At 44.5% G+C, this 144,179-nt stretch overlaps 2 protein-coding genes and 2 long non-coding RNA genes across 5 annotated transcripts in view; 2 read left to right on the top strand and 2 right to left on the bottom strand.

Moving 5' to 3' along the window:
* The first annotated feature begins 27,297 nt into the window (after window positions 1-27,297).
* On the top strand, window positions 27,298-98,557 carry LOC134038955 (protein NLRC3-like). Of its 2 annotated transcripts, XM_062484659.1 has the most exons (11): window positions 27,298-27,538; window positions 27,662-27,778; window positions 29,054-29,170; window positions 41,753-41,816; window positions 41,919-42,147; window positions 42,448-44,260; window positions 44,401-44,568; window positions 53,144-53,314; window positions 90,325-90,498; window positions 93,183-93,229; window positions 97,706-98,557. In XM_062484659.1, the coding sequence occupies exons 1-11, from the start codon at window positions 27,405-27,407 to the stop codon at window positions 98,242-98,244; spliced, it is 3,573 nt and encodes a 1,190-aa protein (XP_062340643.1). In that variant the 5' UTR covers window positions 27,298-27,404; the 3' UTR covers window positions 98,245-98,557. The 2 variants fall into 2 exon arrangements, with proteins under 2 accessions (XP_062340643.1, XP_062340644.1); XM_062484660.1 differs by lacking the exon at window positions 53,144-53,314 and having other exon boundaries at window positions 27,299-27,538.
* LOC134039009 (uncharacterized) lies at window positions 73,794-88,972 on the bottom strand. Its single transcript, XR_009932731.1, has 4 exons — window positions 88,898-88,972; window positions 74,162-74,242; window positions 74,021-74,071; window positions 73,794-73,940 (listed from the first exon to the last, which is right to left on the bottom strand). It is a non-coding gene; the product is annotated as an uncharacterized LOC134039009 (long non-coding RNA).
* A 24,642-nt stretch (window positions 98,558-123,199) lies between the features above and the next one.
* Window positions 123,200-124,667, bottom strand: LOC134038999 (uncharacterized). The gene is made up of 4 exons (XR_009932721.1): window positions 124,480-124,667; window positions 124,012-124,290; window positions 123,552-123,814; window positions 123,200-123,332 (listed from the first exon to the last, which is right to left on the bottom strand). It is a non-coding gene; the product is annotated as an uncharacterized LOC134038999 (long non-coding RNA).
* Window positions 124,668-139,913: 15,246 nt separating this feature from the next.
* The window catches only part of LOC134038949 (NACHT, LRR and PYD domains-containing protein 12-like), a 495,359-nt gene continuing 491,093 nt past the window's right edge, over window positions 139,914-144,179 (top strand). Inside the window, exon 1 of the mRNA XM_062484636.1 lies at window positions 139,914-140,021. The gene's annotated coding sequence lies outside the window, so the exon portion shown is untranslated. The remainder of the gene's footprint in view (window positions 140,022-144,179) is intronic.

The following is a 144,179-nucleotide window of genomic DNA, read 5'->3' as shown; positions in this document are numbered from 1 at the left end:
CTCCCCTCCTTCCCTCACCTCCTTATATTTTCCCTCCTATTGTATATTTACCCATAATTCTAACAAGTCATGGGACCTACAAATCTTGGCAACACCCATCGTATCTGCCGGCAGCATCAAGTTCAAAACAACTGCATTTCCTCAGTTCCTGTTCTACAGAACAGAGGCTGACAGACAGACATCAGACATGAGCAGGAATGCTGTGTAGCCTACAGCTGAGGAGTGGATGCCTGTAGAAGAAGAGATTCATATCAGTTTTCTATATCAGTAAAACATTCCACCAGTTACAAAAATAAAGAGAATGACATTGTAAACATGTAATCATTTATAAATGAAGCAAGTCCAAGTCTTTCTACTTTCTGCAGAAGCTCCAGTGAATGTCACCGACTCTATATCTCTCTTTCCCCTCCCCCCCTCTCTACGCCTCTCCCTCTCTCTCTCTCTCTCTCTCTCTCTCTCCTCTCTCTCTCTCTCATCTCTCTCTCTCTCTCTCTCTCTCTCTCTCTCTCTCTCTCTCTCTCTCTCTCTCTCTCTCTCTCTCTCTCTCTCTCTCTCTCTCCTCTCTCTCTCTCTCAATTCAATTCAATTCAATTCAATTGGCTTTATTAGCATTAAGGAACAAATGTTCATATTGCCAAAGCAACAGTGGAGCACAGAGACAGTATTCATATCATTACTATGGACATCGGTATACTATTACAACTATTACTATAACAACCAAACATGGCAAATTCAGTTGAAAGATTAAAGGATTGATTACGTAATATATATATACATACAGAAATACACATGTCAGTCACACACACAGTATATGTTGTGTGTGTGCTTTGTGTGTGTGCCTTGTGTGTCTAGGTCACTCACTGTCTCTCAGGTTGTGGCATACTGATACATACTGGGCAGCAAGGTATGCCCTGTCTCCTTCTCCTAGGAGGATTTTTACCTTTGAGAGCTCACTAAGACCTTGGAAATATGACATTACAGAGTGGAGTTTGTTACAGTAATCATTTCTTATATGACTGAATGTTTCACATTGTAGGAGGAAGTGCATCTCCGTCTCGACCTCACCTGTCGAACAGTGACCACATATTCTGTTTTCTTTTGGTTGCCATGATTTTTTGTGTCGTCCTGTTTCAATTGCCAATTGGTCACTGAGCCTGTACTTGGTTAGGATCTGTCTCTGCTTTCTATCTCTGACAGTATAGAGGTATTCTGCCAGTTTATAATCTCTTTCTAAGGCTAGATAACATTCTAATCGACTTTGGCTTTTAGTTTCTTCTTTCCAATGTTCCAGGTAGGTTTCTTTACATTGTGTTATAATTTGGTTGACTCTGATTGGTGTTTGGAAAGCAGTGTTGGTGTGAGACTGGTCAGGGTGTGTCTGGGTGGGGGCAGTGAGTCTCAGCACCAACTGACATAGGGGACTCTTATCTGGGTTCAGCTCTTGGGTTTGGAGGGCTTTGGAGTGGAGGGTGTCTAGAGGGCTGGATTTAAGGTTATTGAAAAAGTTTAGTGCTCTCTTTTGGATATTAATTATCATTGGGTATCTGCCTAATTCTGCTCTACATGCATTTGTTGGCGTCTTTCTGTGAACATGTAAGATGTATCTGCAGAATTCTGCATGTAGAGATTCTGTTGGGTGTTTGTCCCAGCGGGTATAGCTATGATGACTGAGTGGACCCCATACTTCACTACCATACAGCGCAATGGGCTGGATCACACTATAATTGGAATTTGCAAATTATAAAATTTTCTTCTAATTGCATTTAGGGCTCTTCGAGCTTTTTCTTTTAGTGCATTCACTGCCATGTTGAAACTCCCTGATGCTGTTATGGTTAAACCAAGATAGTTATAACTCATAGTATGTTCAATTAAATGATTATTTATAATAAACTGGTATTTCTCTTCCTGGCATCTGGGGCGTTTTTGAAATATCATGATATTAGTTTTCTTCATATTTATTGCAAGGGCCCAGTTTTGACAGTATTGTTCAACAATGTCCAGCTGTTGTTGTAGTCCTTGTTTGGTGGGAGACAGTAAGACAAGGTCGTCAGCATAAAACAGAGACTTCACCTCTTTGTCCATGAGGGAGAGGCCAGGAGCAGTACATTGATCTAGCTTAACAGCAAGTTCATTTATATATATATATTAAATAAAGTTGGACTTAAATTACAGCCCTGACGAACACCCCTTCTTTGAGTGAAGAAATCTGTTTGTTTATCCCCAATTTTGACAGCACATTTATTTTCCAAATACATTGATTTAACCAAGTCATATGTTTTGCCCCCTATACCACACTGTAGAAGTCTATAGTAGAGCCCTTCATGCCAAATAGAGTCAAAAGCTTTTTTAAAGTCAATAAAACAAGCAAATATTTTACCATTTTTTGTTTGGTGTACATGTTTGTTAATTAGACTGTGAAGGGTATATACATGATCGGTGGTTCGATGTTTTGGGACAAAACCAATTTGATTTCTGCTCAAGATGGTGTGTTCATCAAGGAAATCTAGTATTCTTCTATTTATTATACTACAGAATAGTTTACCTACACAACTGCTGACACAGATGCCACGGTAATTATTAGGGTCTGATTTGTCTCCATTCTTGTGAATGGGGGAAATGAGCCCTTCGCACCAGATGCCAGGAAAACATCCTGACTGTAAAATGATATTGAACAACTTCAACATTGCACCCTGCATCTCTGGGGTGCTGCATTTAAGCATTTCGTTAGTAATGCTGTCTGGACCACAAGCTTTCCTTGACTTGAGAGATTTTGTTTGTTGGGTTAATTCTTCCCAAGTAATTGGGAAATCAATGGGGTTTTGGTTGTCTTTGATTGTTTCTTCTAATGTCTGAGTTTTTCTTGTATAATACATTGATCTGAATTCATTTGATTGATTGGTATGTCTTTGTACAGATTTTCAAAATGTGCTCTCCAGATGTCACCATTTTGGATGGGTAATGCTTGAGTTTTTTTGCGTTGAAGTTGTTCCACATATCCCAGAATTGATTTTGATTAATTGCGTTCTCAATATCTTCAAGTTTCATCTGGGTATAGTTTTGTTTTTTGTTTCTAATTGTACGTTTATATTTGTTTAAAATGTCATTGTACCTAGTGCGTAGGGCTGGGTTTTTTGGTTGGCGGTGTTTTTCATTTGCTATTTTCCTTAGGTCTTTTCTGATGGTTTTACATTCTTGATCAAACCATTTTTCAGTATTTTGCCTTTTAATTGGTTTCCGTCTGTGTTTGATAAGGTCTGCTTTGATAGCTGCTTTGTGAAATATCATATTTATATTATCAATGGCCTTGTTTACACCATCTCTGGTTGGGGCGTATTGATTTTGGTCATATTTTGATATGTCACTCATCAGATCAGGTGAGTTCAAGGCCATGTCTCCACTGTCAGGGGCCCATCTGTATGTAGGATGTAATTTATACAGTTTATTGGGTTTTATTGCTGTCTGACAGTGAATGCACTGATAGTGGAGGGGTCCATGTCAGTGATTGCATAGTCTACCACACTAGACCCAAGAGCTGATGAGTATGTGAATCTCCCCAAAGAGTCCCCTCTGAACCTACCATTAACTATGTACAAGCCTAAGGCCCGACAGAGATGCACTACCTCCTTGCCACTTTGATTTATTACAGAGTCAAGGTTATTCCGGTGGGTGATGGTAGGTGTGGTAAACAGGGGAGACTGACCAAACACATGGTTGTTGCCCTGTGGGTCGATTATGTCAGGTTCGGTTCCTGTCCGTCCATTCAGATCTCCAATTAGGAGCACGTTTCCCTGGGTTTGGAAATATGTAATTTCGGAATGGAGAGTTTCAAAAATGTCTTCTTCAAAGTAAGGAGAATCTATTGGGGGTATATAAATAGCACAGATATATATATCTCTCTCAGTGATGCCCAGGGTTTGATCTAACCTTAACCAGATATAGGATTTACCCTGTTTAACTGGTGAGATATGATGGCAAAGACCTTCTTTATACCACACCAAGATCCCCCCCGATGTTCTGCCCTTGCGTATTTTAGTTAGTTTTAAAGAGGGCACTATGACTTCATCGTATCCTGGGGGACAGTGAGTGAGCAGATTATTTTGACACCATGTTTCTGTCAGCACAATTATATCAACATCTTTGAGAGTTCATAAATTCAGGGTTTCCACTCTTCAGCTCAAAGGTTGAGGAGTGAAGACCCTGTATATTCCAACAACTTACATGAAATGAACGCATTTGAAAACAATCAAAATGAACTTGGATAGTGAGACAAATTAAAACACCTACAACTATTTCTCTATTAATAACACTGTATAATAAATGTATATGTATTTTATGGAGGTGTACTGTTTTGCAAATATTACCACTGTATGGGTTACTACTATTTCTATTACTACTACTACAAACAGTATAGTTCCATGTTGTTCTGTTTGTCAACTGGGAAGGTGTACAGTACAACTTAGCTGGATAGAAGCCTGGTGCACAGGGTGTGTAGCATCTCCCTGATGTCTCCCAGCTCAGAGGTAGCAGGGGAAGGGGCTGTGGCAGCAGCCTGGGCTACAGCTGCAGCATAGCTCTGCTGCTGTGGGTGTAGAGGGGGACAGGGGGCTGCAGCATAGCTCTGCTGCTGTGGGTGTAGAGGGGGACAGGGGGCTGCTGCATAGCTCTGCTGCTGTGGGTGTAGAGGGGGACAGGGGGCTGCAGCATAGCTCTGCTGCTGTGGGTGTGGAGGGGGACAAGGGGCTGCAGCATAGCTCCGCTGCTGTGGGTGTAGAGGGGGACAGGGGGCTGCAGCATAGCTCTGCTGCTGTGGGTGTAGAGGGGGGCAGGGGGCTGCAGCATAGCTCTGCTGCTGTGGGTGTAGAGGGGGGCAGGGGGCTGCTGCATAGCTCTGCTGCTGTGGGTGTGGAGGGGGACAAGGGGCTGCAGCATAGCTCTGCTGCTGTGGGTGTAGAGGGGGACAGGGGGCTGCAGCATAGCTCTGCTGCTGTGGGTGTGGAGGGGGACAGGGGGCTGCAGCATAGCTCTGCTGCTGTGGGTGTGGAGGGGGACAGGGGGCTGCTGCATAGCTCTGCTGCTGTGGGTGTAGAGGGGGACAGGGGGCTGCAGCATAGCTCCGCTGCTGTGGGTGTGGAGGGGGACAGGGGGCTGCAGCATAGCTCCGCTGCTGTGGGTGTAGAGGGGGACAGGGGGCTGCAGCATAGCTCTGCTGCTGAGGGTGTGGAGGGGGACAGGGGGCTGCTGCATAGCTCTGCTGCTGTGGGTGTGGAGGGGGACAGGGGGCTGCAGCATAGCTCTGCTGCTGTGGGTGTGGAGGGGGACAGGGGGCTGCAGCATAGCTCTGCTGCTGTGGGTGTGGAGGGGGACAGGGGGCTGCAGCATAGCTCTGCTGCTGTGGGTGTGGAGGGGGACAGGGGGCTGCAGCATAGCTCTGCTGCTGTGGGTGTGGAGGGGGACAGGGGGCTGCAGCATAGCTCTGCTGCTGTGGGTGTGGAGGGGGACAGGGGGCTGCAGCATAGCTCTGCTGCTGTGGGTGTGGAGGGTGTTGGTGGGCAGACGTTGGGGAGGGGGAAGGTGGTCTCCTCTGGTTGTGCCTCACAGTGGTGAGGTGGTGGCTGTGTGGGGAGTGGGATGTCCAGGCTGGATTGTTGTGTCTCCTCGCAGCAGGGGGGATGATTCTAGGGTGGTGGTGGGTAGGAGGAGGGTGGTCTCTGAAGCTCCCAGTAGGGGAGAGCTTCAGATTGGGAAGCTCTCCCAATTTCAGATTCTCTCTCTCTCTCTCTCTCTCTCTCTCTCTCTCTCTCTCTCTCTCTCTCTTCTCTCTCTCTCTCTCTCTCTCTCTCTCTCTCTCTCTCTCTCTCTCTCTCTCTCTCTCTCTCTCTCTCTCTAACTCCCTCTCTCTCTCTCTCTCTCTCTCTCTCTCTCTCTCTCTCTCTCTCTCTCTCTCTAACTCCCCCTCTCTCTCTCTCTCTCTCTCTCTCTCTCTCTCTCTCTCTCTCTCTCTACCTCCATCTCTCTCTTGTCCTCTTCTTTCTCTTCCTCCCTTCTATTTGTCTTTCTCTTCCTTTCTCTCCCCCCTTCACTCAATCCCTATCTCTGTCTTCCTCTCCCCACTCTTTCTCTCTCTCTTCCTCTCTTTGTCTGTTTCCTTTAGTCTCTCCACCCCTGCTGTAAGGGAGCCCTAGAGACAGTGTGACCCCCCTCAGTCTCACCATGTGTCCATCTCTGGGTTACAGTTTTTCTTGATTGCTTTGACCTGTTTAAAGAAACTGGGATCCACTCGGTTTTCATCATCACTGTCTCAGCAGAGCAGAGGACACCTCTTGCAAATGTGTGAACACTTTCTCATTGGATTGACACATTTTCCCCACCCTTTTGCAAAACAGTTAACACGGATGTCATTCAAGCAGTCCAAACTCCATACTACCTACATCAGTATGAACGCACTGAAGCACCTGTTTGACACTCCTTCACACAAATCTTCATTTAGCAATCAGTCTGCAGGGCTTACGTAAAAGGTGCAGCGTCTGTGTTGTTCTTTGCCAACATGGATGGAAGAGGTCTAATGCAGGTGAGAGTGAGAGGAAGAGGTAGAGGGGTCCGAGGAAGGGGAGTCCGAGTGCGAGGTGGAGGTATAGTTGGAAGGGCTCAGGTTTCTGATGACATTCGGGCAGCTGTTATTGATCACATTATCAATCATGGCCTTTCACTTAGAGAGGCTGGACAAAGAGTCCAACCTGTTCTGAACGGAAGCACTGTCGCATCCATTGTCAGAACTTTTCGACAGGAAAACAGGTAATGTTGCTGTACAGTATATACAGAAATATCTTCAGTGACATACTTTATGTAATTGTTCCATCATTCTCATTACACGTATTCTTTATAGAATCCAGAGGCTGCCATTCTCTGGTGGTAGAGGGAGAATGTTTACGTAGTGCTGAGCAGTAGACAGCCATTGTGAACATGGCTGTGGCAAACAACCATAAGGCTGCGTGAAATCAGGACAGCAGTGATTGAAGATCAGGGCATGTTTAGGAACATCAACAACGTGAGTGTGTCCACCATTGACCGCATCCTAAGAAAGAAGCATATGGCAATGAAGCAGCTGTATACAGTTCCATTTCAAAGGAACTCTGACGTTGTGAAGGAGGCCAGATGCCAATATGTGGAGGTAAGGAAACATTACTACAGTATACTGTAATGCCTTGTCATATCATGCAGTTAGAGTCAACTGGAGTCACTTTTCATTGTAATTTTGCCTTTTTTTACTTAGAGAAAAATGGAGCTTGAAGCTGAGGGGGCACATGTCTTCATTTATGTTGATGAAGCCGGCTTCAATCTCTGCAAAGTGAGGCGACGTGGAAGGAACCTCATTGGGCACAGGGCCACTATAGCAGTTCTAGGACAGAGGGGCACCAACATAACCATGTGTGCTGCCATCTCCAATGATGGTGTCCTATGCAATATCCCCACTATTGGCCCATACAACACCGAGCGCCTCATAACATTCCTGAATGCACTTCATGACAGGCTGATCCCACCTGAGGAGAGAGGGCTGTTGAGGCCTGGCATGCCACTCTTCGTCATTGTCTGGGACAATGTGGGGGAATCAGGTGGCTGAGCGGTAAGGGAAGCGGGCTAGTAATCTGAAGGTTGCCAGTTCGATTCCCGGCCGTGCCAAATGACGTTGTGTCCTTGGGCAAGACACTTCACCCTACTTGCCTCGGGGGAATGTCCCTGTACTTACTGTAAGTCGCTCTGGATAAGAGCGTCTGCTAAATGACTAAATGTAAATGTGGGGTTCCACCACTCTCGCCTTGTCAATGAGTGGTCTGCAGTACACCCTCGGACGATGATGCAGTTCCTTCTAGCATATAGCCCATTTTTGAATCCCATAGAGGAGTTCTTCAGTGCTTGGAGGTGGAAGGTTTATGATCACCGTCCCTATGAGCAGATGCCCTTGCCGAATGCAATGACTGCTGCTGCCCAAGAAATAGGTGCAGAGAAATGTCAAGGTTGGATAAGGCATGAAAGAAGATGTTTCCCTCGGTGCATCGCAAGAGAGGATATTGAATGTGATGTGGATGAGGCCCCATCTTCAAGACGGAAGAGACTGAGTATCAATAGTGGCTATTTCTTATACTCTACAGTAATACATATTTATACTTTACTCTAATAGATTTTATTTAGGTTTATTTAGTGTAATATTTACAGTATTTCAGTTTTCAGCCACAGTTTGAAAATAAGAATCAATGGAATCAATACAATTTGCATCAAAGCATTTCTGATTCTGGATCCAATTCTTTGCAAGAAGGCAAATTTGACAACAAATGTCACTGGCATGAAAGCTTCATACAGTAATGGGCTACAATGACAACCAACGGTGCAATGAGTGCTGTAGTTTATATTGTGTTATTCACTGTGTAATGGTTGATTGGAAGAGCTCATACACTTGTTTGCAAGTTGTGATGTTTGAAGGCAAAATTTGCTTTTGTTGCATATTTTAAATCTTTTGGCACGGTTAGAGCCCTTTGCAAACAAAATGTGACATTTTGACCATGAGTGCCACTGTTTCGGCCTCTGTGTTAACTGTTTTGAAAATGTGGAGTTTGAGTTGACTGCTGCATCAAAGCAATCAAGAAAAACTGTAACTTTGCCTCAAATGTTCTCAGACGGAACAACCTCTCTGGTACCTGTCATGAATATTAATCTATCAAGCATTGCACAGTCAGTCGGTGAACAAGTTTAAGAAAGCTTTATTGCTTGCGGCCGGCCCACAAGGAGACAAAAACATCACACGCCATTGTGCTACAAAGTTTGTCTGGTTCACAAGTCTTCAGGTAAGACCATTTATTGGTGAGAAGTCTCCTCCCCTGCATATCAGCTGTCAATATGATCGATCCCAGAGACAGAGTGCGCGTGCACGTGGAAACTTACAGAGTTCTCCGACCTTAGGCTTGACCATATGATTCACTCAACACAGATAAGGTTTATTGCACCTCTAGTATGATAATGGTCAACCTAGGTCAGTTTGTTTACGTAAGCCTAGTGTCATCTATAGGTCATGTGGGGAGAGGGCTCTCTACTGACAAAGGAATGCTAGCACCAGTATTTTCAGAATATAACCTTACATTCTAAATTTCTCCGACAGTTAGCGAAGGCATAGACATATATACATGTATTATATATCTATGGGCGAAGGGGCATGGAGGGGGGTTGGGCAGGGGGATGGAGCATTTGAAGTTAAGACCAGGTTTAGCGTCTGTTCTTTCTGTTACGTCTGGGTTTCACAAGAGACGGTCACTATTGTTTTGTGGCCTACCTTTCTTTTCTTTAGCGTGGGCTAGGGCCAAACAGCTGTTTGCCTTACTAGTAGCCTGTGTACCATGTGGTTAATAAACGTCAATTCGTCAGATTCATTGACTGTGTACTCTTTCTCTGTTTTCCTCTCTCTCTCTCCCCCTTCCTTGTCTCTCTCTTCCTCTGTCTTTCTCTCTCTCTGCAGAACCTAGTCCTCCATCTCCTCCCTATCTTGTTCTGTAGTACAGTTGTCTTCTATTCAGGTCCTACTTTGTTCAGGCAGCATCACACACTCTAGCCAGCCGACGTTAGCAGCTAACCCTACTTGTCCTCCTCCCCTCTCCTCCTCCATCCTCTCTTCCCCATCTCCTCCTCCCCCTTTCTCCCCTCTTGTTGGGGCATGCATGCACCCTTATAGAAGTAAGTTCCAGTAATGAGACTTCAAACAGGATCAACTGGTCCAACCAGAAGTGTGTGTGGGTGTATAATATTATATTTGTATATCATATTTAGAGTGCTTTGGTCCTCTATAGGCTGAGGAGCTAGCGCTAACAGCTTTTGATTGTGGGTCAAAGAAATGGATAGCCTATGACAACCTATGATGACATAAACCTTCATTCAATACACCCTCTAGTGTAAACCTGTTCCATGTGTTCCTCTGTGCATTGATGAATGTTTCATTTGCCCTGTGCAAGAGTATCCTGAGCATGAGAAAGACCCTGGGAGCGTTTATATTTATTTTTCAGCAGACAGTAGATTGAACTAGCTAGCACTGTCAGCATAGGGTTAAGTTTAGCTCAGAAACAGGTTTTGTTGCAGAGGTCCTAACAGATAAGGTTTGGTTTATAGCACTGGCAGCGTAGGGTTAAGTTTAGCTTAGTGTGTTTTTGTTGCTCCATTCTACTTTTCTTTGTACACTGCTGAATGATTCATTGGTGTGATGTGTCATGAGTGGAATGATTATATTTATAAGGGACGGGTCATGTATTTTTCATGGGATCCATAACTGCTGGTGCTGCCTGGGCTAAACTACAGGTGTTTCCTCATTCATTACATAGTTTACACAGAACACGGAGGTTGGCAACACAGAAGATGTAATTTAGTTATCACTGTTACTAAGTTTACTGTCAGAGAGCAGAGAGTGTAGGAACAATAATGTTCTCTTATACCACAGAAGTGTCAGTTAAAACGACATTTTACCTGGACAGGCAAGAATGGAAAGAGAGAGTTGTTGATGTATGGTTGTCTGTTATTGTGCGTCTTGCTTTGGCAATACGGTTGAAATGACTGTCATGCTAATAAAGCTGAATTGAATTGAATTGAGAGAGAGCGAGAGGATAAAGAGAAATGGTTAGAAAAGGGTGGTGGTCCCTATGTGCCCCCCTTCACTGTTCTGTCTGAAAGGAACACAGACTGCATCTTGTAGACCTCTCCTATATACACAAACTGCATCTTGTAGACCTCTCCTATATACACAGACTGCATCTTGTAGACCTCTCCTATATACACAGACTGCATCTTGTAGACTGCACCCCCTCAGTCTCACCAAGTGTCCATCTCTGGGTTAACTTTGCCTCAAATGTTCTCAGACTAAACCTCTGTTACCTCAACCGGTCTGGTTAGCTCTGTCATCTGTTACAGGGAGGGACATGTTCTCAACATGTGCATTTCCTCATTCCTGACATGGTTTCTACAGAACAGAGGCTGACAGACTGATAAGACATCAGACATGAGCAGGAGTGATGAGTACAGTTGAGGAGTAACTGGCTGGTTATCAGAAGAGATTCATATAATAAACATTTAGACAATCCATCAGTTACAAAAGAGACCATTTTAATAAAAACATTTAATATTTCTACATGAAGCAAGTCTAAATAAAACTAGTGTCATCTTCCAAGAGCACTGTATAAGCTGGAATGTAACAGATGGGCCATCTGAACCAGAGACACGAGAATCAGACTCTACAGTTTAGTCTGATTTACTTCCTGACTACCTCCACCTGTATCTCCCTCCAGCTCTCCTCCACCTGACTACCTCCACCTGTATCTCCCTCCAGCTCTCCTCCACCTGACTACCTCCACCTGTATCTCCCTCCAGCTCTCCTCCACCTGACTACCTCCACCTGTATCTCCCTCCAGCTCTCCTCCACCTGACTACCTCCACCTGTATCTCCCTCCAGCTCTCCTCCACCTGACTACCTCCACCTGTATCTCCCTCCAGCTCTCCTCCACCTGACTACCTCCACCTGTATCTCCCTCCAGCTCTCCTCCACCTGACTACCTCCACAGTGTCCTTCACCTGTTTCTCTACTGCTTGCTATGTATCTTCCAGCATGTTCTTTACCTCTCTGTCAGGATGTTCTGTAGCAGCACAGTGTACCTCACCTGTTTCTCTACTAGAGTACCAGGATGTAAACAGAAGCCACAACCAAAGTACCCTTTCAACTGTGTGGTGTTTTTCATGGCTGGTCTTGCCTTTACATCTACACAACCACATAGTCCAACGACTTGCTGTTCACACATGTTCCAGTTTTCTCTAAAACACCTTTGGAAGCCAGTGTTTTGGCCAACAAAGAGTCAGAGAAAATGGACAGGAGTGTCTCTTGAGCACCAAACCAAAGACCCACAAGCACTCCCTTCTGAGATATGAGGGAGCTTGTTTAAATGCAGCTGTATCGGCCATATTGAACATCTGGAAGACATGTACACAGGTGAGCCGTCAGAACTGAAATGAAAAGACAAATTGTTTGGATCTGACAGAATTCCAACTGGTTTTGATACGTTTTGATATCTTTCACCATGATATATGTCCGAGGTGACATGTTCATTCTGTGGCCCTTGGTGTCTGTAGCTCATGCTGTTTTGAATGGGAGGATTCTAAAGCAGTGTCTGAATTTGAGGTGCAATTGGTATGTTGAAAAAAAGCTTTTCAATGGGAGTGCTACAGATTTCACACTGCAATGTTTTTGTCTTTTATGACTTCTTGCTTGTATATTTGACAGTTTTTGAGGTACAAGGTGTAGCCTACATCATTTACCTGCTCTACCTTGTTTATGAGGTACAAGGTGTAGCCTACATCATTTACCTGCTCTACCTTGTTTATGAGGTACAAGGTGTAGCCTACATCATTTACCTGCTCTACCTTGTTGATGAGGTACAAGGTGTAGCCTACATCATTTACCTGCTCTACCTTGTTTATGAGGTACAAGGTGTAGCCTACATCATTTACCTGCTCTACCTTGTTTATGAGGTACAAGGTGTAGCCTACATCATTTACCTGCTCTACCTTGTTTATGAGGTACAAGGTGTAGCCTACATCATTTACCTGCTCTACCTTGTTTATGAGGTACAAGGTGTAGCCTACATCATTTACCTGCTCTACCTTGTTTATGAGCTACAAGGTGTAGCCTACATCATTTACCTGCTCTACCTTGTTTATGAGCTACAAGGTGTAGCCTACATCATTTACCTGCTCTACCTTGTTTATGAGCTACAAGGTGTAGCCTACATCATTTACCTGCTCTACCTTGTTTATGAGGTACAAGGTGTAGCCTACATCATTTACCTGCTCTACCTTGTTTATGAGGTACAAGGTGTAGCCTACATCATTTACCTGCTCTACCTTGTTGATGAGGTACAAGGTGTAGCCTACATCATTTACCTGCTCTACCTTGTTTATGAGGTACAAGGTGTAGCCTACTTCATTTACCTGCTCTACCTTGTTTATGAGGTACAAGGTGTAGCCTACATCATTTACCTGCTCTACCTTGTTTATGAGGTACAAGGTGTAGCCTACATCATTTACCTGCTCTACCTTGTTGATGAGGTACAAGGTGTAGCCTACATCATTTACCTGCTCTACCTTGTTTATGAGGTACAAGGTGTAGCCTACATCATTTACCTGCTCTACCTTGTTTATGAGGTACAAGGTGTAGCCTACATCATTTACCTGCTCTACCTTGTTTATGAGGTACAAGGTGTAGCCTACATCATTTACCTGCTCTACCTTGTTTATGAGGTACAAGGTGTAGCCTACATCATTTACCTGCTCTACCTTGTTGATGAGGTACAAGGTGTAGCCTACATCATTTACCTGCTCTACCTTGTTGATGAGGTACAAGGTGTAGCCTACATCATTTACCTGCTCTACCTTGTTTATGAGGTACAAGGTGTAGCCTACATCATTTACCTGCTCTACCTTGTTGATGAGGTACAAGGTGTAGCCTACATCATTTACCTGCTCTACCTTGTTGATGAGGTACAAGGTGTAGCCTACATCATTTACCTGCTCTACCTTGTTTATGAGGTACAAGGTGTAGCCTACATCATTTACCTGCTCTATCTTGTTGATGAGGTACAAGGTGTAGCCTACATCATTTACCTTCTCTACCTTGTTTATGAGGTACAAGGTGTAGCCTACATCATTTACCTGCTCTACCTTGTTTATGAGGTACAAGGTGTAGCCTACATCATTTACCTGCTCTACCTTGTTTATGAGGTACAAGGTGTAGCCTACATCATTTACCTGCTCTACCTTGTTTATGAGGTACAAGGTGTAGCCTACATCATTTACCTGCTCTACCTTGTTGATGAGATACAAGGTGTAGCCTACATCATTTACCTGCTCTATCTTGTTTATGAGGTACAAGGTGTAGCCTACATCATTTACCTGCTCTACCTTGTTGATGAGGTACAAGGTGTAGCCTACATCATTTACCTGCTCTACCTTGTTTATGAGGTACAAGGTGTAGCCTACATCATTTACCTGCTCTACCTTGTTGATGAGGTACAAGGTGTAGCCTACATCATTTACCTGCTCTACCTTGTTGATGAGGTACAAGGTGTAGCCTACATCATTTACCTGCTCTACCTTGTTTATGAGGTACAAGGTGTAGCCTACATCATTTACCTGCTCTACCTTGTTGATGAGGTACAAGGTGTAGCCTACATCATTTACCTGCTCTACCTTGTTTATGAGGTACAAGGTGTAGCCTACATCATTTACCTGCTCTACCTTGTTTATGAGGTACAAGGTGTAGCCTACATCATTTACCTGCTCTACCTTGTTTATGAGGTACAAGGTGTAGCCTACATCATTTACCTGCTCTATCTTGTTGATGAGGTACAAGGTGTAGCCTACATCATTTACCTGCTCTACCTTGTTGGTGAGGTACAAGGTGTAGCTTACATCATTTACCTGCTCTACCTTGTTTATGAGGTACAAGGTGTAGCTTACATCATTTACCTGCTCTACCTTGTTGATGAGGTACAAGGTGTAGCTTACATCATTTACCTGCTCTACCTTGTTTATGAGGTACAAGGTGTAGCTTACATCATTTACCTGCTCTACCTTGTTGATGAGGTACAAGGTGTAGCCTACATCATTTACCTGCTCTACCTTGTTGATGAGGTACAAGGTGTAGCCCACATCATTTACCTGTTCTACCTTGTTGATGAGGTACAAGGTGTAGCCTACATCATTTACCTGCTCTACCTTGTTTATGAGGTACAAGGTGTAGCCTACATCATTTACCTGCTCTACCTTGTTTATGAGGTACAAGGTGTAGCTTACATCATTTACCTGCTCTACCTTGTTGATGAGGTACAAGGTGTAGCCTACATCATTTACCTGCTCTACCTTGTTTATGAGGTACAAGGTGTAGCCTACATCATTTACCTGCTCTACCTTGTTTATGAGGTACAAGGTGTAGCTTACATCATTTACCTGCTCTACCTTGTTTATGAGGTACAAGGTGTAGCCTACATCATTTACCTGCTCTACCTTGTTTTTGAGGTACAAGGTGTAGCCTACATCATTTACCTGCTCTACCTTGTTTATGAGGTACAAGGTGTAGCCTACATCATTTACCTGCTCTACCTTGTTTATGAGGTACAAGGTGTAGCCTACATCATTTACCTGCTCTACCTTGTTTATGAGGTACAAGGTGTAGCCTACATCATTTACCTGCTCTACCTTGTTGATGAGGTACAAGGTGTAATCTACATCTTTTTCCTGCTCAAACTTTAACATAGATTGTTTCAATTAAATCCTGTAGTACTGACACACATATCATGAAGTTCAGAATTCTCCCACTGTACTGATGAAATACTGAGCCCCTGGCTGATCCCTCCCAGCCACAGCTAAATACTGGGCTTCTCCATTTCTCCAGGGTGGAACACCTGGTTGACCTACGTCTGGTGTGTAGGTCCTCCCTCCACCCTGGGGGGTTATGGGGGAACTGATCACTTCCTGCCCTCCTCTCCAAGGCTGTATCCTCCAGGTGTGTCTCTGACTGCTCTATAACAGCTCCCCCAGCTCTCTAATCACATGACCAACAGGCTGCTGGAGAGCCTTCATTTGTGTCCAGCTGGTCTACTGCTAGGGCCCCTGAAGAGGTGACTAATATCAGAAGAAACATTGAGGACCTAAACTCTTGTAAAGTCTTGACATTGTTTCAATGAGACAAGTGTCCTGTAGCACCACTAGGGGGCAGCACTAGGACATGGCTGCATTGTGAACCACTGATTAGTGCTTCTACACACAATAATGGAAAACATTCTCTCTCTCTCTCTCTCTCTCTCTCTCTCTCTCTCTCTCTCTCTCTCTCTCTCTCTCTCTCCCTCTCCCTTTCTCACTTCCCCTCTATCTCTTTCACTTTTTTTATCAAAATATTTTAAGTGCTTTATTGGCAAGTTAGGATATTATAGGTCAAATATTGACAACACAAGCATACTGTACAGTATACAGCAAACACCTACAAACATACACATATAATATTATTATTATGTAAACCTATATTTACATTTAGTCATTTAGCAGACGCTCTTATCCAGAGCGACTTACAGTAAGCACAGGGACATTCTCCCCGAGGCAAGTAGGGTGAAGTGCCTTGCCCAAGGACACAACGTCATATAGCACAGCCGGGAATCGAACCAACAACCTTCTGATTAATAGCCCGACTCCCTAACCGCTCAGCCATCTGACCTCCTATATACATACACATACATACATACACCCCACACACCATACCTTCTCTCTCCTCCTCTACTCCTCCCCCTCTCTCCTCCTTTACCTCCTCTCTCCTCCTCTACTCCTCCCCCTCTCTCCTCCTCACCCCCTGTCTCCGTTCCTTCTCTCCCCTCCTCTACTCCTCCCCCTCTCTCCTCCTTTACCTCCTCTCTCCTCCTCTACACCTCCCCCTCTCTCCTCCTCACCCCGTCTCCTTTACCCCCTCTCTCCTCCTCTACTCCTCCCCCTCTCTCCTGCTCACCCCCTGTCTCCTTTACCTCCTCTCTCCTCCTCTACTCATCCCCCTCTCTCCTCCTCACCCCCTGTCTCCTTACCTCCTCTCTCCTCCTCTACACCTCCCCCTCTCTCCTCCTCACCCCCTGTCTCCTTACCTTCTCTCTCCTCCTCTACTCCTCCCCCTCTCTCCTCCTTTACCTCCTCTCTTTCATGCTACTGTAAGGCTGGGTGTCACCCTACCCCCACCTCTCATATGCTACTATAAGGCCATGACAAACTTTAATCAGACCAACAACATTTCCTGTCTGCCACAAGGTATCAGAACCCCAGAGAGGGTTTGGTCAAGTTCAGGGGTCACCAGGGAACACACAGAGGTCTGGAGCTTGTCTGGGTTCAGTGGTTACAACATGGCTTTCTGCTGTTATTTCAACATTCCTCTCAAAAAGTCTCTCGGTTGTGCTAGTTTCCACTGTTGGTTAAAGGGAGCTAGATGTGATGGTGCAGACATCTGTCTGACCATGGGCCCCCAAGTCTTGTTGTTCAAAGGGAGTGTTTACCCAGGGTGTCATCCATCAAAGTACTCATCCCATTCAATGCCCCACTCAAAATCTGTGGAGTCAGGGTCATACTTCATGGTACAGTGAAAGTCTTTTAGCTGCAGCATTCCAGGCATTTAATCCTGGTTATAATCCTGTCTCATGTGTCTGCAACAGCCCAACAACCAGTTTTGTGGATTCCAGGAAAGTCCACAGTGATCCCAGTGTTTCCACACAGGATTGTCTTTTTGACTGGGAGGAACATATAAGGGCTGCTTCAGTTCTTAGTTGCCCCTCAGCTGGACACAAAACTAAGACCCATACTGTCAGCAACCAAACCCCAATATATCACCCTGAAAACCTCCCCTCTCTCTCCCTCTGCCCCTCCATGGGCCTGTCCTTCCTCCTTGTGGGTATGGGGCCTGTCCCTGATAGTGTGCTGGTGGTAGAGCACATGGACTCTACTAGGCTGGGGTGCTGGTGGTAGAGCACATGGACCCTACTAGGCTGGGGTGCTGGTGCTACAGCACATGGACCCTACAAGGCTGGGGTGCTGGTGGTAGACCACATGGACCCTACTAGGCTGGGGTGCTACAGCACATGGACCCTACTAGGCTGGGGTGCTGGTGGTAGACCACATGGACCCTACTAGGCTGGGGTGCTGGTGCTACAGCACATGGACCCTACTAGGCTGGGGTGCTGGTGGTGCCATACTGGGAGCCTGGTACCTAGCTGGCTGTTGTACATAAAACATGGCTGTTCTGACTGCACACATAGTGGCTATTTTTTTCTTGACTAGCTGGGAGTTAGTTTTAACCATGTTCTCCTCCTCCTTCTCTTGTCTGTTTTAAATGTGCTGCATAGTGTCTATTGTGTGAAATATTTTTGGAATGCTCAAATCACCAAAGTCAACTGTCTCCCCCAGTTTAAATTCTTTACATTTTTACATGTATTCATTTAGCAGACGCTTTTATCTAAAGCGACTTCAAAGAGAGAGCTTTACAAAGTGCATAGGTCACTGATAACAACAAGATAGCCCCAAAAAACATTGTGGGTAAAAAAAAACACTGCAAGTAGCCAAAACATGAAGCACATATTGTGAACAACCAAAATAAGTGAATCTACACGACCGGGAGACTGCAGCAATGTGGGCTGTGAGGGAGAGCTCGTCGTCCATGGTCACCCCGAGGTTCCTGGCAGAGGATGAAGGGGTCACCGTCGCCGATCCCAGGGTGATTGAGAGATCGTGGGAGATGGAGGGTTTGGCTTCAACAATCAAGTTTAACAGCGACCAGGTGCCAGGGTGTCCTCCAATCAAGGCATGTTTTGAATAAGTTGCCATGCACCATATCTCTATAAATACACCGTATCATTATAAAACAGCTGTTCACTTGCTCCACCTCTTTTACTATTCCATTTATCAATCCTGAAATTGATCATCACCATAGTTTCCTAACTTACTTCCTTACTTTCTATGCATAAAGTATTTCAATAAACTAATACCCATGTATCAGAGTAAGCTGTTGCTAGTATACAAATCCTCTTTTACAGGCAGCTAAGTGTTTAAACAGTTTAACATTGACCTGGCCCGATCAGGACCAAACAAACTCTAGTTGGTAGTGCGTCACAAACAGCGGGACTTCCCCTTCTCCTTCCCCTCAGCCCTTTTAAGACCGGGTTCCAAATCAACAGATTCTGTCCACAAGCTCGTACTTTTTTTCCTACGGTGCGTAGCTACAACTAGGCGGGCTTCCAGGAAATCGCCAACCACGGATGTTGCACTGCTGGCTGGCTCGTGTAGCGGGGTTTGCTCGCTGAAGAACAGAAATACTTAATGTATTATCAAGTATTTAGTAGAAGGGGGCACTACCCTGATATTGAGTTAGGACATCAGGGAAACCTATAGGTTTAATATGTAATAATCTGTCATCTGAAGGAATGAATTTGTTCCAAGTGTAGAGCCAATCTTAACATTAGTGAACAAGCACACATCAAAATAGATTTTACAATGAATTTATTAAAGTAAGGTAAATATGGATAGTATGAACAAGTTAAATTATGAATTTGAAATGAGATTGGTTTCAATGAACAGAATGAAATGGTCTAATTTAAAGACAGAAATTATACAGTCAATAATCACAAATCAAATCATAAACAGAGCTTACACCAATGCCATGTCGGGGAGGAAAGAGCGTTAACCATGGTAACGTTTGATCAGGGTTGATCAATGAGGTTAAGGGCGGTTTGCATCCGAGGTCCATTTGAAGATTTGCAGACTGAAAAGCAGACTTTAAAGTACGTGATTTTACAATATTCCTTCACAGTATCAGTTTGCACGTACATTAACATGGAATGTGATGTTACATTTACATTTAGTCATTTAGCAGACGCTCTTATCCAGAGCGACTTACAGAAAGTACAGGGACATTCCCCCCGAGGCAAGTAGGGTGAAGTGCCTTGCCCAAGGACACAACGTCATTTGACATGGCCGGGAATCGAACTGGCAACCTTCAGATTACTAGCCCGATTCCCTAACCGCTCAGCCACCTGACTCCCATGTTCCCATGTTCCAGAGTTACTTCATCTCATTTCCAAGTCACATCTTACAAAGAACTAACTTCTGGCCATGCAGGCATGAGCAGCTTTAGCAAGCAGCATAATGACGGTGGGCCGTGGAGCACTAAGAGGTGTCTAGTGTGTCTGTAACTGTGATCATAGGCTAACATGTGCTAGCAGCACTGTCTAAACAGTCAGTGCTTGAGGACCTCCCACCTGTGTTGATTCACAGGAAGAGGATGTGCTGTGTTATCAGTTAACAGTGGCCAGGGAAGGAGACAGGCTAGGACCTTTGACAACAACACTGTACATGTGTAATCAAGGGTTTAAATGAACATATCAAATGTATATATCCTATTTAGAGTGCTTTGGTCCTCTATAGACTGGGGTTAGCTAGTGTTAACAGCTTTTGATTGTGGGTCAAAGACATGGCTAGCCTATGACAACCTATGATGACATAAACCTTCATTCAATACACCATCTAGTGTAAACCTGTTCCACTGTTTTCCTCTGTGCATAGATGAATGTTTCATTTGCCCTGTGCAAGAGTATCCTGAGCATGAGAAATACCCTGATCAGAGACAGGGCAGAGAGAGGAGGGTTCTGGCAGGGCAGGTGATCAGAGACAGGGCAGAGAGAGGAGGGTTTACACAGAACACGGAGGTTGGCAACACAGAAGATGTAATTTAGTTATCACTGTTACTAAGTTTACTGTCAGAGAGCAGAGAGTGTAGGAACAATAATGTTCTCTTATACCACAGAAGTGTCAGTTAAAACGACATTTTACCTGGACAGGCAAGAATGGAAAGAGAGAGTTGTTGATGTATGGTTGTCTGTTATTGTGCGTCTTGCTTTGGCAATACGGTTGAAATGACTGTCATGCTAATAAAGCTGAATTGAATTGAATTGAGAGAGAGCGAGAGGATAAAGAGAAATGGTTAGAAAAGGGTGGTGGTCCCTATGTGCCCCCCTGCACTGTCTGAAAGGAACAGAGAGAGAGAGAGAGAGTGACCTGTCTGTATGGTTCAGTCAGGATCATGTCTTAGGAGGCCCAGGATGCTTGACTGATATAAATGACCTGAGTGACAAACCAGCACCTTGGGAAGTGGAGATTTGTTCAATGCAGGTTAATGAAGGAAAGCATGATGATATATCCCATTATGTTTATAACTCTCCTATATACACAGACTGCATCTTGTAGACCTCTCCTATATACACAAACTGCATCTTGTAGACCTCTCCTATATACACAGACTGCATCTTGTAGACCTCACCTATATACACAGACTGCATCATGTAGACCTCTCCTATATACACAGACTGCATCTTGTAGACTGCACCCCCTCAGTCTCACCAAGTGTCCATCTCTGGGTTAACTTTGCCTCAAATGTTCTCAGACTAAACCTCTGTTACCTCAACCGGTCTGGTTAGCTCTGTCAACCTCGCAGGTTGGCAAGCAGTTCGTCGATGTGGGGCAGCGGATAGCTGTCGATGACCACCGCCTTGTTTGGTTCCCGGAGATCAGTACACATCCGGATTCCACCATTTTTCTTTGCTGTGACCACAATGGGGGACACCCAGGCAGAGGCATCGATCTTCTCTATGACGCCTGCATTCAACGGGCGATTCAGCTCGGCAGAGACGCTTTCTCTAACGGCAAAAGTCAAGCGCCGCAGCTTCTGGCGCACCGGTCTGATAGTAGGATCAAGTTTCACTTCATGCACAAAAGTCTTAGCACACCCAATCCCAGGGGTATTGGTATCAGTATGTGTTGCGGTGTTTGTGGACATCACCGGTGTGGGTGGCACTGGAGCTGAGGTGAGGATCCCCTCGGATGCAAAGGTCCAAGGCAGTGAATAAGTCCATACCTAACAGTGCTGTCCCTCTCTCCACAACGAAGAAAGTGGCTGCTGTAGAGGTGTTGTCCATCTGTACTTTAGCATGCAGACATCCCAGCACAGGAATGTTATCTCTTGTGTAGGTCACCTAGAAGCTGCAGACAGCAGAGTGTCACTGAAGGATTTCTGGTAGATGTGGTGTGGCAATATAGACACGGCAGAACCTGTATCCACGACCAGCTGCATGGCCTTAGCAGGGGTAGTAGTAGTGGAAACGGTAACATCGCACAGCAGTCTCTTTGGTGCATGGGCAGAATTATCAAGGTACAGTATGGTCACATCGGGTAGCTGTAGCTCATGCACATTGCTCTGTGGTGCTGAACGGCACACCCGTGCAAAATGTCCTCTTTTATTGCACGATTTGAATTGTGCTCTAGCTGCAGGACACTGAGAAGAATTTGCTAAATGCTTGTCTGAGCCACATCTGAAACAGGAATTGTGCAGTGAAGAGGTTGGCATAGAGGCAGCAGTATGGGAAACAGCATGAGAAGTAGCTGGACGAAAGTTCGTTTTATATTGCATGTGGGGCTTGGGTTGTATAGCCTGCACTGGAGCGCTATTGCCATCCGTTTTCATCTTGTTAACTTGCTCAGCAGCAGGTTCCATCTGTATCGCCAGCGTGGTGGCTTTCTCTAGAGTCAAATCAGGTGCTAATAACAGTCTTTCTCTTATTTTGTCATTTCGCAAGTGTTCCAGCAGTTGATCTCGAAGCATCTCGTCAGCATTGTCCTTAAAGTAACATTTCACAGAAAGCGCGCGAAGGGCAGTTATGTACTGAGCTACCGTCTCATGTGGTAGTTGAGAACGCTTTCGGAACGTATGTCGCTCCACTACGACGTTAACTTTAGGAATAAAGTGTTTTTGCAGTGCTGCTACAGCCTGTTCTAAACTTGTACCTGAGTCGGGCAATGCGTAAAAAATCCTCTGTCCTTCGGCGCCAAGGCAGTGAAGTAAAGTAGCTCTCTTGCGGGTTGTTGGTAGCCTGACGTTGTCATACTCTAATAATTCTAGTCAGAATATGAGTCTGATACCGCTCTGTTGGGCTGTGAGTATGGGGCGTGTTTCAAACAAACCTGGAAAACAAATGCCTCTTCGCTCAATTGGATAGATCTACAACCAATCAGAGCAACGTAGTATGTTAACTTTGACCGAATCCCGTAGGAAGGACGGCAAGAACATATTTTCCATCGACAAATGCCTTGATTGCTTTTCTCTGTTCCTCTTTCAAAATTAATGCGCTGTCGATGTCTTCTAAAACAGACTCGATGGCAGAATCATAACATCCCAGATCTCCCGCGGTAGCCATGTTTGTTCAAAACGAATTCAACTTAAGCGCTCTTTTGTGACGTGGTTGATTACGTTACTGTTGATCATCTGTCCATCATCGTATAAAGCCCGCCCTGGCAATTTCATTGGTCCGCCCAGATTCTGGTTTTCTGTAGTTGTCCCCAATACCAGACCCTCCAGACCCAACTTCCCGACCAAATTTTTTTGTGGGCGGGACGAAGTTGGGCTGGCAGCCAGGCTAGGTTGTTGGCCAAGCATTGCCAGTTGCATTTATCACTAGCATGTAGTTGTCAAACATCCGTAGCCAAGTCTCGAACGGTATGGAAGGCTCTCCCGGACAAGGCAAAAACATTGCAGGCGCAGGAACGTGTACAGACATCTTGTCAGATTTGCAGAAGAATCCTCGTCGCCAATTTGTGGTGTAGCGTTAGTGTAGCTTCAGAGTAATGACAAGCAGGATTACGTTACAACTCTTTACTCAGAAACTTCAGCAGCATGAAGGTACATAACTAGTCGCATGGCGGTTGACTGTTCTTCTGCCCCCATGTACGTAAACTAACTAGCATTCATTTCTGAACAGTGCCTCCTAGTGGTAGCACCATATAGAACAGTATTACAGAACACAACACCGCCCCACAATATATCCAGTTCTTCCTGTCAATACTTTATATGCCAAATAGGTCAGGTAGGCAGGCTGCATATAGAGGTCTGTACGGGGCCTGTACTACGAATCAAGTTCAACACGCCCAGGATCAATTCTCCTTATCTTGCTTCACTAAACCCAACAACCGCGATCATGCTAAGCAGTATCACGATGGTGGTTATCAACTCCTTAACTCAACCCAGGTTTCCCCACTAGAGCGATGAGCGCATTCACATAAAAAGGGGCGTGCTTGCTAAATATGACCAATTACAAACATAGACAAGTGTAGAGTGCCGTACTTCATACAAGAAGAGCAAACATTAATTTAGAACAAATACAAAGAGTTTAAGAGCATAATTAAAGCAACAATCCACACTGTTGTTGCTTCTAATAAAAGAAAGGAATGTTGGGAGACAATTGAAGACTCTGTGAATGCGTAAATTAATGGCCTTCTCAATATCACTCATTAAGGCAGTAGTAGATCTGACTCTACTCTTTCTTTTCTCCTGTTGAGAGTTTTTCTGGGAGTTTTTCCTTGTCTTCCTTGAGGGTTTAGGTTGGTTGAGGGGCAGTTCTATGGGCGTATGTGAAGCCCTCTGTGACATGCTTGCGTGTAAAAAGAGCTATACAAATACATTTGATTTGATTTGATTAAATACAATAGTGTTTTCCATCCAATTAGATCCACGGGATTGTCGACAAATGGTGATGCCATTTTCCAAGACGATCTTGGTTGGTCAGTAGGCAGTGCTTTTATACGTGTTGATCTGTTATCTCGAACATAACCTGCTACGAAGCAGATTAGGTGTGTAGCGTGTGTTACCATGGTGATCTATCCTGGTAAGAAGTGAACCACTGTTGTGATACTGACAATCCAGAGTTAAACCTAAAGTTACCTCGCTAACCCTAAATCTGGCTTCATAGTATAGGCCTCGGGTGTAGTGGATTAGACTACATAGATACCTGTACAGGTGTGGTGGATTAGTTTATTTGTATAGCACATTTCAACAACAAGGCAGTTCAAAGTGCTTCACATAAAACCATTAAAAGCATCAAAACATAATGCAAAAGAAAACAAGATTTTACAACAAGATTTAAAAAAATTAAGAACATTCAATAAAACATTAACAGTCAAAAAGCAAGAAATAAAATAAAAGTTGCAGTGCAGCTTAAGAAATAAAATGCAGGAGATCCGTCCCAGATGACCTGAGCGGTCGGGATGGTTCATAAGGTAGCAGCAGATCACAAATGTATTTAGGCCCTAAACCATTCAGTGCTTTATAAACCAGCAGCAGGATTTTAAAGTCAATTCTTTGTTGGACATGAAGCCAATGCAAAGACCTCAGAAAATACCTCAGAAAACAGTTACAAAAACACACAAAAGTACATACCAACACTCGCCACACAAGCCCACATAGGAACCCATGGATGGACTTAAACCATACCACTGTGCACATGCTTCAGAAACTGGCAGCAACTAATAAACTGACCACAGCTGGTTCTTTGAAGTTCATCAATGAGGGGTAACAGAGTATGCATGTTCCTCCCTCTCGCCTCTCTCTTCTTACCTCTCTATCTCTGTCTCTCTACCCTCTCTCCCTCTCTTTCCCTCTCTGCCTACCTCTCTACCCCTCTCTCCCTCTTTCACTCCCTCTTTACCCCTCCCTCTCTCTCTCCCTCTTTCACTCCAGTACTTTAAATTTAAAGTACTTTATTGGCTGAATTTTATATTTCATTGGAAATATTTCAAACATTGCTAAAGTAGCAATGTAAGTAAACATACAGTACACATACAACACACTTACCAACATGTCCTTTTGCATACATTTAAACACATACAAATGAACACATCCATACATGCGCACACACACACATACATGCACGTACACAAGCACACACACACACACACATCCCACACACACAGCCTGTCTCACTCTTTACAGACAGAGAGGACTGTGTATTTTGTACAGAAGAAATAGAGGAGTGGAGGGAGAGGAAGGACGAGAGAACAAAAGAGATGGAGGAAGAAAAGAGAGAGAAGGGAAGAGGTCAATATAATACACATGACTGTGTATACAGGACCATCTGTACAGTAGAATCTCCAGTAGAATGACCAGTAGAGTCCTCCACTGCCACAAAGCTACAAACTCAGAGAGGCAGTGAAGCAGCTCATCTTAAATATGGAACAGCAGAGATGACCCAGCTTTTAGGTGTTTGGCTCAGTCACATATGAGGACCAATAGAAAAGCCCACACTCCATTTACACCTATTCAGTTTGACTTGTTACAATCCTGTGTGGATCTTTGTTAGGTCTGCAGACTCACACTTCCTGACTACCTCCACCTGTATCTCCCTCCAGCTCTCCTCCACCTGACTACCTCCACCTGTATCTCCCTCCAGCTCTCCTCCACCTGACTACCTCCACCTGTATCTCCCTCCAGCTCTCCTCCACCTGACTACCTCCACAGTGTCCTTCACCTGTTTCTCTACTGCTTGCTATGTATCTTCCAGCATGTTCTTTACCTCTCTGTCAGGATGTTCTGTAGCAGCACAGTGTACCTCACCTGTTTCTCTACTAGAGTACCAGGATGTAAACAGAAGCCACAACCAAAGTACCCTTTCAACTGTGTGGTGTTTTTCATGGCTGGTCTTGCCTTTACATCTACACAACCACATAGTCCAACAATCTTGCTGTTCACACATGTTCCAGTTTTTCTCTAAAACACCTTTGGATGCCAGTGTTTTGGCCAACAAAGAGTCAGAGAAAATGGACAGGAGTGTCTCTTGAGCACCAAACCAAAGACCCACAAGCACTCCCTTCTGAGATCTCCTTCTGGGAGGTATCATGGTTCTGGCAGGGCAGGTGATCAGAGACAGGACAGAGAGAGGAGGGTTCTGGCAGGGTAGGTGATGTAGGCTGCAGGTGTAGTTTATCAATAAGGCATTGCTTTTACAATCAATGATGATCAAAGATGATGCCCAATTCCCTTTGGATTATTATCACCAGTTTCAATGTTTATTTGCTCTGATTCTATCAAGGAACTGGAAGAGGATTAGTTAGATCTGTAAAATGATTAAAGAGCCATGCTGTTGTTGGTCATTTATAATTCTAAATACTGTAATTACAATGACATTGTTCTGTAAATCCTGTAAACTCTATAAACATAGATATTCATACATCCACACAGACACGTCATTCATTACTGATCCATCAAGGCTTTCTAAGAGTTAGTGAGTTAGTGCTCAGTACAGCTGATGGTGCAGTATGATGGAGTGGAGCTTCTTGTAAGAGGAAGTGAGGTAGCGCTCAGTACAGCTGATGGAGCAGTATGATGGAGTGGAGCTTCTTGTAAGAGGAAGTGAGGTAGTGCTCAGTACAGCTGATGGTGCAGTATGATGGAGTGGAGCTTCTTGTAAGAGGAAGTGAGGTAGTGCTCAGTACAGCTGATGGTGCAGTAAGATGGAGTGGAGCTTGTTGTAAGAGGAAGTGAGGTAGTGCTCAGTACAGCTGATGGTGCAGTATAATGGAGTGGAGCTTGTTGTAAGAGGAAGTGAGGTAGTGCTCAGTACAGCTTATGGAGCAGTATGATGGAGTGGAGCTTGTTGTAAGAGGAAGTGAGGTAGTGCTCAGTACAGCTGATGGAGCAGTAAGATGGAGTGGAGCTTGTTGTCTTCTCTGTTGTCTTCTGTTGTCTTATGTCAGTATGAGGTAAATGACTGAGGTACTGAATACATTTTAACTGAGTTGTTTACATCATAGTGGTGTGTTCTTAATGAGGGTATAAAGTTAGTTTTCCTTCCTCTCTTGAGGTAACAGTCTGATAGGGTTGGATTCTAACTGTTGTTTGTTTACAGGTCTACAGGTCTGGCTTCAAAATCCTAATCTGACCCTGAGGAGAGAAGTTCTGACTTTGAGAGAGAGGAGGGGGCACTGCCTCTAAAATGAGTCTCTCTGGGGAGAGAGAGGAGGGGGCCCCTGCCTCTAAAATGAGTCTCTCTGGGGAGAGAGAGGAAGGGGGCCCTGCCTCTAAAATGAGTCTCTCTGGGGAACATGACATGGACACCAAAGCTAAGAGGTAAGATGAGAATACATGCCTGTTCATGACTGTTCTCCATCTCAGAGCTCAGCAGTGATATTATGACATCATCATTAGTCAGAATAAATGAGAGACTGAAGGTCTGTCTCTGTTGTGTTGAAGCCCAATCCAGGAGAGACCAGCCTCACCTGTACCCAGCTGTGTGTCCATGAAGAGTGACAGGTCTATGGATGAACCTATCAATTTCAAAGCTGGAGGAGGACCTTCTAATGAGGAAGGGTAGGTACTGACCTCTGCTGGTGTTCAATGTTATGTGATGAAGGTGACTGTTGGAAAAATTGAAGATGTAACACATTTATCCTGTATAAGAATGATTCTGTGTTCAGCATTCCTTGTGTGTAGAGAGAGGCCTACCCCCAAATCTGAACTTTGGGTAACACGAGGCATATGTAAACAAGGTGACCTGGGCTGACCACTCTCTCTTACTGGAGAGGCCATAAAAGATGTCTGGCCTTATCTGTGTTGGGTGAATCATATGGTCAAGCTTACAGGGGTCAAAGAGCGCACACACGCACACACTCAAACACGCACGCACACACACGCGCCAGGTCTATGCAAGGGAGCCAATGAAGAAGAGCCATGGGACATTTGCATGCCTTTGTCTTAACCAATGACTGTAAAGAGCGGTTCTGTTTAAATAGGTAGCTAGCACAACATGCTAGCAGACAAACTTTGTAGCACAATGGCGTGTGATGTTTTTGTCTCCTTGTGGGCCGGCCGCAAGCAATAAAGTTTTCTTAAACTTGTTCACCAACTGACTGTGCAATGCTTGATAGATTCATATTTCTGACAGTGACATGGAGTTTTTCTGAGCTTGATCGGTCTTAAAAATATTGTTGTTCCAACCAAATGAATCGAATACGAAATAGTATTCATAATCTAAAAGCCTAAATGAGCCCTTTTCTCCATCATGTCACATGCCTACTAAAACACAGGGTTAGAGCTGCTGACTGTAGATACTAAAGTATCCCTCATCACATCCCTACTAAAACACAGGGTTAGAGCTGCTGACTGTAGATACTAAAGTATCCCTCATCACATCCCTACTAAAACACAGGGTTAGAGATGCTGACTGTAGATACTAAAGTATCCCTCATCACATCCCTACTAAAACACAGGGTTAGAGCTGCTGACTGTAGATATTAAAGTATCCCTCATCACATCCCTACTAAAACACAGGGTTAGAGCTGCTGACTGTAGATACTAAAGTATCCCTCATCACATCCCTACTAAAACACAGGGTTAGAGCTGCTGACTGCCAGCCTGGCTGACATACAGACCATGTGGTAAAGGTTCACAGTGAGAGATACAGAGTAACAAAAGGTCTGGAAACCTGCCTGTCTGACTCATTCAAGTTGACCAGCAATATTCAAGCCTGGTTCTAAACCCTACTGATGAATGACTACAGCAACACATGTTGGACAGTATAATATATCTGTGGTGTCTACTTTAGTGATTTATGTTTGTAAGACACTTTGTTGTGTTTGTTGACAGGATCAGACAGCAGAGACCAGCCTCACCTGTACCCAGCTGTGTGTCCATGAAGAGTGACAGGTCTATGTATCGACCTATCATGTTCAGTGATGGAGGAGGACCTTCTAATGAAGAAGGGTATGTACTGACCTCTGCTGGTGTTCAATGTTATGTGATGAAGGTGACATGATGTGAAGAAGCCATCTCTACTGGGACTCAATATTCCTATATTATAATATATTTGTCTGATAGTTTATATGTGATTATAGTGATAGTGTTTAAATGTACTTGGGCCCACATGAATCAATGCAACATTACTTATTCCTGTCAGAGCACAACCTGCCAGCCTCAATCCCTACTGTTTATTGTCTTCACTGTCTAATTGTTAAGTGTATACAGTTGGTCAGGCCGGACCCATTAATTGCCAACACCTGTTTGTTGGTAATACTGAGCAGTTAAAATGTTTTGAAATAATCCATGAAAGGGGACATGCTGCTCACTGGTAAAGACATTTTTTAAAGTGAAGTAGTAGTATTTATAATGTAAAAGTCCAATGTAGACCTTTTCTTTATCATGTAAAATCTCTACTAAAACACAGGGTTAGAGATGCTGACTGTAGATACTAAAGTATCCCTCATCACATCCCTACTAAAACACAGGGTTAGAGCTGCCGACTGTAGATACTAAAGTATCCCTCATCACATCCCTACTAAAACACAGGGTTAGAGCTGCTGACTGTAGATACTAAAGTATCCCTCATCACATCCCTACTAAAACAGAGGGTTAGAGCTGCTGACTGTAGATACTAAAGTACCCCTCATCACATCCCTACTAAAACACAGGGTTAGAGCTGCTGACTGTAGATACTAAAGTATCCCTCATCACATCCCTACTAAAACACAGGGTTAGAGATGCTGACTGTAGATACTAAAGTATCCCTCATCACATCCCTACTAAAACACAGGGTTAGAGATGCTGACTGTATATACTAAAGTATCCCTCATCACATCCCTACTAAAACACAGTGTTAGAGCTGCTGACTGCCAGCCTGGCTGACATACAGACCATGTGGTAAAGGTTCACAGTGAGAGATACAGAGTAACAACAGGTCTGGAAACCTGCCTGTCTGACTCATTCAAGTTGACCAGCAATATTCAAGCCTGGTTCTAAACCCTACTGAAGAATGACTACAGCAACACATGTTGGACAGTATGATATATCTGTGGTGTCTACTTTAGTGATTTATGTTTGTAAGACACTTTGTTGTGTTTGTTGACAGGATCAGACAGCAGAGACCAGCCTCACCTGTACCCAGCTGTGTGTCCATGAAGAGTGACAGGTCTATGTATCTACCTATCAAGTTCAGTGATGGAGGAGGACCTTCTAATGAGGAAGGGTATGTACTGACCTCTGCTGGTGTTCAATGTTATGTGATGAAGGTGACATGATGTGAAGAAGCCATCTCTACTGGGACTCAATATTCCTATATTATAATATATTTGTCTGATAGTTTATATGTGATTATAGTGATAGTGTTTAAATGTACTTGGGCCCACATGAATCAATGCAACATTACTTATTCCTGTCAGAGCACAACCTGCCAGCCTCAATCCCTACTGTTTATTGTCTTTACTGTCTAATTGTTAAGTGTATACAGTTGGTCAGGCCAGACCCATTAATTGCCAACACCTGTTTGTTGGTAATACTGAGCAGTTAAAATGTTTGGAAATAATCCATGAAAGGGGACATGCTGCTCACTGGTAAAGACATTTTTTAAAGTGAAGTAGTAGTATTTATAATGTAAAAGTCTAATGTAGACCTTTTCTTTATCGTGTAAAATCTCTACTAAAACACAGGGTTAGAGATGCCGACTGTAGATACTAAAGTATCCCTCATCACATCCCTACTAAAACACAGGGTTAGAGCTACCGACTGTAGATACTAAAGTATCCCTCATCACATCCCTACTAAAACACAGGGTTAGAGCTGCTGACTGTAGATACTAAAGTATCCCTCATCACATCCCTACTAAAACAGAGGGTTAGAGCTGCTGACTGTAGATACTAAAGTACCCCTCATCACATCCCTACTAAAACACAGGGTTAGAGCTGCTGACTGTAGATACTAAAGTATCCCTCATCACATCCCTACTAAAACACAGGGTTAGAGATGCTGACTGTAGATACTAAAGTATCCCTCATCACATCCCTACTAAAACACGGGGTTAGAGATGCTGACTGTATATACTAAAGTATCCCTCATCACATCCCTACTAAAACACAGTGTTAGAGCTGCTGACTGCCAGCCTGGCTGACATACAGACCATGTGGTAAAGGTTCACAGTGAGAGATACAGAGTAACAACAGGTCTGGAAACCTGCCTGTCTGACTCATTCAAGTTGACCAGCAATATTCAAGCCTGGTTCTAAACCCTACTGAAGAATGACTACAGCAACACATGTTGGACAGTATGATATATCTGTGGTGTCTACTTTAGTGATTTATGTTTGTAAGACACTTTGTTGTGTTTGTTGACAGGATCAGACAGCAGAGACCAGCCTCACCTGTACCCAGCTGTGTGTCCATGAAGAGTGACAGGTCTATGTATCTACCTATCAAGTTCAGTGATGGAGGAGGACCTTCTAATGAGGAAGGGTATGTACTGACCTCTGCTGGTGTTCAATGTTATGTGATGAAGGTGACATGATGTGAAGAAGCCATCTCTACTGGGACTCAATATTCCTATATTATAATATATTTGTCTGATAGTTTATATGTGATTATAGTGATAGTGTTTAAATGTACTTGGGCCCACATGAATCAATGCAACATTACTTATTCCTGTCAGAGCACAACCTGCCAGCCTCAATCCCTACTGTTTATTGTCTTTACTGTCTAATTGTTAAGTGTATACAGTTGGTCAGGCCAGACCCATTAATTGCCAACACCTGTTTGTTGGTAATACTGAGCAGTTAAAATGTTTGGAAATAATCCATGAAAGGGGACATGCTGCTCACTGGTAAAGACATTTTTTAAAGTGAAGTAGTAGTATTTATAATGTAAAAGTCCAATGTAGACCTTTTCTTTATCATGTAAAATCTCTACTAAAACACAGGGTTAGAGATGCTGACTGTAGATACTAAAGTATCCCTCATCACATCCCTACTAAAACACAGGGTTAGAGCTGCCAACTGTAGATACTAAAGTATCCCTCATCACATCCCTACTAAAACACAGGGTTAGAGCTGCTGACTGTAGATACTAAAGTATCCCTCATCACATCCCTACTAAAACAGAGGGTTAGAGCTGCTGACTGTAGATACTAAAGTACCCCTCATCACATCCCTACTACAACACAGGGTTAGAGATGCTGACTGTAGATACTAAAGTATCCCTCATCACATCCCTACTAAAACACAGGGTTAGAGCTGCTGACTGTAGATATTAAAGTATCCCTCATCACATCCCTACTAAAACACAGGGTTAGAGCTGCTGACTGTAGATACTAAAGTATCCCTCATCACATCCCTACTAAAACACAGGGTTAGAGCTGCTGACTGCCAGCCTGGCTGACATACAGACCATGTGGTAAAGGTTCACAGTGAGAGATACAGAGTAACAAAAGGTCTGGAAACCTGCCTGTCTGACTCATTCAAGTTGACCAGCAATATTCAAGCCTGGTTCTAAACCCTACTGATGAATGACTACAGCAACACATGTTGGACAGTATAATATATCTGTGGTGTCTACTTTAGTGATTTATGTTTGTAAGACACTTTGTTGTGTTTGTTGACAGGATCAGACAGCAGAGACCAGCCTCACCTGTACCCAGCTGTGTGTCCATGAAGAGTGACAGGTCTATGTATCGACCTATCATGTTCAGTGATGGAGGAAGACCTTCTAATGAAGAAGGGTATGTACTGACCTCTGCTGGTGTTCAATGTTATGTGATGAAGGTGACATGATGTGAAGAAGCCATCTCTACTGGGACTCAATATTCCTATATTATAATATATTTGTCTGATAGTTTATATGTGATTATAGTGATAGTGTTTAAATGTACTTGGGCCCACATGAATCAATGCAACATTACTTATTCCTGTCAGAGCACAACCTGCCAGCCTCAATCCCTACTGTTTATTGTCTTTACTGTCTAATTGTTAAGTGTATACAGTTGGTCAGGCCGGACCCATTAATTGCCAACACCTGTTTGTTGGTAATACTGAGCAGTTAAAATGTTTTGAAATAATCCATGAAAGGGGACATGCTGCTCACTGGTAAAGACATTTTTTAAAGTGAAGTAGTAGTATTTATAATGTAAAAGTCCAATGTAGACCTTTTCTTTATCATGTAAAATCTCTACTAAAACACAGGGTTAGAGATGCTGACTGTAGATACTAAAGTATCCCTCATCACATCCCTACTAAAACACAGGGTTAGAGCTGCCGACTGTAGATACTAAAGTATCCCTCATCACATCCCTACTAAAACACAGGGTTAGAGCTGCTGACTGTAGATACTAAAGTATCCCTCATCACATCCCTACTAAAACAGAGGGTTAGAGCTGCTGACTGTAGATACTAAAGTACCCCTCATCACATCCCTACTAAAACACAGGGTTAGAGCTGCTGACTGTAGATACTAAAGTATCCCTCATCACATCCCTACTAAAACACAGGGTTAGAGATGCTGACTGTAGATACTAAAGTATCCCTCATCACATCCCTACTAAAACACAGGGTTAGAGATGCTGACTGTATATACTAAAGTATCCCTCATCACATCCCTACTAAAACACAGTGTTAGAGCTGCTGACTGCCAGCCTGGCTGACATACAGACCATGTGGTAAAGGTTCACAGTGAGAGATACAGAGTAACAACAGGTCTGGAAACCTGCCTGTCTGACTCATTCAAGTTGACCAGCAATATTCAAGCCTGGTTCTAAACCCTACTGAAGAATGACTACAGCAACACATGTTGGACAGTATGATATATCTGTGGTGTCTACTTTAGTGATTTATGTTTGTAAGACACTTTGTTGTGTTTGTTGACAGGATCAGACAGCAGAGACCAGCCTCACCTGTACCCAGCTGTGTGTCCATGAAGAGTGACAGGTCTATGTATCTACCTATCAAGTTCAGTGATGGAGGAGGACCTTCTAATGAGGAAGGGTATGTACTGACCTCTGCTGGTGTTCAATGTTATGTGATGAAGGTGACATGATGTGAAGAAGCCATCTCTACTGGGACTCAATATTCCTATATTATAATATATTTGTCTGATAGTTTATATGTGATTATAGTGATAGTGTTTAAATGTACTTGGGCCCACATGAATCAATGCAACATTACTTATTCCTGTCAGAGCACAACCTGCCAGCCTCAATCCCTACTGTTTATTGTCTTTACTGTCTAATTGTTAAGTGTATACAGTTGGTCAGGCCAGACCCATTAATTGCCAACACCTGTTTGTTGGTAATACTGAGCAGTTAAAATGTTTGGAAATAATCCATGAAAGGGGACATGCTGCTCACTGGTAAAGACATTTTTTAAAGTGAAGTAGTAGTATTTATAATGTAAAAGTCTAATGTAGACCTTTTCTTTATCGTGTAAAATCTCTACTAAAACACAGGGTTAGAGATGCCGACTGTAGATACTAAAGTATCCCTCATCACATCCCTACTAAAACACAGGGTTAGAGCTACCGACTGTAGATACTAAAGTATCCCTCATCACATCCCTACTAAAACACAGGGTTAGAGCTGCTGACTGTAGATACTAAAGTATCCCTCATCACATCCCTACTAAAACAGAGGGTTAGAGCTGCTGACTGTAGATACTAAAGTACCCCTCATCACATCCCTACTAAAACACAGGGTTAGAGCTGCTGACTGTAGATACTAAAGTATCCCTCATCACATCCCTACTAAAACACAGGGTTAGAGATGCTGACTGTAGATACTAAAGTATCCCTCATCACATCCCTACTAAAACACGGGGTTAGAGATGCTGACTGTATATACTAAAGTATCCCTCATCACATCCCTACTAAAACACAGTGTTAGAGCTGCTGACTGCCAGCCTGGCTGACATACAGACCATGTGGTAAAGGTTCACAGTGAGAGATACAGAGTAACAACAGGTCTGGAAACCTGCCTGTCTGACTCATTCAAGTTGACCAGCAATATTCAAGCCTGGTTCTAAACCCTACTGAAGAATGACTACAGCAACACATGTTGGACAGTATGATATATCTGTGGTGTCTACTTTAGTGATTTATGTTTGTAAGACACTTTGTTGTGTTTGTTGACAGGATCAGACAGCAGAGACCAGCCTCACCTGTACCCAGCTGTGTGTCCATGAAGAGTGACAGGTCTATGTATCTACCTATCAAGTTCAGTGATGGAGGAGGACCTTCTAATGAGGAAGGGTATGTACTGACCTCTGCTGGTGTTCAATGTTATGTGATGAAGGTGACATGATGTGAAGAAGCCATCTCTACTGGGACTCAATATTCCTATATTATAATATATTTGTCTGATAGTTTATATGTGATTATAGTGATAGTGTTTAAATGTACTTGGGCCCACATGAATCAATGCAACATTACTTATTCCTGTCAGAGCACAACCTGCCAGCCTCAATCCCTACTGTTTATTGTCTTTACTGTCTAATTGTTAAGTGTATACAGTTGGTCAGGCCAGACCCATTAATTGCCAACACCTGTTTGTTGGTAATACTGAGCAGTTAAAATGTTTGGAAATAATCCATGAAAGGGGACATGCTGCTCACTGGTAAAGACATTTTTTAAAGTGAAGTAGTAGTATTTATAATGTAAAAGTCCAATGTAGACCTTTTCTTTATCATGTAAAATCTCTACTAAAACACAGGGTTAGAGATGCTGACTGTAGATACTAAAGTATCCCTCATCACATCCCTACTAAAACACAGGGTTAGAGCTGCCAACTGTAGATACTAAAGTATCCCTCATCACATCCCTACTAAAACACAGGGTTAGAGCTGCTGACTGTAGATACTAAAGTATCCCTCATCACATCCCTACTAAAACAGAGGGTTAGAGCTGCTGACTGTAGATACTAAAGTACCCCTCATCACATCCCTACTACAACACAGGGTTAGAGATGCTGACTGTAGATACTAAAGTATCCCTCATCACATCCCTACTAAAACACAGGGTTAGAGCTGCTGACTGTAGATATTAAAGTATCCCTCATCACATCCCTACTAAAACACAGGGTTAGAGCTGCTGACTGTAGATACTAAAGTATCCCTCATCACATCCCTACTAAAACACAGGGTTAGAGCTGCTGACTGCCAGCCTGGCTGACATACAGACCATGTGGTAAAGGTTCACAGTGAGAGATACAGAGTAACAAAAGGTCTGGAAACCTGCCTGTCTGACTCATTCAAGTTGACCAGCAATATTCAAGCCTGGTTCTAAACCCTACTGATGAATGACTACAGCAACACATGTTGGACAGTATAATATATCTGTGGTGTCTACTTTAGTGATTTATGTTTGTAAGACACTTTGTTGTGTTTGTTGACAGGATCAGACAGCAGAGACCAGCCTCACCTGTACCCAGCTGTGTGTCCATGAAGAGTGACAGGTCTATGTATCGACCTATCATGTTCAGTGATGGAGGAAGACCTTCTAATGAAGAAGGGTATGTACTGACCTCTGCTGGTGTTCAATGTTATGTGATGAAGGTGACATGATGTGAAGAAGCCATCTCTACTGGGACTCAATATTCCTATATTATAATATATTTGTCTGATAGTTTATATGTGATTATAGTGATAGTGTTTAAATGTACTTGGGCCCACATGAATCAATGCAACATTACTTATTCCTGTCAGAGCACAACCTGCCAGCCTCAATCCCTACTGTTTATTGTCTTTACTGTCTAATTGTTAAGTGTATACAGTTGGTCAGGCCGGACCCATTAATTGCCAACACCTGTTTGTTGGTAATACTGAGCAGTTAAAATGTTTTGAAATAATCCATGAAAGGGGACATGCTGCTCACTGGTAAAGACATTTTTTAAAGTGAAGTAGTAGTATTTATAATGTAAAAGTCCAATGTAGACCTTTTCTTTATCATGTAAAATCTCTACTAAAACACAGGGTTAGAGATGCTGACTGTAGATACTAAAGTATCCCTCATCACATCCCTACTAAAACACAGGGTTAGAGCTGCCGACTGTAGATACTAAAGTATCCCTCATCACATCCCTACTAAAACACAGGGTTAGAGCTGCTGACTGTAGATACTAAAGTATCCCTCATCACATCCCTACTAAAACAGAGGGTTAGAGCTGCTGACTGTAGATACTAAAGTACCCCTCATCACATCCCTACTAAAACACAGGGTTAGAGCTGCTGACTGTAGATACTAAAGTATCCCTCATCACATCCCTACTAAAACACAGGGTTAGAGATGCTGACTGTAGATACTAAAGTATCCCTCATCACATCCCTACTAAAACACAGGGTTAGAGATGCTGACTGTATATACTAAAGTATCCCTCATCACATCCCTACTAAAACACAGTGTTAGAGCTGCTGACTGCCAGCCTGGCTGACATACAGACCATGTGGTAAAGGTTCACAGTGAGAGATACAGAGTAACAACAGGTCTGGAAACCTGCCTGTCTGACTCATTCAAGTTGACCAGCAATATTCAAGCCTGGTTCTAAACCCTACTGAAGAATGACTACAGCAACACATGTTGGACAGTATGATATATCTGTGGTGTCTACTTTAGTGATTTATGTTTGTAAGACACTTTGTTGTGTTTGTTGACAGGATCAGACAGCAGAGACCAGCCTCACCTGTACCCAGCTGTGTGTCCATGAAGAGTGACAGGTCTATGTATCTACCTATCAAGTTCAGTGATGGAGGAGGACCTTCTAATGAGGAAGGGTATGTACTGACCTCTGCTGGTGTTCAATGTTATGTGATGAAGGTGACATGATGTGAAGAAGCCATCTCTACTGGGACTCAATATTCCTATATTATAATATATTTGTCTGATAGTTTATATGTGATTATAGTGATAGTGTTTAAATGTACTTGGGCCCACATGAATCAATGCAACATTACTTATTCCTGTCAGAGCACAACCTGCCAGCCTCAATCCCTACTGTTTATTGTCTTTACTGTCTAATTGTTAAGTGTATACAGTTGGTCAGGCCAGACCCATTAATTGCCAACACCTGTTTGTTGGTAATACTGAGCAGTTAAAATGTTTGGAAATAATCCATGAAAGGGGACATGCTGCTCACTGGTAAAGACGTTTTTTAAAGTGAAGTAGTAGTATTTATAATGTAAAAGTCTAATGTAGACCTTTTCTTTATCGTGTAAAATCTCTACTAAAACACAGGGTTAGAGATGCCGACTGTAGATACTAAAGTATCCCTCATCACATCCCTACTAAAACACAGGGTTAGAGCTACCGACTGTAGATACTAAAGTATCCCTCATCACATCCCTACTAAAACACAGGGTTAGAGCTGCTGACTGTAGATACTAAAGTATCCCTCATCACATCCCTACTAAAACAGAGGGTTAGAGCTGCTGACTGTAGATACTAAAGTACCCCTCATCACATCCCTACTAAAACACAGGGTTAGAGCTGCTGACTGTAGATACTAAAGTATCCCTCATCACATCCCTACTAAAACACAGGGTTAGAGATGCTGACTGTAGATACTAAAGTATCCCTCATCACATCCCTACTAAAACACGGGGTTAGAGATGCTGACTGTATATACTAAAGTATCCCTCATCACATCCCTACTAAAACACAGGGTTAGAGCTGCTGACTGCCAGCCTGGCTGACATACAGACCATGTGGTAAAGGTTCACAGTGAGAGATACAGAGTAACAACAGGTCTGGAAACCTGCCTGTCTGACTCATTCAAGTTGACCAGCAATATTCAAGCCTGGTTCTAAACCCTACTGAAGAATGACTACAGCAACACATGTTGGACAGTATGATATATCTGTGGTGTCTACTTTAGTGATTTATGTTTGTAAGACACTTTGTTGTGTTTGTTGACAGGATCAGACAGCAGAGACCAGCCTCACCTGTACCCAGCTGTGTGTCCATGAAGAGTGACAGGTCTATGTATCTACCTATCAAGTTCAGTGATGGAGGAGGACCTTCTAATGAGGAAGGGTATGTACTGACCTCTGCTGGTGTTCAATGTTATGTGATGAAGGCGACATGATGTGAAGAAGCCATCTCTACTGGGACTCAATATTCCTATATTATAATATATTTGTCTGATAGTTTATATGTGATTATAGTGATAGTGTTTAAATGTACTTGGGCCCACATGAATCAATGCAACATTACTTATTCCTGTCAGAGCACAACCTGCCAGCCTCAATCCCTACTGTTTATTGTCTTTACTGTCTAATTGTTAAGTGTATACAGTTGGTCAGGCCAGACCCATTAATTGCCAACACCTGTTTGTTGGTAATACTGAGCAGTTAAAATGTTTGGAAATAATCCATGAAAGGGGACATGCTGCTCACTGGTAAAGACATTTTTTAAAGTGAAGTAGTAGTATTTATAATGTAAAAGTCCAATGTAGACCTTTTCTTTATCATGTAAAATCTCTACTAAAACACAGGGTTAGAGATGCTGACTGTAGATACTAAAGTATCCCTCATCACATCCCTACTAAAACACAGGGTTAGAGCTGCCAACTGTAGATACTAAAGTATCCCTCATCACATCCCTACTAAAACACAGGGTTAGAGCTGCTGACTGTAGATACTAAAGTATCCCTCATCACATCCCTACTAAAACAGAGGGTTAGAGCTGCTGACTGTAGATACTAAAGTACCCCTCATCACATCCCTACTAAAACACAGGGTTAGAGCTGCTGACTGTAGATACTAAAGTATCCCTCATCACATCCCTACTAAAACACAGGGTTAGAGATGCTGACTGTAGATACTAAAGTATCCCTCATCACGTCCCTACTAAAACACAGGGTTAGAGATGCTGACTGTATATACTAAAGTATCCCTCATCACATCCCTACTAAAACACAGTGTTAGAGCTGCTGACTGCCAGCCTGGCTGACATACAGACCATGTGGTAAAGGTTCACAGTGAGAGATACAGAGTAACAACAGGTCTGGAAACCTGCCTGTCTGACTCATTCAAGTTGACCAGCAATATTCAAGCCTGGTTCTAAACCCTACTGAAGAATGACTACAGCAACACATGTTGGACAGTATGATATATCTGTGGTGTCTACTTTAGTGATTTATGTTTGTAAGACACTTTGTTGTGTTTGTTGACAGGATCAGACAGCAGAGACCAGCCTCACCTGTACCCAGCTGTGTGTCCATGAAGAGTGACAGGTCTATGTATCTACCTATCAAGTTCAGTGATGGAGGAGGACCTTCTAATGAGGAAGGGTATGTACTGACCTCTGCTGGTGTTCAATGTTATGTGATGAAGGTGACATGATGTGAAGAAGCCATCTCTACTGGGACTCAATATTCCTATATTATAATATATTTGTCTGATAGTTTATATGTGATTATAGTGATAGTGTTTAAATGTACTTGGGCCCACATGAATCAATGCAACATTACTTATTCCTGTCAGAGCACAACCTGCCAGCCTCAATCCCTACTGTTTATTGTCTTTACTGTCTAATTGTTAAGTGTATACAGTTGGTCAGGCCAGACCCATTAATTGCCAACACCTGTTTGTTGGTAATACTGAGCAGTTAAAATGTTTGGAAATAATCCATGAAAGGGGACATGCTGCTCACTGGTAAAGACTTTTTTTTAAGTGAAGTAGTAGTATTTATAATCTAAAAGTCCAATGTAGACCTTTTCTTTATCATGTAAAATCTCTACTAAAACACAGGGTTAGAGCTGCTGACTGTAGATACTAAAGTATCCCTCATCACATCCCTACTAAAACACAGGGTTAGAGATGCTGACTGTGGATACTAAAGTATCCCTCATCACATCCCTACTAAAACACAGGGTTAGAGATGCTGACTGTAGATACTAAAGTATCCCTCATCACATCCCTACTAAAACACAGGGTTAGAGCTGCTGACTGCCAGCCTGGCTGACATACAGACCATGTGGTAAATGTTCACAGTGAGAGATACAGAGTAACAACAGGTCTGGAAACTTGCCTGTCTGACTCATTCAAGTTGACCAGAAATATTCAAGCCTGGTTCTAAACCCTACTGATGAATGACTACAGCAACACATGTTGGACAGTATGATATATCTGTGGTGTCTACTTTAGTGATTTATGTTTGTAAGACACTTTGTTGTGTTTGTTGACAGGATCAGACAGCAGAGACCAGCCTCACCTGTACACAGCTGGGTACAGGTGAGGCTGGTCTCTGCTGTCTGATGTCATTCTTCAGTGTCTGGTTGAAACACAACACACTTGTTTACCTGGGGGTGACAGTGCTCCTATCTTTGATGAATGTATTAAAGGAATAGTGCCTTGTAGTGGTATAGAAGATGGTTTACTTGGTAGTGATGGTATCACTCTTATACAGTGTGTCTGTGTGTCTGTGTGTATGCATGAGTGGATACAGTTCAGTTTACCACTCATGCTTATGTATGATACACTCTTTAGTAGATGATCAGCCCTTGTACATGTGGTTCATGTGGTTAAGTAATGTCATCTCTTGTCCTCAGAGATCAACAGGAGAAGTCTGAGTCAGACCAGAGTCACCATGAGGACTTGTCCTCCATATTCACAGTGAGTTTTGAGTTCATCTAAAGTACAAACAAGACAGAATCATTTTAATCATATTGTTCTACTGTGTATAGAGTTCCTGGATATCTTCCCTCTCTGTTTCAGGTGCTTGAGGAAACTGTCATCAGGTTTGTGAAGAAAGAGCTGAAGAGGATGAAGAGGATTCTGAGTTCAGATTTCCCAGAAGGCTTAGAGAGTCAGAGGGAGGACCAGGAAGTAGTGGACCCTGAATATCAGAAGCAGGAGAGCAGTGCCAGAGAGGGAGCTCTGAAGATCACACTGCACGTCCTGAGGAACATGAACCACAATGAGCTGGCTGACACTCTGGAGAAAAGTAAGAGACTCCATATTTAGTCTTAGTTGACCGATTAATAATACATGATGAAGGTTAGATATACAAAGAAAGTTATGAAACTCAGAGTAGCCCAATGTTGTGTAGATCTTCCTATGACTTTGTACTATGTGTGAGTATACTAAGCTGTTTCATTATTGTGTACCTGATAAATGATCATAGATTTAAAAAAAATATGTTTTGAATTGAATGTAGAGGAAACATTCTCAGTTCATAATCTGTAAATAATCAAAACTACGTTTAACAAAAACACACACTTAACATGTGTTGTTTTTTGTTTAGATGAGCGTGCTGAGATTTGTCAACAGAAACTCAAATCTGAACTAAAGAAGAAGTTAGAAACTGTGTTCGAGGGCATAGCCAAACAAGGAAATCCAACTCTTCTCAATAAGATCTACACAGATCTCTACATCACAGAGGGTGAGAGTGGAGAGATCAATAATGAACATGAGGTGAGACAGATTGAGACAGCATCCAGGAAATCAGCAAGACCAGAAACAGCCATCACATACAACAACATCTTTAAACCCTCAGCTGGACGAGATACACATATCAGAATTGTTCTGACAAAAGGAGTTGCTGGCATCGGAAAAACTGTCTCTGTGCAGAAGTTCATCACAGATTGGGCTGAAGGACTAGCCAATCAGGAAATCCAGTTAATCTTTCCTCTGCCATTTCGAGAGCTGAATTTGTTGGATGGAAAAGAGTTCAGTCTGATGGAACTTGTCCATCACTTCTTCTCAGAAACCAGAGAATCAGGAATCTCCAACTACGACAAGTACAACGTTCTGTTTGTCTTTGACGGTCTGGATGAGTGTCGACTGCCCTTAGCCTTCAAAAAGAACAAGAGCTGGTGTGATGCCACAGAGTCCACCTCAGTGGATGTGCTGCTGACCAACCTGATCAGAGGAAAGCTGCTTCCCTCTGCTCTCATCTGGATCACCACTCGACCTGCAGCAGCCAATCAGATCCCTTCTGAGTGTGTTGACCTGGTGACAGAGGTACGAGGGTTCAATGACCCACAGAAGGATGAGTACATCATGAAGAGATGCAGTGATGAGATCCTGGCCAAGAGAATCATCTCACACATCAAGACATCAAGGATCCTCTACATCATGTGCCACATACCAGTCTTCTCTTGGATTACTTTTACAGTCCTTGAACACATGCTGAGAACAGAGAAGAAAGAGAAGATGCCCAAGACCCTGACTGAGATGTACACAACCTTCCTGGTGTTACAGACCAAACAGAGGAAAGTGAAGTATGCTGGGAAAACTGAGACCGATCCACACTGGGATGAAGAGAGCATTCAGAGTATTCTGTCACTGGGAAAACTGGCCTTCCACCAGCTGGACAAAGGCAACCTGATTTTCTATGAGAAAGACCTGACAGAGTGTGGCATTGATGTCTGTGATGCCTCAGTGCACTCAGGAGTGTTCACACAGATCTTCAGACAGGATGGTAAAGTCTTCCAGGAGAAGGTGTTCTGCTTTGTCCATCTGAGCTTTCAGGAGTTTCTGGCTGCTGTGTTTGTGTTTCTCTCATTCATCAACAACGAGCAGAATCTGATGTCTGAGACTCCATCAGCTTCCAGTTCCAACAAACTTTTGGCTCTTTTCAAAGAGAAACCAGAAGTCCGATTCTACAAGAGTGCTGTGGACAAGGCCTTGCAGAGTAAGAATGGACAGCTGGACCTTTTCCTCCGCTTCCTGCTGGGCCTCTCAATGGAGTCCAACCAGACTCACTTACGAGGCCTACTGAGTCAGAACAGTAACAAGACAGAGAGCCATGAGGAAACAGTCAAGTACATCAAGGAGAAGATCAGAGAGGATCCCTCTGCAGAGAGATGCATGAATCTGTTCCACTGCCTGAATGAACTGAACGACCATTCTCTGGTGGAGGAGATCCAACACTACCTGAGCTCAGGAAGTCTCTCCAGTGAGAAGAAGCTCTCATCTACACAGTGGTCAGCTCTGGTCTTTCTGTTGCTGACTTCAGAAGAGAAGATGGACGTGTTTGACCTGAAGATATACTCCAGATCAGAGGAAGGTCTTCTGAGGCTGCTGCCAGTGGTCAAAGACTCCAAAACTGCTCTGTATGTACCTATAAGCCATCTGAAGAATTTAAATAACAATACGACTTAGCACATATTGTGATGTAATATTTGATTGTTGTATGATTCTATCACACAAACTATGACTCTGATGATGTCTTACATTCTCCTTATGTTATTAGGCTGAATGACTGTAACCTCTCAGCACGGTGCTGTGAAGCGCTGGCCTCAGCTCTCCCCTCCTCAGATCTGACAGAGCTGGACTTGAGTAACAACAACCTGGGGGATTCAGGCATGAAGCTGCTCTCTGCTGGACTGAGGAATCCACTCTGCAAGCTGGAGACACTGAGGTCTGTATTCCTGTTCAATCACACACCACACACTGATTGTAAAGGCCGCAGTATGCTTCTCCGACTCCGTTAACGGATGGGCGGGCTTACGGATACGGACGGATAGACTGCGTTTATGGTTCTCCGTAGGCTGTGGGTGCTGAAAACAATTCACCGCCAGAAGAGTAGGTGGCGCAACGGTTTTTTGTAAGTCGTCGTCGAGTGTTTATTTACCTAGGTTATCGAAAAGTCTGAGCAAATTTACAAATGAGCCGTTTCATCAATAAAATACACACATTTTCCGCAACTACACTGCCCATTTCTCGTCACATTTTAATTCAGATGCTGATTTACATGTACTTCTTAGCTGAAATATGAATTGTAAAAACTTACAGCAATGGCGGTCAAAGGATTCTGTTCGTCCTGTTTATCACGGCAACCCCGCCCCTGACACAAGCAGTTCTTAATACTGACCAATCACAGCCAAGGAGGTATCCGTAACTATCCGAAATTACGACGGATAGTTAAAAAATTCAGGAGGTGCACGTCGAGCTCTCAGGGCGTTCCTCGTAGAGGAGGGCGTTCCCATGTGTCCGTTTTTTGGAAAACGGAGAAGCATATATCGGCCTTTAGTTTTTTAGGGGGTCTCCCAGGGAATGCAGGTGTGAAAGGGGGGGAACAGGGGCAGGGTCTCCCAGGGAATGTGACCTCAGAACAGAGTATATCCAAAACTGCAAGTCAGACCAGCCGGTCTGACTCGTCCTTGAGCAGCGAAGAGTTACTGTCCCAGCATTACCTTATCTCTCATTTTGACACTCTGCTCTCCAGAGCTGAATAGCCCACTGTGCTCACACCAGACCCCGAGTGCCACAGACTCGACTCCCATGCTGGCCTGCTTGACCTCAGCATTCCACTTACTTAGAATCATCTTGGTGCCTGAACCCATTTGTTCTTTAATGAATCAATTGATAATGTTTGGATATATGTATATATTAGTATTAAGCATTACATGACATTTGTGTATACATATGCATACAAGGTAGTGATTGGTATAGCAGCATTGATCAGCAGTATGTTATCATTCCTTCACAATAGCTAATACTTGCTAAATCTCTTTGTGTAATGGTGGAAGAGAGGAGTTATGAAGAGTTTTGGTACAGAGACAGATTGCAAACGTTAGGTAGCTAGCTTGGCTAGCATCACCTACTCCTCGCTTACCTTTTTTTTTTTTCTAAATGCCGGTAAAAGTTTTATGTAGGCCTAGTCCCAGCCTCATCAGTGAGTGTCTCTTTGCACAATTACACAAGGTGTGTGTTTTCTTTTGGACCTTTACGTTTACATTTTTTAATTTAGCAGACGCTTTTATCCAAAGCGACTTCCAAGAGAGAGCTTTACAAAAGTGCATAGGTCAATGATATTAAACAATGAGATAGCCCCAAAAACATTGCAGGTAGCCAAAACATGAAGCATACATTGTGAAAAGCAAATAAGTGCCACTGGAAAGAAACATAAGAGCATGTAGTTAAACAAATTACAATTAAACAACATGAACCTCGAAAGTGCTAGAATGTACCTGTAGGAAAGCAAGCAACAATAATATAATTCACAGAAAGTACAAGAAGTTAAATCAGTTACAACTAACCAACAAGAGCAACAAGTCCCTCAATAAGTGTCATTGTGTTCCTGGAGGAAATAAACTAACATCTGATCCAGCCTTTCCAAGTCTTTCTTAAGTACCGTTGCACTCCCGGAACAAGTGCGTCTTTAGCCTTTTCTTGAAGGTGGGGAGACAGTTAGTGTCTCTGATGGAGGTGAGGAGGTGATTCCACCATTGGGAGGCCAGACAGGAGAAGAGCTTGGGTTGGGACCGGGCGCTCTTGTACGTTATTGTAAACTATTTTTGGTTCAGGTCTGCATACATGTTCAACATAACACAACCACAGTTATAATCACACCACGCACTGAATCACACACCACACACTGGTTGTGAGTTTGTGGTCTACTAAAGGTACAAGGGGTCCGGACAAAAAATATTCAGGGCAGGCTTGTCATCCACAAGGCAGAGTCATTCAGGTACAGGGCAGCAGGCAGACTCAGGGCCTCATTTACTAACATTGCGACCGCAGCTTAATCTGCGCCTTTGCCCAACCGCAAATAGCGCACGGTGTATTTCCGCATTTTGCGTGGTATTTATCAAACCAGATCTCGTCGGGCAATCAGCGCCTTACTCCGCCCTTTAGTGTTAATTAGCCATTAAAAGACGGGAGAAATCGCCTGCATGTTACTGCCACCATGGGTGATTCGAGGAAAAGAAAAAGAAGGTTCAGCGAACAGGAGATAGAAATATTGGTTCACAAAAGTTACAGCTAACATTAACATGATACAAGGAAGAATACACTCTCTCCTCCCATCTCTTTGCGGCACACGCCCACTTTCCCTTATACACTCCCAGCAGCGGTAATCTGCGTTTTTACTCAAGTGCGCTGCCTTTTACTCAAGTGCGCTGCCTTTGTAAATACGGTTTTATGTCTTTACCCGCTATTTTACGCCTGAAATGGGTGCAATCCTGTTAGTAAATGAGGCCCTGAGAGTTAGGGCAGGCAGGATGTAAGGACCAGGGGAACTAAGAGGCAGAAAAGACTAAAGGAGGTAGAGAAAAACATGCTGGTACTGTAGGCTTGACAAACAAGAAGAACTGACCCCAAACAGAAAACACAGGGATAAATGAGGGTAGGAAGGAAGATGGGAGACACCTGGAGGGGGTGGAGACAAACAGGAGATGGGTGAAACAGACCAGGGTGGGACAGAAATATATTTAAGACATACTACTTTATTATATTATTGAAGATTGACATGGCATTGTGTTTCGTATCTGTCTGCTAGTGTACTGTTGTCCCTGTGCTTGACACCACTATCCCTGCCTCAAGGGTTGTGTCAGAAATAGCCAGAAAGGTGTGCTGCGTGGTATACTGACAGACCTGCTATTGGATGTAATATGTAATACTTTCTTGGTGTATTGTACTACTATAGTCCTGGAAAGAATTAGGAAACCACTGCACCTTTTTCTTTCCTTTTTTAAAAAGTAGAGAAGGACGATTTTGAGTGAGGAACAGAAAGGTTAAATTTAAGAGGCCACTGCAAATGTTACCCTTCTGTTCCTCCCTCAATATGGTCCTTCTCCACTTTTTAAAAAGGAAAGAAAAAGGTGTACAATTTCTGACACTATAGTTTTGTACGATTCCATTTGAGATAAAAGGAAAGTCAGCCAACCTGGACAGACAGTCCTATGACTGATCAAACCTTCTTGGTGTTTGAGAGGAAAATGACAGACTGATATTCTTTATTTCTACCTCGAGAGGGTAGTAGTGTTTGTAATGCTTCTTATAAACATAATAGAAATACCTCAGGATGACCACATGATGTCTCAGTATACGATAGACAGGATAGTTTTCTGGAATATTCCACAGGTACAATCCAGCTCAGTGAAATCAGCTTCTCAGGCAGGTTAATATTTCACATTGGTTACTGACTACCGTGTCATTGTGTTCATATCAAATGTTATTTGTATAGCCCTTTCTACGAGCAATGTCGCAGAGGGCTTCACACACACCCATAGAACTGCACCTAAACCAACCTTAACTCTCAAGGAAGTGTCGAGGAAGTTTTGAAGACACTGTGTGCGTGAATAGTCAAGATGCTGGATTAATACAAATTCTTTATTCTGTACAGTACATTACCAAACAGAGCGCACTGTGACCAGTCATACCGGATTACTAGAAGTCCTTCGGCAGAGTGATGACAAACACAATACACATGTTTAAGTCTTTTATTGTCAGGTACACAGAACAACACAAGGTCAGACTGGGCACTGAAATTCTTGGGACAAGACAACGCAAAGAAATCTGGCATAACAAACATATAAGTACTTAAAACATAGATTACATCTATGATAAGCTAAAAAAGTAAAACTACATGTACAAAATAGTGTTGAACGATGCGCTGGGCTCACAGCGAGTATGTGTGTGTGCGGCGATGATCGGCTTTCGGACTGAAGAAGGAAGTTCTCAGAAGAGAGTAGACAGGAGTGGATCAAAAATAGAGTCAACAAACAGAGTTTCTTTCTCAAGTCAAAAATGTGGCTTGATGGTCTTTATTCAGGCAGGAAGTCATGTACAGACTGGATCAAAAAGGCCCTTATCATATCCCAAACACCTTGTTATATAGGCAAATATTAGCCTACAGCCCCTTTACCAAAAAGATATGAGCAATAAAAAACCTTCTAGAAGGTTCTTCACCTTGGTGATACCCATCCCCCACTGCGTGCGCAGCCTAGCCATAATCAGGATGTCCCCCTTTCACCCAGTATCCTGAAATGCCCTGGTCTCCCCAAACTGCTTGACAACTGGTCATGGACCCTCACTCCCTCCATCCGAGCCTGGTCTCCCAGTCTCCTCAGCCTCCTCAGTCTGGGTCATCGTGACCTGTTCGGTATTTCCTCATGGGTCCTCTCACTTTCTACCGACCCTCTCATCCCGAGCCCTGGTGAACAGCTGGAAATGCTTAAACCATAGTGACCCCCTTCTCCTGCGCTCTCACTCTCTTCAGCCTTCTCTCATCCTACACTGTTGGTCTGAGTGTTCCCATAACAGAGACACAAAAGGGATTCTGCTGCATCAGCCTGCCAGACACACACCCTCGGGCCCCCCCTCCTGCTAGTCCAGACCTTGAGTCTGCATCTAACATTCCATACTGCATTCTCCTACACTAGGCCCGTTGTGACCCCATCTAACCTTACTGCCCTGCCACCCAATAATCATCTTCCCACGACAGGACCAACCCTCAACTATACTGTCTCTCCTGTGTGATCCAGTCACGCTCGGGGTCTCACGGTTCCATAGGTTCGTGCACGGAGATCACACGTTTAATTTTGGGTTTGCTAGCTGCTCCCTCTGAGGGAATCGAAACCAAACCACGGTGTCGTAACGTCACTGGGCTTTATAACATCAAGGGGTCTTTTATAGCAGCAATAATGTTTTGGTCTTTTATGACAACATTATAATTTGTTTATCCCTTATTTCTTTGTTCCCACTCGGACGAATATCAGTATTTTCCTTATAATAACGATCAAGAGCTTGCTCGCCCTTATTCCCCTCCCCGTTATTTAGGACACGACACCGCACCTATGAGAGAGAGTGAGCCTGAACATGTGAATCTTCAAAATCCTGTTTTGCGTAAACACCAGTTAGACAGACAGCCCTGTCAAAGTAGCTGGTCGCGATTCCCAGGGACTCACCTTTCTATCGGCGTGGGGCACTGTGTGTCTCTCAAGATCAGGAGGAGGGCCCACAGTGAGGACAGACAACGCTGTGTGTCTCTCAAGATCCAGAGGAGGGCCCACAGTGAGGACAGACAACGCTGTGTGTCTCTCAAGATCCGGAGATCCGGTTTTCTCTATGCAAGCAGTTTTTACCACATCCTATGTAAAATTGTTCCAAACTGTCACACTGAAAGCATTCTAACTTAAACTTTTTACCAGCAAGCAGTCATAACTCATTCTATCTAAAATATACATCTGGAAACAATTTTTAATTCATAACGAAAAGGTAAAAAAGCTCTAAAATCATTTTGCAAGCTATTTCTAATACATCTTAAAACATATGCGAGACATTCTCTAATAACACATTTAATGCCAATGCACATATTGTAATTCAGTATACGTATGCAAGCCATTTCTATAACCACCTTATGCAAATGCACATATCACCCAGTAACTCAATATACGTACGGAAGAAATTCTAAACACATCTTAACGCAAAACTTGATATACGTGTATAAGCAAATTCTAAAAACATCTTAATGCAAAACTTGATATACGTATGCAAGAAAGTCACAAACACATCTTAATGCAAATGCACATTATCTCTAATAAGCATCACTCTTTTTTTGTTTATTCATCATTTCTCCAAAGTACATTCAAACGAAGGCTCCGTGAGGATCCTTCGACAATAGTATACAATACAATATACTAGACCTCTAATACACATAATGACCTATACTAGCCTTATAGAGCTATACTAACCTAAGACAAGTGGGGTACAGCAACTATCAGCAATAGTGCAATATTGTATAGTAGTATATCTATAGTAGTGAGAAATGTATCAATGTACTTTTCGCTCAATGTACATTGTGGGAGGCAGTGAGGAGCAGATGAATGATTTGACTAGCCGCTCAAAGCACTTCATGATGACAGAGGTCAGTGCTATCGGGCGATAGTCGTTCATGCAGGTGACCTTGGTGTTCTTGGGCACAGGGACGATGGTGGTCCTCTTGAAGCAGGTGGGGAGTACAGACAGGCTGAGGGAGAGGTGGAAGATGTCACTGAAGACCCCTGCTAGCTGGTCAGCGCAGCACCTGATATGTTGTCTGGGCCAGGTGCCTTGCGAGGGTTGAGCTTTTTGGAGCAATGCCTCAGCTACAGTTATTGTAGGCACACCACTGGCTAGGCCCTCAGGTAACTCCACTGCAGGGGGGTCACTGTCCCTCTCAAAGTGAGCGTAGAAGGTACTCAGCTCGTCTGGCAGTAGGACAGAGGACTGGGTCTCACTGTAGCCTCTCCCTTTGTAGTCTGTAATAGCTCCACAGTCCACTCCACATGCGCCTGGGGTCAGAGCCATGGTAGCTGGACTCCACCTTGGTCCTGTAAGCCCTTTTCGCTGCTTTGATCGCCTTCAGAGGGTCGTATCTGGCCTTCTTGTACTGATCAGGGTCCCCAGAGTTAAAGGCGACAGACCGGGCTCTCAGGTTGGCCTGGACCGCGGCATCAACCCAGGGCTTCTGATTTTTATTTAATTCATTAGTTTATTTGTCAGGGAAAATGCAGCGCACATTATTACATACATCAATAACAATATGTTGTAGATGTGCTGCGTAAAAGGTTTCTAGCCAATAGGCTAATTTGCAACCCCAGTCCCGGGTATTTCTAAAAAGTTAATCAAAATATAATTTACTATATAGTGTGAGTTACACAATCATGCAGCAGATGCAATATATTAGTATATAATGAGGCTGCCTCATGGTGCACATTCTCCAGACCATTGATAATTTCATACAGTTCATCCAAAGCAGCAGCCTTATCTGCCTGGGGGGGTGTAGACTGCACTCATGACCACCGCAGTGAACTCTTGAGGTAGATAGAAGGGTCTGATTTTACAGTTAATAGCTCAAGGACAGGAGAGCAGTGAGATGCTAGTACCGCTACATCCGTGGCCCATAGAAAGTTAACCTGAACGTTAACGAGTAGGATGGTTGGAAAAGCAGGTTAGAAGCTCCGTTTCCGAGTTCGGACGAGGACTCCAGCACGTCGGCCTTGTTTCTTCTTCCTCCGTCTCGCAGGTAAACAGAGCGGTGGAACAACAAAGAGCCCGCTGCATTCCGAGCTCCAACTCCAGAAAGTGGAATTAAAGTTTGTAAAATAATCCTTGCTAAGTGAAAACTTAATATCCAGAAGTGTTTGCTGGTCGTACTGAATGCAAAATACAAAATCGACAAAACAACTTACAAACACTAACAAGACAAACAAAAAGTTAGGTAATAATAGCATAGCTCGTCATAGCCCTGGTCATTTCTATACAACAATCAGGACACGTCCGTCAAACACAATTCAGTGACAGCTGAAACAACAGCCTCAGAACCTGATGTCCCAGAGCTCCTTCCCCCAGGTGATGAGGATTCTCCTGCAACAAGTCAGGGTGTCATAAAACATAAAAATGACCCAAAAATCACACAGACTTCATGTCTCCAGATGACCCCCCTGGTCAAACTAATCTCCATTGTATCAACAATCTTAGAAAGCAGGCCACATAATATGATACACCCATCCTCCAGGGTTTACTGTCCCACAGTGGTCAGTCTTCAGTCAAACAGACATACCTCTAAATCCTTCATCCCCTTTCTTGACCTAACTGGTTAACTGGTCTCAGAACATTCCAACCCAGTTTCACTTTCCCATTGTGGACGTGTGTGTCTTTGTGGTGTGTGTGATGTTAATTCTTTTTTACATTTTACGAATGTTAGGGTTGCATTTCTGTGCTGTGACCCATTTATTTTCCTGATGGCCTGCTCACATTTACCTGGACAGGGAGTTATACATCTGGCAGCTTTTGTGCTGTTGTTTGAAAATGTTCAAAGTTTTCAATCAATCTTCAAAGTTCAAAAAACGGCACTGGAACTTGGTGACTTAGATGACAAAAATCCCAATAAATGTGAGCAGGTTCCGGAACCCAACTGATCTTTACCCCCCAGGCATCCAATTACATACTGCTCACCTATTTTCATGTGCTATTTTACTATTGATAGTTACAGATGGTCTTCGATCTTACGCATAACACAATTGGTCACCTGTTGTGGGGGTTTCAGATTTCACTCGCACCTTAGCTTTGGTGCCTTTGACCTTGCTTAAATTTGGAGATGTACATTTCACCGCTGGGTGACATTAATAAATAACAACACCCATAGGAAATGATCAGACTGATATTCTTTATTTCTACCTCTAGAAAATAGTAGTGTCTGTAATCAATATCATGATTACCTTCTACAGGCTGTCAGGCTGTCACATCACAGAGGAAGGCTGTGCTTCTCTGAGCTCAACTCTGAAGTCAACCTCCTTCCTGAGACATCTGGAGCTAAGTAACAATGATCTGAAGGATGCCGGCATGAAGCTGCTCTCTGCTGGACTGGGGAATCCACTCTGCAAGCTGGAGACACTGAGGTCTGTATTCATGTTCAACATGACACAACTATAGTTGTAATCTCACACCACGCACTGAACCACACATTGGTCGTATGTTTGTGGTCTATTAAAGGTACAAGGGGACCGGCCAATGAATAGTCAGGGCAGTCAAGGGTCGTAATCCACAAGGCAGAGTCATTCAGGTACAGGGCAGCAGGCAGGTTCAGAGTCAGGCCAGGCAGGAGGTCAGGATCAGGTGACAGTGTTGTAGTCAAGACCACCTAAACCGAAACCAAGTCATGACCAAAACCAGAGTGTATCAAGACCGAGACTTTGAGGGGTCGAAACCGGGTCAAGACTAAGACCAAGACTGGGCGATACCGAGTCAAGTCCAAGACCAAGGCAGGGTGAGACCGTGTTAGATGATTTTCTGTCAGAGGAGAGGCCAATTAAAGCACCACAATGAAAAGAGTTGACATTGCTTATTAAGTCGAGCTGCTCAGATCACGTCACCACGACAGGCAGAGTGGTTGGCATGAGTGAGAAAACATGTCTCTCAGAAGTCCTTTATATATGGCTGGACTGTACAAATATAGTTACCATCACAACATCTCCTTAAACGGTACTCATTCCACAACTTGATGCACAGAAGAAACAACACACAGGTGATGCTGTCATCAATCATTGCTTGTACTATTCTCTGCATCTTGCACTGAACCTAAGTTGACCCTAGCACATTCCTTTATCTATATGTGTATTGTCCAAGGCCTGCTCCGTGACCTCTTGACCACAGCAAGAGACAACCTCACACGTGTATAGAAAATCTGCGTATCAGTCCTCCCTTTTCTATCTTTGGAAATGGTTTTACCATTTTCAACACACGAATCACTGTACAAATGTCTGAGAAGCCTGCACCGTTTAAATCACACTGGAATCCAATTGAATTCCCATCACAATTATCAATGATGCATGAGTTATCAGTCACCTGTAATCTATACTCGCACAAACAAAACCTCACTCCACACTTGACAAAGAATGAGTAAAAGATAATGCTAATCTACTCTACACTTCACACTTAGACAATCATTTGGTCAAAACTCCTTCCGAGCAAGGATAAAATCACCAAATGTCATCTGTCAGTGTGACAATGCTAAGTTCACAACACTCACATGCTAAATATACATAACTCTCAACACAATTCATTACTACGACTATTCATTATCACATCATTACATCCCTAACGTAAGGAAGGCTGTGAACTTAAATCAACATTGCACACAAACAAATTTCAAGAAAGAGGTGATATGGAAAAATTCTAGTGGCACTGTGTAGATTTGAATAGTCAAGAGATGGCGGTTACAATAAATTTATTTTGCTTATACAGATCATGATTTAACAAAGTACTTTGTGATCAGTCTAACGAAGGAGGTGCTAGCCACAGGTCGTTCGCCAGAGTGATACAGAACAACCCCAAAACCCTGCCTTATATAAACTTTAGATCAAATGGTTATTCTGAACTCTGTGATTGGTCAGCACTGCTCAGTGACAGTGACTTCATATCAAGGTCCCACGGTTCTTTATTGTGGCCTCTCTCCCCAAACCAGTAGATAGTAAAACCACAGGGGTTCACCAGTCAAATGGTCAACTGTCCTTTGTGTGGGCCACTTCAAACAAGTCTACAGGAAGGGTCAGAGCAGCAGATCACAATAACAATACAGTTGAATCCACATTTGTCTCCAGACCAACTGTCTCTTCCCCCCAGGTGACAAGAACTCTCTCAGGTCACCCAGACTTCCCGTCTCCTAGTTATAAAACTGCAAATGGCATCTCTACCAAATGTAGTTGACTCTTAATCAACTTTAGACTTCCGTTAAAACACATTCCTCATATATGAAACACACACATTATAACTGTATTCCAAAATTTCCATGACAATTCCAAAATATTTTTATTTATTTTTTTACAATTCCATAAACCCAAACAGTTAATTAAGAAAAATAATTCAAACATTAACATAAGAAATGCTAGTCTCAAGACAAAACCCATTGTACCCCGTACACCACAAAGTCCAGGTTGTCGGAACTGATGCCATCTTTAGTTGGATGTAGGCAAACTTCTGTCAGGCGGTGTAGTCTAGTCGAATCGATTGCAAACGACGATCAAATTGCTCAGGGCAACTTTCAACGACACTGCACTTCGCGTACAGCTCGGAAATTTCCTTGGTACTACGCAGAACGCGTATCCAATGCTTCCGTCTCCAGACAAGGTGCACGCAATGGTTAGCATGTATCCACGTTGCTCTCCCCTCGATCTTAACCGCCGAATTGGTCGTCAGGAGAATCTGGTATGGCCCCGTCCACCTTGGGTTTCTACCAGGCGTTTCAGGTCCTTCACCACGATCCAGTCCTCTGGTATCAAATCATGCAGCGGTCCAGTCATAGGAATAGCCTCCTTCACCTGCCTGTGAATCTCACACAAAATAGACTCCAAAAAGGTTGCACAGTGATAAACAAGCACATTCTCACAGAGGTCAGTTAAAGGTAACTGACTTCTTGTCGTCTGACTTAGTCTTCAAAGTTCTGTTCTCTCATTCAACTGAAGTGATTAACACAATGTTGAATCCTTTCAACACCAAAATAACTTCCTTAAACAAGTGTGTACATAACTTCAAAGAAAAATCCCATCGAAAATAATCTCAATTAACAAAAGCTTGATCACTGAGCCCCTGAGAAGTCTAAAACTTCTTCCCATCAACAATCATTAAACAGTATCACTTCTCCAAAATCCATCTATTAATACCCAAATGGTTTCTCTAACCTTAACTGTGAAGCTTATCGTGTTTAAATTCCTTTTCTCATAATACTTGTCCCACATATGAAGTATTAACAAAATGACTATGCATCCATTACAAATCCTCTTGTATGCTAAAATAATGCATTCTTCTTGATATCACACAAACTGTAGAGGCATGATCTTTCCATGTGTTAACTTAGCAAAATCTCAAGATAAATGTTTTATGCAGACCATACAACCTCCATTTTTATTCTCATATCCTTCCTTTTTCCAAAACGCATTTTCTTGTGGATTTGTCCAAGTTCGAATCTCCATTCCACCATTCCTTTCTCCATCTGTCCGCTGTATTCTGTAATTCTTATCAAATATACTCAAACAAAACAAAATTCTCACTCTGGGTTAAATACAGTCCAATATTTTCAACTCAGCAATATCATATCAAACCCTCACAATCCTATCACAAATCCAAACTACTGAAACTAAATTCATAAAACCATAAAACCCCCATAGTCACTCTGTTTGGATCAGTCAGTCATCAGTCAGTCATAAATTCCTAAACGTCACCTCTTCCTCTCTAAGAAGCCTGCGCTTCCCTTAAAGAATCTGTAACAAATGTTGTATCAAGGTCACACAACAATTTTCCTCAAAAGAGTCCTGTAAGCCCAAATTTGTCAAGTTAGGCTCATCCGGACATAGCAACATCATCTCATCACTTCCTGTAAACATATCAACATCAAAAACATATTCTAGTTAGTTCATCAATCCATTCAGGCAATCTAGAAACTGCTCCAGCTAGTATCAGCACTAGCATTTTCCCTGTGGAATAATCATAATTGTTAGAGTGAATTCCACATTTGCATACAGCAAGTTGTTCTATAAGTGAAAATAAGAAACTTCCTGTTTCCATACCTTTCCCAAAATCATATGTAACACCAATGATGTATTTAACTATCAGTAAATATTTTAACTCTTTTCCCTTTTATGAATTAACAAGCTTACACTGAAGCAACCAACTTTTGAACCAATTTGTATAAAATAAAGCTATTTTAGAAAACAGCCAAATTACGAATAACCTCAACTTTTAGTCTCTTATTATCTTTTCTTCAAAAACCTTTAGGAACAGTTCAAATGAATACCTTTAAATTTCAGATTCCCTTTTAATTTTTTCCCTGTATTTAAATTCACCAAATAAACTCTCTCTTTTTCCAAGACATGTAGAAAACTAGCATCACTACCCTAAACCAGAATTTAATCTGTATGATTCCAAAATAAAACATAGACCATAAAATGTTCTTAATGTAACCATTAACCAAACTTATACCCCATCTATATTTCTATATAGGTTAGATAGGTAGAACTTCATAACTTGCTTTGGCTGCAGTCCAGAACAAGCTACTTAGCACAAACCATCATAACCACAATTTATCAGACTTAATGAGTCTTCCCAAATTATTTCAAAACCAAATTATCATAACCCTCTTTATGAACCAATACCATAATGATACAACCTCATCACAGCCTAACTGTGTATCCCAAAACATTGTACCATGCCCTTAAGACAAAAGAAAATATAAACTCTCCCTTTTTCTTTTAAACCTTTAAATTCCCAATTTAACATAAACCCGTAAAACAAAACCTTATTCTTTAACACCTCAAAAGTTTTATCAAAGCATGTAATGTATACACCTTTGAATATTCCTATATTTACCAGCTATCTCAATTACTCTTTGTTAGTGTATCAACTCAAATAAACAATCGCGCATTTCAAACTCGCATCAAACAGCGCGCTCTGGAACAAAGCAAAAACTCTCAACCTTTTTTCATTTCTTTTAAACAACACAGATGGTTGGCGTTTACCATCTATTCACTTAATTTTGCTAAAGTATAACTTTTCCAATCCAATTAGAACTAATTTATGAACCAGGGTCTAATTTCTGCATTTTTATGGAGACCATCACACACCACAGATTTTCCGCTCGTAAATACAAGTTCTGGTCTGAAAGGCTCCTACCTCCCTGTTTGGCTAGGATTTAGAACAAATGTTAAATCATACATTCGTAAACCACCAAACTTCGAATTCATCTAAACGGACACATCTTTCACCATTAATACTCACATAATTATGCAGAATTACACCCTCTGGGATCACCTTTGTAAGACTCAACGTAACGGGACTCTTTTAGCCCCCACCTTTCCTCGGAATTTCTGAAACTCATTTAAAATGTCCTCAAACAAACAAAACCTTGTTAGCAAATGTCTCAAAATACTCATCACGTAACATATTTCAAAAGTAACCAAATTAATAAGTAAAATTCGCTCCAAATGTATCTATTTCTCTAAATTTGCGTCTTTGTAAATTTCTCAACCTCCATCTGCGCATGCGTCATGCGGTTACTCATCCTGGATCTCAAATATCAAGCTGCAATTCCTTTACTAGCCTGTACCCGCCTGTCGGTCTGTTAGTTTGTTAGCCAATGTCGTTGCCATAGTTGCAAATTCAACTTTCTGGACTCTCCTTTGTCTCGGGACAGAACAAAATGCACTTCCTCCACGTTTTCACCATTAGCCATTAACCAACAGTCACAGCCTGGATTATCTTTTCAAGTCTATCAACCATTAGTACCATTTTAATTTCAACATAAAAATTAGGCTCCGAAACCTACATATGCACCTAATATCACTCGTCAGAGGACGACAGTTTACCCATGTATTAGCATTCTGGTTGGACAAAGCTTCAACTTCAAGTCCATTTAAATAGGTAAATATGAATACCACCAAACCCAACACATTTCAACAAATCATCTCAGCAGCAATAAACACACATATGTAGCACCTTTGCCCTTAACAACAAACGCAATTCGGTCTCAACTGGCTCAATCTTTCTAATCACTTCTTCATAACCCTTTACATATTTCTTTAAACAACAGTAACATCTGTGAACTCCCACAAAATTACAAATAAAACCATCGAACATTTCCAGACATAAACAAAAATATTCCTTAAACAACATAACATTTCCGTTTGAACACATAACTTTCTATAAAAGTTTCAATAACCCCGGGATTGTAATTCCTAAAATGAATACCGCTTTCATTGCCAAAACTGGCCTTTTACCAATTATCCAACCCAAACACTAAATTTCCAGCGCGTTATTCAACAACGAATCAAGCTCATAATATAGAAAATCGGTCTGTACATAATTTCCAAATCAAGAGTATGGCAACTCACAATATTTTCTTAAGTTCGACAAAGAAACAGAAACACACATCTGTTTTCCCAACCAATATACTTCACAATTCAACGTCAAATTCTCAATAAAATGAGTGATATATTTTTTTTTTTTGCACTCACGTGTGGGCACTGCACGCAGAATGAGCTTCACTGAAAGAATCAACTTCCGCTAGGCTCAAGCGCATGCGCCTCTTTTCAAGTGGAGAATTCAGTCAAAGAATTAACATTAGCATTTTCAAAACAGAATGCCTCCGTCTTCAAAAACAAATGCCTTCTGGCGGTAATCAGACCGATGTAAAGTCTAACATCAAACATATAACGGTTAACACAGAGTTGTAAAACAATCGTCTCTCCTCTACCAACAGTGTCAACCGATAAACATTGTACGCCACCATTTCGAAACTCAACTTCCGGTCACGAACCCCTCTGATTTTGCGAGAGTTCGCTCACAATTTCCAGAAAACTTTCAACAAAGATGACACATCTCCGGACATTCACGTACATTTTGCTCAAATTGCCACAATTAAAGCACGCATTTTGGATTGACCTTACCTAGCAATTCGTGTTGGCCTACATGTTTTTTCAACAGCATGTCAACACGCTCTGCATCAGCTTTGACCATAGCCCACAACACGCTTATTCCAAACACAACAGGGACTCAAACCCTTTGTTCCGGAGAGGACTTTAACCTTTCCTTCTTGGAAACACAATGGCAATTGCAAGTCAAGGCACAAGCTTCAATCTTTGCGGGAATCCAAAGCAAATCTATAAAAAACATTCCAGGATCCTACTTTCTTGACTTTTCCTAGATATAACCGGCTGTCAGAAGAAATGAAGAAGAAATGGCTTCGTATTCTGTTCTCGCATTCCCGCAAACCCTCATGCGCCCGCGCATCCTGCCGCAACACCCCTGGCTGCGGATGAGGCGAAATTTGTTTGCGGAACAGCCAGAAAATCTCAATCGTGAATCTGTGGGGAAATAGATGAAAAATTCCCCACACTATTCTGTCCTAATATTTCTTTATCCCTCTACCTATCTCCACCCAATCAGAAAAAAAGCTCTCCAATCAGGCTAAAATCTATTCTTTTCTCCACTTCAAAAAAAAATCGTGTATCTATTTCTCTCCACGAACCCATTTCGCAATACAATAAGGTCCTTAAAACAAAACGACTCCACACTCGAAAATCCACATTTATCAATCCATATTTGCATTTGCAATAAACTATCGTTACCATACTTTTGCTTCATGTAATCGATGTTTGGACAGGTCAATTCTGTCTCCAGACCATTCATTTTCAGAATTACAATCCATAAACGATAACCAACAACGGAAAATAAAGACACAATTACCCCTTTTCTTTTCTAAAAACAATTAAATTCCGACTTCACAACTTTCAATGAAAATAACTGCACAATCATAAATTACAAATATTCAAACCGAAAAATAATTAAAGTTTTGAAAAATAATTAAAATTTTGATTTTTGTAATTTGTATATAGGTTGAATAATAGACACCATTAGTTACTCATACTTCTTTTAACCTCAAAAAACATAACTTGCAATTAAAACAAAAAATGAACACGCGTGCGTTACTAACTTTGAAATTTCATAATTCAGGCCTTTCTTCACTTTTTTTCTTTTTCTTTGTTCTCCACCTTCAGGGACTCAAACCCTTTGTAAACACTCTCACTCACACAGCTGACTAGTATACTTTTCTCTCGGGACTTAGAATCACGTTTTGGCCGTAAATAAATAAGAACTGTTATGACCACCAAAGCCAATACAATTTCTCAAACTATCACTAACCCAACATATTCTAATCCTAGGGTCTCAAAAGACACATAACACGATATAACATGTGAATTTATCACCCTTTTGTGCGCTCGTCAGCACACTTTCCCTGCATGCTTTTTTACGACTTTCACGTAAAGGATAAGTTCTCCGGCCTTACCCGATTAATTTGTACGACTTGCACGTACAGGACGAAAGATCTTCTCCGATCACCGCCCTATTAATTTCGTACGACTTGCACGTACAGGACAAAGCTCTTCTCCAGTCTCCGCCCTATTACTAATTAAACCGAATTATTGACCATAGTCTAAACAACACACATTTAGACAACTCAAATTACACAGAAGCCACAAAAGAATATCTACCGGTTCTTTCAAGATCCCGCATCAGTCAAAGCGCAACCAGTCAAGCACCCCCTCGAATCGGCCCCGCTTTCTCTGAAAATTTTGGATAGAGGTAAAGGCGGCAATGCCGGATTGATCAGATCACCTTTTCTAAGGGAGTCCTTGTCCGTGATACGCCGAGCAGGCGAGGATCCCCTTACGGGCCACCAAGTGATATGGAAAAATTCTAGTGGCACTGTGTAGATTTGAATAGTCAAGAGATGGCGGTTACAATAAATTTATTTTGCTTATACAGATCATGATTTAACAAAGTACTTTGTGATCAGTCTAACGAAGGAGGTGCTAGCCACAGGTCGTTCGCCAGAGTGATACAGAACAACCCCAAAACCCTGCCTTATATAAACTTTAGATCAAATGGTTATTCTGAACTCTGTGATTGGTCAGCACTGCTCAGTGACAGTGACTTCATATCAAGGTCCCACGGTTCTTTATTGTGGCCTCTCTCCCCAAACCAGTAGATAGTAAAACCACAGGGGTTCACCAGTCAAATGGTCAACTGTCCTTTGTGTGGGCCACTTCAAACAAGTCTACAGGAAGGGTCAGAGCAGCAGATCACAATAACAATACAGTTGAATCCACATTTGTCTCCAGACCAACTGTCTCTTCCCCCCAGGTGACAAGAACTCTCTCAGGTCACCCAGACTTCCCGTCTCCTAGTTATAAAACTGCAAATGGCATCTCTACCAAATGTAGTTGACTCTTAATCAACTTTAGACTTCCGTTAAAACACATTCCTCATATATGAAACACACACATTATAACTGTATTCCAAAATTTCCATGACAGAGGATGTCTTCATCCAAGGTTCAGCCGAACTCGAATTCCTCTCTAGGTATGGCCTCTCCTTCTCCATCTCCATCTGTCCGACTCATTTTGCACTCATAATTAGACATTTCATGACATGCAACACTATCTCTATTAATCAACATTTTTGATGGAATCTATGGACGAGAATGAACTTTCAGAAGAAGTATCAGAACGTCCTCTAATGGACTTGATGTTAACCGCTATGTTACCCGTAGTAATAACCGGCATGTTAGTAATGGAGTGCAGAGATCTCACCATTAGTGCTCGAAATATTGGAAAACAGCAACCCATGATCACTATAACAAGTATGATTACCAGAAACACTGGTGTCAAAATTCCTACAATCCATGTCAGTAGAGAATTGCCTTTGAACATGTTAGCTATGACATCCAAGATCTGATTATTATGATATCCTCCCAACATTCTGGCATCTCGATTGGTCCTAACAATGTTCTCCTGTATGTCTCTAATGTTGTCAATAGCTTTAGACAAATTACCAAGACCTTCAGATTCTGAGGGAAGATAGGTGCAACATGAATCGTCACCTACAATAGCACAAACACCTCCCTGAGCGGCAGTGATTGCGTCCCAAGCAATTCTATTATTTATGGTAAATTCTCTAATTGCAGCAACTTTAGCTCCCAACGCCTGAAATCCCATAAGTGTAGCATTAGCCACTCTAGCAACATCATGACGAGTTAATGCTATCATGTAATGATTAGAATATTGAAGTTCAGTATTCCAAAAGATTGTTTTGAACACTAGCTGAGTACGTGTAAATATCCTGAAATCACGGGGTAAAGCACTATATCTACCAGCCAAATCAGTTGCATCAGTGTTTTGCAAATGTACATAACCCATAGTTTCAACATTGGAACGCTTAGCTCTAGAACCAGTACGATGATGTGTCATGAATTCAATAGGTTCGACTACATATAATAGATCGTTCAACGTACATACTCCACAAAGTCCTCTGAATAATGGTGGTAGACTTGTCCATACATTATCACCACAACACCAATTAAAACCTGGGGTGGGCGGAGTTCCCATTGATGTAACGTGATATCCTAACCCCGGATACTCAAAGATGCTCTGACACTGAGCGATTCGCAAGAAACCTACTTATTTTGCTCCAAAAGAATCCTTCTCTACTCCTCTAAGGCAAACTTCATAACTGGAGGACGAATTGATATTAGCTGATACTTTAGTAGGAACTACAGATAAATCATTAGGCACGGAAACCATATGTTTCTTGTAGAATATTGTACATCCTACCAATGACGGCAAATCCTCAGGTACAGAGAATATAGTAGCATGAGAATTCTGTAAATCCGGCTCATTTCCCTGATTTATGGAAATATTTGTATAGATTATATACTGTGACATCATATTCAATAATCCTTTGGCTTTGACTACCATGTTACTAGATTTGGCTACGTAGATGTTATTCAGCACAATAATTGGTCGTAATGGAATCTTTGAATTAGGTTGATCACCTAACAACGGATGCTTTTGCAATACATACTGATAAGCAAGAAGGCACATGGATGGTAATCCTTCAGGACCTTGAAGTGGAACTGTCCAATAGGGAAACAATTCTTCTGTTGATTGAGGTAGCATGGAGCATGCATAGCAAGAATTAGGTGTTAGTTTTTGAACCCTACCTTTAAGAGCGCTGTACCATAGATTAGATACAAAAGGATGATCCTTATTGACTGGCATATCCTCATCGGTATATTTTACTTCATCATTTTCTTTAAAGGTTCCAGATAGATCATCAGGTGAACTTTCTGGCCATGATGTGGGAATTGGAACTCTCCCAAATACAGTACTAGGTGGTATCCAATAAGGAGCACATCTACCTTTCCAATAAAGTGGAAGATAAGTGTAAAGGTTGTTATCACAAAGTCAAATCATAAGATCAGTAGCAGGCCACGGATGAAGTGTTCCCAGGAAGATCCTCTTATCTGGACAACCCTGAGTAAAACCCATCTTATGCACTGTTTTAACGCCTTGTGTATAACTTAGACAAGTTAGAGGTGCCTTCATTCGTGTAGCTCTAATAACTATCGGTTGAATATTATCATAAGCATCCAAATCTCTCTGAACTAGAAGCTTAGGAGTGAGCTTCTTCCAGAATGCATTACAGTACTCAACAGTAACTGTGCTGGGCTCGGTAAACATAAGTGCTTGACTTAGTATTAACACTTCTTCACCGTCAAGTGATTCGTATTCTGCCTTGATTGCTAGCGCTGTTTCCTTTCTGAACATAGAATGGTTTTCTTCCTGTTGTCATCAATGGATAAATTAAACAAATCATATCTGATTCATTCATAGGAATATGATTCTGTACTTCCACTCCAAGAATACTTGTAGGTGTTGTAACGTTACGACGCACATGTGTATGAACATGCTGATCAGTTTTAGAATGTTCAGTTAATTCTTTTTGAACCACTATCCCTGCCTTGGTATCATCCCATGAATCGTCATCCGAATTAGTAGGGTGTTCGAGCATGACCGCATAATTGACCGTGATCAACGCTAGTATGAAGATGATGCTCCGCACGACCATGAACTTGATCCGAATTCTCTGTGGAGTATCCCCCATCCTTTTTTCTGGTCTTGTGGTGCTCACTGCTTGGTATTACCGCCAATATCTCCACTTCTATATATCATGAAATAGAAAGAGAAAACAACACCATATCCACACTCAGGATAATGAAATATTTATGCTGAGGTGAGAAATATTACCCATCCTTTGATGTTCTGTCTGCATCATTCCATAAGTCCTATATCGCATCTGCTATAGGAGGTGCTTGTCGTAGTTGTGACACATGGATCCATTGTGGTTGACCTTTAACCTTAACAGCCGTTCTGGTTACCAAAAGAACCTGAGTTGGAGGTCCAAACCTTGGCTGATCTTGCTGTGCCAATGTTTTTAAACTGCGTACTAAAACATAATCACCTGGCTTAAAACTATGAATACTCTGCTCACCTGGAGCTGGAAGAGAATTTGTTACATGTTGATTATTGTCAGACACAAAAGACCATAACTGCTTCACATAATTTTGTTGAGTCTCCTGCAACAAGGTTAAATCATTCGCTGGTGTCTTGTCCATCAGCACACCTAAAGGAAAAGGTCTAGCCATTAAACCTTCATGGGGGGCCAATCCTGTACCTGAATTAGCCATAGCTCTGATTGATAGAAGCACCTGTGGAAGGGCGTCTATCCACGTCGTCTGTTTAGTCTGATGTAGTTTCACCAATTTTTCTTTAATGGTCCTATTCGTTCTTTCCACCTGTGCTGAGCTTTGAGGGTTATAAGGAATATGAAATGTCCAATTAATCCCCAATGCAGCTGCTAATTGTTTAGTTACTCTAGACGTGAAAGGAGTGCCATTGTCAGAATCTATTCCATTTGGTATCCCAAAGCGAGGAATAACATGTTCCATCAAACACTTGACTACTGTTTGAGCGTTTTCTTTCCTTGTTGCGAAGGCTTCTGGCCATTTTGAAAATCGATCCACTATCACTAGAAGATACGAAAATCCTCTGCACTTGGGCATGTGAGTGAAATCTATCTGTAATTGTTGGAAAGGACCTTCAGGTTTTGGCAAATGATCTCTTTTAGCTGGATTGACATGTGGATTACAACGAGCGCAGATTAAGCATCTCTTAACAAAATCTCTAACTTGTTGTTCCAATCCAATTGTGAAGAACAATTGTGAAATATAGGGCATGATGCTTTTATACCCTACATGAGTAACGCCATATACATAGGATATTAAGGATTCATATGCTATTTTTGGTAATGCTATTCTGTCATCCACATTTTTCCATAAACCATCATCGCGCTTCACGCATCCTTTCTTCTCCCAAAGTTGAACTTCAGATTGCGTCGCCTGATTCTGAAACGATATTAAGTCATCAATAGTAAACGGAGGCTCTGAAATTTGAATATTCACGAAAGAGTGATTCATCCACGGTGGGAAGGACGCATTTAAAGCTGCTTCCTTTGCATGTTTGTCGGCCAAGTTATTACCTTTTGCAATATCAGAATCTGCCTTTGAATGACCCGCACATTTTACTATAGCAATGTTAGTTGGTAACATCATAGCATCTAATAATCCTCTTACTAAGTCTGCGTGCTGTATGGGCCTACCTGCAGTAGTTACAAATCCTCTATTCTCCCAAATCTTACTGAAATCATGTGCCACTGAAAATGCATATTTGGAATCCGTATATATGGTAACTGATCTATCTTTGGCGTATATACAAGATCTAGTTAACGCTACTATTTCGGCAGCTTGTGCAGAAGACACAGGTAATCTATGTGCTTCGATACAATTTCCAAAATTATCCACTATGGAATATCCCGAAGAATAGTTTTATCATCTGGGCGCATTGATGAACCATCACAAAATAAAGTAAAATCACTATGTTCCAAAGCTGTTTGTTGTAAGTCTGTCCTTACACTGGATGACGAATTGATGATATCCATGCAATCATGAGGAACTACATCATCTAACTCTGTTCCATGCAATAAAGCTTTTAAATGCACAGCTGGATTAGTGTGTGTGGCCGTGGAAATAGTCAAATTTTGAGTTCCTGTCAAAATGTGTTCGTAATTGCTACGTCTTTGGCTTGTCATATGTTGTGTAGTAATATTCACTAAGATAATGTTCACGGTATGTGAAGTGTGTAATACCATGGGATGTCCAAGAACTATAGTTTGTGCCTTTTCCACCATCAAAGCAGCAGATGCAACAGCTCTTAAACAGGGAACCATGCCTTTAACTATTAGTGGCAACATTTTACCGTAATAGGCTACTGGCCTAACTCCATTTCCATGTTCCTGTCCCAGAACGGCTGAAACTACTTCACCATTATCTGCAACGTATAAGTGAAAAGTCAGTTTGTAGTCGGGTAATCCCAGTGCAGGTGCAGTACACAAAAGATACTTGATGTGACGAAAAGCATGTTTCATTTCCTCATTCCACTAAATGACCTCTGGAGAGTCTTTGAGGGTGGCTTTGCGTAGTTCTGCATCATGAACTGCGTATTCAGCAATCCAATTTCTGCAATAGTTCACCAATCCTAGGAAAGACAACATCTCAGTTTTGTTCCTTGGTCGTACAATGTCCTTAATGCTGTTCACTCTTTCCTGTGACAGAGATCGACAGCCATCCTTTAAAATATATCCCAGATAGTTCACCGATTCTTGACAGAATTGAAGTTTAGCAAGTGAGGCCCGGTGTCCACCTGCTGCCAAATGTTTGAGCAGGGCTATCGAATCTGAGACACATTCTGTCTCATTTCTGGCCGCCACCAGAATGTCGTCCACATATTGCAATAAGGTCAAGTTACATGGGAGTGATAATTGTGCCAGATGCCTATTAACCATTGCACTATAGACAGCTGCTGAATCAACATAACCCATTGGAAGGCGTGTCCAAATATATTGTTGTTGTTGAAATGTGAATGCAAATAACGGTTGAGTGTTTTTATGAATAGGGATTGAGAAATATACAGATGAGAGATCGACCACTGTGTACCATTGAGAGTCAGCTGGTAATGCTGTTAGTATTGAATTAATGTCAGGTACTATAGGTGAAATAGGTATGACTGCTTCATTAATCTTCCTTAAATCTTGTGTAAAACGATACTTGTTAGTACCTGGTTTCAATATGGGATTAATAGGAGTGTTATTTGGGGACTGGGCTTTACATATAACGCCTTGCTGTAATAAACTGTCAATAACAGGTTTAATCCCCTCTTCTTTTTCTTTGGATAAAGGATATTGTTTAATGTAAACCGGATATTTACTCATGTTAACCTTAGCTTCATAAGGTGGTACATCCAATAATCCCACATGGTTTGCATGTAGTGCCCATAGAGTAGAAGGCACCTCACGCAACACAGATGGTGCACATAATGATATCTTAATATTACCATCATTACGAATCTGTGGTTTCACATCAGTTTGTACGTCTTTAATAAAAAAGTGAGTAGGTTCTAAGCCATACGTCCAGATGACACAACTTTTATGAGTCTCCTCATGATCAGGGGACTTCAATAAATAATGATTAAAATAATCAACCAAATGCGGGACATCCGAAAAATCATTCCTTACTGCACACACAAAGGTCTCAATGTTATCAGAAGTAGTCTTCCATAATAACAGAATCCCATGTGGTGAGATAAATATGTTCCTTGGCACTTCCTGTAAGGTGTCTGGATCTATAAGTTTATCTGAAAAAGGAACGTCCACTGATTTCAGATTAACAATCCTAGCCGCTGCAGCAACATTACAAGAGGCCAATTTCTTAATACCACTAATGGTAGATAAAGTTTTCACAAACTCAACGTCTTCTAAAATAGACTTAGCTATATGGTATGTCTCAACACCACCAGAGAAAAGCTGATAAGCATTATTCGGGGGTATGTGGACCTCGATCCCATCCTGCGAACATAAGATGGTTGCATTCAATTTACTTAATAAGTCTCTTCCCAATAATGCCATTGGAGAAGTTGCGCTAACTATGAAAGAATGTTGTAATTTATAATCATCAAAATCAATCTGTAATGGAAGTGACATAGGGTCTATCTGAGGCTTACCACTGATGCCGACGGACTGGACAGTATCTTTACTCAGGGGACAATCAATATCTGTTTTCCTTAAGCAGGAAATGGTGGCTCCAGTATCAACCAAAAAGGGAATTATTTTTCCTGCAATACTCAAACTCAATTGTGGTATTTCAGAGGGTTTATCTGAAATATGAAATTGTGGGGCATTAATGATACATTGTCCAGATCCATCGATATACAGCGTCACTTATCCCACATCAAATTGGCTGGGGTGTCTGTGTGCTGTGTGGCCTGTGGTACCCTAGTTGGCCTCTGGGGAATAGCATTCCATGATTGGGAGGGGCGAGGTACTTCTCGATCATGAACACCTCTCTCTTCATCTTGCATTCTTAAGAGACAATCTCTGAACCAATGACCTGGTCTGCGACAGTAGCGACATGTGCCTTTATTTCCTCAAAATGGTCTTTGTCCATTCCTATTGAAGTTGGAACGACCTCTATTTGGGGTGGAATTGTTCATGTTAAAATGCACATTCCTTTGATCCTCAGAATTTTGATATACTGCTTCAGTATTGTTAGTCAGGGGTAGATCTAATTGCACTGCCTGAAATCGTGATGATTGAACGTTAAACAATCCGACTGCCTCAAGTTCCCTTATTTTTCTCATCAATCTCACTGGACTCAATGAAAACAAATCTGGTGTAGACAATTTGAGTGTATAGGCCGATCTAGGATCCAATCCATTTAAGAACATGCTAACAAAGAAAGTATCTTCAGAGTCGTTAATGTCTAATTTAGCGTCATCTTTCCACGTTTTTTGAAAGCGATTGGCATATCCAGAAACAGTCTCATCAGATTTACGTTTGCAATTTAGTACCTGAGTCACATCACGTTCCTGGAATGCGTGTTTCTGTAAGAATTCAGACACTTCCGCAATGTGGGCTTGTTTTGGTAAAGTTGTTGCAATACGACGGTGGGTCACAATGACTGATGGGTCAGAATGACCCGAAGATAACACAAGGGCTAACGCATGGCCTCATGAATCATCCTGCCTCCTCGCATTCTCCTCACAGAAAATCCTGTGATGCAATCAACCATGGATGGGCACTGTCATCATATTCAGGGCTGTCAAATTCAACAGATAAAGTTGGACAGGCCTCTATCAATGTCTCCAACTTCACGTTTGGCATTAACGTAGTTAGAATGTATCGGGAATCTTTTCCACTTAAACCTGAATGCATCAAAACAGCCGTGTACCAATTTATGAATGCTTTTGGATGTATAAATGGCTTTGGGGCGTCTTGCGCAATGCGAGAAATTTCAGATAAAGATAAAGGGCGGTCTAAAATTTTATCTCCAAGAGTCAATAATGGGCCCATAAATGTACCTCGTCCACTAGGTTGATGTTCCCCGGTTCTGAGCTGTAGCAAGTCCAAAATCTCATGTTGACATTTCCGCAAACCATCCTTTGAGATGCACGTCAACACTCCATTAACATCTCTAGGGGAAACTGGGGACCTAGGATCTAATTTAACGTTATGCTTGAGTTGATACGCTTCTACGGCTCCAACAAAAGTGTCCATCAATACCTCTGTAAACCGATCACAATAAACATCAATATTCTTACCCTGTCTCAAAAGATGAAATATCTTTTTGAATTCCGCCTGCAAACTCTCTTTGGTATATCTTAATTGTTCAGCATTTATCCGTTTCGTGTCTCCTTTAAATTTCCTATCTGCAGTATCAAAAGCCTTTTTGCAGTTATCAAGCCACATGTTAATACATTGATCCCGCCACTTCTCAACTGATTGTCCTAATACACCTCTAGGGAAAACATATGTAGCAGTAGCTCGGGGGGTCTGTGTTTTAGACTGTCCGACAAAGCCGCAATCTAAAAATAGCCAGTCATAAATGTCGTTATACATCTCCTCGTCATAAGCGGGGGGGCCGTCGAAACTTGGTATCTGAGGATACAGAGAGTTAACAGTGCCTGTGGAATTATTGTTTGTAAACAGAGAACCAGTAGACATCTCAGTTTGAGAACTATTCTGCTCCATTGCAAAGTTTGTGAACCTGTTTAGCTTCTTTTTATTTTTTCTTTCTTTTCTAGCAATATTTGCTGGCCACTGTTCACTCATCAGTTCCCAGGCAATAAATACCTCTCGCATGTAATCCGTATCCCAATCCGAATTGCTGACAGCTAGATTATCGATAAGATATTTTCGCGCAATCTGCAACTGGTGTCTATCAAATGTGCCCTCAAGCGGTATTTGTCCGTCTGTCCATTCATATAGATTAGTTAAATAGGGTTCCACGTAAAATAATCCGACTTTAGTGAGCATCCATTCTCTCTGGGACATTTCTGATAAACTCTTATTCGGAACTTGTTTCAAATGTGGATTGGTCTTTAACATTTTTGACTTACGCTCTTTTCGTGGTAGATCTTTTTCAGTCTTAAATTTAACTACCAGTGGCATATTTGTCTTACTGGATTGGCACCCCATGTTTACATGCACGTTTATAAAACAAGGTTAGTATACTTATATCCAGAGTCAAGTCTTTTATCTCACTTTAAATTATTTATTTATATCTAATATGTAATTATGTTTTAAGCAGATATTCTTATACTCAGAAATTTAGCACTTGAATGACTGTAATTTATCATAATACGTTCTTAGTCCTTGGGAAACATTGCTCGAGTCTTACACTTCAATTCAATGTGTCTTTCAACGTTTTACTAATCACGTGCGTATCTACAACCATCAACCTAAGTTTTTATATCGTTACACCAGCAACGAGACTTGTTAACGGACTTTACAGTACCGGGAATCCTGCCCTTAAATTACTGACCTTCTAACCATGTTTTGTTAGAGGATTTTACGGTCCATACGTACACATCATTTAACACAACGGCCTTTCACCGCATCATATGACCTGCGCAGATACAAAACTATTTAACCAATCAGAAGCCAAGCGGCCTAGCCCTTGCTCACGGTCTGTGTCCTGTATCTGTTTCCGCGGTTTTCCGTTCCCCAAGCAACTGTTAGGCCTTCTCCTATTACAATCAATTATCAGTCATCAAGTGAAATAAGATATAGTTTTCCAATTTTCTATTAATTCATTTGACTAGCTCAAAGTCGTGCCTCTTGCCTTCTCCTGTACATAAATCATCATTTCCCCCTTTAAAATGTACCCAGGTTCGTTACCCCAGCAACCAGTACCCACAGGTAAGCAGAAGTTAACACAATCATTTAATGATGATAATCACAGTCTGCTCACCTGGGTTCTAGCTGAAGATACTGTTCCGTGACGCCAACTGTTAGATGATTTTCTGTCAGAGGAGGGGCAAAGGAAAGCACCACAATGAAAAGAGTTGACTTTGTTTATTAAGTCGAGCTGCTCGGATCACGTCACCACGACAGGCAGAGTGGTTGGCATGAGTGAGAAAACATGTCTCTCAGAAGTCCTTTATATATGGCTGGACTGTACAAATATAGTTACCATCACAACATCTCCTTAAACGGTACTCATTCCACAACTTGATGCACAGAAGAAACAACACACAGGTGATGCTGTCATCAATCATTGCTTGTACTATTCTCTGCATCTTGCACTGAACCTAAGTTGACCCTAGCACATTCCTTTATCTATATGTGTATTGTCCAAGGCCTGCTCCGTGACCTCTTGACCACAGCAAGAGACAACCTCACACGTGTATAGAAAATCTGCGTATCAGACCGGGTCAAGACCAGACCACTCAAAACACACAAGAAGTAGGGTTTGACTAGGTAAAAAGTTACATTTGATCTGTAACTGTGTATTTGAACAAAAAATGTGCACTCTTAAAGTAGTGCGGTGTCCTTGGCAATGCAGCTTTTTAAATATTATTGTAATATTTTTTATTTTCTTAGAGGCACATCAGTACTCGGTCTCTGCTTTCACATCTCTCTCTGAAGGAAGGAGCGCGGTACCACAGCGTTTAACTTACGTAACATTAAGTTGGGAGACAGCTGAGCTGACATGAGTTAACGTTGATGTAACATAACTTTATATTCATAATTTGCTACATAGCTTTATGTGGCCTGGCTCGTTATCACAAACAAAATCTGGCAAGCAACAGAAACTAACGCCCTGAAACATACAGCATGTTACATAGCTAATATTTCCTAAATATCTTTGTGTAATGGGGGGAAGAGATTTCTGAAGAGTTTTGGTACAGAGGCAGATTGCAAACGTTTTTTTATGTTTTCTTTCTAAATGCCGGTAAAGGTTTTATGTAGGCCTAGTCCCAGCCTCATCAGTGAGCGTCTCATAATTACACAACACGTGTTTTCTTTTGGACGTTATTGTAAACTCTTTGTGGTTCAGGTAACCAAATGTAATTATAGCTGATTTGGCCAACATCTTCAGACAGCCACTAATTCGCCTATCTTCCTCATTCACTTTTGGGGTGCAAGGAGGGGTGATGGGCAATTTCAAATTAGAAAGGAGTTAAATTATTGGTTGCATTTGAAGCGTGATGTTTTACATCCAATAACATTTATGATATTAACAAATACATTAAACAATGCACAGGCAATTTAGTGATATCCCCCCAGTTGTGACACCGGTCTCGAGTACTACAACACTGCCAGGGGAACTAAAAGAGGTTGAAAAGACTAAAGGAGGTAGAGAAAAACATGCTGGTACAAAATCAGTGCTGGAGCCATAGAACCTGACCCCGGGAAAATCAGAGCTATCACAGACATGCCCATCCCACAGAATACAGCAGATGTTAGCCGTTTCTTGGGAATGGTCACATACATTGCATTGCACCACCAAACCGCTCAGAGACTTGCTATCAAAGAACAATGAGTGGTCTTGGGGCCAAATGCAACAGACATCATTTGAAAATCTCAAAAAGGAGCTGGCATCACAGAGAGTGTTGGCTCAGTACAGACCACTAGCCAAAACAAAAGTGTCTGCAGACGCATCATCCTTTGGCCTGGGTGCTGTCCTTATGCAGAGACACATGGAGTGGCGTCCAATCGCATACATTTCTCGAAGTCTCTCTGAAACAGAGCAATGTTATGCCCAGTTTGAAAAGGAGGCGTTAGCCGTCACCTGGGCATGTGAAAGGTTGAGTACATACCTCATAGGCTTATCATTCACGATAGAGACAGACCATAAACCACTACTGGCCCTGTTGAGGACCAAAGCATTGGATGATTTACCTCCCAGAGTGCAGAGATTCCGCCTCAGACTGCTGAGGTTCACATACAAGATAACTTACGTGCCAGGGAAGGCGCTCATCACAGCTGATGCACTCTCCAGGGCTCCTGTGAGACGCCCACTGACCGAAGAAGAGGCACAGCTAGAAGGGGAAGTGCAGATATTTATCAATATGACACGTGAAAACTTACCTGCATCCCAGGGTAAACTTCAACAGATAGCAGAGCACCAACAGCAGGATTCCATCTGCAGCCAGCTGATGTCACAGTGCAAGAGAGGGTGGCCACGGCAAGAAGAGCTGCCCCAGCAACTGAAGCCCTATTGGGTCCACCACAGTGAGCTACACATGAATGGTGACCTTCTGATGAAAGGCCAGCGGATTTTTATACCAGTGACATTACAGAAGGAAATGCTGGCCAGACTACATGAGGGACATATGGGGACAACCAAATGCAGACTGAGGGCCCAACAGTCAGTTTGATGGCAGGGACTGGGTGTGCAAATCACAAGAGTGGTGGCCCAGTGTGAGGTATGTGCTAAAAATCAACCACTTCACCCAGAACCAATGATACCCTTAGAGCTGCCACAGCGGCCCTGGCAGAAAGTAGGAGCTGATATGTTTTACTGGGAAAATGACTCTTATTGTTAGTAGACTACTACTCTCGATACATTGAAGTAATAAAACCCCCAATAACCACATCAGCAGGAGTTATCAATGGCTTTAAATCAATATTTGCTAGACATGGGGTTCCGGAAGTACTGATAACTGATAATGGCCCTCAGTTTTATTCAAGCTCTTCTCATTTGCCAAGGACTACGACTTCAGACATGTGACCAGCAGCCCATACTTTGCACAGAGCAATGGAGAGGCAGAGAGCTGTGAAAACCGTCAAGGGCCTATTGAGGAAAAATGCTGACCCATACAGGGCCCTGTTGGCTTACAAAGTCACACCACTGCATCAGGGACCATCGCCAGCAGAACTCCTGATGAGCAGGAGACTGCGCTCACCATTGCCAGTCTCACCTGTTCAACTCAAACCTCAATGGCCAAACAGGAAGGCCTTTGCAGACAAGGACAAACAGCTGAAACACACACAGACAGTTAACTTTAACCACAGACACAGAGATACTGTGAGACCAGGGGCCCTGTTTTAACGATCTGAAATGCAAGTATCAAAACGCAAAGCCAAGTAACTTTGTGGGTGGGACTCTGGCGCTGTTAAATGTCTTTGCGCCTGGCGCAAATCTAAAATGGGTTGGTCTGAAGTAGCTACATTACTAATGGGTGTGGTTTGGGCGTAACGTGCAATAAACCAATCAGAGCATTATCTGTCGGGTTAATCAGAAGGTTGCCGGTTCGATTCCCTGCCGTGAAAAATGATGTTGTGTCCATGGGCAAGGCACTTCACGCTACTTGCCTCGGGGAGAATGTCCCTGTACTTGCTGTAAGTAGCTCTGGATAAGAGCATCTGCTAAATGTAAATGTAATCTCACATTCCCTTTAAGAACATGCGCGCTTGTTCCATGACGGATTGCTATTATAACGGCGGATTTGCTAGGCGCACGCCAGGAGCGGTTCACAGCCGAGGAGACCGACGTTTTCGTCAGGTCCGTAAAAGATAGAGAAGTGACATTGTATGGGAAAGGCAGAGCAGTTTTCTCATTGCACTAAGTTGCCCACTCATGCTGCTCATTCAAATTCTTATTCTTGTTTTTATATATAGGCCTATTTTATTTTTTAAATTGTTATATTTTTAAATGGTTTAGTTCTTAGAATTAGTTTAACAATTGTACTTTTTTTACTTAATTTAAGACCCGTATATGTTTATTGTTTGCACCGTCCTGCCACAGTAAATTCCGTGTTTGTGTAACATAGGCTACATGGCGAATAAACCGAATTCTGATTCTGATGGGCATGGGAGAAGAAACCCACCCAAATTAGCTTTGGTTAAACAGGCATGAAAGGAAATTGCCACAGTTGTTACAAATCAAGTTCACATACATAGAGATTTCTCATGAAAATCGTTTTAATCATTGACATGAAAGACATGTAACACAGCTAGCCATACAATAAATCAAAACAATGTAACGTAGCTTCGCAGGAAGAAGACCCTGGCCTTGCCAGCAGTGCGCACGGGCCAAGCTTGCGCCCTTAAAATAGCATCTGAATAACGCGCCATTGACTTTAGACAACGTTTTTCCTGGTCTGTGGCGGAATTGTTTTCTGAAACTGCAAAATAGCACCAGGGAACGTTTGCGCCGGAACACGCCTACTTTTTTCGCTGAACCGCTCCCGGGAGTGCAAAGTCAAGATAGGGTGCAAGATAGGGCCCCAGAACTAAAAGCAGGTCAACGAGTCTGGATCACAAACACAAAAGAATCTGCTAAGAAAAGCAGACGCTCGTATGTAGTGGAAACAGACTCAGAAGAGGTGAGGACAAACAAAGCACACCTCAGGAGATACAAGCCCAACCACCGGCTGTGGGCGACACAGAACAGGCATCAGGGCCAGAAGAAGGGGAAGGGGCGAGGGAGAGGATGCAGAGGGCCTACCCAAGGAGAGAGGTGAAAGCCCCGGAGTGGCTTAAAGACTTTTAAACATAACACCTAGAATTAAATAAGACAGTGCCAGGTTTAATCTGTCTGATATCTTTGGTTCAGGTTTAATATTTGCAATAGACTAGGTGACCTACAGTTAAGGCAGTTCTGCCAGTGTGAGCATTTTGATTTAAAGCTTTATCACTACTTTGGGGAAAGGGGAGATGTAGTATGACCCTCTGGATGCCCCGTACCTGGGGCTGTATAAATGTATCTGTGTGTTGTCATGGAAGCAGTTCAGTAAATATGCCAGCAGGCTAAGGACATGCAGTTGTCCGTATTAATTTGTAATGCCAATTACTACACTGTAGGCTTGACAAACAAGAAGAACTGACCCCAAACAGAAAACACAGGGATAAATGAGGGTAGGAAGGAAGATGGGAGACACCTGGAGGGGGTGGAGACAAACAGGAGATGGGTGAAACAGACCAGGGTGGGACAGAAATATATTTAAGACATACTACTTTATTATATTATTGTAGATTGACATGGCATTGTGTTTCGTATCTGTATGCTAGTGTACTGTTGTCCCTGTGCTTGACACCACTATCCCTGCCTCAAGGGTTGTGTCAGAAATAGCCAGAAAGGTGTGCTGCGTGGTATACTGACAGACCTGCTATTGGATGTAATATGTAATACTTTCTTGGTGTATTGTACTACTATAGTCCTGGAAAGAATTAGGAAATCACTGCACCTTTTTCTTTCCTTTTTTAAAAAGTAGAGAAGGACGATTTTGAGTGAGGAACAGAAAGGTTAAATTTAAGAGGCCACTGCAAATGTTACCCTTCTGTTCCTCCCTCAATATGGTCCTTCTACACTTTTTAAAAAGGAAAGAAAAAGGTGTACAATTTCTGACACTATAGTTTGGTACGATTCCATTTGAGATAAAAGGAAAGTCAGCCAACCTGGACAGACAGTCCTCTGACTGATCAAACCTTCTTGGTGTTTGAGAGGAAAATGACAGACTGATATTCTTTATTTCTACCTCCAGAGGGTAGTAGTGTTTGTAATGCTTCTTATAAACATAATAGAAATACCTCAGGATGACCACATGATGTCTCAGTATACGATAGACAGGATAGTTTTCTGGAATATTCCACAGGTACAATCCAGCTCAGTGAAATCAGCTTCTCAGGCAGGTTAATATTTCACATTGGTTACTGACTACCGTGTCATTGTGTTCAAATCAAATGTTATTTGTATAGCCCTTTCTACGAGCAATGTCGCAGAGGGCTTCACACACGCCCATAGAACTGCACCTAAACCAACCTTAACTCTCAAGGAAGTGTCGAGGAAGTTTTGAAGACACTGTGTGCGTGAATAGTCAAGATGCCGGATTAATACAAATTCTTTATTCTGTACAGTACATTACCAAACAGAGCGCACTGTGACCAGTCATACCGGATTACTAGAAGTCCTTCGGCAGAGTGATGACAAACACAATACACATGTTTAAGTCTTTTATTGTCAGGTACACAGAACAACACAAGGTCAGACTGGGCACTGAAATTCTTGGGACAAGACAACGCAAAGAAATATGGCATAACAAACATATAAGTACTTAAAACATAGATTACATCTATGATAAGCTTAAAAAATAAAATTTACAAAATAGTGTTGAACGATGCGCTGGGCTCACAGCGAGTATGTGTGTGTGCGGCGATGATCGGCTTTCGGACTGAAGAAGGAAGTTCTCAGAAGAGAGTAGACAGGAGTGGATCAAAAATAGAGTCAATGAACAGAGTTTCTTTCTCAAGTCAAAAATGTGGCTTGATGGTCTTTATTCAGGCAGGAAGTCATGTACAGACTGGATCAAAAAGGCCCTTATCATATCCCCAACACCTTGTTATATAGGCAAATATTAGCCTACAGCCCCTCTACCAAAAAGATATGAGCAATAAAAAACCTTCTAGAAGGTTCTTCACCCTGGTGATACCCATCCCCCACTGCGTGCGCAGCCTAGCCATAATCAGGATGTCCCCCTTTCACCCAGTATCCTGAAATGCCCTGGTCTCCCCAAACTGCTTGACAACTGGTCATGGACCCTCACTCCCTCCATCCGAGCCTGGTCTCCCAGTCTCCTCAGCCTCCTCAGTCTGGGTCATCGTGACCTGTTCGGTATTTCCTCATGGGTCCTCTCACTTTCTACCGACCCTCTCATCCCGAGCCCTGGTGAACAGCTGGAAATGCTTAAACCATAGTGACCCCCTTCTCCTGCGCTCTCACTCTCTTCAGCCTTCTCTCATCCTACACTGTTGGTCTGAGTGTTCCCATAACAGAGACACAAAAGGGATTCTGCTGCATCAGCCTGCCAGACACACACCCTCGGGCCCCCCCTCCTGCTAGTCCAGACCTTGAGTCTGCATCTAACATTCCATACTGCATTCTCCTACACTAGGCCCGTTGTGACCCCATCTAACCTTACTGCCCTGCCACCCAATAATCATCTTCCCACGACAGGACCAACCCTCAACTATACTGTCTCTCCTGTGTGATCCAGTCACGCTCGGGGTCTCACGGTTCCATAGGTTCGTGCACGGAGATCACACGTTTAGTTTTGGGTTTGCTAGCTGCTCCCTCTGAGGGAATCGAAACCAAACCAAGGTGTCGTAACGTCACTGGGCTTTATAACATCAAGGGGTCTTCAATAGCAGCAATAATGTTTTGGTCTTTTATGACAACATTATAATTTGTTTATCCCTTATTTCTTTGTTCCCACTCGGACGAATATCAGTATTTTCCTTATAATAACGATCAAGAGCTTGCTCGCCCTTATTCCCCTCCCCGTTATTTAGGACACGACACCGCACCTATGAGAGAGAGTGAGCCTGAACATGTGAATCTTCAAAATCCTGTTTTGCGTAAACACCAGTTAGACAGACAGCCCTGTCAAAGTAGCTGGTCGCGATTCCCAAGGACTCACCTTTCTATCGGCGTGGGGCACTGTGTGTCTCTCAAGATCCGGAGGAGGGCCCACAGTGAGGACAGACAACGCTGTGTGTCTCTCAAGATCCGGAGGAGGCCCCACAGTGAGGACAGACAACGCTGTGTGTCTCTCAAGATCCAGAGGAGGGCCCAGAGTGAGGACAGACCACGCTGTGTGTCTCTCAAGATCCAGAGGAGAGCCCACAGTGAGGACAGACAACGCTGTGTGTCTCTCAAGATCCGGAGGAGGGCCCACAGTGAGGACAGACAACGCTGTGTGTCTCTCAAGATCCAGAGGAGGGCCCAGAGTGAGGACAGACAACGCTGTGTGTCTCTCAAGATCCAGAGGAGAGCCCACAGTGAGGACAGACAACGCTGTGTGTCTCTCAAGATCCGGAGGAGGGCCCACAGTGAGGACAGACAACGCTGTGTGTCTCTCAAGATCCGGAGATCCGGTTTTCTCTATGCAAGCAGTTTTTACCACATCCAATGTAAAATAGTTCCAAACTGTCACACTGAAAGCATTCTAACTCAAACTTTTTACCAGCAAGCAGTCATAACTCATTCTATCTAAAATATACATCTGGAAACAATTTTTTATTCATAACGAAAAGGTAAAAAAGCTCTAAAATCATTTTGCAAGCTATTTCTAATACATCTTAAAACATATGCGAGACATTCTCTAATAACACATTTAATGCCAATGCACATATTGTAATTCAGTATACGTATGCAAGCCATTTCTATAACCACCTTATGCAAATGCACATATCACCCAGTAACTCAATATACGTACGGAAGAAATTCTAAACACATCTTAACGCAAAACTTGATATACGTGTATAAGCAAATTCTAAAAACATCTTAATGCAAAACTTGATATACGTATGCAAGAAAGTCACAAACACATCTTAATGCAAATGCACATTATCTCTAATAAGCATCACTCTTTTTTTGTTTATTCATCATTTCTCCAAAGTACATTCAAACGAAGGCTCCGTGAGGATCCTTCGACAATAGTATACAATACAATATACTAGACCTCTAATACACATAATGACCTATACTAGCCTTATAGAGCTATACTAACCTAAGACAAGTGGGGTACAGCAACTATCAGCAATAGTGCAATATTGTATAGTAGTATATCTATAGTAGTGAGAAATGTATCAATGTACTTTTCGCTCAATGTACATTGTGGGAGGCAGCGAGGAGCAGATGAATGATTTGACTAGCCGCTCAAAGCACTTCATGATGACAGAGGTCAGTGCTATCGGGCGATAGTCATTCATGCAGGTGTAGTGAGGTCCACAAGACCACACGGAGCCAACATCTTGCCACACCTGAAGAGTGATTCAATCACATCAGACAAACCTAATCAGCCCTTGTGACACCCTCAGTATGCTGATTACCCACCAAACGCCGATGCAAAGGAACCATAGAATGGGGGGGGACGACCTCCCCAATCTACCTAATCAGCCCTCCTGCTAGCTTGCAAGCTTCAAAGGGCCTGATTTAGACAACACGTCTCCAGCGACCATTTGCTATCCGTTTCGGCGGCGATTTGAACAAAGAACATACCTTGATCAGAACTTTTGAGGAAAGTCTTGAGACTTCACCTTTACCACAAGAGTACAAGGTGGAGAATTATGAGAGGGATATTTGTGTTATGTTTGTTACTTTGTTTTAATGTTGTGTTCACTGAAATCTTGATTCTAGTAACAACTCCTTCTTCCTGAAAGATAACCACGTCATTCTTGGTATCTACACGAAGCTATCATAATAAAACAATCATTCAACTATATTTTGTAACTGTACCAAGATGTCCAGAACAATATTTGAACCATCGAATGATCAGCCAGAGATCAGATCACACCTTTGGTAGGTGTGAAGGAAGGAGGGGGGAGTTGAGAACCCAGCTTCCCCCAATCCACATCTGACCCCAGACGGGTCCTCCCTCGAACTGTATAAAGCCCTAAGATGACCATCAATCTCTGACTCCAGCGAAACCGACCATGGCATGAACGCCATCAGGATTGGCGTTCCAAGGACGTCGCCAAGCTTCTCCTGAGATTCAACTTTATAGTGATCGCGACACTATCTGGACGTTTCAACAGAAGAACCAAAAACGCAATTCCAAATGCGACTTCACTGAGATCCCGCAGACTCAGTCACATGACCCAGCGCAGCCGCGCTGTGACTTCAGATTCTTCAAATGGACCTTTGGCGCAAACCGCCCTCAACATCATTGATCAACCCCTGATCAAACGTAACTATGGCTAACGCTCTTTCCCCCTCGACATGGCATTGGCGTGAGCTCTGTTTATGATTTGTAAGGATGTAATCACTGACTGTACAATTTCTGCCTTTCTTTAAGTTAGACCATTTCATTCTGTTCATTGAAACCAATCTCTCATATCAAACCCATAATCCAACTTTTCATAAGATCTGTTTACCTTACTTGAATAAATTCATTGTAAAGATATTTTGACGTGCGTGTTCACTGATGTTACGATTGGCTCTACTCTTAGAACGAATTCATTCCTAAAGATGAGACTGATTATTACATATTAAACATAGGATTCCCTAATGTCCTAAACCAATATTAGGGTGGTGCCCCAGACTTTATGATAAATTAAGTATTTCTATCTTTAAACGAGCAAACCCCGCTACACAGGTGACCTTGGTGTTCTTGGGCACAGGGACGATGGTGGTCCTCTTGAAGCAGGTGGGGAGTACAGACAGGCTGAGGGAGAGGTGGAAGATGTCACTGAAGACCCCTGCTAGCTGGTCAGCGCAGCACCTGATATGTTGTCTGGGCCAGGTGCCTTGCGAGGGTTGAGCTTTTTGGAGCAATGCCTCAGCTACAGTTATTGTAGGCACACCACTGGCTAGGCCCTCAGGTAACTCCACTGCAGGGGGGTCACTGTCCCTCTCAAAGTGAGCGTAGAAGGTACTCAGCTCGTCTGGCAGTAGGACAGAGGACTGGGTCTCACTGTAGCCTCTCCCTTTGTAGTCTGTGATGGCTTTAAGTCCACTCCACATGCGCCTGGGGTCAGAGCCATGGTAGCTGGACTCCACCTTGGTCCCGTAAGCCCTTTTCGCTGCTTTGATCGCCTTCAGAGGGTCGTATCTGGCCTTCTTGTACTGATCAGGGTCCCCAGAGTTAAAGGCGAAAGACCGGGCTCTCAGGTTGGCCTGGACCGCGGCATCAACCCAGGGCTTCTGATTTTTATTTAATTCATTAGTTTATTTGTCAGGGAAAATGCAGCGCACATTATTACATACATCAATAACAATATGTTGTAGATGTGCTGCGTAAAAGGTTTCTAGCCAATAGGACAATTTGCAACCCCAGTCCCTGGTATTTCTAAAAAGTTAATCAAAATATAATTTACTATATAGTGTGAGTTACACAATCATGCAGCAGATGCAATATATTAGTATATAATGAGGCTGCCTCATGGTGCACATTCTCCAGACCATTGATAATCTCATACAGTTCATCCAAAGCAGCAGCCTTATCTGCCTGGGGGGGTGTAGACTGCACTCATGACCACCGCAGTGAACTCCCGAGGTAGATAGAAGGGTCTGATTTTACAGTTAATAGCTCAAGGACAGGAGAGCAGTGAGATGCTAGTACCGCTACATCCGTGGCCCATAGAAAGTTAACCTGAACGTTAGCGAGTAGGATGGTTGGAAAAGCAGGTTAGAAGCTCCGTTTCCGAGTTCGGACGAGGACTCCAGCACGTCGGCCTTGTTTCTTCTTCCTCCGTCTCGCAGGTAAACAGAGCGGCGGAACAACAAAGAGCCCGCTGCATTCCGAGCTCCAACTCGAACTCTGGTATTAAAGTTTGTAAAATAATCCTTGCTAAGTGAAAACTTAATATCCAGAAGTGTTTGCTGGTCGTATTGAATGCAAAATACAAAATCGACAAAACAACTTACAAACACTAACAAGACAAACAAAATGTTAGGTAATAATAGCGTAGCTCTCGTCAGTGTGGCCATACTGCAGGTGCACCGGAACACATTCCTATATAGTTTATATACAGTTTTATATAGTACCTAACATCTGGTCATTTCTATACAACAATCAGGACACGTCCGTCAAACACAATTCAGTGACAGCTGAAACAACAGCCTCAGAACCTGATGTCCCAGAGCTCCTTCCCCCAGGTGATGAGGATTCTCCTGCAACAAGTCAGGGTGTCATAAAACATAAAAATGACCCAAAAATCACACAGACTTCATGTCTCCAGATGACCCCCATGGTCAAACTAATCTCCATTGTATCAACAATCTTAGAAAGCAGGCCATATAATATGATACACCCATCCTCCAGGGTTTACTGTCCCACAGTGGTTATCAGTCAAACAGACATACCTCTAAATCCTTCATCCCCTTTCTTGACCTAACTGGTTAACTGGTCTCAGAACATTCCAACCCAGTTTCACTTTCCCATTGTGGACGTGTGTGCCTTTGTGGTGTGTGTGATGTTAATTCTTTTTTACATTTTACGAATGTTAGGGTTGCATTTCTGTGCTGTGACCCATTTATTTTCCTGATGGCCTGCTCACATTTACCTGGACAGGGAGTTATGCATCTGGCAGCTTTTGTGCTGTTGTTTGAAAATGTTCAAAGTCTTCAATCAATCTTCAAAGTTCAAAAAACGGCACTGGAACTTGGTGACTTAGATGACAAAAATCCCAATAAATGTGAGCAGGTTCCGGAACCCAACTGATCTTTACCCCCCAGGCATCCAATTACATACTGCTCACCTATTTTCATGTGCTATTTTACTATTGATAGTTACAGATGGTCTTCGATCTTACGCATAACACAATTGGTCACCTGTTCTGGGGGTTTCAGATTTCACTCGCACCTTAGCTTTGGTGCCTTTGACCTTGCTGGGTGACAATAATAAGTGTTTCTCTTAAAACAGGTTCTGTAACCCACAATTACGATGAGGCTGCTCACGCTGCTTACACAATCAGGCTCGTTGTAAATCCTCCCTACTTAGGGCCAGTGCTGACCTTGTACAGGCGGCCACAGATAAGATTCTAGGCGTGGGGTCAAAAACAGCGGATCTTGACTTGTAGCTCAGGCCTCAGCCTGCGAAGGACGATGCCTGCTTCCAGGTGGCCTTCTCCCTCACTCCTCAGCCTCTGTCACCCAGATCTCACACTCAGGCTCAATATCTTCTATTGTTTAGTGATAATAATACTAAGCTCAACTATAATAAGTCAACAGCTTAACATATGGTTTCCAGTAATACAAAATAATACTAAAAGGGGTGAAAAAGGTTTCATTTTCAATCAGATAAATCCATAATCATACCCATCTTCATCGTTTCAACAGCATGGTGTCAATTTCCACGTCAGTCCCTGTGGTTGGCACCTCTTCCACTGCATGAAAGGTTTCGGATTAGGAATAGCAAGAAGTGTGCTTGGTGTATAATACTACTATGTAACTGGCTATTTTTACTTCAGAGGATGGTACATTTACATTTATTCTTTCAGCAGACACTTTTATCCAAAGGGACTTCCAAGAGAGAGCTTTACAAAAAGTGCATAGGTCAATGATCATAAACAACGAGATAGCCCCATACATTGCGGGTAGCCAAAACATGAAGCATACACTGTGAAAAAGCAAATAAGTGCCAAAGGGAAGAAACATAAGAGCATGTACAATTAATCAACATGATCCTCTAAAGTGCTAGAGTGTACCTGGTGGAAAGCAAGCAACAATAATATAATTCACAGCAAGTACAAATAGTTAAATCAGTTACAACTAACAGGAGTGACCAACAAGTCACTCAATAATGGCCATTGTGTTCCTGGAGGAAATAAGCTAACATCTGATCCAACAAACCTTTAAGTGCTGGTGTACTCCCGGAACAAGTGCGTCTTTAGCCTTTTCTTGAAGGTGGGGAGACAGTCAGTGTCTCTGATGGAGGTGATTCCCCCATTGGGAGCCCAGACAGGAGAAGAGCTTGGGTTGGGAGCGGGTGCTCTTGAGAGGTGGGGCCACCAGACGGTTGTCAGAAGAAGACCGTAGGTGGCGGGTAGGAGTGTAAGGCTGGAGGAGAGACTGGATGTAGGCAGGTGCAGTCCCGTTCACCGCTCGGAAGGTCAGTACCAGGGTCTTGAATCTGATGCGGGCCGTGATGGGTAGCCAGTGGAGGGAGATGAAGAGCGGGGTGACATGGGAGCGTCTGGGTAGGTTGATGGTAGCATTCCATCTGAGATGCAGGGATAGTATACTGGCCCACGATTTCTGACGGTATTGCACCTTGCGTATGCGTACATTTAAGGGCCAGGGAGACGTGCACAAAGTACGCACCAAACGAACGCAGGATACGTGCTGCAGTCATTCAGCATGTGTACACGTACATAGCGGAAAGTATATTTCGGCCTTAAGTGTCAGGTGCAACGCTGCTCTTTAGGAAGTTGAACACACTTGTATTGGTCATTTGCACAGATCACTAAAGATAATATTGGCCATTATATTCCTTGAGGTTGGTTTTGCTACATGTAACATAGCATTAAAGCAAAAAGAGAACAGAATGCAGACAAGAATGTAACAATTTTAAACTACACTGCTCAAAATAATTAAAGGAACAGTTTTTTATCAGGGTATGGCATGAATTAACTTCTCTGATAATGATCTGGTCAGTTAAGTAGCAGAGGGGTACTTTCCGCTGCATCGGTGTTGATGTAATTAACAACAGGTACACTAGAGGGGCAACAATGTGCCGACCCCTAAACAGGACTGGTTTTTCATGTGGAGTCCATTCCAAGTTTCTTCTTTGAGGGGGAGCATGAGGCGATTTCTTAACCCTACAGAAGTTGCACATATTGTCCAACTCTGAGCCGTTGCAAGGAGATTTGATGTGTCTCCCAGCACAATCTCCAGTACATGGAGGACATTCCAGGAGACAGGCAGTTACTCTAGGAGAGCTGGACAGGGCCGTAGAAGGTCCTCAACCCATCAGCAGGGCCGATATCTGCTGCTTTGTGCAAGGAGGAACAGGTTGAGCACTGCCCGAGCCCTACAGAATGACCTCCAGCAAGCCACTAGTGTGAATGTCTCTGCCCAAACAATCAGAAACAGACTTCATGAGGGTGTCCTCAGGGCACAACGTCCTACAGTGTGCCCTGTGCTCACTGCCCAGCACCGTGGAGCTCGATTGGCATTTGCTATAGAACACCAGAACTGGCATGTCCGCCCCTGGCGCCCTGTGCTTTTCACAGATGTGAGCAGGTTCACCCTGAGCACCTGTGATAGATGTGAAAGGGTCTGGAGAAGCCAAGGAGAACACTGTACTGCCTGCAACATCATTCAGCATGACCGGTTTGGTGGTGGGTCAGTGATGGTCTGGGGAGGCATATCCATGGAGGGACGCACAGGCCTCTACAGGCTAGAGAACGGCAGTCTGACTGCCATTAGGTATCGGGATGAAATCCTTGAACCCATGGTCAGACCCTACGCTTGTGCAGTAGGTCCTGGGTTCCAACAATTCCCGGCCTCATGTGGCAAGAGTGTGCAGGCAGTACCTGGAGGGTGAAGGAATCGATACAATTGAATGGCTCTCACAATCACCTGACCTAAACCCGATAGAACACCTCTGGGACATTATGTTTCGGTCCATCAGACACCGCCAGGTTGCTCCTCAGACTTTACAGGAGCTCACTGATGCCCTTCGACATATCTGGGAGGACATCCCACAAGACACCATCCGTCGTCTCATTAGGAGCAGGCCGCGACGTTGTCAAGCATGCATACAAGCACGTGGGGTCCACTCAAGATATTGAGATCTGATGTGTTTTCAAAAGTGTTCCATCATTTTTTGAGCAGTGTAGAATATATATATATATATATATATATATATATATTTAGCAAGATATAACATGTTGAAATACAGAAAGACATAGGCATGATGGTGTTGATGATTAACCGTTTGTTCCAACACCGTTATCCACGAACAGCATCCTAATATAGCAGTTCCTCTTCTCTCAGGATGGAAGGCAGAGCCAACAGGCAGTTATGTTGCTCTTTTGTAGCAGAATATGGTTATCTAATGACCTAACAGAATTAAATAAATACTTATAAGCATTCTGTTATTTTAAAATATATAATAATATTTAATATTTAATTAAAATAATAATTTATTGGGTAGCTAAGTTTCTTTTTGCATACATTTGGTTAATTTCACTTCCATTTAATTCCCCTCTCATTTTTCAGAAGAACTTGCTGTTATTTCACTATGATAATATTGTCCAATAGCATTCTTGGCATGCTATGTCACGTGATCTCTGGATCAGTTAGCCGTGTTTCTAAAAAGAACGACGTTAACTAATGGCGTCGGAACCAGCGATGTATATCTGCTCAGAAAATTCAAAGATAAGAAAAATGTAGCTAACATATGAAAGTTTAAGTCAACAAAACATGACTTGCCAGTCCAGAACAAAAATATTTGAGTTTTTTTTACTGTAATTTAGAAGAAGTTTACCTCAGGATAACCACAGGATATTCGCGGTGTATAAACCAGGACATTTTGTAGCTAGCTAATAAAGAGCGACTGAGGTGGGATATTCTTCAGTTGGAATCCAACTCAGTGGAACAAGTTCGCCAGGTAGGCTGATATTTCACAGTTTTATATGTAAAATGACATTTTAGTTGACTGAGGCAGGGTAAGGGGAACGGGAGGTAGCTAGTTACAAATATCTAGGAAGAGGCAGCAGGAGAGGGCTTTGCCGTTTAGTTGTTTATTATGCATAAGACCTCATTGGCGTAATGGAGAAACGTTTGTATGCCGACTGCACGGCTTTCAAACAGACGATATTGTTGAAAGATTTTAGCATTCAGTCGAACAACCCCATTATATTAGCCGTTTCCCAATATGGCTTTTATAGCATTCAATAAAGCGTGCTTGATGCTGCCAGTACACACTCTCCCTGCGCGTTGAACTTCAGAGTTTCCATCTCCGTCAATCATACCAGCGCAGGTGACGACAATGTCCCTTGATTGGGGATAGCGGCCAGGTTTTGTGGAATACAAAAAACCTTTTTCAGTTTGAAGCTCAAGTTCCAATAAAAGGGCGAGTTCTCGCTTAATGTTTCTAGTTTTCCAATACGTCTATATCGTTGCCATTATACACAGGTAGTTTAGGAGTGATCTTATGCTGACATAATGTATCAGATTTTCCAGTCCTTATTTGCCGTTTAGTTGTTATTTATTATGCATAGTTGTAAAATGTAGATTGACATACCAGGTTTCCCAATGTCATTGGTGGTCTGTGCACTGTGGTCTGTTCTCTGGTCTGGTGAGAACTGTGTCCCTTCCCTCTACCTGTGCCCCTTCCTGTCACCTGTGTCCCTAAATATAGAACCCTGTGCCTCCAATGACTGCCACCCAGTGTCCAAAATATTCTGACAGTTCTATCTAACCAAAATAATATGACATGTCAATAAGAAACACAAATGGCTCCTACAGTTAGGAAAGTGGAAGATAGATGCTGTCTATTCTGCCGGAAAGCTAAAGGAGAACTACAGCTTAAGTACAGTTTAAACAAGAACTCACACAGGGAGACTTATTAGTTGATTTGGTCACTACCTCCGTATACAGAGGAATGGCCATTTTTATTTTATTTTTGTGTACGTCTATTAATTGTAAAGTGGTATGTTCACGTCAACCAAGAGGCCAGTCGTGATGTGTCGTTTGTGAACGATTCCTTCATTTTGAACGAATCTTTAGAATGACTGGGGAGTAACGAGTCGTCTCAGTGAGTGATTCGTTCATCTTCTTGTGGCAGCGCATCGGGACTGTTGCATTGGCTCAGTAGAGGAAACAGAAAGGATTCGTTCACCTCATTCACTTTCACGTGACTGCTAGGTTTAGCATAGAAGACGTGAATGATTCGAGTGATAATTACAGGTTTTGTTATTTTTGCTTTACTTACAGTTCAGTGCAGTAATTGTTTGCTGGGATAATTAAATGCCAGTGTGATAATAAGTGACCATTTCAAATCATGCAAACTTTCATGATGTATTGTATTTAATGGGGGAATTTTTGTGGAAACATTATCTGGCACACAAATGTGCAATTCCTTTCCCTATAGCCTACTCTAATTTATCTTGGCTGGTTTAGATGCACTAATGTTTCTTCCTTTGGAATATGATAACTGTTTAAAATAGTGGAAATATTGAACAAGCAAACTTGCTTGTTCTTTATCCTCGATTCTCTATTATCATCCCAACATTCCCAATACAAAAACCATGTTGTACAAATATATAGAATTGTCTGTCACATGGCTCTTCTTTCATTGGCTCCCTTGCATAGATCCTGCACGCGTGCGTGCGTGTGTGCGTGCATATGTCTTAAAGTGGCCCTGCTTAGGCTAACTAAATGAAATGCTCAGATAAGATAAGGATCTTCCTGTTTACCTAAGCCTTTACCATGCATATAGTTCACCTGGGGGGTTGGCCTCTCTCTACACAAATGGAATGCTGAACACAGTATCATTATTATACAGGATAAAGAGTTACATCTTCAACTTTTCTGATATTGGATTACGTGGGTCACTGTCTAATGAGGGGAGGTGCAGCTATGACAGTACCTGCCAAATGAACCCCTCTGTGCTGACTCACTCTGGGGGCCCAGATGGATTCTGTCACAATATTGATCCTCTTTCTACAGGCTGTCAGGCTGTCTGGTCACAGAGGAAGGCTGTGCTTCTCTGGCCTCAGCTCTGAGGTCCAACCCCTTCCACCTTAGGGAACTGGACCTGAGCTACAATCATCCAGGAGAAAAAGGATTGAAGCTGCTCTCTGCTGGACTGGAGGATCCACACTGCAGACTGGAGAAACTCAAGTAAGGAGATGTTTGTTTTTTATATACCTCTTAATGTAATGTCGCTTAACACTGACTATATCTAATTACGTTAATAGGCCTTGCATTTGTATTTCCAGAAAGCGGGTTTAGTGAAAACAGAGTTTTTAAACCCTGAGATGAGGGAAACTCTGGGTTTTTAGCTCCAGAAAGAGAGGTCACTAAAACCAGACGTTGTAAAATGTAGCTCAGCTCAAACCTAGGTCCTAGTGTCGGTTTGAAGTGAATGTAGCTAGGGACTGACCCTAGCTACAATAGTTTTTGAGCTTCATATAATATAAACATTACGTTGGACTCATATTGTTATATTTGACAAATGTTTTTAACTCCAAATATTATTATATTTACTCAGTTTTGGACACCTTTATGCAGAGAATGATGATACTAAGGCCCAATCCCAATGTCCCCCCTAAACCCTGAGCCCTGAACCCTCACACACTTACTTGACGTCACCTAGTAAGTGATTGAGTGCAAGAGGCTACAAGAGCTCAAAATGCTATAAATCGGAATGGTTCAGCACTTTGCGGCATTATAGGTAAAATAGTAATGTTGTTGGATCAAATCTGATGAAAGCATATTTGGAATTTATCATCAAAGGACAACCTACACACTAGGGCTGCACGATTATGGCCAAAATGATAAGCACGATTATTTTGATCAACATTGAGATCACGATTAATTATCATGATTATTTGTTGATTTTAACCAAAACAACTTTTTTTGTCACGTAGGCTAATTATACCATGCAGTTCGTCAGTGATGAAGTAAGCAAACAGCGCTTGATCGGCCATGACTGACATCAACGCAGCAAACCAGGAAGCAGGAATGTCCGACTTTACGCAGCCGTTTATAACTCTTCCCCGACTGCAAGCAGCAACTCTCGCTGGTCGTTTCATGCAGCCGATGTCGAACGCACCTATGGTTTACGGAGCGCTAGATTGGCTTTGCCAAAGAATGCCGCATTTTAAATATCGCTCCATCACGCGAATTTGATCGTGGGAAGCCAAAATCGTTATCGTGATTAAAATTGTATTAATTGTGCAGCCCTACTACACCCAGTTCTGGCTATGTTAACCGTCAGTGAGCTTTGTGTTTAAACTTACTGATGTTAACTGTTATTTCTAACTCTGTTGCATTGGCTCAGTAGAGGAAACAGAAAGGATTCGTTCACCTCATTCACTTTCACGTGACTGCTAGGTTTAGCATAGAAGACGTGAATGATTCGAGTGATAATTACAGGTTTTGTTATTTTTGCTTTACTTACAGTTCAGTGCAGTAATTGTTTGCTGTGATAATTAAATGCCAGTGTGATAATAAGTGTGGCGGGCCGTTACAAATAAATGAATGTATGGGAAACACTGAAAACTCTGGGTGTGTTACCACGGTAACTGACTGTGAACCTCACCTGCTTGCTGGCAGCTTTTCTGTAACAAACCGTGAGTTTCTCCCTCTCCCCTCCCTCATGCTGAGCCTGAAGCAACTGTCAGACATGGGGTGTCCTTTCCTCATCAACCTGATTGTTGTTGAAGCCATATAACACATACGGATGACATGAAATTCTACAGTTTTCCATGCAGAGCTAACCTGGCATTTACTGAACATCTCACTGTTAATCTGTGCTGTGGAGGTTGATGGACCCTCCTTCTCGTAATCTTGTCATTAAAAAGGAGACGAATGTGCCAGTTGTTTTGCGCACATAGGATTGTTCCATTTCTTCTTCACCTGTAGTAAGACGTTAGCCTGGTCCTAACCAGACTCTCGTACATTTCATTTGTACAGAGAGTCTGGGCTCGCTCCCTTGACAAGCGTTAACTTCCTTGAAGGCGGGTATTCTGTTGAAGTTTAAAACTATTGGATCTGCCCAGAGCCACTCTGGATCTGCCATAACCAATCGCTAGCGTTCGCCTTAGCCAACTCCTTCACCACTAACGGAGCGAGCTGGAAAATCAAACGAACCCCGTGGGGAGCAAATATTGTTCTTGCTCCGGCTTTAACTTCTGGATATTCGGCAGCGTTGCCACAACAGACCGAATGGCTTCGCTCGCATCTTTCTCCGCCGCCATTACAGAACTATAACTCAAACTAGCGCACGACATCAACGTCATCGTCTCAGCCACTCCCTCTGTTCGCTGATTGGACGGTAAAAAGTTGACTTGAGACATCAACTAATATACGGAAAGCCCAGACGGAGTACAGAAGCAAAATGAAAATTGAGCGGAAGTACGTAGGAGGGCAGAGCCAGGCTAGTAAGACGTGGTTAAATGTCAAATTAATATACTGCTTTGAAATGTACTGAATGAACAATTGCCTCTTTTGCTGTTGAAGTTGTTTTTCTGCTTTCTGAAAATGTCTTCATACTCGGCTGCACGCATGAGAATTTCTAATTCTCTGGATAAGAGCGTCTGCTAAATGACTAAATGTAATTCCAGTGAATTAGAAATGAACTAACTCAGATCAGCTGTTCTGGAAGTGATAACTTTGAGCTTCCCATCTCAGGGTTCATCAAGTCAGAGTTCAGGGTTCGGCTCAGAGTTTGTAAAACCTGCTTTCTGGAATACACCTCTGATGATAAGAGAGAAACAACATGTTTACTTAGAAAGTCAGTTGCTAAGTCACTTATCAACAGGTGAAGTGTATTTTCATCATTCCTCTGCTTATCCCTGCAGTGTGGATCATGGTGGAGAGTGCAGGATCAAACCTGGCCCTAGGAGATGTGAGTATTGACTGCTACTTGGTTCTAGTACACAAGGTCATAAAAGGGACAATACCATTAGTGACTTGGACACTGTCAAAAATGGACACACACACACTGTAAACACACACTTTTAGAAGCAGTAATTTAACACAATTACCCACATCAATACTGTGTGTACGTCTGTGTGTGCTATGTCCCCTTCCTTCTCCCCTCCTCCCTCTCCTCCCCTCTTCCTCTTCCCCTCCTCTCTCCTCCCCTGTTCCCCTCCCTCTCCTCCCCTCTTCCCCTCCTCCCCTCTTCCCTTCTTTCCCTCCCTCTCTTCCCCTCCTCCCTCTGCTCTCCTCCCCTCTTCCCCTCCTCTCCTCTTCCCCTCCTCCCTCTTCCTTTCCTCCCTTCCTCCCCTCTTCCCTTCTTCCCCTCCTCCCTCTTCTCTCCTCTTCCTCTCCTCCCCTGTTCCCCTCCCTCTGCTCTCCTCCCCTCTTCCCCTCCTCTGCTCTTCCCTTCTTCCCTCTGCTCTCCTCCCCTCTTCCCCTCTTCTCCTCTCCTCTTCCCCTCCTCTTCCCCTCCTCCCTCTCCTCCCCTGTCCCCCTCCCTCTGCTCTCCTCTTCCCCTCCTCCCTCTCTTCTCCTCCCCTCTTCCCCTCTTCTGCTCTCCTCTTCCCCTCCTCCCTCTCCTCCCCTCTTCCCCTCCTCCTCTGCTCTCCTCTTCCTCTCCTCCCCTCTTCCACTCTTCCATCTGCTCTCCTCTTCCCCTCTTCCCTCTGCTCTCCTCCCCTCTTCCCCTCCTCTCCTCCCCTCTTCCCCCCCTCTTCCCCTCCTCTCCTCCCCTCTTCCCCTCCTCTCCTCCCCTCTTCCCCTTCTTCCTCTCCTCCCCTCTTCCCCTCCTCTGCTCTCCTCTCCTCCTCCCCGCTTCCCCTTCTTCTCCTCTTCCCCTCCTCCCCTGTTCCCCTCCCTCTGCTCTCCTCTTCCTCTCCTCCCCTCTTCCCCTTCTCCCTCTCCTCCTCCCCTCCTCCCCTCTTCCCTTCTTTCCCTCCCTCTCTTCCCCTCCTCCCTCTTCCCCTCTTCCCCTCCTCCCTCTTCCTCTCCTCTTCCCCTCCTCCCTCTTCCCCTCCTCTCTCTCCTCCCCTGTTCCCCTCCCTCTCCTCCCCTCTTCCCCTCCTCTGCTCTCCTCTCCTCCTCCCCGCTTCCCCTTCTTCTCCTCTTCCCCTCCTCCCCTGTTCCCCTCCCTCTGCTCTACTCTTCCTCTCCTCCCCTCTTCCCCTTCTCCCTCTCCTCCTCCCCTCCTCCCCTCTTCCCTTCTTTCCCTCCCTCTCTTCCCCTCCTCCCTCTTCCCCTCTTCCCCTCCTCCCTCTTCCTCTCCTCTTCCCCTCCTCCCTCTTCCCCTCCTCTCTCTCCTCCCCTGTTCCCCTCCCTCTCCTCCCCTCTTCCCTTCTTTCCCTCCCTCTCTTCCCTTCCTCCCTCTGCTCTCCTCCCCTCTTCCCCTCCTCTCCTCTTCCCCTCCTCCCTCTTCCTCCCTCTTCCTCTGCTCTCATCTTCCCCTCCTCCCTCTTCCTCTCCTCCCTTCCTCCCCTCTTCCCTTCTTCCCCTCCTCCCTCTTCTCTCCTCTTCCTCTCCTCCCCTCTTCCCCTCATCTGCTCTTCCCTTCTTCCCTCTGCTCTCCTCCCCTCTTCTGCTCTCCTCTCCTCTTCCCCTCTTCTCTCCTCTTCCCCTCCTCCCTCTCCTCCCCTGTTCCCCTCCCTCTGCTCTCCTCTTCCCCTCCTCTCCTCTTCCCCATCTCCCCTCTTCCCCTCCTCCTCTGCTCTCCTCTTCCTCTCCTCCCCTCTTCCCTTCTTCCCCTCCTCCCTCTTCTCTCCTCCCCTCTTCCACTCTTCCCTCTGCTCTCCTCTCCTCTTCCCCTGCTCTCCTCTTCCTCTCCTCCCCTCTTCCCCTTCTTCCTCTCCTCTGCTCTCCTCCTCCCCGCTTCACCTTCTTCCCCTCCTCCCTCTCTCTCCTCTTCCCCTCCTCCCTCTGCTCTCTTCCCCTCCTCTCCTCTTCCCCTCCTCCCTCTTCCTGTCCTCTTCCCCTCCTCCCTCTTCCCCTCCTCCCTCTTCCTCTCGTCTTCCCCTCCTCCCGCTTCCCCTTCTTCCCCTCCTCCCTCTCTCTCCTCTTCCCCTCCTCCCTCTGCTCTCTTCCCCTCCTCTCCTCTTCCCCTCCTCCCTCTTCCTGTCCTCTTCCCCTCCTCCCTCTTCCTCTCCTCCCCTGTTCCCCTCCCTCTGCTCTCCTCTTCCCCTCCCTCTTCTCTCCTCCCCTCCTCCCTCTGCTCTCCTCTTCCCCTCCCTCTCCTCCCCTCCTCCCTCTTCTCTCCTCTTCCCCTCCCTCTCCTCCCCTCTCCCCCTCCTCCCTCTTCTCTCCTCTTCCCCTCCCTCTCCTCCCCTCTTCCCTCTCCTCCCCTGTTCCCCTCGCTCTGCTCTTCATCCCTTCCTCTCCTCTTCCTCTCCTCCCCTCTTCCCCTTCTTCCTCTCCTCCCCTCTTCCCCTCCTCTCCTCTTCCCCTTCTTCCCCTCCTCCGTCTCTCTCCTCTTCCCCTCCTCCCTCTCCTCCCCTGTTCCCCTTCTCCCTCTCCTCTCCTCCCCTCTTCCCCTTCTCCCTCTCCTCTCCTCCCCTCTTCCCCTCCTCCCTCTTCCTCTCCTCTTCCCCTCCCTCTCCTCCCCTCCTCCCCTCTTCCCTTCTTTCCCTCTTCTCTCCTCTTCCCCTCCTCCCTCTCCTCCCCTGTTCCCCTCCCCTCTCCCCCTCCTCCCTCTTCTCTCCTCCCCTCTTCTCTCATCTTCCCCTCCTCCCCTCTTCCCCTCCCCTCCTCTCCTCTTCCTCTCCTCCCCTCTTCCCTTCTTCCCCTCCTCCCTCTCCTCCCATCTTCTCCCTCTCCTCTTCCCCTCTTCCTCCCTTCCCTTCTTCCCTCTCCTCTCCTCTTCCCCTCTTCCCTCTGCTCTCCTCCCCTCTTCCCCTCCTCCCCTCTTCCCCTTCCCCTCCTCCCCTCTTCCCCTCCTCCCTCTTCCCCTCCTCCCTCTCCTCTTCCCCTTCTTCCCTTCCTCTCCTCTCCTCCCCTCTGCCCCTCCTACCCTGTTCCCCCCTTCCTCTCCTCTCCTCTTCCCCTCCTCCCTCTCCTCCCCTCTTCCCTCTGCTCTCCTCTTCCCCTCCTCCCTCTTCCTCTCCTCCCCTCTTCCCTTCTTTCCCTCTTCTCTCCTCTTCCCCTCCTCCCTCTCCTCCCCTGTTCCCCTCCCCTCTCCCCCTCCTCCCTCTTCTCTCCTCCCCTCTTCTCTCATCTTCCCCTCCTCCCTCTCCTCCCCTCTTCCCCTCCTCTCCTCTCCTCTTCCTCTCCTCCCCTCCTCCCATCTTCCCCACCTCCCTCTTCCTCTCCTCCCCTTCTCCCTCTCCTCTTCCCCTCTTCCTCCCTTCCCTTCCCTTCTTCCCCTCCTCTCCTCTTCCCCTCTTCCCTCTGCTCTCCTCCCCTCTTCCCCTCCTCCCTCTTCCCCTCCTCCCTCTCCTCTCCTCCCCTTCTTCCCTCTCCTTCCCTTCCTCTCCTCTCCTCCCCTCTGCCCCTCCTACCCTGTTCCCCCCTTCCTCCCCTCCCCTCTTCCCCTTCTTCCTCTCCTCCCCTCTTCCCTCTGCTCTCTTCCCCTCTTCCCCTTCTCCCTCTCCTCCCCTCTTCCCTCTGCTCTCCTCTTCCCCTCCTCCCTCTTCCCCTCCTCCCCTCTTCCCTTCTTTCCCTCTTCTCTCCTCTTCCCCTCCTCCCCCTCCTCCCTCTCCTCCCCTCTTCTCTCATCTTCCCCTCCTCCCTCTCCTCCCCTCTTCCCCTCCCCTCCTCTCCTCCCTTCTTCCCCTCCTCCCTCTCCTCCCATCTTCCCCACCTCCCTCTTCCTCTCCTCCCCTTCTCCCTCTCCTCTTCCCCTCTTCCTCCCTTCCCCTCTTCCCTCTGCTCTCCTCCCCTCTTCCCCTCCTCCCTCTTCCCCTCCTCCCTCTCCTCTCTTCCCCTTCTTCCCTCTCCTTCCCTTCGTCTCCTCTCCTCCCCTCTGCCCCTCCTACCCTGTTCCCCCCTTCCTCTCCTCTCCTCTTCCCCTCCTACCTCTCCTCTCCTCTTCCCCTCCTCCCTCTCTTCTCCCCTGTTCCCCTCCTCCCTAGAAAGATGGAGTGATGGGGGCATATCAGGGGTAAGGAGATGAGGGATGATGGAAAGAGGGATTTGGAGGGAGAGAGGTAGCATGTGAGGGAGGGAGAACAGAATGAGAGAATGAAAGGAAGAGAGGGAGAGTGGAAGAGAGAGAGAGGGGGAGGGACAGAAATAGAGAGAGAGAGAATGAAAGAGAGAGAGAGAGAGAGTGAGGATGGGTAGAGAGAGCGAGAGAGAGAGAGAGAGAGAGAGGGGGAGAGAGAGAATGAAAGGGGGAGGGCAGGAAGAGGGAGACATTCTAATGTGAATGATGATGATCAGTAATATATTGTGTCTTGGTCTCCCCCATCAGATGCCTGTGAGCTCACACTGGACCCAAACACAGCATGCAGAGACCTCTCTCTGTCTGAGGAGAACAGAAAGGTGACAAGGAGGGAAGAGGAGCAGCAGCCGTATCCTGATCACCCAGAGAGATTTGAGGACAGGTCACAGGTGCTGTGTAGAGAGGGTCTGTCTGGGCGCTGTTACTGGGAGGCAGAGTGGAGTGGAGGAGGAGGGGTTTATATAGCAGTGACATATAAAGGAATCAGCAGGAGAGGAAGGGGTGATGACTGTGGGCTTGGATACAATAACAAGTCCTGGAGTCTGTTCTGTGATGATAACAGATACTATGCCTGGCACAATAATAAGATCACTGTCATACCTGCCCCCCCCTCCAGCTCCCACAGAGTAGGAGTGTATCTGGACTGGCCGGCCGGCACTCTGTCCTTCTACACAGTCTCCTCTGACACACTGACCCACCTGCACACATTCCACAGCACATTCACTGAGCCCCTCTATCCTGGGTTCAGGGTTTATGACTCCTCAGTGTCCCTGTGTCAGGTAGAATAGCCCACACACACTCACACACACCGTGCTCACATAGATGTTAGTGAAGACTGAACTGTACAGTTGGAATTGATATCCCAGAGTGTTTGTAAATATTGGTGTGTGTAGAATGTTTGTTTTGTTTTAACCTTTTAGATGTAAATATTACTGATATTAAATATTATTAATATCTCTAAATATTACCGACGCTTCCACCAGAGTGAGTTATTTTTCCAAAACGGAAGCTAGCTTTAGTTAGCTTCCGTTACCTAGCAACCTAGCATAATACTCGTAGCAATGCTACTACCTGCTAGTGTTACTTGTTAGCCTCCTAATTGTACATGGAGGGAGGGAGGGAGGGAGGGAGGGAGGGAGGGGAGGAGGGAGGGAGGGAGGGATGGAGGGAGGGAGGGAGGGAGAGGGGGAGGTTTTATTTGTTGACAAACAACAATCCTGTCTCTGATCTCAGTTCCACTGAATGTGATGAACTAAATAGTGTCTTACTGACTAAATGAGGAGAAATAAAGATGTTTTATACAGGATGATAGAAGACATGCTGTGTGTTTGTTGGTGACCCAGTGGCCCGAGACACACACACACACACACACACACACACATGGACACACACACACACACACACACACATGCATGCATACACTGTAAACACTACATTTAGGACCTGGGGGGTATTCGTCGTAGCTTGCTAAGCTCAAGCACCTGAAACATAGAGGGGAGATATCAGACGAACCAGGAACTCTATACACAGTAGAACAATATGATTAAAATGATTGTCTTGTTTGTAACTCAAAACTCACTGTGAATATGGAGGACAAGTCCTCATGGTGACTCTGGTCTGACTCAGACTTCTCCTGTTGATCTCTGAGGACAAGAGATGACATTACTTAACCACATGAACCACATGTACAAGGGCTGATCATCTACTAAAGAGTGTATCATACATAAGCATGAGTGGTAATCTGAACTGTATCCACTCATGCATACACACAGACACACTGTATAAGAGTGATACCATCACTACCAAGTAAACCATCTTCTATACCACTACAAGGCACTATTCCTTTAATACATTCATCAAAGATAGGAGCACTGTCACCCCCAGGTAAACAAGTGTGTTGTGTTTCAACCAGACACTGAAGAATGACATCAGGGTCCACCTCACACAGGGCTGCATGTTTGCTAGCAGCCTGCTTTAGACACTGCAGCACTCCTCCACCCAGGAGTTTAAGACCTTCTGGTCTCAACCAGTCTAAGTGGGCTGAGCCCTGCCCGGTCTGTGCTCATACCAGGCCTGGTACCTGCAGGGCTGGACACTGACTCTCATGCTGTCTGTGTGTGTGTGTGTGTGTGTGTGTGTGTGTGTGTGTGTGTGTGTGCGTGTGTGTGTAGGGAGGTTATTGTTGTCAAACCTTCACTAGAGCTGCACTTATCTCTCTTATTTGTATGTAAAGCTATTATAACAAAATTACATGTTTACAATAAATGTCAAGTCTTTTAAGGTGGAGAAGTAACTCACAGGCTTATCCTGGAGTTTGCTCTAGTCTCGACTGAATTAAATAATTTTTCTGCACCGACATGGAATGACCCAATGGTAGTATGGTATGGCTTGCATAATTGCTTTTGTTTCAGGGTAGTTTGTTGTGGTTGTGTTGTGGTTGAGTCTCTGTGTTAATGTCAGGTAAAGTTCAACATTAAAGCAGCACAGTGGACTGGTAGGTTGTGGTCCTGTCTCTCACTGATCAAACACAACAAGGAGGTCAAAGGTGTTGATGTGCCTGATGGTGGTCTAGTGGTTAAACCATAGATACAGAAAGAGAAGACCAACACCACATGTTCATGAAATCATATTAAATAACAGCTCCCTCTCACTGTGTAGCTCTACCTCATGGTCTGAACATCAGCCAGGCTATGAGTTCTGACTTAGAAATGTCACATGATGATCCTGAATCTAATGATGATGTTATACTTCGTTATACAGACGGCTTCTTTACATCATGTCACCTTCATCACATAACATTGAACACCAGCAGAGGTCAGTACATACCCTTCCTCATTAGAAGGTCCTCCTCCATCACTGAACATGATAGGTAGATCCATAGACCTGTCACTCTTCATGGACACACAGCTGGGTACAGGTGAGGCTGGTCTCTGCTGTCTCATCCTGTCAACAAACACAACAAAGTGTCTTACAAACATAAATCACTAAAGTAGAGCCTACAGATTAATTACAACAATATGTAGTAAGTAAGTAAACACCACAGATATATCATACTGTCCAACATGTGTTGCTGTAGTCATTCATCAGTAGGGTTTAGAACCAGGCTTGAATATTGCTGGTCAACTTGAATGAGTCAGACAGGCAAGTTTCCAGACCTGTTGTTACTCTGTATCTCTCACTGTGAACCTTTACCACATGGTCTGTATGTCAGCCAGGCTGGCAGTCAGCAGCTCTAACCCTGTGTTTTAGTAGGGATGTGATGAGGGATACTTTAGTATCTACAGTTAGCAGCTCTAACCCTGTGTTTTAGTAGGGATGTGATGAGGGATACTTTAGTATCTACAGTCAGCATCTCTAACCCTGTGTTTTAGTAGGGATGTGATGAGGGATACTTTAGTATCTACAGTCAGCATCTCTAACCCTGTGTTTTAGTAGGGATGTGATGAGGGATACTTTAGTATCTACAGTCAGCAGCTCTAACCCTGTGTTTTAGTAGGGATGTGATGAGGGATACTTTAGTATCTACAGTCAGCAGATCTAACCCTGTGTTTTAGTAGGGATGTGATGAGGGATACTTTAGTATCTACAGTCAGCAGATCTAACCCTGTGTTTTAGTAGGGATGTGATGAGGGATACTTTAGTATCTACAGTCAGCATCTCTAACCCTGTGTTTTAGTAGGGATGTGATGAGGGATACTTTAGTATCTACAGTCAGCAGCTCTAACCCTGTGTTTTAGTAGGGATGTGATGAGGGATACTTTAGTATATACAGTCAGCATTTCTAACCCTGTGTTTTAGTAGGGATGTGATGAGGGATACTTTAGTATCTACAGTCAGCATCTCTAACCCTGTGTTTTAGTAGGGATGTGATGAGGGATACTTTAGTATCTACAGTCAGCAGCTCTAACCCTGTGTTTTAGTAGAGATTTTACATGATAAAGAAAAGGTCTACATTGGACTTTTACATTATAAATACTACTACTTCACTTTAAAAATGTCTTTCATGGATTATTTCCAAACATTTTAACTGTTCAGTATTACCAACAAACAGTTGTTGGCAATTAATAGGTCTGGCCTGACCAACTGTATACACTTACCAATTAGATACACACAGCTGGGTACAGGTGAGGCTGGTCTCTCCTGGATTGGGCTTCAACACAACAGAGACAGACCTTCAGTCTCTCATTTATTCTGACTAATGATGATGTCATAATATCACTGCTGAGCTCTGAGATGGAGAACAGTCATGAACAGGTATGGATTCTCATCTTACCTCTTAGCTTTGGTGTCCATGTCATGTTCCCCAGAGAGACTCATTTTAGAGGCAGTGCCCCCTTCCTCTCTCTCTCCAGAGAGACTCATTTTAGAGGCAGGGCCCCCTCTCTCTCCCCAGAGAGACTCATTTTAGAGGCAGTGCCCCCTCCTCCCTCTCAAAGTCAGAACTTCTCTCCTCAGGGTCAGATTAGGATTTTGAAGCCAGACCTGTAGACTTGTAAACAAACAACAGTTAGAATCCAACCCTATCAGACTGTTACCTCAAGAGAGGAAGGAAAACTAACTTTATACCCTCATTAAGAACACACCACTATGATGTAAACAACTCAGTTAAAATGTATTCAGTACCTCAGTCATTTACCTCATACTGACATAAGACAACATAAGACTACTGAGCACTACCTCACTTCCTCTTACAACAAGCTCCACTCCATCATACTGCACCATCAGCTGTACTGAGCACTACCTCACTTCCTCTTACAACAAGCTCCACTCCATCATACTGCACCATCAGCTGTACTGAGCACTACCTCACTTCCTCTTACAACAAGCTCCACTCCATCATACTGCACCATCAGCTGTACTGAGCACTACCTCACTTCCTCTTACAACAAGCTCCACTCCATCATACTGCACCATCAGCTGTACTGAGCACTACCTCACTTCCTCTTACAACAAGCTCCACTCCATCATACTGCACCATCAGCTGTACTGAGCACTACCTCACTTCCTCTTACAACAAGCTCCACTCCATCATACTGCTCCATCAGCTGTACTGAGCACTAACTCACTAACTCTTAGAAAGCCTTGATGGATCAGTAACGAATGACGTGTCTGTGTGGATGTATGAATATCTATGTTTATAGAGTTTACAGGATTTACAGAACAATGTCATTGTAATTACAGTATTTAGAATTATAAATGACCAACAACAGCATGGCTCGTTAATCATTTTACAGATCTAACTAATCCTCTTCTAGTTCCTTGATAGAATCAGAGCAAATAAACATTGAAACTGGTGATAATAATCCAAAGGGAATTGGGCATCATCTTTGATCATCATTGATTGTAAAAGCAATGCCTTATTGATAAACTACACCTGCAGCCTACATCACCTGCCGTGCCAGAACCCTCCTCTCTCTGCCCTGTCTCTGATCACCTGCCCTGCCAGAACCCTCCTCTCTCTGCCCTGTCTCTGATCACCTGCCGTGCCAGAACCCTCCTCTCTCTGCCCTGTCTCTGATCACCTGCCGTGCCAGAACCCTCCTTTCTCTGCCCTGTCTCTGATCACCTGCCCTGACAGAACCCTCCTCTCTCTGCCCTGTCTCTGATCACCTGCCCTGCCAGAACCCTCCTCTCTCTGCCCTGTCTCTGATCAGGGTATTTCTCATGCTCAGGATACTCTTGCACAGGGCAAATGAAACATTCATCTATGCACAGAGGAAAACAGTGGAACAGGTTTACACTAGATGGTGTATTGAATGAAGGTTTATGTCATCATAGGTTGTCATAGGCTAGCCATGTCTTTGACCCACAATCAAAAGCTGTTAACACTAGCTAACCCCAGTCTATAGAGGACCAAAGCACTCTAAATAGGATATATACATTTGATATGTTCATTTAAACCCTTGATTACACATGTACAGTGTTGTTGTCAAAGGTCCTAGCCTGTCTCCTTCCCTGGCCACTGTTAACTGATAACACAGCACATCCTCTTCCTGTGAATCAACACAGGTGGGAGGTCCTCAAGCACTGACTGTTTAGTCAGTGCTGCTAGCACACGTTAGCCTATGATCACAGTTACAGACACACTAGACACCTCTTAGTGCTCCACGGCCCACCGTCATTATGCTGCTTGCTAAAGCTGCTCATGCCTGCATGGCCAGAAGTTAGTTCTTTGTAAGATGTGACTTGGAAATGAGATGAAGTAACTCTGGAACATGGAAACGTGGGAGTCAGGTGGCTGAGCGGTTAGGGAATCGGGCTAGTAATCTGAAGGTTGCCAGTTCGATTCCCGGCCATGTCAAATGACGTTGTGTCCTTGGGCAAGGCACTTCACCCTACTTGCCTCGGGGGGAATGTCCCTGTACTTACTGTAAGTCGCTCTGGATAAGAGCGTCTGCTAAATGACTAAATGTAAATGTAACATCACATTCCATGTTAATGTACGTGCAAACTGATACTGTGAAGGAATATTGTAAAATCAAGTACTTTAAAGTCTGCTTTTCAGTCTGCAAATCTTCAAATGGACCTCGGATGCAAACCGCCCTTAACCTCATTGATCAACCCTGATCAAACGTTACCATGGTTAACGCTCTTTCCTCCCCGACATGGCATTGGTGTAAGCTCTGTTTATGATTTGATTTGTAATCATTGACTGTATAATTTCTGTCTTTAAATTAGACCATTTCATTCTGTTCATTGAAACCAATCTCATTTCAAATTCATAATTTAACTTGTTCATACTATCCATATTTACCTTACTTTAATAAATTCATTGTAAAATCTATTTTGATGTGTGCTTGTTCACTAATGTTAAGATTGGCTCTACACTTGGAACAAATTCATTCCTTCAGATGACAGATTATTACATATTAAACCTATAGGTTTCCCTGATGTCCTAACTCAATATCAGGGTAGTGCCCCCTTCTACTAAATACTTGATAATACATTAAGTATTTCTGTTCTTCAGCGAGCAAACCCCGCTACACGAGCCAGCCAGCAGTGCAACATCCGTGGTTGGCGATTTCCTGGAAGCCCGCCTAGTTGTAGCTACGCACCGTAGGAAAAAAAGTACGAGCTTGTGGACAGAATCTGTTGATTTGGAACCCGGTCTTAAAAGGGCTGAGGGGAAGGAGAAGGGGAAGTCCCGCTGTGGTGACGCACTACCAACTAGAGTTTGTCTGGTCCTGATCGGGCCAGGTCAATGTTAAACTGTTTAAACACTTAGCTGCCTGTAAAAGAGGATTTGTATACTAGCAACAGCTTACTCTGATACATGGGTATTAGTTTATTGAAATACTTTATGCATAGAAAGTCAGGAAGTAAGTTAGGAAACTATGGTGATGATCAATTTCAGGATTGATAAATGGAATAGTAAAAGAGGTGGAGCAAGTGAACAGCTGTTTTATAGAGATACGGTGTATTTATAGAGATAAGATTCATGGCAACTTATTCAAAACATGCCTTGATTGGAGGACACCCTGGCACCTGGTCGCTGTTAAACTTGATTGTTGAAGCCAAACCCTCCATCTCCCACGATCTCTCAATCACCCTGGGATCGGCGACGGTGACCCCTTCATCCTCTGCCAGGAACCTCGGGGTGACCATGGACGACGAGCTCTCCCTCACAGCCCACATTGCTGCAGTCTCCCGGTCGTGTAGATTCACCCTCTACAACATCTGGAAGATCAGGAGATACCTGTCTGAGTACTCCACCCAGCTGCTAGTCCAAGCACTTGTCCTATCCAAGTTGGACTACTGCAACTCGCTGCTCGCCGGTCTCCCAGCATGCGCAACCCGCCCTCTTCAGAGGATTCAGAACGCGGCGGCCCGCCTGGTCTACAATCTACCCAGACGCTCCCATGTTACCCCGCTCCTCATCTCCCTCCACTGGCTACCTATCATGGCCCGTATCAGATTCAAGACCCTGGTACTGACCTTCCGAGCAGTGAACGGGACTGCACCCGTCTACATCAAATCTCTCCTGCAGCCCTACACCCCCACCCGTCACCTACGGTCTTCTTCAGACAACCGCCTGGTGGTCCCACCGCTCAAGACCGCCCGGTCCCAACACAAGCTCTTCTCCTGTCTGGCCCCCCAATGGTGGAATCAACTCCCCACCTCCATCAGAGACACTGACTGTCTCTCCACCTTCAAGAAAAGGCTCAAGACGCACATGTTCCGGGAGTACAACGGTACTTAGGAATGGTTTGCTGGACCCCATGTTAGTTTCCTCAAGGATCACAATGACTCTTGCTTAGAGCCTTGCTGCTCTTGTTGGTTAGTGGTAACTGATTTAAATTGTTGAAATATTTTTTACTGTTGCATGCTTTTCTACAGGTACACTCGCTCTTATAGCGATTCATGTTGTTTAATTGTAACTTGTTTAACTACATGCTCTTGTGGTTCTTCCCTTTGGCACTTACTTTGGTTGTTCACAATATATGCTTCATGTTTTGGCTACTTGCAGTGTTTTTTTTTTACCCACAATGTTTTTTGGGGCTATCTTGTTGTTATCAGTGACCTATGCACTTTGTAAAGCTCTCTCTTGGAAGTCGCTTTAGATAAAAGCGTCTGCTAAATGAATACATGTAAAAATGTAAAAAATTTAACTGGGGGAGACAGTTGACTTTGGTGATTTGAGCATTCCAAAAATATTTCACACAATAGACACTATGCAGCACATTTAAAACAGACAAGAGAAGGAGGAGGAGAACATGGTTAAAACTAACTCCCAGCTAGTCAAGAAAAAAATAGCCACTATGTGTGCAGTCAGAACAGCCATGTTTTATGTACAACAGCCAGCTAGGTACCAGGCTCCCAGTATGGCACCACCAGCACCCCAGCCTAGTAGGGTCCATGTGGTCTACCACCAGCACCCCAGCCTAGTAGGGTCCATGTGGTCTACCACCAGCACCCCAGCCTAGTAGGGTCCATGTGCTCTACCACCAGCACCCCAGCCTAGTAGGGTCCATGTGCTCTACCACCAGCACCCCAGCCTAGTAGGGTCCATGTGCTCTACCACCAGCACACTATCAGGGACAGGCCCCATACCCACAAGGAGGAAGGACAGGCCCATGGAGGGGCAGAGGGAGAGAGAGGGGAGGTTTTCAGGGTGATATATTGGGGTTTGGTTGCTGACAGTATGGGTCTTAGTTTTGTGTCCAGCTGAGGGGCAACTAAGAACTGAAGCAGCCCTTATATGTTCCTCCCAGTCAAAATGACAATCCTGTGTGGAAACACTGGGATCACTGTGGACTTTCCTGGAATCCACAAAACTGGTTGTTGGGCTGTTGCAGACACATGAGACAGGATTATAACCAGGATTAAATGCCTGGAATGCTGCACCTAAAAGACTTTCACTGTACCATGAAGTATGACCCTGACTCCACAGATTTTGAGTGGGGCATTGAATGGGATGAGTACTTTGATGGATGACACCCTGGGTAAACACTCCCTTTGAACAACAAGACTTGGGGGCCCATGGTCAGACAGATGTCTGCACCATCACATCTTTCTCCCTTTAACCAACAGTGGAAACTAGCACAACCGAGAGACTTTTTGAGAGGAATGTTGAAATAACAGCAGAAAGCCATGTTGTAACCACTGAACCCAGACAAGCTCCAGACCTCTGTGTGTTCCCTGGTGACCCCTGAACTTGACCAAACCCTCTCTGGGGTTCTGATACCTTGTGGCAGACAGGAAATGTTGTTGGTCTGATTAAATCAGCAGGACCTATACCGATTATCAGTGTTGTGCATGAACGAGTTCAAAAGAACGCGTTCATATTATTTGAGGTCTAGCTAAAACTTTACGGAATGTTTTCCTTCTCCTGAGTAGAGACGCTGTCTAAATCGAATGCTTGCACCATGTCGTTGCTCAGTGCCCGTAACATTTTCCGCTATGTAGCCTAACCCAAACCAACTAACTCAACTTCGCTCTACGTTACCCATGATTCATCGCACACACGTTGACCAAACAACGTATTCCAAGACAACAGCTCTCGGTCTCATATAAATGAAAGTAGAGACGCAGACTCAGCGACTACATCTGATGCACCTTATTATTTTTTGCAGGATTTTTACACATGGTAAACACACACCTTAAAACTATGAACTGAACTATGAACTAGTTCAGAATTTAAATGGTGAACTATGAACGTGAACTATTCATGTTTACTTGTATGAACTGAACTTTGAACGAGTTCATGAGAGGTATGAACGTGCACAACACTGCAGATTATCTTATGAGAAGGCAAGACAGGACCTAGGAAGAACCAGTACTCCATGTTGACGGGTTACTGAAGGCTGGTGTCCTGGTACACTGTAGCATATGTAACACCCATTATGCAGAGAGATGGAGAGAGTAATGGACAGAGACAGAGGGAGAGAGAGAGGCAGGTGTGTGTGTAGTGTGTATTAAGCAGAGAGATGGAGAGACAAAGGGAGATAGAGAGGCAGGTGTGTGTGTAGTGTGTATTATGCAGAGAGATTGATACGCAGATTTTCTATACATGTGTGAGGTTGTCTCTTGCTGTGGTCAAGAGGTCACGGAGCAAGCCTTGGACAAGACACATATAGATCAAGGAATGTGCTCTGATCAACTTAGGTTAAGTGCAAGATGCAGAGAATAGTACAAGCAATGATTGATGACTGCATCACCTGTGTGTTGTTTCTTCTGTGCATCAAGTTGTGGAATGTGTACCGTTTAAGGAGATGTTGTGGTGGTAACTATATTTGTACAGTCCAGCCATATATAAAGGACTTATGAGAGACATGTTTTGTCACTCATGCTAGCCACTCTGTTGTGGATTGGTGGCATGATCCAACGTTGAGCTAATAAAACCGAGTCAACCCTTTTTATAATTGTCGTGACTCTTTCCGGCCTGCCTGCTGAGAGATCTCATCCTTACAGAGATGGAGAGACAAAGGGAGATAGAGAGGCAGGTGTGTGTGTAGTGTGTATTATGCAGAGAGATGGAGAGACAAAGGGAGAGAGAGAGGCAGGTGTGTGTGTAGTGTGTATTATGCAGAGAGATGGAGAGACAAAGGGAGAGAGAGAGGCAGGTGTGTGTGTAGTGTGTATTATGCAGAGAGATGGAGAGACAAAGGGAGATAGAGAGGCAGGTGTGTGTGTAGTGTGTATTATGCAGAGAGAGGGAGAGACAAAGGGAGATAGAGAGGCAGGTGTGTGTGTAGTGTGTATTATAGTATCGTCACCCAGTATCGTCCGAATTTCCACCACAATGCCAGGTGACACAGGACATCCCACACCCTCATCCATGATACTGAGAGCATTGTGGAGCCAGTGAGAGAGGCTTTGTGGAGACAAAGTATCCCAACTCTTGATCCACCACAGCAGATCAGTAACTGAGGGGAAGATCTGATAGATGCACAGCATGTCAAGTAGTGTAGGGGGTTAATATTGGCCAAACAACCAAAACAAAATCCCCTGTTGGACAGAAGATGGGGAACTGAACAGTGTTTAAACATTGACCAAAAAATGCCAATACCAATATAATTGGGTGTGCTTTGCCTTAGGCAAGGGCACAACCTTTGTTCTCTCACATATATATTATTATTTTATTATTTTATTATTTTATTTTTTTTGCCCCCCTACAACTCAGTCAATATTTGGCCTACATAGACAACCTAGGTGTCAAAAGTTTCGTCTTGGTAGCGATTGAGTTGCTCCTATTGGGATTTACGTTCTGTTGCATGGTTTAGGCTCAAGTTAAGTTTTTGTGGCGAAAAGTGAAGCTAACGGTGGCTAATTTGCTAGCCACAGTCACTGACGTTACTAACGTCACTACGTCACTAACGTCACGAAAACACGCGTGACTACCTTTGGCAGAACATTTGTTTCGCATCTGTTAAGGGATAGCTAGGCTAACTATAGCTTTACTGCAAGGCAGCTGCAGAAACGACACAAGCAAAGAGGCCAGGGTGATAACTATTTACTCATTTTACTTTGTGATATGACACAATTGTGATGTGTAATGTACAATATAAGCTGATTTTATTAAGGAAGTACATCTACTTTCGGAAACAGTAGTCTACTATTTCACTGAAGTATTAGCATCATGACATTAGCCTGTGTTGCCCGGGCAACACATACTACAGTGGTCTATGATGTATCTGTTTTCAATCATTAAAATAAACATTCCTCACATATAAATTTTCGTTGTAGGATTTATTCTGACATTAGATTACAAGTAAACAATTAGTGTGTGAAATTATCATTACCTGTGGTTTCAATCCAGTGTAGCTCACTGCAACGCTGTAGCCTACGCGAGACACTACAAGCTATGCGAGACACTACAAGCTACACAGCTGTTTAGGAAGTCAAACGGCGACAGAACATGTTCGGCACTCCCCTTACTTAAATCAAAAGTCTATCTAACTACTAACCTGAACTTCATGGCCACAGCCTAAACTTTGTCAATCTGTTCATGAAAATTATTAATTTCAGCCTAAACCGTACAACGTAACGTTAAATCCAATTCAACCAACGCAATCGCTACCAAGGCGAACACAGCAGTAGTCTAGTACTGTACCGTAGTAGTACAATTTACCGGGGCAGCTTCTCCACACAGGGCTATATCGCATTTTGCGTTGTTACTTACAATGATCGCTACCAGCGAGCTTTTTATGAATGAGCGATTTTCCACTAAATAAATGTCAAGCTTATTTACGTTTTGGGGGGCATATTTTCAGTTAGCAGATGGTAATGTTTGAATCGCAATTCCATCTTCTACTGCCGGTAACGTCGTAGAATAATCTTCAAAGGGGGTTCTTTATTAATGAATGAATGCAATGAGTAGGCTAAATGCATGAAAATATCACGAGAAGGGAAACACTTAAAAGGACGTTTAAGTAATAGAGATTAGGTCAATTTGTACACCGGTCTGCCAATTTTTTTCGTTTTGATTCAACGATGAGGCTGCCTCTTGCAGGGGAAATGAGAAGACATCTATTTCATTCTACACTTCACTCGTATTTTCAGTTGTAAATGAGCAGCAAAAAAAATGCTTTTAAATTTATGTAATCTTTATAAATAATAAGTATGCATTTTTATATAAAATACAGAAATATCAGTTGTAAAAATGTCATTAAAAAACAGACCCCTGTGCAACCAACGCAAGCAAGCACACCCTACAATTTCCCCAGAAATTGTACCCTCTCTAGTTACAGTTATTTGACTCTGGGTTGAATCAGAGCAAGAATGGTCAAAGTAAGGTTAAAATGAAACCGATATTTAATATCATTGCAAATCAATGAAATAAATTAAAGGCAAACATGTTACAAAATGAAGGCTTTAAATCTGCTCTACCATGGTTATTTTAATTCAGAGAGAGAAACAAAGAGGTGAGGAAGGAGAAGGAGTAGGACAATCCAGAGCTGAGGAGAAGGTCTCAGGAGATGAAGAATCCACAGAACAATGCTTCACAATTCCCTTTATACACAAGATCAACCAATCAGACCACATCTTGACCCTTACTTATCAACATATGACTTAGCAATGTGACAGTAAGTTACACAATGAGGTGTGAGACCAGTAGCATGAGAGGAGGGGGCAGGGTGACACCCAGCCTTACAGTAGCATGAGAGAGGAGGGGGCAGGGGGACACCCAGCCGAGGTAGTGACATCGGAGAGGTGGGAACGAGCTTCCCTAACATCTGACACAGTCAACGGGCGAAAAACCATGGTGGGGCCTTCATCAGAATCAGAATGGGTTTTATTCGCCATGATAGTTCACACAGACAAGGAATTTACTGTGGCAAGAAGGTGCATATATTAATTCGTCCAGGCCCGCCCGCGGGCCCGAAACACTGCCCCCTCCTCCCCCAGTTACTACGCACTAAATGTTAATAAATTAGTTTTTTTGACTACTACACATGTTATACATCTTTGGAAAGCTACGATTCTTGTGCTTGTAGATATGTAAACCATTTCAAGATTGAGTCACAACAACAAGTTTAGTCAACGTCTTTGTCCAGTCACCACTTTGGTGTTGTTTACAAAGCCAAACGTCTCTACTTACCCTCAAAGGTTCCGCGTCGTCCAGGGGGGTATTTGTCGTAGCTCGCTAAGCGGTTTAGCGAGCTAATTTTCAGGCCAAGATAAAAAACGCCCCTCTTTTTGGTTCGTGGAAGCAACTTTCGATAAATCACCATAGTAACATATCAATTAGCACTAACCTGCTCCAGAGCAGGCTAACGTAAGTGTAGCTGGATTAGCTTGCCACACCCCCAGAAAATAACATGGCAGCTCCCTTTTTGAGAGACCCAGTTGACCAAGGAGCTATATTTTAGTTCGATTAGCTTTCCATACCAATAGAGTTCTTCGCGATTGCCAAGATCCTTTATTTCACACGGATGAGTTCTTGTTTGAGCGATATCGATTCAGCCGACATGGACTCATTCATTTGCAAGACCTTCTCGGGCCGTACATTGCAAATATCACACGCCGCAGCAAGCTTTATGCTTTATTATGAGCTTATGCTGCTGTATGTGAGTATGTAACGCTATGTTTTACGAAATGTCTTGTCTTATCTGTTGTGCCTGTGCTTTTTATATGTTTCACTGTGGGAGAGTGGGAAACGTCATATCGATTGACAATAAAGCTACTTGAAACTTTAACTGTGCTTCAGACTGCATAGCCTTGAGTTTTTTTGCGTCAGGTAGGCTATAGGCTACATTTTTATACAGTATAGGCGATGCAGAAAACATGGGCAAAGCCGCAGCATGCGTTGCTGTAAGAAAAGTGTACTTGGCGCTTAACCAGCTGATGAATCAATTCATCATATTCCCTGGCCATGTCCCAGTCAATGACATCAAAGAGGGATTTACACATATGCCTACATGCATATACACATATATAGTACATGATATAAGCGCAGTAGCCTATATATATCCTCATAATTGGGTGTGCTTTGCCTTCGGCAAGGGCACAACCTTTGTTCTCTCACATATATATTATTATTATTCTTTTTATTCTTTTTGCCCCCATAAAACTCAGTCAATATTTGGCCTACATAGACAACCTAGGTGTCAAAAGTTTCGTCTTGGTAGCGATTGAGTTGCTTCTATTGGGATTTACGTTCCGTTGTATGGTTTAAGTGGAAATTAAGTTTAAGACCAATTACTTTTGGTCCCTTAAAAAGGGGGGGGGGGCACATATAAAATGTGTTGTAATTCCTACACCGTTCACCTGATTTGGATGTAAATACCCTGAAATTAAAGCTGAAAGTCTGCACTTAAAGCACATCTTGATTGTTTCATTTCAAATCCATTGTGGTGGTATACAGAGCCAAAATGATGAAAATTGTGTCAATGTCCAAATATTTATGGACCTAACTGTATATGGAACATTTCGTGTTTTTGTGTGAGTTACCTGCAGCTCCCAGCTCCTTCCTAACAGCTGAAAGAGAGCCCTTCTAAAAGGTGTTTGTGGGGGGGACAGAGGGTGTCTGGGACTGGAGCACTGAAAGAGAGCCCTTCTAAAAGGTGTTTGTGGGGGGGACAGAGGGTGTCTGGGACTGGGGCACTGAAAGAGAGCCCTTCTAAAAGGTGTTTGTGGGGGGGACAGAGGGTGTCTGGGACTGGAGCACTGAAAGAGAGCCCTTCTAAAAGGTGTTTGTGGGGGGGACAGAGGGTGTCTGGGACTGGAGCACTGAAAGAGAGCCCTTCTAAAAGGTGCTTGTGGGGGGGACAGAGGGTGTCTGGGACTGGGGCACTGAAAGAGAGCCCTTCTAAAAGGTGTTTGTGGGGGGGAGAGAGACATCAGTTTATACCCGTTTTCAGATGATGCTCTCCATAGTACGTTTATGGTTTATACAAGCGGTAACTTACAGACAGGGTGGTGGTGGGGCGTTTGCTGTCCATGCTGGGGGGACTGGGGGTGGACTGGGGGTCCTGTGGACTGGGGGGTCCTGTGGACTGGGGGTCCTGTGGACTGGGGGGTCCTGTGGACTGGGGGTCCTGTGGACTGGGGGTCCTGTGGACTGGGGGGTCCTGTGGACTGGGGGGTCCTGTGGACTGGGGGTCCTGTGGACTGGGGGTCCTGTGGACTGGGGGGTCCTGTGTCTCTTCTGGGGGGTGGGGATGGGGGGCGAGATCTCTCTTTGCACCTGCAGATAGACAGTAAGATGGGGATCATACTGATATTTCTGTTTGTTCATATCTTTCTAATAAAGTTTTGTGGTCCTCTCACCTCTTGAATGTGCGCCTGTCTCTCTTTCTCATAGCGTATCCTCTCCTCCTCCTCCACCTCTGTCTTCTTCTTCTCCTCCACCTCTGTCTTCTTCTTCTCCTCCACCTCTTTCTTCTTTTCCTCCACCTCTGTCTTCTTTTCCTCCACCTCTTTCTTCTCCTCCACCTCTTTCTTTTCCTCCACCTCTGTCTTCTTCTTCTCCTCCTCCACCTCTTTCTTTTCCTCCACCTCTTTCTTCTTCTCCTCCACCTCTGTCTTCTTTTCCTCCACCTCTGTCTTCTTCTTCTCCTCCACCTCTGTCTTCTTCTTCTCCTCCTCTTTCTTCTTTTCCTCCACCTCTGTCTTCTTTTCCTCCACCTCTTTCTTCTCCTCCACCTCTTTCTTTTCCTCCACCTCTGTCTTCTTCTTCTCCTCCTCCACCTCTTTCTTTTTCTTCTCCTCTGCAAGACGGACCAGCTCCTTGTTTTTGGCCGTTTTCTGTTGCAAGAAGACCAAACTTTACTTAGCTAATAACAGCTGAGTCATAAGAATATGTTACACTCACTTAAAATCTACCCTTACGTCAAGTGTTTCCACACCATCAAAATCCAATTCTACTATCAAGATTGTTCAGCATTGTTATTCAAGAGTGTGTGGTCCAAATAAGATAAGTTGTATACTGTATATTGCAAACGCATAAACAGTCATTTCTGCCAAATACCTCTTAGCCAATCAGTGCCCAGCTGACCTTCATCTCCTTGAATCTTCGGATCTCCTGATCCTCGTCAAACTCCCTCTTGATTTGAGCCCTCTGCTCTGCCAGCCTCCTCTCCTCCTTCACCTCCTCCAGGCGTAGCTTCTCCCTCTCCTCTGCCTCCTTAAGGTGCTTCTCCTCAATCTGGGCAGGGCCCGAGAGGTAAACAGTTTGTTATACAACATCATGTACCTGTGTGTGTGTTTGTGTACAGTACACAACATCCTTCAAATCAATGGCTTGTTGAAGCTAAAAGACCCTACAGCCACAAGAGGCCAGGGTCTTGAAATGTAAACATAACACATCCCAAACCATATCACACTGTACCTGTTGTTTTAGGCAAAGCTTATGTTTATCCAGTTCAGTGAGTTGATGAAGCGTTGGCTGGTTAGGAAACACATTTCCTCTGGCACACATGGAGGTCTGGACAGGGGCAAAACCTGCAAAGATGAAATAGAACAGCCATGTGCATTGTGTGTACGTGTGTATTACATTCACGTGAAAGAATGTGATGTCTGCAGTGTGCCAGCTGGTGCAGTGACTGTCTACCTGAGACTGTGTTGATGGGAGGCAGTCTGTCCTCTCTCTGGGTGGGCCTGGTGACTGGGGCTTTTTTCTGAGAGGTCTCAGGGTTCAGCCAAGCTTCCTCATTCTGCCTGTGCATCTGCTTCAGGTCAGCTAGCCAGACAAAGTGCAGTCAGACACTTCACACAGAAATATCTGTCATCAATTGAAATCCAATCAACTTATGCAATCCTGTAGGGTGAGCCAACATGGAATGTAAGTGAAACATGCTACAACGTACTAATGAGGTCCCCTCGGGTGTCTCTGAGGGGTGCGCCGCACCCTCCCCGGCCCCATGGGTTATAGGTTCTTATTTCGGCCTCCAGCTTGGCCTCAGCCCGGTCCCTCTCCACCTTCTCCAGCCTCCGGCACTCCTGCTTCTCCTGGATCTGCAGGGAAAGTATATACGGTCCACTTCTAATCTTAGCCACCTATCCAGATCTTCTCCACCTGCCCTCTCTCTTTCTATAGGGCTCTGGAACTGCCAGTCTGCTGTGAACAAGGCAGACTTCATCCCAGCGTTTGCATCCCATGCTTCTCTTCATGCCCTTGCGCTGACAGAGACATGAATCCGCCCAGAGAACACTGCAACTCCAGCTGCTCTCTCCGTCAACCACTCCTTCACTCACTCACCCCGCTCAACCGGGCGGGGTGGCGGGACGGCGGGACAGGGTTGCTTCTTTCCCCACATATTAAATACACACCCACACCACTCCCTGTTACTGCCAAATCATTTGAACACCATTATGTGATGCTAACTGATCCTATCAAAGCATGCTTAATTGTTCTTTATCGCCCACCAGGCCCGCTAGCCGACTTTGTGGAGGAGCTGGACATGCTCCTCAGCGTCCTCCCGGATGATGGAACCCCCTTGATAGTCCTTGGGGACTTCAACATCCACCTCCAAGGAACGCAGGCCGTCGACTTCTTGTCTCCGTCATCATTCTGCTGGACCTTTCTGCAGCGTTTGATATGGTTAACCACCAGATCCTGCTCTCCAGACTTTCTGAGATGGGCATCACTGGCACTGCACTCCAGTGGATCTCATCCTACCTGTCAGGAAGATTCTACCAGGTCTCCTGGGGAGGCAAACTGTCAGGCCCTCGCCAGCTCTCCACTGGTGTCCCACAGGACTCCGTCCTTGGACCCCTCCTCTTCTCTCTGTACACCACCTCACTTGGACCAATCATCACCTCCTATGGCTTCTCCTACCACTGCTACGCTGACGACACGCAGCTGTACCTGTCGTTCCCCCCGACCGATCCGGGATCTCAGCTAGGATTGAGGCCTGCCTCACAGACATCTCCGCCTGGATGACCGAGCACCACCTCCAGCTGAACCTCGCCAAAACAGAACTTCTCATCATCGGCACTTCTCAGCTGATGCACACTGAACCCTACAGAACTTTACACAACACATCATTTTATATGACATCGTTCTCAAGAGTCATTGGTCCTTCCCAGAATCACAACACAAACACACAGTCCCACATGGCCCTTCAGTCATTGGCTCACTTCACATCAAATACGTAAATCCTTTACTATGTAGTACAGAGTCATAATCTGATCACCCCAGTAAGACACGGTACTGCCGACCACATTAACACAAGAACCCCCGACTTTTGTGATGTCTCATACAATGCCACTATCTTTCTGGAGGAGCTTCAAAGGCTTGCAGACCTGGTATCTCCTTCTCCCCATGAGAGGGAGAAGGGCCAGCCAAGTGGCCCACCTTCCTCAGCCTCTCTTTACTCCAAAGAGACTGGATCAAACAAAGGAATCTATCCGAAACTGACTTGAATGGATGTACAAAATGTTTTAAGGACTACACTTGGAATTCATGTGTGACAATTTATGCTTTCCCTTTTATTCTGTGTTGATTTAACACAACCTCCCTCCCTTCCTATTAGTGAAACTGGAACCTCACACAATGACAAGTGAGAACCTCTCATACTCATGAGTGAGAACCTCTCTTATACCACAGTGAACACCTCTCACACGCACAACTGAAAATGTAACCTCTCACACGCACAACTGAAAATGTAACCTCTCACACGCACAACTGAAAATGTAACCTCTCACACGCACAACTGAAAATGTAACCTCTCACACGAACAACTGAAAATGTAACCTCTCACACGCACAACTGAAAATGTAACCTCTCACACGCACAACTGAAAATGTAACCTCTCACACGCACAACTGAAAATGTAACCTCTCACACGCACAACTGAAAATGTAACCTCTCACACGCACAACTGAAAATGTAACCTCTCACACGCACAACTGAAAATGTAACCTCTCACACGCACAACTGAAAATGTAACCTCTCACACGCACAACTGAAAATGTAACCTCTCACACGCACAACTGAAAATGTAACCTCTCACACGCAAAACTGAAAATGTAACCTCTCACACGCACAACTGAAAATGTAACCTCTCACACGCACAACTGAAAATGTAACCTCTCACACGCACAACTGAAAATGTAACCTCTCACACGCACAACTGAAAATGTAACCTCTCACACGCACAACTGAAAATGTAACCTCTCACACACACAACTGAAAATGTAACCTCTCACACGCACAACTGAAAATGTAACCTCTCACACGCACAACTGAAAATGTAACCTCTCACACGCACAACTGAAAATGTAACCTCTCACACACACAACTTAAAATGTAACCTCTAATACGCACAACTGAAAATGTAACCTCTCACACACACAACTGAAAATGTAACCTCTCACACACACAACTGAAAATGTAACCTCTCACACACACAACTGAAAATGTAACCTCTAACACACACAACTGAAAATGTAACCTCTAACACGCACAACTGAAAATGTAACCTCCCACACGCACAACTGAAAATGTAACCTCTCACACGCACAACTGAAAATGTAACCTCTCACACGCACAACTGAAAATGTAACCTCTCACACGCACAACTGAAAATGTAACCTCTCACACGCACAACTGAAAATGTAACCTCTCACACGCACAACTGAAAATGTAACCTCTCACACGCACAACTGAAAATGTAACCTCTCACACGCACAACTGAAAATGTAACCTCTAACACGCACAACTGAAAATGTAACCTCTCACACACACAACTGAAAATGTAACCTCTCACACGCACAACTGAAAATGTAACCTCTCACACGCACAACTGAAAATGTAACCTCTCACACGCACAACTGAAAATGTAACCTCTCACACGCACAACTGAAAATGTAACCTCTCACACGCACAACTGAAAATGTAACCTCTCACACGCACAACTGAAAATGTAACCTCTCACACGCACAACTGAAAATGTAACCTCTCACACGCACAACTGAAAATGTAACCTCTCACACGCACAACTGAAAATGTAACCTCTCACACGCACAACTGAAAATGTAACCTCTCACACGCACAACTGAAAATGTAACCTCTAACACACACAACTGAAAATGTAACCTCTAACACACACAACTGAAAATGTAACCTCTCACACACACAACTTAAAATGTAACCTCTAACACGCACAACTGAAAATGTAACCTCTGACACGCACAACTGAAAATGTAACCTCTAACACACACAACTGAAAATGTAACCTCTCACACGCACAACTGAAAATGTAACCTCTAACACACAACTAATTATAGGACAATTTACTAAGCAAGATATATGTATATGCTTCATACTTTGTGTGCACAAGTTTACTGTACAAAATACAGTAGATGCAAACAATTTAACTACTGATCATTTTGTCATATAATCCCTTAAAATAAGCTATATTGCCAACCTTGGCATTTTTATCACTAATGTTGATGTGCATTTGAATGAAATGTCAATGGTTTTTTTGTGGATACATAGCTATATATTCTTTAAATATTTTATTTCAGCTATTCAACTGTGTTCTATTAGGCAATCAACTGTTATTATTTACATTTAGTCATTTAGCAGACGCTCTTATCCATAGCGACTTACAGTAAGTACAGGGACATTCCCCCGAGGCAAGTAGGGTGAAGTGCCTTGCCTAAGGACACAACGTCAGTTGGCATGACCGGTAATCGAACTGGCAACCTTCGGATTACTAGCCCGATTCCCTCACCGCTCGGCCAAAAATGGGGCAAAATGGACTGCTAGGGGCGGGGAGAAGGAAAAAGAGGGGGGGGGGGAGGGGGGGAAAGAGAAAAAACGGAAAGAGAAAAGGAGAAAAACAAACAATTTGTCATGTTTTTTTCTCCACTGTGCGCTTATTTTTATCACTTTTATCGACAACATTGACACTTTGTCTCCTGCGGGATTCGATCCGACGACGCTGTGCACCGTGGCAGCATGCACCAATACCATGCATTAACATAATTTTTCTTTCGTATAAGGTGTATATTGCTTGTATTAAGTGAGTTGTGTGAATATTGCATGTATTGTTTAAAAGCAGCCAGAACCAAAATCATTGTGTGTGTGTTAACATACTTGGCCAATAAATCTGATTTTGATGTAATTAAAGTGCTATGTGTCATTCATCCTGATTAGGGGGTTAGTTGTCCCAGATATATATATATATATATATATATATATATATATTTAGCAACTGTCCCAGACTGCGGGGGACCAGAAGTGGGTGAACAACCTGAACTTGTTCTTCAACAGGTTTGATCAGCCCCTACCCCGGCTGCTGCACACCTCAGGTGCACCCCCAGAACACTGCCCTACCCCCATCTCCACAGCACTCAGGTCACAGACCCCCACCGCTTTGGCTTCTCCTGCCCCATCCCTTTCATCTCACCTCTTACCCTCAGCTCCACCCCCTCTCAACACCCCCTACAACATCAAACACTGGTGAGAAAAGAGGTCAGGAAGATCAAAGCAAGAAAGTATGTATTTTCATTGGCAGAGGGCTTTCCAGGAGTGCTGATATTTAATAACAGCACTGGTAGCCTACTTAGTTACTTTGCAAGAGTTCTAGGAATAAAGTATAGGAGGTATAGGAGAAAAACAATCCAGAAGTCAAAATTTGAGAAACTTTGGTCAGTTTATTAAACCTGAAAGTATATATTTAGCAAATATATACATCTTTATTTTTTTGTTGTTTTCTTTTTTAGAACACCATGCAATGCACAAACACAGAAATGAAAAACATAACTATATACAATACTTTACTATCTACACATTATTATACAATTTGACAAACTTGGTCACTTTATTAAACCTGAAAGTATATATTTAACAAATATATACATCTATTTTTTTTTTATTGAATTTTTTAGAACACAGAAATGAAAAACGTAACTATATACAATACTTAACTATTTACACATAACTATTATATACAGTATTTATTTATTCATAAATTTTCCTTTATTTCCCACTGGCAAGACTGGTCAACTGGTCCTTCCACTCTGCCAGGGTGAGTCCTGAGGCTGGACAGTACCACCGCCCCTTCAGCTGGGTGTGACCCGTACTTTTGTTTTTCCCCTGCCCACACTGCTTGCAAATGTACTGGTAGGTATCCCTGAACTTCTTGCGTGGAGGTTCACCCCTAGCCATCAGCTCCTCGTTCTCCTGGGCAGCTTTTTTCTGTCTCCACGTACGTTGCCTTGGCTGAACAGAGGTGCCAGGTGGTGGAGGGGCCAGGTACAGTGGATGGTCAGCAGGTGGCTGGAAGGGGGGAGGTGGCTGGAAGGGGGGAGGTGGCTGGAAGGGGGGAGGTGGCTGGTACGAAGGCCAGGCAGGATATGGTGGTGGTGGCAGGTAATCCTGCTGGTACGAGGCCCAGGCAGGAGATGGTGGTGGTGGCAGGTGACCCTGCTGGTACGAAGGCCAGGCAGGAGATGGTGGTGGTGGTGGTGGCAGGTGACCCTGCTGGTACGAGGCCCAGGCAGGATATGGTGGTGGTGGCAGGTAATCCTGCTGGTACGAGGCCCAGGCAGGAGATGGTGGTGGTGGCAGGTAATCCTGCTGGTACGAGGCCCAGGCAGGAGATGGTGGTGGTGGCAGGTGACCCTGCTGGTACGAGGCCCAGGCAGGAGATGGTGGTGGTGGCAGGTAATCCTGCTGGTACGAAGGCCAGGCAGGAGATGGTGGTGGTGGCAGGTAATCCTGCTGGTACGAAGGCCAGGCAGGATATGGTGGTGGTGGCAGGTAATCCTGCTGGTACGAAGGCCAGGCAGGAGATGGTGGTGGTGGCATGTAATCCTGCTGGTACGAAGGCCAGGCAGGATATGGTGGTGGTGGCAGGTAATCCTGCTGGTACGAAGGCCAGGCAGGATATGGTGGTGGTGGCAGGTGACCCTGCTGGTACGAGGGCCAGGCAGGAGATGGTGGTGGTGGCAGGTAATCCTGCTGGTACGAGGGCCAGGCAGGATATGGTGGTGGTGGCAGGTAATCCTGCTGGTACGAGGCCCAGGCAGGAGATGGGGGTGGTGGCAGGTAATCCTGCTGGTACGAGGCCCAGGCAGGAGATGGTGGTGGTGGCAGGTAATCCTGCTGGTACGAGGGCCAGGCAGGATATGGTGGTGGTGGCAGGTAATCCTGCTGGTACGAGGCCCAGGCAGGAGATGGTGGTGGTGGCAGGTAATCCTGCTGGTACGAGGGCCAGGCAGGAGATGGGGGTGGTGGCAGGTAATCCTGCTGGTACGAGGCCCAGGCAGGAGATGGTGGTGGTGGCAGGTGACAATGCTGGTACGAAGGCCAGGCAGGATATGGTGGTGGTGGCAGGTGACCCTGCTGGTACGAGGGCCAGGCAGGAGATGGTGGTGGTGGCAGGTAATCCTGCTGGTACGAGGGCCAGGCAGGATATGGTGGTGGTGGCAGGTAATCCTGCTGGTACGAGGCCCAGGCAGGAGATGGTGGTGGTGGCAGGTAATCCTGCTGGTACGAGGGCCAGGCAGGAGATGGTGGTGGTGGCAGGTAATCCTGCTGGTACGAGGGCCAGGCAGGATATGGTGGTGGTGGCAGGTAATCCTGCTGGTACGAGGCCCAGGCAGGAGATGGTGGTGGTGGCAGGTAATCCTGCTGGTACGAGGCCCAGGCAGGAGATGGTGGTGGTGGCAGGTGACCCTGCTGGTACGAGGCCCAGGCAGGAGATGGTGGTGGTGGCAGGTAATCCTGCTGGTACGAGGCCCAGGCAGGAGATGGTGGTGGTGGCAGGTGACCCTGCTGGTACGAGGCCCAGGCAGGAGATGGGGGTGGTGGCAGGTAATCCTGCTGGTACGAGGCCCAGGCAGGAGATGGTGGTGGTGGCAGGTAATCCTGCTGGTACGAGGCCCAGGCAGGATATGGTGGTGGTGGCAGGTAATCCTGCTGGTACGAGGCCCAGGCAGGAGATGGGGGTGGTGGCAGGTTACCATGCTGGTACGAGGCCCAGGCAGGAGATGGTGGTGGTGGCAGGTTACCATGCTCATACGAGGCTGAGCCAGCAGAACCAGGCCATACGTATGACCCAGGCTGGTAGTGCTGTGCCAAGGCAGAACGAACACTGTGCCGAGGGCGTATCACTGCCTCACCCTCCCGGTTCTCTGGCTCCTCAAACACCATAGCCTCATGCCCATGCTGCACAGGAGCAGCCGGAAGAGTCTGGGCTTCAGGGAGTGAGTCCTTGGCCAGTTCAAAGCGTTTGGGGAGTATGGTGCCCTGCAGCAGCATGTCCCTGTCCTTCCTCTTATCCCTCCTAAGCAGCCTAAAAGACAAAAATGCATACAGTAGCTTCAGTTAGTTCTTTTATACATAGTAGCCTATCCTCCTATGTTTAGTATTTTCTAACAAGCAAGCAGTTGAAGGTTTTTCTTGCAGTTTAATAATATAATGTAATTGTATAGGAAAGGTGCACACGTAAAAAACAAGACTCACCAAGAAGAGATTGTTGTGTTGTTTACTGGTATCAGAACCACGTTGGTCTTCTCCAGAACAACCCTGCTGTCCTCCAGCAGCTGTTTAACCCTTGTGTTATCTTCGGGTCATTCTGACCCATCAGTCATTGTGACCCACTGTCGTATTGCGACAAATTTACCTCATACAAAAACAAAGTGAAGCATTTTCTTTTAACTGTCGGGCTGTCTCAGACCCCCCACATTGCAATGGTTAAAAGAAAATTATTTTTATTTGTTTTTGTATTGGGTGAAATTGGGTAAACACAACGATGGTTCGTTGTGAACCTTTGGGTCATGTGACCCGAAGGCAGCACGAGGGTTAAGATGGCTGTAGGCCACCACAATGGACTGTGGGATGGGCAGAGTTCTACTCCTTGTGTCCTTGGGCCTGTTTGGTGCTTGCTGAAACTCTTTTAAAAGTCTCAGGCAAACACATTCGCTGACCCTGTGGACTTCGGGGTCCTGGGCTGCCTGCCCGTGAGTCATGAACAGTCTGTGGGAAAGAAGGATGATATGGTCCGGACTTTAAACAAGGCTGTAAACAAAAAATAATAATAATAGCAACAACCTGTCACCTGTGAACAGCCCAATTTACCCCCCACAAACTAATATAATCACAAAATAATTTTTTCAATCCTGGTTTGACGCAGTACAGCCTTCTGATTCAATGATTTGTAATGAACCAAAATGATTAAGAATTGTGTCAAATCACCTCTCTGCCGCCTGCTGTCCAGGAGCAGAGCCACTCGGCTTCCTGGGCGCTCTCCAAGGTCCTGCCACGGTCTTCTTCCTGGCTTTCTGGCCGAACCTCAAAGGTTCCTTGTCCATAGCAGGGAGAGCCATGTAAAGATGGACTATGTCAGCCTCCTCTTTTGATGACAAGGCAGTGATGGTTCGGTTCAGGCCAACCAGGTAGGCTGCCAGGTCATCAACCGCATCCCAGCCCAAGACACCTCTGGAATCACATCGGCTATTCTGAAAAGTGAAAATCATGAAAAAAACACATGTAAATAAATGTGTACATTTCTTTGAACTATTTGAGCAATGTTGACCTTTTTTCTCTCTCCATAAAACGTAATACTTGACGTTTTACTTGACAAACGTATGATACTTGTGGCATATCATTAGCGAACTTGTTACATATCTTGTTTTTGAGAAAGGTGTTACATTACCTGGTCTGATGTGCTGTCTTGTGTGTCGTCTTCCTCCACAATGATGTCCTCATCCAGGGATCTGGGTCCACTGTCACCCTCCAGTGTCACCTGGTTCCACGGCACATATTGGAGGATCAAGATCACCTACCCTAAGGTCAGCTACCTGGCACACCGTGACGTCAGGTTCACCCCCGTCGTCCTCGAGCTCCTCTGTGGGGATCTCTGGCAGCTGCTGTGGAACCAGCAGGTCGCCTCTATTGGACTGGGCCAACAGGTACTCCACAGCAATGCGCTCGCCTGTAACACATAGTGTTTAAACACATAGTTAAAGAAGAGGAAAGGACACAAACACAGACACATCTCCTACATGTAGAGCCCGATCTTCACTCCCACGTCCTCTGAGGAGGGGTGGAGGTGGCAGAGAAAAGAAAAGTGGGAGAGGAAGTAATACTCAAATGCTCAGTGCTGATCTGAGAGCTATCTCACCAGTAGGTTTTCCAGGTGGGGTGAATTCTGGAACCAGAGAACAACCAAGGACCCGCTGGCTCATGCTGTTTAGGTGAGACATCAAGCGAACATCAAATGTCCTCAGGGTTGATGCCCCCACCACAGCTACAGCTTCCTTTGCCCGGTTCATGTTCCACCTCGATACTCCCTCCAGCATGTACATTTGTGTGTGCAATGCATGGCATCGAAAGAAACAAAATACTCAGGTTAGGTCAACCATTATTACGAAGTCAATACATATTAACACCTATTAAATACAAAGTGACAATGACATTGTTATTTGAATAATTCAAGTGCATACTATGTCATAACACAGACTTTTTTTTAAGATCAGCATACGGCAAGTTAACATTTTGAATTTACCTGGAACAAAAGCACACTGGTGGCGGTGAAAACTCTGGAGGGAGGAGGACCCCCTCCCACACCTGAGGACGTCAAGGACTTTGCCACCCTTCTGCAGTGTCCCTGTCTTTGTGTACAACTCCACCCCTGCAGGGTCCTGGATGCACTCCAGGTGCTTCTGCTGCACCTCCCACACATGGTGCATGCTGTCAGGGTTCACTAGACGCAGCCCCGTGGTGTCAGTCAGCTCCCACATCGATTCGAGCAGCCCCGAAATCATGACCCGGATTTCCTCCACTGCACGGGTCCTCCGCCTGCAGTGCTTTGCCATTTCACCAGTGCTGATACTGGCCAAGAGCAGTGCCTCAGTGGGAGCATTTCCGCCATGGCTGCTCTTCCACTCCCCTTTCTTGGCCTCCTTAAGCCGTTGCACATCCTCCTGATCCCACTCAAAGATACAGGCGGAAAGTTTGGAGCAAAAGGTACCGTAGAGAGGGTGGTGCTCAGTAGTGAGGCCGCAGTTAAACCTTCGCATGAAGTGGAAGACGTCTAAACGGACGACAAACTTCCATGGTCGAAAGAGTCTCAGCACTGACGACACACCTGTGAAAGGCAAACATTGATTATTACAGACGTGATCATCTATTTTTTGGGCAATTACATTACATTGTTAGTTTATAGATTACTATCACCATTTTTCTCTTTTTTTAACATCATAATTAACTTTAGTTAATTACATACTGTAATCTGCAATGTATATTTCATAAAGTAACAATTTCAGCATCCCAGCTGACTGGCTGCAGCAGTCCCGGTCAACATAGACAGCCTCAGGCTCAGCTTGTCCAGCATTCTCATAACGTGTGACGATGCCCTGGCACAACTCTTCCAGCCCTGCACCTTCACCTGTCGTCAGAACACTGTTCAGAACCTGGCCAAGCTCGTTGCCGATGTTGGACATCCATGCAGCGGTGTCCCCTATACTGCCAGCCAGCTTCTTGGTGATCTGAAAAACAAACAAAAACAGAACGTTCTAAAAAAAAACTGTACAAACTTACTAAAATTAATACTATTTCATCATTAGGATGATAAAGTAAACTATTTATATCCATTCCAATTGGTTAACATCAGAGTAAATCAAATTAATGCTAAAACCCTCACCTTCTTTGTAGAGTCCATCTTCAGAATTCTACCATAGGTAGAGGTGATCACCCCCTTCATCTCTTCCAGGTGGCTGAGGATGTCGTTGGAGTGGACCGTCTCAAACCACTGGGCAAGTGGAAGGGGCCTGAAGGGTGGAGGAGGAAGATGGACAGCTGCAGAAGAGACGAAGGTAGCCATCTTCAAATGAAGCTCACAGTCAGACAGGTAGCGGATGGTCTGACGTGCCCACTCCTCGCTGTGTGCTTCCTCTACTGCAGACTGGAGGTAGGAAGAACTGTTCCCACTGGTCCTTGGCTTCAGGAAAGTCATACACTTCCTATCCAGGGCTAGCTGTGTAGTGAGGACAGCGGGAAACAGGCTCCTATGTGCCACATCCAGTTGAGCAAGGATTTCCTGGCTCCATGGGCAGACCGGCAGCATACACTTGCTGCAACGTGGATAGTCCCCTCCCACAAGGTAGTAGCGGGTATCCACATCTATCACCTCCCTCACCTTCGGGTAGATCCCTGAGTGGTGCATTTTCCGGTCACACCGCGTGCATTTCAGAGGAATCCCCCACATCCTCATTGGTGCCCAGAGGAACATCCTCTGCCGGAAGTGCAACCCGGGCTCAGGAGGAGACGGTTTGTGCTGCAGTGGTGGATGAAACCAGCACGCCTCCATTTTCTGCCTCAGCTGACCTGTAGGCTCATAGAGGACCTTGGCAATCCACACCCGATCTGCTGGCTGTATAACCTTTTTGAATTGATTGGGGAGAAAAGCTTCCCAATCAATGGAAGCTGGCCTAAGTGGAGTTTGAGGAGTGTGGCGTGGCGTGCTGGAGCAACCTGTTGGAGGAGGGAGCAGAGATGTAGTTGTCGGCGGAGATGGTGTGGGCTGTAGAGATGGTGTGGCCGTTAGCCGTGGAGATGGTGTGGGCCTTGGAGATGGTGTGGGCCCTGGAGATGGTGTGGCCGTTAGCCGCGGAGATGGTGTTGGCCGTGGGGATGGTGTGGTGGAGCTACCTGTTGAAGTTGGCGATGGAGGTTGAGCCAACCAGGATAAATAATGGAACTGTTCTATATGCTCCAACAGGCCAACAGAACCTTGGACCTTGGCCCCACAGGTGTCACATGTCTCCTCTACATGGCGGTCAGAAAGGTGCATGGAGAATTTTTCTGCCTTCACAACCTGATTGCACTGACAGCACTTTACTGTTCTGTCTGCACTGGTGCCTCCGCCTGCCTGGAGCCTTCTCCTGCCTGCCTGGAGCCTTCTCCTGCCTGCCTGGAGCCTTCTCCTGCCTGCCTGGAGCCTTCTCCTGCCTGCCTGGAGCCTTCTCCTGCCTGCCTGGAGCCTTCTCCTGCCTGCCTGGAGCCTTCTCCTGCCTGCCTGGAGCCTTCTCCTGCCTGACTGGAGCCTTCACCTGCCTGCCTGGAGCCTTCTCCTGCCTGCCTGGAGCCTTCTCCTGCCTGCCTGGAGCCTTCTCCTGCCTGCCTGGAGCCTTCTCCTGCCTGCCTGGAGCCTTCTCCTGCCTGCCTGGAGCCTTCACCTGCCTGCCTGGAGCCTTCTCCTGCCTCACAGGAGTCTTCTCCTGCCTGCCTGGAGCCTTCTCCTGCCTGCCTGGAGTCTTCTCCTGCCTGCCTGGAGCCTTCTCCTGCCTGCCTGGAGCCTTCTCCTGCCTGCCTGGAGCCTTCTCCTGCCTGCCTGGAGCCTCCACCTGCCTCATAGGAGCCTTCTCCTGCCTGCCTGGAGCCTTCTCCTGCCTGCCAGGAGCCTTCTCCTGCCTGACTGGAGCCTTCTCCTGCCTGCCTGGAGCCTTCTCCTGCCTGCCTGGAGCCTTCTCCTGCCTCACAGGAGCCTTCTCCTGCCTCACAGGAGCCTTCACCTGCCTCTGATGCATCTGACTGAAGGGGGGAGGCAGGATTTCAAGTACAAAAGAGGCTCATGCTACTTGTAATAAATAATTTCACCAATGATCCTACACTGTTAGTTTTATCCAAATTTGTGCACATAGGGTATGATCCATCAAATAATCGACTTCATGCTACAGCAACTTATCATCACTTAAATGAAATAAATCATCATATAACCTACCTTATGGAACCCACAAGAGCATTTTAGGTGTCTCCCGAACAGATCCACCTTACTCTTGCTCTGCAGCGGGCAAGCATCTATACACTCCAGGGCTCTTTTCCATTTCTTACCGCCGGGCCTTTTGCCTGTGGAAAACTGGTAGCTGCCCTGGGCATACTTTTGGCAGATGTCTCTCCAGTATGAGTCTGGCTTCCCCGTCTTGGTCATATCTGCAAACATGAGCTAAGTTAGACTAAACGACCAAGTTCTCTGTTGTGATTACATTCTCAATCAATTTAGCATAGATGTAGAGACCAGGGCTGCTGTCTGGTGGCAGGTCTCTTCCTGCTGTAGAGACCAGGGCTGCTGTCTGATGACAGGTCTCTTCCTGCTGTAGAGACCAGGGCTGCTGTCTGATGACAGGTCTCTTCCTGCTGTAGAGACCAGGGCTGCTGTCTGATGACAGGTCTCTTCCTGCTGTAGAGACCAGGGCTGCTGTCTGATGACAGGTCTCTTCCTGCTGTAGAGACCAGGGCTGCTGTCTGATGACAGGTCTCTTCCTGCTGTAGAGACCAGGGCTGCTGTCTGATGGTAGGTCTCTTCCTGCTGTAGAGACCAGGGCTGCTGTCTGATGGCAGGTCTCTTCCTGCTGTAGAGACCAGGGCTGCTGTCTGATGACAGGTCTCTTCCTGCTGTAGAGACCAGGGCTGCTGTCTGATGACAGGTCTCTTCCTGCTGTAGAGACCAGGGCTGCTGTCTGATGACAGGTCTCTTCCTGCTGTAGAGACCAGGGCTGCTGTCTGATGGCAGGTCTCTTCCTGCTGTAGAGACCAGGGCTGCTGTCTGATGACAGGTCTCTTCCTGCTGTAGAGACCAGGGCTGCTGTCTGATGACAGGTCTCTTCCTGCTGTAGAGACCAGGGCTGCTGTCTGATGACAGGTCTCTTCCTGCTGTAGAGACCAGGGCTGCTGTCTGATGACAGGTCTCTTCCTGCTGTAGAGACCAGGGCTGCTGTCTGATGACAGGTCTCTTCCTGCTGTAGAGACCAGGGCTGCTGTCTGATGACAGGTCTCTTCCTGCTGTAGAGACCAGGGCTGCTGTCTGATGACAGGTCTCTTCCTGCTGTAGAGACCAGGGCTGCTGTCTGATGACAGGTCTCTTCCTGCTGTAGAGACCAGGGCTGCTGTCTGATGACAGGTCTCTTCCTGCTGTAGAGACCAGGGCTGCTGTCTGATGGTAGGTCTCTTCCTGCTGTAGAGACCAGGGCTGCTGTCTGATGGCAGGTCTCTTCCTGCTGTAGAGACCAGGGCTGCTGTCTGATGACAGGTCTCTTCCTGCTGTAGAGACCAGGGCTGCTGTCTGATGACAGGTCTCTTCCTGCTGTAGAGACCAGGGCTGCTGTCTGATGACAGGTCTCTTCCTGCTTCTGACCTGGAGTGGTAGAGAGAGCGCGTGGTGAGATTGAGTCCCTACTCACATAAAAACACACACATGCACAGGGACAAAAACACACATTCAATTGTTCAAGTATATCTGCACACACTTTCTTAGACTGTGTGTTTGCATGTGTGAGAGAGTCTGTGGTCCAGTTTCTGGTCTGAGCTCCAGTAGCTGGTTGGTGTGCTGTGTGTCCGGTCTCCTTCACTCCAGCTCCTCTCCTCATCCACACCTCCTCCAGCTCACCTCTAACCTCCTCTCCCTACCCCTCCTCTCCTCATCCACACCTCCTCCAGCTCACCTCTAACCTCCTCTCCCTACCCCTCCTCTCTTCATCCACACCTCCTCCAGCTCACCTCTAACCTCCTCTCCCTACCCCTCCTCTCCTCATCCACACCTCCTCCAGCTCACCTCTAACCTCCTCTCCCTACCCCTCCTCTCCTCATCCACACCTCCTCCAGCTCACCTCTAACCTCCTCTCCCTACCCCTCCTCTCCTCATCCACACCTCCTCCAGCTCACCTCTAACCTCCTCTCCCTACCCCTCCTCTCCTCATCCACACTTCCTCCAGCTCACCTCCACCTCTAACCTCCTCTCACTGCCCCTCCTTTCCTCATCCCCTTCTTTCCTGTGCTCTCCTCCTCTCTTCTCTCCTCTACCATTATGTTTTTTCTAGGGCAAATGATGAGAAGTGCTAGTTTGATGTTTATCATTTACTTGATCATTCTCACGACAAGCAAACACATGGCCAGGTGCACCAGAAAGGAGCAGGAAGGCCATCCTGGATATAAACAGGTAACACCTGGTGGACAGGTGTGCTTCATGCAGGTTTGCTTTTCCACAGGCTAGAGAGCCACCACAGAGCCAGGTCTACATCACTGATACGTCTCATCTTTCCCAGCAACACATCGTCTCACATTCCAAATTACAATAGAGAATGACGGTAATAACATAACGTAGCCTATTTGGATTCTTATTAACATTAAGGCATCAACGTTAACCCTAGCATGTAGCTACCCACCTAGCATCACTTACGCTGGTAATCGGTTCACACTGCAGTTAAACAAATCTATTAAACAATGGTGGAAGAAATATTCTGATTCTTTACTGAACATAAACACGATAGCTAATGAAGCAAGGAATCTCTGCCAAGTGTCTTTTATTGTCATTTCATTTATATATATGTGATACAGTACACAATGAAACAAAACAATGTTCCTCCAGGACCATGGTGCCACAGACAACTACGTAGAATCTGTAGTATATGTCTGTGGTTCACACATCTTGAGAACCGTTCATCCAGTCCACTTCACACCTGCCGGGTGTGTGGATGAAATTGAGACGACATTTCAAAAGGACCAGCTGAGATAAAGCTGTTCTCGGCGGGGTACAGTACCATTCATGAGCGCTGATGGCTCAGTCATCCACATTCCCTCACATCTCCGAATATGTTGGAGAAGATCTTCAATTAGGGTCTATCTTGTTCATTCTACCACAGATTTAAACTTCATTCTGGGACAGAACAACAGTAGAATAGTGAAAATGATAACTGCTCTTGGCTACAGCTGTGAGCTTCCTCCTCTGCATTGTTCTTGTTCTTCACAGACATCATACAGACCAAAACTAGAGACATGATGTCTGGTGATGTAACAGATTACTGTGTGTGTGTGTGTGCGTATCTGTGTGTGTAAGTGTGTATATACTGTGTGTGTGAGTGTGTATATACTGTGTGTGTATCTGTGTGTATCTGTGTGTGTATGTATGTACTCTGTGTGTGTGTGTGTGTGTATGTACTGTGTGTGTGTGTGTGTGTGTGCAGATGTCTCAGCGGGCTCTGGTCCAGGAGCTGCTGTGTCCAGAGGGGGGCCATGGCCAAGCTGCAGCTGCTGAGGGCAGAGTACAGCAGTGCCCAGCTCAGCCTGCAGGAGGCGCTCAACCACAGCTTCCAGGTGCCTCAAACAACCTACAGACCAGGAGCAGCTACTGACACATCAGTATGGGCTCTTTGTTTTAGAAATGAATAATAATCATTTAAAGTAAACCTAGACTCACCAGAGATTGTAGGGAGATGTCCATTCAGTACCTGCAAGCACACCACGCATGTTAACCAAATCAATCAGATGTTGATGTGTAATCTCTCTCCTGATGGTTCCCCTCTCTGCAGGACCCAGACGTGTGCCTCTGTACGGTCACCTGCACTACCAGACTGGGGAGCACAGGAAGGCTCAGGAGGGCTATGAGAGGACCCTGGACTTAGTGGTGGACGCCTCAGACACACATCCCATCTACCTGCACCTGGGCTCCATCTACCTGGAGGAGGCCAGGGGGAGATGGGCGGGGTCACACACACACATGAACCAGTCAGATGGTTTAGTAACTTAACGAGGAGGTCGTTCGGGGACAATCATAGTTTTGCTGTAAGTAAAAGTCATATGTTTGTATCTGTCCATTTGTAGTATGAGAAGGCTCAGAGGACATATTTACGTGCCTGCATGAGTACCTGTCTTGTCTCACCTCCCTGAGAGCCCTGCATATCCCAGACCTGCTCAACAAAGGAGCAGACCTGATGTCACGGGGACGAACCACCGTTGGGGGTGGATGGACGAGGCCTCTCCCTCAGTGGAAGGATGCTCTCCCAAGCCGGAGGCACGGTGAAGAGCCCACCTGGGATTGGTGGTCCTCTCATGGCTTGGCTACTGAGAGGGACCTGTTAGAACACAGAGGTCTGTCTGAGGCTGTCATCCAGACTGTACAGAGCACACGCATGTGATCCACTGTGAGGGGTCATGTGATCCACTGTGAGGGGTCATGTGATCCACTGAGAGGGGTCATGTGATCCACTGTGAGGGGTCATGTGATCCACTGAGAGGGGTCATGTGACACGCTGGCAGACTTTCTCGGTGGTGTGGAGGACAAAACGTGACCCAGTCTCGTACCGGATCAAAACGTTCTTGTGCTTTTTACAATCACTGTCTGACAGGAGACTGTGGGTAGTGTCAGGGTATATGCAACAGCCGTCTCAGCTTGTCATGAAGGTGTTGCCAGGACGACTGTTCAGCCACCTGTTGGTTAAAGGTTTCCTGTCTGGTACGTACAGACTCAGACCCCCTCAGAGAGCGTCAGCACCCTGGTGGAACCTGTCCATGGTGCTGGAGGTCTGTGGAAGCACAGACAAGACAGGGTCTAGTTATGTTAGACAGCTGCTACCTGTTTTATACCAAAACCTGCCCTGGACCCCCACTCTCCTGCCTGCTTGATCCCTCTCCAGACCTGCCCTGGACCCCCACTCTCCTGCCTGCTTGATCCCTCTCCAGACCTGCCCTGGACCCCCACTCTCCTGCCTGCTTGATGCCTCTCCAGACCTGCCCTGGACCCCCACTCTCCTGCCTGCTTGATCCCTCTCCAGACCTGCCCTGGACCCCCACTCTCCTGCCTGCTTGATCCCTCTCCAGACCTGCCCTGGACCCCCACTCTCCTGCCTGCTTGATCCCTCTCCAGACCTGCCCTGGACCCCCACTCTCCTGCCTGCTTGATCCCTCTCCAGACCTGCCCTGGACCCCCACTCTCCTGCCTGCTTGATCCCTCTCCAGACCTGCCCTGGACCCCCACTCTCCTGCCTGCTTGATCCCTCTCCAGACCTGCCCTGGACCCCCACTCTCCTGCCTGCTTGATCCCTCTCCAGACCTGCCCTGGACCCCCACTCTCCTGCCTGCTTGATCCCTCTCCAGACCTGCCCTGGACCCCCACTCTCCTGCCTGCTTGATGCCTCTCCAGACCTGCCCTGGACCCCACTCTCCTGCCTGCTTGATCCCTCTCCAGACCTGCCCTGGACCCCACTCTCCTGCCTGCTTGATCCCTCTCCAGACCTGCCCTGGACCCCCACTCTCCTGCCTGCTTGATCCCTCTCCAGACCTGCCCTGGACCCCCACTCTCCTGCCTGCTTGATCCCTCTCCAGACCTGCCCTAGGATTTGTGTGGTCTGATGTGTGTCAGAATGCGTTCACTACTATTAAATCTCTGTTGTGTAGCTCTCCTGTTCTGTCTGCCCCAGGCTTTGATACCCCATTCAAGCTGGAGGTGGACGCGAGCGCAGTGGCTGCTGGTGCAGTGTTACTGCAGGAAGGGGCTGACGGAATTGATCATCCCGTTTGTTATTTTTCCCGTAAGTTCACCGGTACTTACCGGTTGCCAGTGCCGTTACTCCACCATTGAACAGGAGACCTTGGCCATGTTGTTAGCCTTGCAGTTTTTTGAGGTTTACTTGTGTTCCACAACGTGTCCTATTGTAGTGTTCACTGACCATAACCCCCTGGTATTTTTACATCGCATGTACAACAGTAACCATCGCTACAGATGGTCGCCACAGATCGCAACGTCCATGATGGTCCAAGTTTTCAACCTAGAGATTCGTCATAAGAAGGGGTCTGAGAATGTGATTGCTGATGCCTCGTCACGTATGTGATGTTACACTGCGGGGGGGTTGGGAGAGAGTATTGAAGTCTTTGCACTCTGTGTTTGTTTTCTTTGGTGAACCCAAACCTGAGGCCTGTTCCATAAAGCGAGTTTACCGAATAAGCCAGACTTATGTTAGTTAGTCTGACTAATTTCTAGTTCATTCGGTTCCGTAAAACTAGCTCAACGTAGTTCGAACTCAGTTACTATGGTAACTTATGCTTCTAAACTAGCCTGGTCCGGGGCAGGCTAATTGTCAGGCTTAGACCGTGTTGTTGCTTAACCAGACGTTCCTGTAACACTGACCCAACGGGAAAACGATGATTTACCACGGACATTGTCATTTTCTTATTCTCATCAGGTCAATATGTAGGCTACATTTATAGAAAATCAACTTAAATAGCCTACATCATTTAGCCTAATGCATTAAACAATGATGAACAATGATTTGATACACACCATAGCCGTTAAATGTATGGCTATGGTAGTTTGTGATTTCAAATGTTTAAGCATCAGGCATCGGCCTATATCTCAATCTAAATTATCAGAGTATAATTATCATAGCTATATAACTGTTAACAGTAGCCTACAATTGCAAAACGAACCTAAATCCATAGGCTCATCCTCCATTTTCCCGACACAAAAAACATGTTAAAAAGTAAGCCTACTGGATGATGTATTGATTAATATTAGTCTATTTATTTTAAACAATGTCAAAAAAGTCCATTTAGATGTGTTTTAGAGGGTGTTTGTTTTTTAATCGATGAAGTAAAGGTCTAAAAAGGGACCTCAATAGCCTATCGTTCACGTCAATATGGTGTGTCATTTTATTTTGATAAAGCGGTGGATGAGAGCTGTCATAGTACAAGGCTTAAAGGGAACGTTCTTTCTGGAAGAAGTCACGTGGCTGTGTGCATTGCTTTTGCCGTGGTGGATTGTATGATCCATGTTTTACCTCTCGGGCTGCTTAAGAATAGGGTGCACGCGCAATTAGCTTGACTACTTAAATCTGACTTGAATTAGTAAGAGTGTGTGAGCTGAAATTGGCCTTTATGGAACCGCTTTAGCCCCGCTTGACTAATTAATATAATACAAGTCAGGTTTGGGATTTTAAGTCTAACTTTGTGGGGCGGCCTTTATGGAACAGGCCTCAGGGAGGAGACAGACTATGATATTATTTTAAAACCTCTGCCAGTCTGATGTACAATCCCCCCTAATCATTCCAGAATCATGACTTGTCACCCTCTCACATGATCATCACTGTTCTGTGTTCTGTACTGTAACTCTGGATGTTTGTCCTTCCTCACCTGCAGCCTACATCACCTGCCCTGCCAGAACCCTCCTCTCTCTGCCCTGTCTCTGATCACCTGCCCTGCCAGAACCCTCCTCTCTCTGCCCTGTCTCTGATCACCTGCCCTGCCAGAACCCTCCTCTCTCTGCCCTGTCTCTGATCACCTGCCCTGCCAGAACCCTCCTCTCTCTGCCCTGTCTCTGATCACCTGCCCTGCCAGAACCCTCCTCTCTCTGCCCTGTCTCTGATCACCTGCCCTGCCAGAACCCTCCTCTCTCTGCCCTGTCTCTGATCACCTGCCCTGCCAGAACCCTCCTCTCTCTGCCCTGTCTCTGATCACCTTCCCTGCCAGAACCCTCCTCTCTCTGCCCTGTCTCTGATCACCTGCCCTGCCAGAACCCTCCTCTCTCTGCCCTGTCTCTGATCACCTGCCCTGCCAGAACCCTCTCTCTCTCTTTCAGACTCATTTTGTTTCACACTTCACAACATTTTGTTGTTTGTAGTCTTGTGTGTTGGCTGACAGTAAACTTAGTAACAGTGATAACTAAATTACATCTTCTGTGTTGCCAACCTCCGTGTTCTGTGTAAACTATGTAATGTAGGGAGTCAGGTGGCTGAGCGGTTAGGGAATTGGGCTTGTAATCAGAAGGTTGCTGGTTCGATTCCTGCTGTACAAAATGACATTGTGTCCTTGGGCAAGGCACTTCACCCTACTTGCCTCGGGGGAATGTCCCTGTACTTACTGTAAGTCGCTCAGGATAAGAGCGTCTGCTAAATATAAATGTAATGAATGAGGAAACACCTGTAGTTTAACCCAGGCAGCACCAGCAGTTATGGATCCCATGATGACAAAGTACTGGGTACCGGGTTAGTTTGGGATTTGAAATCGTAACTTTGCTTTGGGTATATTAGTAAAGGTATATGTCGATGTAGACAGTAATATGGACTACGACACCTATTATGTCCAGAAACATGACCTGTCATTTATAAATATAATCATTCCACTTCACACCAATGAATCATTCAGCAGTGTACAAAGAAAAGTAGAATGGAGCAACAAAAACACACTAAGCTAAACTTAACCCTACGCTGCCAGTGCTATAAACTAAACCTTACCTGTTAGGACCTCTGCAACAAAACCTGTTTTTGAGCTAAACTTAACCCTACACTGCCAGTGCTATAAACTAAACCTTATCTGTTAGGACCTCTGCAACAAAACCTGTTTCTAAACTAAACTTAACCCTATGCTGACAGTGCTAGCTAGTTCAATTTTCTGTCTGGAGGTGCTCAAAATGATTCTCATCTATCTGGTTTGACCCATTTCTACATTCCAGTCCTGTGCTGCTACAGAGCTCTGTAGAAACCATGTCATGGATGAGGAAATGTAGTTTCACTTGACGCTCCCAGTAGAAATGATGGGAGTTGGGTGGAGTTGTGAGTCTCATGACTTATAAGAATGATGGGTAAATACAAAGTGATCTAAACAAATTATTTTAAAACCTCTGCCAGTCTGATGTACAATCCCCCCTAATCATTCCAGAAACATGACTTGTCACCCTGTCACATGATCATCATTGTTCTGTGTTCTGTATTGTAACTCTGGATGTTTGTCCTTCCTCACCTGCAGCCTACATCACCTGCCCTGCCAGAACCCTCCTCTCTCTGCCCTGTCTCTGATCACCTGCCCTGCCAGAACCCTCCTCTCTCTGCCCTGTCTCTGATCACCTGCCCTGCCAGAACCCTCCTCTCTCTCTGCCCTGTCTCTGATCACCTGCCCTGCCAGAACCCTCCTCTCTCTGCCCTGTCTCTGATCAGGGTCTTTCTCATGCTCAGGATACTCTTGCACAGTGCAAATGAAACATTCACCAATGCACAGAGGAACACATGGAACAGGTTTACACTAGAGGGTGTATTGAATGAAGGTTTATGTCATCATAGGTTGTCATAGGCTATCCATCTCTTTGACCCACAATCAAAAGCTGTTAGCGCTAGCTCCTCAGCCTATAGAGGACCAAAGCACTCTAAATATGATATACAAATATAATATTCTTTAAACCCTTAATGACACATACAGTGTTGTTGTCAAATGTGTTCAGATTCACGTCGTATTTACCCATCATTCTTATAAGTCATGAGACCCACAACTCCACCCAACTCCCATCATTTCTACTGGGAGCGTCAAGTGAAACTGCATTTCCTCATACATGACATGGTTTCTACAGAGCCCTGTAGCAGCACAGGACTGGAATGTAGAAATGGGTCAAACCAGATAGATGAGAATCAAACTAAACTCTACAGTGGGGATAGAGAGGGGGAAGGGTGCTGATTGACAGGAAAATGACATTTTCTTGAAGAATAATTGATAAATACAAAATGTCATTATGATTAATGTGACAATGAAAATATATCAATTTCTATATTTCATTTTGAGCACCTCCAGACAGTAGATTGAACTAGCTCCACTGTCAGCGTAGGGTTAAGTTTAGCTTAGAAACAGGTTTGTTGCTCCATTCTACTATAAAAACTAATTGTCCTCATTAGGGGTGTAACAATATATCGTGGAACAATATATTGCAATACAAAAATGTTACAATATGTATCGTAGAGTTATGGCAATATTTTTACAATATGACGTCCGTTTGATCCTATTGGTTGAGCTACCAGCACGCGACCTACTCTGCACCTGCGTCATGCGTGCATTCACTGCATTCACAGAAATCGGTTGAACTGAGTGAACTCAATTGTATGTACAACAAAAAAAATATTTACAAATGTTCAATGTTTTGGAAAAAATCTGTTAATTGAATGTATTTAATAAAAAATTGTGTTCAAAATATCGTGATACGTAATGTATCGTACACCCAGTATTGTGATACGTATCGAATCGTGAGCTGAGTGTATCGTTACACCCCTAGTCCTCATACATGAAAGGGTTTCAACAGTAGAAGTACAAGATTGGAATGTGTGGTCAGAGAGAGAGAGAGAGAGAGAGAGAGAGAGAGAGAGAGAGAGAGAGAGAGAGAGAGAGAGAGAGAGAGAGAGAGAGAGAGAGAGAGAGAGAGAGAGAGAGAGAGAGAGAGAGAGAGAGAGAGAGAATGACCTGTCTGTATGGTTCAGTCAGGATCATGTCTTAGGAGGCCCAGGATGCTCGACTGATATAAATGACCTGAGTGACAAACCAGCACCTTGGGAAGTGGAGATTTGTTCAATGCAGGTTAATGAAGGAAAGCATGATGATATATCCCATTATGTTTATAACTCCTCTCCTATATACACAGACTGCATCTTGTAGACCTCTCCTATATACACAGAGTGCATCATGTAGACCTCTCCTATATACACAGACTGCATCTTGTAGACCTCTCCTATATACACAGACTGCATCTTGTAGACCTCTCCTATATACACAGACTGCATCTTGTAGACTGCACCCCCTCAGTCTCACCAAGTGTCCATCTCTGGGTTAACTTTGCCTCAAATGTTCTCAGACTAAACCTCTGTTACCTCAACCGGTCTGGTTAGCTCTGTCATCTGTTACAGGGAGGGACATGTTCTCAACATGTGCATTTCCTCATTCCTGACATGGTTTCTACAGAACAGAGGCTGACAGACTGATAAGACATCAGACATGAGCAGGAGTGATGAGTACAGTTGAGGAGTAACTGGCTGGTTATCAGAAGAGATTCATATAATAAACATTTAGACAATCCATCAGTTACAAAAGAGACCATTTTTATAAAAACATTTAATATTTCTACATGAAGCAAGTCTAAATAAAACTAGTGTCATCTTCCAAGAGCACTGTATAAGCTGGAATGTAACAGATGGGCCATCTGAACCAGAGACACGAGAATCAGACTCTACAGTTTAGTCTGATTTACTTCCTGACTACCTCCACCTGTATCTCCCTCCAGCTCTCCTCCACCTGACTACCTCCACCTGTATCTCCCTCCAGCTCTCCTCCACCTGACTACCTCCACCTGTATCTCCCTCCAGCTCTCCTTCACCTGACTACTTCCACCTGTATCTCCCTCCAGCTCTCCTCCACCTGACTACCTCCACCTGTATCTCCCTCCAGCTCTCCTCCACCTGACTACCTCCACCTGTATCTCCCTCCAGCTCTCCTCCACCTGACTACCTCCACCTGTATCTCCCTCCAGCTCTCCTCCACCTGACTACCTCCACCTGTATCTCCCTCCAGCTCTCCTCCACCTGACTACCTCCACCTGTATCTCCCTCCAGCTCTCCTCCACCTGACTACCTCCACCTGTATCTCCCTCCAGCTCTCCTCCACCTGACTACCTCCACCTGTATCTCCCTCCAGCTCTCCTCCACCTGACTACCTCCACAGTGTCCTTCACCTGTTTCTCTACTGCTTGCTATGTATCTTCCAGCATGTTCTTTACCTCTCTGTCAGGATGTTCTGTAGCAGCACAGTGTACCTCACCTGTTTCTCTACTAGAGTACCAGGATGTAAACAGAAGCCACAACCAAAGTACCCTTTAAACTGTGTGGTGTTTTTCTTGGCTCGTCTTGCCTTTACATCTACACAACCACATAGTCCAACAATCTTGCTGTTCACACATGTTCCAGTTTTTCTCTGAAACACCTTTAGATGCCAGTGTTTTGGCCAACAAAGAGTCAGAGAAAATGGACAGGAGTGTCTCTTGAGCACCAAACCAAAGACCCACAAGCGCTCCCTTCTGAGATCTCCTTCTGGGAGGGAGCTTGTTTAAATGCAGCTGTATCGGCCATATTGAACATCTGGAAGACATGTACACAGGTGAGCCGTCAGAACTGAAATGAAAAGACAAATTGTTTGGATCTGACAGAATTCCAACTGGTTTTGATACGTTTTGATATCTTTCACCATGATATATGTTCGAGGTGACATGTTCATTCTGTGGCCCTTGGTGTCTGTAGCTCATGCTGTTTTGAATGGGAGGATTCTAAAGCAGTGTCTGAATTTGAGGTGCAATTGGTATGTTGAAAAAAAGCTTTTCAATGGGAGTGCTACAGATTTCACACTGCAATGTTTTTGTCTTTTATGACTTCTTGCTTGTATATTTGACAGTTTTTGAGGTACAAGGTGTAGCCTACATCATTTACCTGCTCTACCTTGTTTATGAGGTACAAGGTGTAGCCTACATCATGTACCTGCTCTACCTTGTTTATGAGGTACAAGGTGTAGCCTACATCATTTACCTGCTCTACCTTGTTTATGAGGTACAAGGTGTAGCTTACATCATTTACCTGCTCTACCTTGTTTATGAGGTACAAGGTGTAGCCTACATCATTTACCTGCTCTACCTTGTTTATGAGGTACAAGGTGTAGCCTACATCATTTACCTGCTCTACCTTGTTTATGAGGTACAAGGTGTAGCCTACATCATTTACCTGCTCTACCTTGTTTATGAGGTACAAGGTGTAGCCTACATCATGTACCTGCTCTACCTTGTTGATGTTCCAGGGTGGAACACCTGGTTGACCTACATCTGGTGTGTAGGTCCTCCCTCCACCTCCTTTACCTCCTCTTTCCTCCTCTACTCCTCCCCCTCTCTCCTCCTCACCCCCTGTCTCCTTTACCTCCTCTTTCCTCCTCTACTCCTCCCCCTCTCTCCTCCTCACCCCCTGTCTCCTTTACCTCCTCTTTCCTCCTCTACTCCTCCCCCTCTCTCCTCCTCACCCCCTGTCTCCTTTACCTCCTCTCTCCTCCTCTACTCCTCCCCCTCTCTCCTCCTTACCCCCTGTCTCCTTTACCTCCTCTCTCCTCCTCTACTCCTCCCCCTCTCTCCTCCTCACCCCCTGTCTCCTTTACCTCCTCTCTCCTCCTCTACTCCTCCCCCTCTCTCCTCCTCACCCCGTCTCCTTTACCTCCTCTCTCCTCCTCTACTCCTCCCCCTCTCTCCTCCTTACCCTCTGTCTCCTTGAACCAGTCAGATGGTTTAGTAACTTAACTTGGAGGTCGTTCGGGGACAATCATTGTTTTGCTGAAACCCATCTGTTTGTATCTGTCCATTTGTAGTATGAGAAGGCTCAAAGGACATATTTACGTGCCTGCATGAGTACCTGTATTGTCTCACCTCCCTGAGAGCCCTGCATATCTGCTCAACAAAGGAGCAGATCTGATGTCACAGGGACGAACCACCGTTGGGGGTGGATGGACGAGGCCTCTCCCTCAGTGGAAGGATGCTCTCCCAAGCCGGAGGCACGGTGAAGATCCCACCTGTGATCGGAGGTCCTCTCATGGCTTGGCTACTGAGAGGGACCTGTTAGAACACAGAGGTCTGTCTGAGGCTGAGAGGGGTCATGTGACACGCTGGCAGACTTTCTCTCGGTGGTGTGGAGGACAAAACGTTGACGCAGTCTCGTACCAGATCAAAATGTTCTTGTGCTTTTTACAATCACTGTCTGACAGGAGGCTGTGGGTAGTGTCAGGGTATATGCAACAGCCGTCTCAGCTTGTCATGAAGGTGTTGCCAGGACGACTGTTCAGCCACCTGTTGGTTAAAGGTTTCCTGTCTGGTACGTACCGGTTCAGACCCCCTCAGAGAGCCTCAGGGCCCCGGTTGGACGACGTGAATTCCAGCACACAACCATGACAACATGGATCTCATTCCAGTGCTGCTGAATCAGTAGAGAGCAGCTGTCTGGGGAATGTCAGAAGGTTTATAAAGTGAAATGGATTAAAGCCTCAGAGACACTAGGTCTAGTTATAGAAGCCTTTGTTTGAACCGATCAACAGCCTGCGCTTCGTTTATCCTTTTCATACTCCTGTTAAATTTGCCTGAAAACGCCTAAACAGCATACCCAAAGTAAATTGAAAGCTGTTCTTGAACCATTTGGAGTACATGCATGTAAATGATCTCTTTTGAAAGCTGACACTCTGAAGTTATTTTCCCTGTTGTCAGGACCCCTGTCAGTCCTACTGGTGTTGAGTAATAGAAGCTTGAACACAAGGAAAGTGAAAGTTTCTATTTCCGCCTAGATATTGTTTTGAAAACAGAGGCCTGAAGAGGCCTAGAGGTGGTAGGTATTAGCTGGAAGAGTAAATTGGACCACAGGTTGAAGCCTTATCCAATTCAAATCAAAAGTCAAACATAATACCACAATATATTCATATTTGACACATGTTTTTATGAGAGTACATCCAGGCGTTTTCTAAAAGGGCCTCTTGGAGACTCCAAAATGACCCTTTGTAACCAAGGTCAAATACTTAGGATAAAAAGGTATTATTTTTCATAATTGTTATCTCTAATGAAAGGTGTGATATGGAAAAATTCTAGTGGCACTGTGTAGATTTGAATAGTCAAGAGATGGCGGTTACAATAAATTTATTTTGCTTGTACAAATCAAGATTGAACAAAGTACTTTGTGATCAGTCTAACGAAGGAGGTGCTAGCCACAGGTCGTTCGCCAGAGTGATGAAGAACAATCACAAACGCTACCTTATATACACGTTAGATCAAATGGCATTCCATAAGGTCAATCCATCAATGTAATCAAGTCTATGATTGGCTTACTCAATTCAGTGATAGTTTGAAACAATACATCTCTGTACCATTTGTCCCACAATCCTTTGTGCGGGCCACTTCAAACAAGTTTTTGATTAACCCCACTCAATGCAACAGGAAGGGTCAGAGCAGCAGATCACAATAACAATACAGTTGAATACACATTGTCTCTAGACCAGCTGTCTTTTCCTCCCCATGTGACAAGAACTCTCTCAGATCACCCAGACTTCCCGTCTCTTAGACTTCACGTCTCCTAGTTATAAAACTGCAAATGGCATCTCTACCAAATGGGTTGAATCGACTGTCATTGTATTAAGCTTCTTAACAAACTTTTAGACTTCCCTTAAAACACATTATAAAACTGTATTCCAAAATTTCCATGACAGGTGGTACTTAGAACTATCATATATGATAGCTAAATCCCTAATTAGTATTACTGAAACACAAAAACTGAAGCATGAACACATTGGAGTGCTTTATCTGATTCCCAGGATTGGCGCACAAAGAACACTGATTCTGTCAACCATATTGCGCAATCGACTTTTATTTTGAAGGCTCCACAGACACATACAAATTAGGTATTAGCATTATCAGCTTACTGTCAGCTACAAGGCTAACGAGCTAATTTCAGAGCCCGTCGCACAGACCTAGTTGGCTTTAGAGGGCTGTCAACGGGGCATGGAAGCTCCGTCAAACAAGGTGTCAATCAAAAGGGGAGGGTTCAACGGACATTTTGATGCCTTAATATCGTAAATACTCCGTTGCTAACCGGAGAAAAGAACACTTTTACGTGAACAAGTTGTTTCTTCCGTCGGCTAACTTGCATAATGAAACAAAGGATAATGACTATTCATGAACGTAAAACATTGTATTTGGACGAATTACTTTACATGGTTTGATACTTTGAACCCTTGGGAATGTAAGCAGATCAAGTTTTGATGTGTTGTTTGCATACCTGGGCCCCGTTCGTCGTAAGGGTTGAAGCTAAGTTAATCAATTGTCCCTTTAGCCCGTTGTAGTGAGGTCCACAAGACCACACGGAGCCAACATCTTGCCACACCTGAAGAGTGATTCAATCACATCAGAATCAGCCCTTGTGACACCCTCAGTATGCTGATTACCCACCAAACGCCGATGCAAAGGAACCATAGAATGGGGGGGGACGACCTCCCCAATCTACCTAATCAGCCCTCCTGCTAGCTTGCAAGCTTCAAAGGGCCTGATTTAGACAACACGTCTCCAGCGACCATTTGCTATCCGTTTCGGCGGCGATTTGAACAAAGAACATACCTTGATCAGAACTTTTGAGGAAAGTTCTTGAGACTTTACCACAAGAGTACAAGGTGGAGAATTATGAGAGGGATATTTGTGTTATGTTTGTTACTTTGTTTTAATGTTGTGTTCACTGAAATCTTGATTCTAGTAAC

The sequence above is a fragment of the Osmerus eperlanus genome, chromosome 18 (assembly GCF_963692335.1).
Source record: "Osmerus eperlanus chromosome 18, fOsmEpe2.1, whole genome shotgun sequence".
Lineage (NCBI taxonomy): Eukaryota > Metazoa > Chordata > Actinopteri > Osmeriformes > Osmeridae > Osmerus > Osmerus eperlanus.
This window is presented reverse-complemented; position numbering and strand designations above follow the sequence as displayed.

What these genes read in the sequence shown, in the direction of transcription:
- LOC134038955 (XM_062484659.1), top strand. Translation starts at nt 27,405, where the DNA reads ATGAGTCTCTCTGGGGAGAGAGAGGAGGGGGCCCCTGCCTCTAAAATG. An exon ending in GGACCTTCTAATGAAGAAGG is followed by an intron (nt 29,171 to 41,752) that starts GTATGTACTGAC and finishes TCTTGTCCTCAG; the next exon opens with AGATCAACAGGAGAAGTCTG. An exon ending in TGCAAGCTGGAGACACTGAG is followed by an intron (nt 44,569 to 53,143) that starts GTCTGTATTCCT and finishes TACCTTCTACAG; the next exon opens with GCTGTCAGGCTGTCACATCA.